General features: G+C 43.1%; 3 protein-coding genes across 9 annotated transcripts; 2 read left to right on the forward strand and 1 right to left on the reverse strand.

Moving 5' to 3' along the window:
* Positions 1-34574: 34574 nt before the first annotated feature.
* PAPOLG (poly(A) polymerase gamma) lies at positions 34575-58074 on the forward strand. Of its 4 annotated transcripts, none has more exons than XM_054629702.2 (23): positions 34575-34914; positions 37107-37265; positions 37354-37420; positions 38058-38139; positions 38223-38332; positions 38911-38964; positions 40022-40133; positions 40998-41087; positions 41660-41798; positions 41949-42021; positions 42106-42226; positions 42558-42642; positions 42930-42983; positions 44535-44654; positions 44909-45018; positions 46814-46935; positions 47023-47192; positions 48096-48184; positions 48262-48500; positions 49375-49446; positions 50041-50094; positions 50877-50971; positions 53281-58074. In XM_054629702.2, exons 1-23 carry the CDS (start codon positions 34856-34858, stop codon positions 53339-53341), a joined length of 2337 nt encoding a protein of 778 aa, XP_054485677.1. In that variant the 5' UTR covers positions 34575-34855; the 3' UTR covers positions 53342-58074. The 4 variants fall into 4 exon arrangements, 3 of the variants coding, with proteins under 3 accessions (XP_054485677.1, XP_077032370.1, XP_077032371.1); XM_077176255.1 differs by having other exon boundaries at positions 48262-48332; XR_013181593.1 differs by lacking the exons at positions 48096-48184; positions 50877-50971; positions 53281-58074 and having other exon boundaries at positions 48262-48332; positions 50041-50062.
* Positions 58075-58741: 667 nt separating this feature from the next.
* REL (REL proto-oncogene, NF-kB subunit) lies at positions 58742-97707 on the forward strand. 4 transcript variants are annotated; one of them, XM_077176260.1, is made up of 12 exons: positions 58742-58851; positions 62157-62333; positions 63850-63977; positions 73687-73829; positions 76411-76559; positions 80432-80523; positions 90258-90398; positions 93325-93429; positions 93667-93879; positions 94208-94276; positions 94379-94453; positions 95169-97707. In XM_077176260.1, exons 4-12 carry the CDS (start codon positions 73737-73739, stop codon positions 95834-95836), a joined length of 1605 nt encoding a protein of 534 aa, XP_077032375.1. In that variant the 5' UTR covers positions 58742-58851; positions 62157-62333; positions 63850-63977; positions 73687-73736; the 3' UTR covers positions 95837-97707. The 4 variants fall into 4 exon arrangements, with proteins under 4 accessions (XP_077032375.1, XP_077032374.1, XP_054484850.1 ...); XM_077176259.1 differs by lacking the exon at positions 63850-63977; XM_054628875.2 differs by lacking the exons at positions 58742-58851; positions 62157-62333; positions 63850-63977 and adding an exon at positions 68679-68839.
* Positions 97485-121418, reverse strand: PUS10 (pseudouridine synthase 10). The gene is made up of 17 exons (XM_054628876.2): positions 121282-121418; positions 120039-120344; positions 118726-118812; positions 114574-114608; positions 114015-114126; positions 112428-112489; positions 109908-109953; positions 107714-107778; positions 107208-107293; positions 105053-105178; positions 104180-104236; positions 103215-103291; positions 103081-103136; positions 102838-102955; positions 101608-101750; positions 100310-100409; positions 97485-100058 (listed from the first exon to the last, which is right to left on the reverse strand). The coding sequence occupies exons 1-17, from the start codon at positions 121405-121407 to the stop codon at positions 100020-100022; spliced, it is 1641 nt and encodes a 546-aa protein (XP_054484851.2). The 5' UTR covers positions 121408-121418; the 3' UTR covers positions 97485-100019.
* Positions 121419-121896: the final 478 nt, after the last annotated feature.

The raw sequence follows: 121896 nt of genomic DNA on the forward strand, positions 1-121896 counted from the left end.
TTCTATCAAACAGAAAAAAGCAAACATGGCTGGGTGAGTCATGATGGGTTGTGAAACAGAGGGAGCTTGTGCTGTCCCTCAGGATAAATAAATTGTCATCGATCTCCCCCTCCATTCTGCTGATCTCCAGAGGGAAGCAGACTGTGATGAGTTAGTAAACTCTAAAACCAGGAGCTTCTTGCACACTCCTTGTCTCGAGAAGGGAAAAGACTTTGAGAAATCTTGTCTCCTCACTCATAGTAAAGACTCATAGTCTGGTGGCCACCTCTGTGCATCTCATATCAAACTGACTTGGAACATCAGAAAGAAATTCCCAAGTTCTTCTGCTTCTGTGCTGGCTTGTTTCTCAATGCTCTTTGTAGAACTCCTCTGCAGATAATCCAGTGGAAAAACAGCTTGGAGCAGATAATTGCAGGGGCTGGGAGGGAAGGGATGGCTTTGCAGGGAGAGGAAGCGAACTCTCCCTTTTTTCTTCACAGTGCAACTGCCCCACATGGCAATCTCTCTCTCCCCACTGATCTAAGCAAACCCATTCCTCTGCCTTCAGCCCTGTCCACACACAACAGGCAGTGCCTCAACTGCAGCACAAACGAGCCCGTGAAGACAACTGGGCCATTGACAGATTCTTCACAGCCCAGCTGAGGACAGGGCTGCTGTGAACTCTTCTCCTCATCCACCCCTCTGCCCCCAGAGGAGCTCAGATATTCCCTTGCTAAGACATGACACACAGAATCAGCTGGGTGAGCTCAAACCAGCTGCTTGAACTGGTTGAACCAGGCTGGTACTTCTGCTTGACACAGCAGAGCGCAGAGTTGGTGCTGGTGCTGAGCAGCAGCTGGGGCATTATTGCCCTTGGCCTGCAGAGAGGAGCCCAAAGAGGGCATCTTACCATGGCCCTGCATTACTGACAGACATTAATCCTTTTCAGCTATTCCCGTGAAGGAATAAAGATGGGCAATGTGGAAAAGGGCACTTTTTCACCAATTATATCTCTATTTCATCAATTTTATATATATGATTTTTCACCATTTATATCTCCAAATGTAGTGTGATTTTTAATCCAAATAATTTAAACTTCTAAGCTCTCTCACACTTATGCACATCCACCAGCCTTTGAGATGAGCTAACTAACAGAAATCACAAAATCTTACTTTAACAGCCTACTTTATGCTGTAGGTAATTAGCATTCACTATTTTTTTTTTAATTACAACTTCAAATACAATTTCTTTGTATCTTCTTCAGTTTAAGGTAAACTTCTGTGGGGTACAGTCCAGTTCAATAGAGGTTCATGCAAATATTGAGTATTTCATGCACAGGGAAGAGGCCATAGATTATTTGTGCACTGTTGTACCTCCTAAAGTCCTCATAACATTAATTATGAATTATTCACTTTGTGAAATCTGTGTCACAGAAGTTACATGCTGTCACTTCTTAAATTGATTGGTGTAGCCCTGACAAGGATCTAATTGAAATCAGTCTGTTGCTTAAGGTTATCTGGATGTTTTGTGTGCTGTGCCAAACCATGGCTTGTGAGCTCACCTTGCATGAGACATACCAATCATATTAAATTAACCTAGCCTTGCATCTTCAACCTATCAGCCAGACCCATATTCTTCATCTGCAAATCCAAGCAACAAAAGTCAGAGATACATACTACTCATTATATTGTTTTCTAAATATTATTTGAGGAGAATCAAGGTTTTCAAAGCTGGACACCAGAAATGGGTATCCAGATCCATCATAATGCAACTGACATAGAAAATTATTTCTTGGATGTAAACAAAGCGTTATGCCAAAGACTTTGGAAGTTGATTTAGAAGTCCTGCATGGAAGCAGCTCTGGAAGCAAATGAAAACATTCAACCCCTCACAGATCTCCCTTTTTCCATTCACCTTCCTCAGTCTTCTAAACCACAGTCAGGGAATGGGTTGAGATCTTAGAATAGACAGGGCTGTAAATCCCCCAAAATTCTGGGTAATTATTGGCTGAAAGGGAGCAACTTTTCAGATTACAGAACCAGACACAGGTTTGTCTTTGCTGAACACAGTAGCTTGATATCAAATAGACTGGAGGTCAGTAGACTCAAATATATGGAGGAGAAGGATGAAGAAAAAGAAGACAAACCTAATCTCTAATCCAATCTAGGAATGGCACTGGCAGAGGTAAAAGTCACACGTGACTAAACATCAAGGTCTTTTATCAATAATATGAAAAAAGCAGTGGTGACCACCACTGAAAAGTACAGGAGAATCAAAAGGCTGAGACATCCTAAATCTAAGTCCACACACCACTGATGTGCTAAATTCAAAGCCAGGAGCTCCATTCCTCCTGCTTGGTATATTTTGTGAGCCTGAACAGCATATTCCAATTCTATGGTGTCAGAACTTTTTTCCCCTTGTTTGTCTGTGAAAGAGAATCTTCAGTTCATGCCCAGAGTTTTAACCAAGGCAGTGAAACCTACCCAAGTTAGAATTTCAAATAAGAGCCAAGAAATGAAAACTCTGTCACCTACCTTGGGATGTTGGCACTAAAACATAACAATGGCAGGAGGAGGTCAGCATCAGCTGTTCTGCTGACAGCATTGTAACAGATAAAACAGGACAGTGGTGAATAGCAAAGAGTACATTTGGAGCTGCAGCAAGGAAAGAAGGGGAAGAAAGGAAGGGAAATATGCCCTTTTAGCACCACTGTGAATTTTCCTGCAGAACAGGGCTGTAACAAGGCTCTAAACAGAGAGGAAATGGGTCCATCACTAAAACAGCAAGTGCACTGAGATGCCTTTGCAAACTCCTTCCACCAACATCAGCAGCAGTGCCCTTGCAGACTGGAGGATTGTTTGAGCTGCACACATTCACCTACAGATCAAAACAAAAAAACACAACTAGATCTTCTCCACCAGATTCCTCTTAACTCACTTATTTAGGCAGATCCCTGCATTATTAAACCTTTGATAATCTCAGAAGCCAAATAAAACAAACACCATTTCAGGAAAACAAACCAAAAATACCTATATTTTGAAGTCTGAGTTTGAGGCTTGTTTGGTGAAAATTGTAACATGGTTTTGCTGTTAATGACACTTGTGACTGGAATGAGGTATGTGCATCACACAAATTCCATCGTGCTCTGCCACTGAGAGGTCTGTACATGCTCAGACTGAGTGAGGAATGTTTCACATCTGCATAGCTGAGCAGAAAAACTCAAGGAACTCTAGAACTGTTTGAAGAAACTAAGGAAATAGGCTGATACTGACTTCTGCAGGCTGGATTTTTTTCCTAAATTTGAGTCTCTTGGCAAACACAACAAGAAAAATAGAAAGACACTGCATTAAACTTAGTTCTATTTTCTGTTGTTAGAATTCAAACTGAAAAAGTACGGGTAAAAATAAAGAGCTGATCTCAGCACTCCAACAATTCAGACAGGGGGAAAGGAGTGCAGAAGGGGTGAAATGGAGGTCAGAGGATAGTGTTGGAAAAGCACCCGTGAAAAGCAGAAGTTTCAGACTGTTTCTAACCCACCAGCTGAAAGTGAGACCTGTAACAAAAGCTCTGAGAGAGCCAATCTGTGAAACCAGACCTGCACATAACAAGATGACTCCTAAATCACAATCTAGCAAATGTAGAACTTCAAAATGCATATTAATGCTGGCCTTACAGCCAGTGTTTTACTGTGGATAGACAGTAATGAAGACACTGGTGCTCACCACACTCCCCCTTCACCCCTGTGAGGCCCTGGCTGCCAGGCTCATGCTCTTCCCCCATGGAATCTATAGCCAGGATGTAACCTCAATCCAGAGGAAACCAGAGTGAAATATCAGCTTATTGAAAACTCTTCTCCGTGCTCAGCCATCCATCAGCAAGTCTGTCTTCCTTCAGCCAAAAGCACAAAACTTCCCATTTTGTCCCTTATCTTCCATCTTGTGGCTAAGACAGCTTGGCAGATGGCAGTGACATGTCCTGGTGTCCCCGACCTCCTCCTGTTTGCTGCTTCTTTCTGTAAACTGTGACACCATTTCTGATCACCCTCTGGTTCCTGCTGTCACTCAGGACAGTCTCCCCAGCACCACTCCAGTGGCACCAGCAGAGATAAGCTGTATCAGCACTATAACCAAGAATGGATCACAGTAGGATAGTTTTATGGCTGGAGAGCTCCATAAACAGCATATGTCCTAACTGCATTATAGAGATGGACTTTATTGGGTTCACCTTCACCCCACATAACTGCTCAATTACATCACCAGGAACAGCAAGATAACCATTATTGCATGGTCATAACAGCCCAGTTTGTTTTAGTTTTGTTTCTTTTTACAGATACACTGGAATAATTCATTTGCACACCAGGACTTTGAATTTGATTCATGAAAGGTATAACAGGGCTCAAATCAAAGTATAGTTCATGTTTGCCAGCTTCCTCTATAACCAGAGACCACTATGTTACTGTGCTTCTGGAAAACTTGTCTTTTGCCTCCCATTTCCAAACAGGTGTAACTGTCACTTAAAGAACGTTAATTAAGATAGATCCATTGTGATTTCAGAGTACTTTTTGTCTAAGCTTGATAAATTTATCACAGACAGCCTTAACAATACATAACGAGTTATATCTGCACTTTCTGCAAGTCTAAGCAATTAATTTTCTATTTGTGAAAGGAAATGGAAAATGAAATATTGTGCCCTTTCTAATGCAGAGGCAGATGTAATGAATGGCTTTGGCAAATAGTTGTCAAAGTATGTTAACTAACATCTACAAATCTTTTCCTTCCCCAACAATAGTTTCAGGGCCCAGGATAATTCACTTCCCTTTTTTGTCATACTGATATGACATACTGAATCCACTGTATCTCCATAAAAGAAACATAATTGAATTCAAGTTGCAAACCAATTGTCTCCATCTTTTAGCCACTGGCTCAAGAGATCCCAAGCACAGATTAAACTCCACAGAGCTGATCTCTTCAGTATTCCTGTTGGAGAGCAGAAATCTGGTGGGCAAACACTTGAACAGAAGACTGCCCAGTTTTGGAAGAGCCTGCTGACACACACTGATCACTCTGCTTGCAAAGGGAACAATCACTGCATCCTGCACTTTTGTCAGCACCCTTTCTTTGTGTGTGGTGGGTATTCACACTCTTTGCATCTGGACTTTAGAACTGGCTCCAATACCTTTAAATTCTTACCTGTACCATTAGAAAATAGCTATAATACTCTTGCAAGCAGGGCATCCCACCCTGTTTCCAGACTTTCAGACAATTTACTGCAGCTCTCCATTATTCCATTAATGCAAATAGTGATATCCATAGGGCAGACCTAAAGAGCTTGTCTTCTGTCCCCCAAACACGGGGAATTATTCACCAAAACCTACAAGAGTTTAATCTTCTAGTTTGCCAGCTTAAGGCTTTAAAAGATTAAGAAGCCCTAAAATGAAGATTACCAGTAATTCCTTGAGTTGGGCCCTTTGGGGCACTCAAACAGTCTTTCATGGCATGCCCACACACCATTCTACCCCTACTATCAGATTTCTCTTTTGTTTGTGAACTGGGGAAGGAGAGCGTGGTTTCAAAGCTTCAGGTTCTTCCATCCTTTTACATAACTAACTCCAGCTAAGTTGTCCAAGCAGCTTTGACTCTGGCTTTTTCTACCTTTGGAGACCTTGCAATTTTCCTAATACTCTTAAAACAATTACTTTTAACTTTTGGACATATGTGATGTTAGTGTGATGCAAAATAGCCAATGTCAAGTGGTTGGTAAAGCCTGAAATAGTTTAGGAGCCAAGGATAACAACAATGCACAAAAAAAAAGCAACACCAAATTGCTTGTAGGTCAACAGTGACAGCACTGAGCTACAAGAAGTTCCACAGCATTACACAAAAGAAGAAAACAACACAGCAACCACAAAAGTAACATTGAAATGACCCAGCAGTACAACAACCATAGCATTCAATCTGCAAGTAGGTTAAGGAAAAAGAACACCTGGATGAAAAACTCCTAGCACAGAAGCCATTGTTTCACCTGAAGTCATGAACACAACTGCACTCACCATGGGAGAAGTTTATCCTCTTATAGATCCTTCAAAGCCTTCTGATTTTGAAATGCCCAGCCTGAGGCATGGAACTGCCTGGATACAAAGCTGTTCCACAGGCACAGAGGCACTCCTCAATAGGGAAGGCTCCAGAAATGAGCAGGCATGAAATGTACAGGCATTGGTGGCACTTCAGCATCCTGCCTGTCTTTCCCACAATCAGCAGCATCCAGCAAGAGTCTCCCTCCAGCATCAGAGCAATGAAGCATTCACATCCGTGTCCTCAAGCAAGGAAACAAGTAGAGAGGGAGAGTCCCTGGAGTAATCAGCTACCTACTGATTCAAGTACTCCCTTAGGAAATTCACATTCCTCATCTGCTTAGTTTGAGCAGACACACAGACTTCATTCCCCCATACTTCAGGTGACACCTCAGCCTCCCTTCTGGAGTCCCACTTCCACATTGTGTAAGTAAGGTCAACAGTAAGGGCCTGTAGAGATCAAAGTTTGGGTCCCTAAAAAGTTTAGGGAGCAAATCAGCCAGGTTTTTGCAAGTATAAATGGAGTACAAGCATCTTCAAAGACATCTCCAGCCATACACATGCACACACACAAAGCCCCAGCTCAAAGGACTGACATCTGTCTGGCATTACCAAAATGTTTCTGAAGTAGTTGATGCTTCCCAGGCATGTTAAACCTGAAAAGTAGAACAGTCTAGCCAGCAGAGCATCTGTTTCACCAAGCACCCTCACATGAAAGAAAAATTATGGCAGCAATAAAATAAATGCTGAAGGCATCACTGCTGAAGTCACAGAACCCAGAAGCTGGATAAGCATTGTGAGGCTACTGAAAAGGCAGGTGATTGTTTTGGGTCCTCCTGGCCTCTGTGCCCACCTGATTCCTTCCTAGAGCCAGGTAACAGCACTTCTGCACTGACACAGAAGTTGTGCAAGGCCTCTGAAAAAACACTCGTCAAGAAACAGCACCTGAGTGGGCCAGAGCAGCCCCAATAGTCATTGCCAGAGACACCGGGTATTGTGGAAGGACAACAGTCACCTCACAGCACAGTGGGCACCAGCAGATGCCAAGGAGTGCCATGTGGGAACCAGCCTGCCACAAAGGAATATTAATGTCTTCAACAAAGCAGCCAGCAGGATTTCTGAGACTCAGAATCAAAACTGTTCTGGGGTATGGGCACAGGAGACAGGATGGCAGAGCACAGCTGTATCTTCAGGTGTTTGCTAGAAAGCACAAAGGTGGGGAAAAGTTACACACATTGAAGCTGGAAACTGCTACAGACCTACACACAGCCCATCCTTGTTTTTATTGCACGAGCTACAAGCTGAATCTGAAAAGAAACTCAGAAGATACCACTGCTAAAGATGCAGCTGGGCTCAGAGGTTACTGGGGCTTGTTGACACCATCATTTGAGCCCTTCAGATACAGATAAACTACTGGTATGACAAGAGGCAAAACTGCAATACAGACACTGTAATTCAATGCAGCACAGCCTTCACAAGGAACTGGTGAACAAGGACAACCTCAGGGTGCTGCCACATGAAAAGGGGTGTTCAGTGAAGCAGAATGTGGGCTCCATCCCAATGAGCTACACAGCACTGATGTCAGAAAATGCATCCACCCAGACTGAGTTCCAGAAGTGTTTGGATCCATCTTTCTCTCAGGATGGCCACTCAAAAAGACAGCAAGTCAGAATGTGAATTGAGCAGGTATGAAGTCATATATAAGACAATCAAATAATGAGGCACAGATCATTAGAAAGAAGGAATCATTTTTTCTACACTTCCAGGGTAGTGGCCTGAGTGTGGAAAATAACAGATGCTGTATGCTGGCCAGACATGTCAAGTGATATCAACGTCATGATGAGTGAAGATGAGACACATGAGGAAGTGCAAGCAACAGAAAAGTAGCTGTGAACATAGAGAAGACTCCTAAGAGACCCTGAAGTAAAACAGGAATGAACCCACTGGCCTTGTATTCAAATGTCTTCATTATTCTAAGTGACTCTTTTGACTGCTGAGAACTCAACAGGTATTTCATTACCACAATAACCACCACAACAACATTTCTGTACATACAGTGTCCCATACCATGCAGTTTCAGAAAATACATTTTCAGTTACCAAGAAAAGAGAATTCAGCTCCACCACACATCAAAAGGTCAAACCTAACTGGCACGTTCTGAACAGCAATGACAGGCAAGTCATTCCAGACTGGGAAACATCTGGGGAGGCACTGAGAGCAATAAGAGACTTGTGGTAGAAAGAACAATGGATGAAAGAGAGGGGAACAAAAATCTGCAACAGCCAAAACCTGTCTAGTCTGAAACGATAGCAGTCAGAGCTAAAACCAGACACCACTTATTAAGAAATGGTTTCCATTGCCAAATCATGCACTCCTGAGTAGTGCTTTGAACAGATAAATTCTTATTTAGGTAACATGACTATGGTTGCATCTTTCTCACTGAAACAGCACAAATGTTCACACACACCATATGTATCATATGCACACATCAATGTGGAAATTAGTGAGCAAAGCACCATGAGCCAATAGGCTCACAGCATGTGGACACTCTTTCAAAATCCCCTGGAGAATAAAGTCAGGACAATGTCAAATTCATAGGGAAATATCTGATTTACCAATCAAGCAAGCAGATGCTTTCCAAGTTGAGCTCATGCTATGGGTTTGTGCATTCAGATGTGCACACACGTGATGCTACAAGCAGGACGGAAACACGATAAGCTCCATAAGCATGTTTACTTTTTATCTCTGATAAATACTAAGGAAGTGATTCAGACTTGCCCAGAAGGCAGGGATTCTACTGACATTAGAGGTGTCTGTGGTTATGTCTAGGAGCCTTCAGACAGGTGCTACCTGTGAAAGAAATACTGAAGTCAGCTTTAAAGTATTGAATTCAGGCATAGGTACCAGACTAGCTGTGGCAGCCTGGAGCTCAGCAGGGGCTGATTTATCCTGCTGCAAAGTAATCATCCTGTAATTAATAGAAACATCAGTCTGTATTTTAGGGGGTGGATGGTAAATCTACCACACAAGTTGTTAACTAAAGTGCATGTAAATTTGTTAAATTCTTATACTTTTTGCACCAAGATGAAAGAATGTTTTATTCTATTTGCAGGAACTGTTTTCAGGGGAAAAAGTGACTAACAGACCATGCTTACGTGACAGGCCACAAGAAGCAGGTTTCATACACTGAGACAAGAGGGGAACTCCACCCTGCACCCTGAGCTCCCAATCATGGGTCTTGACCTAATGGCAAAAGTCCTCAGAGACCCTCCAAGAATTACTTCCTCTTCTCTGGTAAAACAAAGCTTCTGCTTCTCTCAGTTGCTCTATCCTTTTTTTTGGGACACAATAAGTATAAACAACCAAAGTCTTTAATGTGCTTTATCTTCTGCAGAGGGAAGGGTGAATCCTTGAAATTAATTTTAACAGCAGCATCTGAAATGAAAACCAGGGGCACTGTCTCTGCCAGCACTGCATTCAGAGCAGCACAGCTATTGATTTAGCTCAATGATGTTTTAATGTAACATTGGCTTTGTCAAACAAAGCTCAGCATCTTGGAGCTAATGGCACTGGCCAAACAGCCTCAGTCCAGAGATGCCACTATCTGAGGTGAAAGTACCACTCAATGAGGTGGGCCACAGCCAGTGACTCCAAGCCTTGCTCAGGGCACCCCTACTCAACTGGCACAATCACTTCTTATTTTTGAAGTTAACTTCTGTGGTGGTGGATGTCAAGACAGAAACAAAATGCAGCTTTTAAATCATGCCAATACGACACCAAACAGCCAAAATATCAACTACATGCTGCCTTTTTATTAAGACATCAGTCATTTTAATTGCCTTACACAGTGGAGTTCTGGCCACCCGCTGAAGCTTCTGGACACTGTGGATAAGCATTTAATGACACCAGTAGCTCCAGCAGGTGAGCCTATCTTTCAGTATTTTCCTGCCTATCATGAGGGCTCCATGTCCTCCGTTCCCAGCCCACTCCAAGGCATTCCTCTAATTTCTTCTGGTCTTTACAGAGCAAGATGCACTTTCAGTGAATGATTTTTAAAGGAGCAGGAGAACCAAAGGAAGACAAGTGCAAAACCACACCAGCAAATCAAGTGTGAATGTTGTAGCATTCATTCAAAGCGGTAAGGGTATGAAGGATTTGGGGAATAAAGACACACCTTTCACACTGAGCATCTTCAATTGAATGCAGCCAAGTTACAGTAAGAGTTGACATGAGAGAAAGGAAAGATGACACTGCAGTGAGACCATCAAGGACTAATGCTGCTTTTACACTGGGGCAGAGGGAAGACTGGGTGTTTAAAATCCCTTCAAGATACCTTCAAGCCAAGCCATTACATGAGATGGAAACAGTGCAGGTAGGAATATACTAAGTAGGGGTTTTTTTCTGGTACATATATGTATTTTGGACTGGACTTCAACAAAGAGGAGGTTGCAGCGAAGAGACTGATAGACTTAATAGCAACACAGAACCCAGCAGTAGATTTCTTGCGAGGTTGGATTGGGTGCCAGGGAAAGTAGGGCAAAATATTCCATTAGCTTTCACTTTCACAATTCCAGGGCTATTCATCTTTGAGAAATGTAATAAGTTACACAAATATATAGAGGTGTCCACTTAAAATTATTTATTTTGGAACTCCCTTACCTTAACATTGCAACTACATATACAAACAAATGCTATGTGGTGTTACAGGATCTTCAGACCCACAAGGAGAAGGACAGTCGTCAGAGTGTTTACATGAATTGAACAAAGGGTCAAAAAAAAAAAGGCAATTTCATTTCAAATACATCTAGGGCTTTCTCATTAGGCCATGAAACTCACAGGTATTAATCATGAAAATAAATGTTCCTTGCCCCTAGGTGCGACACAGTTCTTACACAAGAGAAATGACCAATACAACTCTTTCTCTGATCAAATTACTAAAGATGAAATGAATTTTAAAACAATATCCCGGGTGGATTATGCATTTAGCTACTTAAGAAGAGACTTTGTAAGGACCCCCATTTATTACTTTGAAAAGCCAAGCTAGTTGCTGCCAATAATTAAGGCACAGTCTTGTTCACATCTCACCTCAAAGGCTTTGGAGCTGAAGAGCCTATGGATAACAGCCAGCTGCCCTATTGTGCCTCACACTTTGCTTTGAAAAGTTTTGTTTCTAAAGTAAAACCAGGTAAAGTAGATGGTGTCATTCATAAGCACTTTATTATGAGGACTTATCACAGGAAAAAAACCTAATGTTTCATATAGTGCCTTTTAAAAAAATTGATAGAACAAATCCTATACATGTGTACTTACCTATACATTATATGTAATCTCACAAAAATAATAACAATAAAAAAATCACTGAAAGGCAGATGTTTAATAGCACTAGACCCACAACTTAAAAGGATTTCACTTAGGCTGGGCTTCTCATGAGTATAAAATGGAGGGTGTGATGTATGCTTGCAGGATTAGGGCTCATGGGCTGATTGCCAGACCTACACCACAGCTTCTCTGGGGTGCATGCAGACAGTGCCCCACACACTGCACCCTGCCCCAGCAGCTCCTGAACCCAGACAGGGCTTTTGTGCTGCTCAGCTGCCTCTGGGGCTGCTTCCTTTACTCCACTTTGCCAGCCCAGCACACTGAAAAAAATCAACAACCACAACTCACATTCCAGAAATGTCAGGGGTCTGGTTATAAACCATAACATGGGCAGCCAGGGGAGAAAAAAGGGTATCTTTTCTATTTGAACTCTTCAAGTCTTAATCAATGGAACCTCATTATGTTTAGGACAGGTTTTCAAGCTTTCCTTCACAAAACAAGAGCTAGAAAGTGTAGAACAAAAGCTCTGATTTTCAGAAAATTCACTGAACTTCAGTATGAAAAAAACCCAAACAAAAACCCCACACATGGCAGGAAATAAGAAATAAGATCATGAGCAAAAGCATTACTGTTCTTTAACTCAGAGTTCAGCTCTGTGCCATTTCCAGCCCCTCCCAGCATTGCTCCTGGCCTGCCTTTCTCCTCACCATGCTGTACATCCCTGACCACATCCTTGCACCTAGAACTGGCATTTGTCAAGTCCCACATAAGACATCCTAGGATGAGTTCAGCTGCCAATAGGAAAGCTTTTCTGCAGGCTGAGGTTCCTTAACCTGCTTGCCTTAGCATGAGACAAGCTCCTGTGCCAGTGTACAGGAGGCAGGGGGGAACTTCAACACCACCAAGAGAGAGGCTTCAACTGGTCTAGAATCACAATTGCATTTAGCTACAGCCCAGCAAATCCAAAGCCACTGGTATTCAGGTTTCCAGCAGAGTAATTACCCACCTAGGATAATTTTTTCAATTTCTGAGGGGTGTAAAACCAAGCTCCTCTTTCAGACATGCCAGTGTAAATCAACAGCAGAGCCCACGACAGCAGCAATCTGTTCAGATCTACCTCAGAGTAATTGACAATAGCTTTTGGCACAGCTGACAAATTCAAGTGGGACAGGGTTTGAAAACCACAGCTGAAGTTCCTACTGCAAGTGTTGCTACATGAACTTCTCAGTAATTACATCACCTCAGTAATTACAACAACTTATATTTTAATTCAAGCCCATCTCAATTAAGTGGCAATTCTGTGGTAACATGATTAATACCCAACAATCAAGTCAATAGTTCCCTACTGTCCACATAGCAAAGCCATGAGCCAAGCAGTGTTGGGTAAACTCGCAGCTTAGGCAGAAGATTTTCAGGGCACTGAGAACCTGATCCATTTCTCCCAGAAATCTTCAATCTATTCTTTTAGAACCCTGACCCAGGGAAAGCACTGCAGGAGCCATAACCAAGTTCAGTAGGTGGCTCATCCCTGGACAGAAGTGACAGCACAACACCAAGAAACCCTCAGAGCAAGAGGTACCACTGGGGATGTTCAGCTGGGCTTCCAAGTGGTATCAAAGATTCATAAGTAACAGCAATACAAAAATGATAGAAATTCACAGGGCACTTCAGAGTTGATATAATTCAGACAAATTCCAGTTTGAGGAATTAAGATTGTACTGATTCCAAATAAGCACTAATTAAATGTGTTTGATCCTGGTCTGAAACATGGTAGAGCTTCACAGTAGCACTAACCAGCTGCATATTTGAGTGCTGGGTGATATAATCAATCTACTCCATTTTTAGACTGTTACAAGATTAAAAAGCATTGTATTAATGAAGAAATTTTCACTTAAAAGGAGCAGTGGTGACAGCACAGAGGGGAATGTTTGTGTGTGGTCTTCTCATCAATGTTTCCTCGACATTTAAAACAAGGCAAGCCTCAAAATTAAAAGGGAAAAGAGGAAAGGGGAGCTACAACACTGAAGTGTTCCAAATGAAAGGAAAAAAGGGAAAATGGTGCCAAAAGGAGTACATGAAATTAAACAGTGAACTTTTATAGACAATCTATAAGAGAAACTATATGACGATCTACAGAATAATTAGTTCCAAAGTTAATTCATATGCTTATACAGCACTAAAATATAAAGTGGCTATTCCTGAGGGTTTTCCATTTTTGTTAACTTTTTAACTAAGGACAGAAATTTTAAAGGCACATTAAAATTATCATCTATCACTAAATTACATATTATACAAATGTAAATGTGATCACACCACACTTACATTCTTATAACAATAAACTATTCTGTTTTCTTCCCCCTGACATTTACAAAATTCATTTGGAGGAGTAGGATATACCTTACAGAGATTAGTGATAAATCATGTATTTTTAATGAATATCAATAGGAGAAACCCCAGGACATAACCCACCATCTAATTTGATTAAACTGTGCTTAAGGCAACACCACCTCTCTGGCTGGGGAATAGCACTATAATGACTTTGTGAGCATTATTGCAGGCTGTTTTAATGATTTAATGAACTGACTCTATATTTAGTTCAATAGCCTTAAAATGATTAGTGTTTAAGAAAAATTAGCTCACTTTGATCTGATTCTATTTGATAGTAAGTTTAAATAACCTAACCCTTCAAAACACAGTGGAGAAAAATTCCTAGAATCACAGCCAGCTAACTGCTAGAAAACATTATGGCAATCATTAATAACAGTTCATTTATGTTTAGCTACAGCATATGGAATGACACAATCATCCCCCAAGATGGGACACAGCAGCATATATTAAGTTGTATTATATTATTTTTTGCTGTTTTTTCAATGTGAAAAATAAACCAAGGAAAAAATTTCCCTCCTGTATGCTCATGTAATGCAAAAAATCCTTCCTTCATCAATGGTACCACTTAAGAATTTTAGCTTGTGGGTCCAGAGTATGATTCTGAGTCATCTAGAGACTGGAGAACTGTGGTGTGATTCTGGAGGCACAAGCTATGCTTGATGGCATTAGTCAGTGCTGGCAATTGACTTGGAGTGCTCCAGCCATGAATGCAACACAGTCAGCTGCTGAGAAAGGGAAACAAAAATATGCCGTGGTGCTAAAAATAACACTTCCAATAGGAAGTTTACAAAACATGGAACTAAATTGGAGCTGATTTTCTGAATGGCTGAAGGCAGAAACATCCACTCTACGAGGTTATCTTTGCACTTACCTGTGCAGACACTGAGACCCCTTTGTGATGCCAGCCATCCCAGGTGTATCACATCAGCCCACTCCCTACACCAAACTGCTAGAAGCAACTCTACACATGCCCAAAATTATAACCCCCTGTGCAAATTCAAAAGCAGGCATCCAATTCAACCAAGAATCAAACCTAGAAGTGGAATTTTTTTCAAGAAACAGCCCTAGCAAGGAGATCTTTTGCTGGTTGTAAAACACCAAAGGGACAATGCCAAGTACAACTAAAACAAGAGACTAGTGCAAGAAACCCTCAGCCCTCATGCCACGTTTTTCCACTTTCCTCTTCTAACACTACAATCACAAACTGGTCCTTGGGTTTTTAGCCTTAAGCAGTTCACCTACCCTTTAAAAAGTGAGTTCCAAACTGACAGGCAGCAAACACCTTCCTCTCCCCAGCAAAAAGGTGCGAATGAATTTGTTGCCAATCCACCCACTGTAGGAGCCAGCAAGTTGTGACAGAAACCCAGGCGCTGATCCCATCACCCCAATGAGCATTTCCCCCATGTCCCCTCACAGCTTGCCTGGTCGTGTCCCTTGCAAAGTACAAGAGTTCGATTTGCTCAAAAGCAATTTCTTGGTGGCATTTATCTACATAAAAAAATGTTTGGGTACATCCAGAATGTTCATACTGCTTTTTCTTAAGGTTATTCCTTTGTGTCTCCATCAGGCCAGGCCCCCCCCTGAGGCTGGCTTTCCAAATTATTTCATATAATCTGTGCTCCTACAGTATTTTTTCCCAGACCTCTGATTTTTACTGTGTGGGTCACCCTTTATGTTCAGCGAGTACTTTCCAATGTTTTATGTTTCCTGTAGAAAAATCTGAGGCCACCACTTTCATTCCAGACTCACAAAACTGGTAAATATCTTTATCACCAACAGAGTTAATTTATAGCAAGATCTGATTTTTTTTATTCTGCCAACTCTTCTTCATGCTGAGGACAACTTCTATTTTCCAAGAAATTCCAGCATTTCTAAATTTTTATTAGAATCTAATCTAGAACCTAATTTTTATTTTATTAGAATAAAATAATAAATACCATTCTGTGGCAGTGACACTCAGAAGTTTTGTGTCTACCCACATGTTCCACTTTAATATGATTTACCATCAATAAATTATTGAGTAGAAGATAATAGTTATCATATATGGAAAGTGGTATCTTGGTAAGAGTACAATTACTTGAATTCTGCTTTGAGTTCCAACATGAAACATGTCAAATAGTTCAATAAGGCACACATTGTCCAAATGACACACTCATATTACTAAAGCACTGACAAATTGAGTTAATTTCCCCTTTCTGTCAAAAGCTACAATCAGATTGACACAGTCCCAAGGAACACTCCCATTTCCACTAAACTGCATTTTCTAACAGAAAACTGTTCCATTAAAAAAAAAAAAAAATCAGCCAGCTCTAATGTGCCTGAAGTCTATGCAATTAAAAAAGTTTCTAAATATAGCTTTAATCATGGCCGACCCCAATCTTCTCAGAAGTCCTTGCCCTCCAGGCCATCCCAAAGGGATGGGAACATCCAGTAACAAGCCAAAAGTCTCATGACAGTGTATTGACCCCATTTGATATTTATCTCTAGCCATTTGTGAGAGCTTCCCATGAGCTTAATTAAGCTCATTCATTTCCACAAATTGTGGCATCCTAGAAAATATCAGACTTTCCTTTGATAGATGAGATTCAGATGTGGAAGTCTTATGGGAGGCAAGGTGTCTCTCAGGCTATTTGACAGAGCAGCTCATGAAACAACTTCTCTAATCCTTCCCCTCCACAAGGTGGAAGTGGAATGCACCAAGTGCCCTGTCCAGTGCAGACCCCAGCAAAGAGCCACTTGCTACAAACTGGGGAAAACTCCCCACATTGTGGAGAAACTGAACCCTTTAACAGAGGCAGAATTGCAAAGCCCAAAACAATTTCTGTCCTTCAAGGAGGTATTTAGAAGGAAAAACTCTTGCATGAAGCAGCAAAGATTTGAGGAGCAAACAGGGTGAGTGTTTCTGCACTTGGCATTTGGGTTTGGCTTTGAGTCTCATCCTTGTCTTTCCTACATTATATTTTTCTATTTGTGCTAAATTTGACTGTCCTTAGGGAATTTGTTTTGTGTAACAAAGCCCATTTGAGGGGACACTGTAACAGCCTTCCACTGTGCAAAAGGCTGCTGCAAAACCTGACTACTTACTGTACACAGATAAGGCAAAATACCAGGTAAAGATAATCAAACATGAACAGAGGAAAGCAGGAAGACTCACTCTTTATCATAATGGTCTTAAAGTGAAGCCAGACCAATTTCTGTCTTGAATAACAGGTAAAATTGATCCTGCCTCAGGGCGAAATAATAAGCTAGCAAATCCCTCAGAGTTGCTTCAAGTTGGGATTTTTTTGTTGTTTGGTTGTGAGTTTTTTTTAATTTAAGAAAATCCATGATAACTGCAGGCTGGAAACATTCTACCTTAGTCTCCTGTAAAAACCATTTCTTAATATCAACCCTAAGTAGGAAAAAAAATATTTCCCTAACGTAGAAAAACATTTTTTCAAAATGTTTTCATTTATTTCACACTAAAATATTAAATCACAAGGTATAAGCTTAAACTTTGTTGATTACATACTTTTCTCCCACAAGTGTTTTCCTTTACAAAGCTGCTTCAATCTAGCATGTGGTCAGCTGAAGACCAGTGCTAATATAACAGTATTTTCCTTTCCTGAGTGTATTTAAGCACTTTGTTTACTTTGGAATTTTGGTTCATAATTCCTGTGCTATCCTAATTGCTCCATTTACCTTTAGCAAATGTACAGAGAGTCCATAGCAAGGAGTTCAGGCACTCCATGCAAAGGAAGAGCATTTGGTCACCACACTGGTTCCATCATTCCTAATTTTTCCAGCTCATTTAACACCTTTTCTACTGTTTTATGCATACTGAGCACCAGTCTCATCTCAGCTGTGCCACCACCTTTGCACTACATGCAACCTGAAAACATTTTCATCCTGGGGTCCTTCAGTTCATCCAACACCTCAAAGAAAAGCTTTTTTCCACCCTTCCTATCTGGATCATGAACTATCTTCTTACTGCAGCACAAATACAGATCTGTTTTCCCCAGTATATGGAAGTTCAGGATTTCCAGGGATTTTCTTCTTCTGAGGTTACAGTGAAGTCTATTTACCAAGTTGTGTCCCTGAAACAGGACATCACAACAGTGACACCAAAACCAAAATGATACCCACGTGAAGTCTCTTTCCCTAAAAGAGTTAAAAAGTCATTTGTAGCCAAAACAACCTTTTTTTCTTTAATGTTTCCTCTTTCTGGACATAACTTACCTGGAAAAGTGTAATGGATGTAAAGCATCACTGTAATGTTGTAAAGCATCATTTTATACTTTGCTTTTTTATTATTTGACTTAGACAAACTCCAAGAGGCAAGACAATACATTTCATGCAGATGAAAGTACTTGAGGAAGCTGCCTAAAAATAGTAATGTTTAATGTATGTGGTGGCTAAAAATAGTCACAGAGTCAGCAGGTATTGAACAGCTACAGAAAATCTCAGCCATAAGGATCTGTTTACACAGATACTTCTGTCTCAAGAATATTAAAAAAAAAAACCAATCACCACACAAAACACATCTGGTTGGGGGGTTTTGTTTTGTTTTTCCAGCTACTAATACATCAAGACACAACATGGGTGCAACAGATAAAACCCCTACTGAAGGGGAGGGTGTGAGAAATAGAGCAAGAGAAGCAAATTTGCTGCTCCATATCTTGGCCCTATACCTACAAAAATAAATGGCTTGTGGACAGCTCACCTCAGGTCAGCAAAGCTTCCACTATTAAGTAGTTCCAGCTGGTAGGGATTTCCCAATTCCCTACTTACAGGAGCCTTTCAAATTACTTGTTCAAATTCATGCAGATCTGGGATTCCATATACAGATTTTAGAACAGAAAAAAAACAATATTGTACCATAACACCAAAAAATCCTAACTTGAGCTGTAAGTAAAATTCCAACAGCAATATCTCCAGAAAACTACATGCTTCCCATATGAAGCTTTCAGGTATGAGATGCACACAAACCATAGTCAAAATCTGAAGAAAAGTGAGAGCCAATCTTATTCTGTCAACACTGACCTATTTTGTTCAGGTCTAACAGCTCAAAAAGCTACAAATTCGGTGAAACCTGGATTGTAAAACCGTAACACTCCTCAATTACTTTTCGTTGGCCAGACAGGCAAACCTGTCATTTGACAGCACATCATGATCCAAGATAGCAAACTTTATCACTCAGGGGTCATGAGAAAATGGCCACAGGTACAGCCTGCTAACCTTCCCTAGGTAATTTTTCACAGTTATCATCCAAAAAGCGTAGAGGCATAAAAGCCACGTTATCTTGGAGCTGCGTTTATTGTAACGTGGGTGAGACTCCCCATAAAACCACTTACTCAGTAACTGGTGTGTGTTCCTCAACACAGAGTCAAATCCACAAAACATCTTCCTGACAGTGTGTCAGGAACAAGACACCTCTCCTCCCAGAGACCAACACATTATTTATCATTCTGCTCTTTGCTTCCCACCCAGCACTAGCTCCAAAAGCACCTCTCTGCCTGGTTTCTTAATACAATATTTGAAGACAAAGCTAAGTCAAGAGTCCCAGAACTTGGTTCACATTTTCCCAAGAATCCACTGAAGTTTTGCTCTTACCTGTAAGTAGACACTTGATCACAAATTTTCATTTATGTTTATCTTCTGAAATCAATTGAGCAGTTTCTGTGGGGGAGTTTGAAAAACAAATCAACTTAATTTCTCAATTCTCCTAATAAAGTGTTATCTTCATAAAGTTTTGCACTACATTCATTGCAAGGACAAATTCAGACTGGTTTCAGGGCTCCCTGGATTATCCTCTTAAGGATTTTGGTTTTTTCCATCCCCTCTAAATTAAATCAAAGTCTACAGCACAATGGTTTCAAATGAAGGATGTCCAGCAGCCCACATGGAAATTCACAGCCAAATTAACATGCAAATCTTGATACTTTTGATGCCAAATTTGAACTCTGTACAGAATCAAGTTCTAATTTAGTATTGAAACCTCTCATGCTGATTCTTACTTAAACTGAAGTCTGTTGTATGCCTGAGAAAAGTTAACACTTGTATTCCAAAGAGATATTAGGAGGTAATAGGAACCAGGCATCTGAAGCTTCTTTTGGAAGCTTTTAAAAGCTGAAAAGAGCCTTAACCAGTTCATCACTGGCTGAAGTTAAAATAGGAAAGTGTTGGAGTGGTGTGCAAGTTCTCACAAATCCATTTTTTAAACAAGAGTTAGGCAGGCTTGGCCTCTAATGGAACCATTTTAGTGGGTCAAGCCAGAGCACTAGAAAGTCCTTTGATTATTTATTTAATGTCCACCCAAGCTGGTTCCTCTTGGGAATTTCAATCCCTGCATTTATGGAACACCTCGTTGCTGTTACACCCTTCTTAGTGCTGTGAACTAGCAGAATTTGAGTTCATTTTCAGGCTCCTGATCACCAGTTTTCTGCTGGGGTTTTGTTTGGTTGGATTACCCTTCCCCAGCAATTTGAAGAAAAATATTTCATTGTGTAGTAGTAGTATAATCAAAATAACTTTGATTGCTTGAATTTATCATTGCTAACAGAACTCCAGGACTTAGAACTTACTCCATGCTCTTCTACAAGTGATTATTCCAGGCTGTCTGTATGGCCCTTTACCCTCATAGCCTGTGGCCTTCTTTACTTGATATCTCCCTACAGTCACTGTGAGCTCCTTCCCTCTTCTGCATTTTGGAATCAGGTCTGACTTGGGATTGCAAGTCTTTTGTTTGAGAATACTATCATTTATTCTCACAAACACATTTTTGGGGTAGCCTACAAGTAATCCATCACCTGATTTCTGCTTCATGGCATGTGAAGATCATTTATAGTTATTTCAGGGTTTTTAATAGCTACATATCTTGCACTCCCTCACACCTGCAAAAAGAAGCTAATAAACAAAACCACAGCACTTTGTCTTCCAAAAGGACACTAATAATAGATTGCTAATAAAAAATCATAGTAATAACATATCATTTATCTTAGGAGACCTACTAACTTGCAGTGGAGTACAACCATGCCCAAAGCACACACCTGGGCATTATGTGAGCCAAAGCAGAATGGCAATCTGCATTTTTAAATCCTGCTGTAGTCAACCCTCAGGAGCTGCACTTGGTGCAAAGTAGTACAAAAGAGGGTGAAACAGAAGAGTTACACACACAGAGCAATCCTAAAACTGGTCACAGTACACATAGGGGAAGGATCTCCTTGCAGGCACCATCCCAAAAAACATATATTCAGTCACTTAAGGTGCAGATTGACCACCTTGCCAGTTTTCTGTTCACCTTTTAACCTTTTCATTTGCAGAGTGGATTAATGGAAATTCTTTGCTCATGTTTTATTTTTGAGTTGATGAGTGCAGATAACACTTGGATTTCTTCCTTACACCTACAACTGCTTTTCTGTCAGAGCTTTGTTCTGTACCTCCAGCTCATTTCAACTTAATCTTTTCCAAATACCCGGGTCCCTGTGAGAGGATGTCTACATTAGCAGTTTAAAGCAGTTTAAGCGTAACAAACTCGAGTATTTGGTGCACTTAACTCCAAATTAACCTCCCACCCTGGCTAAGAAGAGATATGAGGAGCTCAGAATCAGGTGCTTGGGGCCAGTGTTTTTCTTCCACTGCCAGGAGAAAACTGTCAGTGTAAACACTGCCTGCTCCTGTGCAGCTCAGTGACTGCTTATAAACCTGAGCCAGGAGTATCTGGCAGTGCCTTGCACCCTCTCCCCTCAAGTACAAATGACTGCAGGAGGTGAAGGGTAGCACAGAAAGATCATTGCAGTTTTCTGTTTGTTTTAAAAACTGAACTATTTTATGGCTCTCTCTTCAGATACATACTTGTGACCTCCTTGTGGTGCTGGTGTTTTCTGATTCTACCTCTTAGCATGAAAAATATTATCCCAATCCTAACACTCCACTACATTTAAATTAGATGCTGAGGTGTGAAAAACAGAATCTTGGTGGAAAAGTAGCATCTTTTTAAAATACAGTGACTAAAATATTCTATAAACTTAAGGCAGAAATATTTTTTATTTGCATTAGCTAAATAAACTGAAATACAAAGAAAATTATTCCTTAGGCAAGAGGGGAAAAAAAGATATCTTCAGATGTGACTTTTTAAATGCAGGTCATATATTTGCTTTCTTCTAGTTGATCTAGAATATTAAAGGCACGGCATATTAATTGCCATTTATATGAAGACTCTACCTAATCATAAGGATCATAACACTAGAATAAATAAAACCACAAGAAATACCTAAGAGCAGAGTAAAATTTGGTTACAAACAGGAATTATCAGCACCAGTTTGAACCTGTTTATTAACAGGTTTAATCCATAAATGCTCAGGCAAACTTAGAAGTAAATATCTTTGATAACATCTCTGAACACAGAAGCTTAAAACCAAACCCATTCTCTGTTTGCACAGTCAGCCCTGGATTTGCTTTTGTTTCCTTGACCAAGGGCTTCCCAGGGCATCAGTAACTTCTCAGATTCCAGAGCTACTTCCAGATAGGTTATACGTTAGGATTTGCCCTTTCAAGAGATTTTTAGAAGAATACACAATTTGTTCAACTCTTACTTGGCAATTCCAGGCTTGCCAGAACACAGATATGGAGAATTATCCTCTGAGAGTTAAATGACAGTGGGAAGGGATATGTATTTCTGGATACAGACAGTGCATGTGTAACTGCACTGGGCATTTTCCTCAATTAACAAAAGCTTTGGGTAAACCTTAGGTGAAATAGATAAAACCTCTGTCCACAAATAAGGGATTAAATTAGTCTGCAAATCATTTCTGATATTTAATATTCCATCTGTTATATTTGCTTTGGCTAAAGATTTTCAGCTTGAGCAATTTCTACTCTTCCTAAATGACAGGTCTAACTATACACTTATTTTATGACTTATTTTTCATCTGTCTGAAAAAGCAAGAATGCCCCCTTTTGACAATTCCATATATTTCCCCTATGAGGCCAGGAGAGGGAGTAGTAGCTTGTATTTTTCCCTAGGAAAATCAACACTCTGGACACCAAGTATTGTATTCAGTTCCCTGCAGACAACGATCCGTTGTCTTCGTTGAATATTTTTTATAAAGATCATGAAGATATTTTTTTGGGGACAGTGGGTGGGGCAGAGAAAATGCACTTTGAGAGAAGAACACCTGCCAGAAGGAAGTTTCAGATGAGACCTGCACACTCTGTAAAAGCTAAATCTCTTACACTTTGATGGATGGAAAGCTCTGCACAGGTTAATCTGGGCCAGCTCTGTGCTCGCTTGCCCTGCTGAAGGTACAGCACAAATCCAGATCACCTGCAGTCATGTAACTGAGCAGAGGCTGGCCAAACCTGTGATATTAAGGTCAATTAAAAATAGACCCTGCTATTCTTTTGCCTCTATTCATACAAATTCTAATAAAAAACACAAAATACATATTTCTCTAGATACCCACCCAAAATCTCAAGGCTTTTGTACTGATGCTGGCAGAAAGCAAAGAGTGTTTGAAAGCACTTTTGCTTCAAATTCATCTGCAATGAAACCTGAAACATCAATTGAAATTCTTCCAAGATGTTGAAAAATTCACCACCTGATCTTAAACAATTTAAATTCCAGTGTTGGGAAGTCAGTCTGAGCTCTCTAGACAGACAGTGGCAAATGACGTGGCCTTCCAAAAGATGACTCAGAGGAGGAAGAAAAAAACCCACAAAACTAAATACTTACTTGTGTATTTTCCAGCTCTTCCAGAGGACTGTTACTTCAGCCTGAAAAACAAAAGGGAAAAAGTCCACAAATGAAATCATACAATGTATCAAGCAAGGCATTTCCAAGAGAAACAAAGAACGGGGTAGGAGGCGCCAGGCAGGTCCCAGTTTAGGGTTTCCTTGGGCCCCATCCCGGGCAGCAGAACTGGAAGCAGCAGAGCTGCAGTGCCCTGCAGCAGAGACGGTGTGCCCTGACCCCAGGGACTGTCTGAGGGACTGACAGGCTTACAGACAGATCAGACAGACACCTGCAGAGAGCAGCGCCAGCCTAGCCTCCCATCGACGCTCAGCACTGACTCAAGGGTGCTGCATTTGCAGTCTTGGGCGATATCTGATTGTTTTGCTGTTGTCCAAGCAAGAGGCAGCACATCCCTGCACACCTGTGTGATCCTGGAAAACTGAGCTGAGCACACTCTTCTTGATCCTCACTCCATACAATAGCCATGGACTGAAACTGCAGCCTGTTTCTCTCAGAGACAGATGCTCTTATGGCATTTAATTAACAATACACAACAGTCCTGACAACTGCAAGATGTCTTATTCAGCTGAAAAAGCACAAGAGTTAAGCCACCAGCATGGAATGACATGGGGAGAAATCTCAGGGCAAATCTGGGAGAAAAATTTTTGCCTGATCCAATAAGAAGTTTAAAAAAAAATTAAACAAAGTTAACTTACAGCTGTCAAAGCAAGAATATCAAAACTCCTGCTGTACTCCTGAAAAGTAAAAGTGTCTCTCTCTCCCATGAAAAAATGAATCTTTCTGCATCAGTAAAAAATAATTTGACTGATTTCAAATTCCAGGTTTCACACCATTGGTTAAGTTTCCTCTAACAGCACTGAGCTACTGGGTTTAAATTGCTTACTGGGGTCACTATGGCTTGTTACACTCCACCTACCATATTTTCCAATATTTCCATATTGCATGGATATTTAGCCACATCTCCTATTAAAGCTAAATCACCCTAATTAAAAGAATCCTTGTGTGTCTAACTACCTCTGCAGCTCCTTGAGAAATTTTAAGAAACTATACTCATGTTACATTCTGGTTTTGGTGAAGTAGTGGAGAGAGGAATCACCATTCTCAAGCAATCTTGCTTACAAGCTGAGTTTGGCATTGGATCAGTGCCATTCACAAATGACAGGGGCCTTACCCATTTCAAAATTGCAGTTTTCACAGAAGGGCTTGAGGTGGCTGCAATTAAACCATGCAAGTTTGGTTATGGATGCAGATTTTCTCCAGCCCATCCTTTTTCAGTAAAAGGATCTACAAAATCAGCAACATGAAAATAGGAAATTGTTTTTAAAGCATGGCATTGAGTATACTATTTAGGAACAGCCACTCTGAATACCTTGTGCTTTGTCACTCTATTTGCTTCAGTGTGATATAACCCAGCACATACTAAAGTTTTTAAATTCCATTTTGCTCCCTGGATTCCTTCACAAACATTCTGAAGCATTTTACCTGCAGGAGGGGGTGTTCTAAAACAAAGATCCCCTTACAACAAAAGCACCATCAAGGAAGTCTTTCTCATTGCTCCATCTGTTGCTTTTCCTTGCCATTTGACACAGCTAAAAGCACAGCAACAAGTTTTCTACCAGAATTGGAAGAATTCTGGTAGTTCAGGTTCAGGATGTACTCCTTCCACCTGAATTTGGCTCCATATCAAATTCTGTTCAACTCTAAGCAAGATGCTCACTTTCTTAGTGACTTGACACTTATCTTTAAAGTTACAGATTTACAGTAGCTTTTAATCTTCCTGTATTATACAGATTTTTTTAGTTGTCTCCATAGCAGTAAGTATTGTTTCCACTGCTGTTAAGTGTTACCAAAAGTTTTGTTTTCTTTAAGTGGAAAAGAAATACAGTTGGGTTTTATTTCAATTTTATAAAACAGGGCTGTGGGCAGAGAGAATAATTCTCTGGAAGATTCAGAAAATTATTTTACATTGCTTCAGCCTTTTCCTCTCAGCTCCAAGGACATTCACCACTACACTCCTCTGACCACCTTTTTCATTATTAAGCAGCCTCATAAGGATATTACTCTGATTTAGAGAATGTTTTACTGGAAGCAAGTTCCAAAGAGCCTCTTTCCTACTACATTCAATGTGTTAAGCATTCACTATCAGCTCTGGGATTTACTGAGAACTCAGCAAAGTCTGTTCTCATTCTCCATCAAAGATTAGAAAATTTAGGTGTTTCTATAGTTACAAAGAACTAGTTTCTGGAAAGCCCTTTATCAGGAATGAACTCTGCCTCACTGAAATGAGATTCTCCTTACTGTTATTTTAAAAATTCTCAAGATCACCTAGCCAGTATTAAAGGGATTCCACTAGTGGCTATGCAACCAGCTTTTGCTACGCTCTGGTTCTCTCCCAGGAAACTGAAGGCTTTTATCTGTTGCCAGCTAAGAAATATCCACTAGACTGAAAATCCACTGTATACTTTTTGGAAAGCTGCAGGGCTGAAGGTAAAAGCTGAACAGCACTGAGGTTTCTTTTCTAATCTGTTTCAAGTTCTGCACTCTTGGATGCTGTTAATTATAGTACAGTATGAAACTAGCAATATTAAAACCTATTTATTCTCAGTCTTAGTAGTTGAAGGTAATTAATACTTTTATCTTCCTACGTGCTTCATTGATGGGGCACATGAAAGGATAAATGAAATGAATCCACATGTAGTTTAAAGAAAAAAAAATCAATTTATAAAGTTACAGTCCCAGGAAAGAGGCAGGGCAGTCTATGCAGGCCTCCTGCTTAGTGAAAAACACACATTTCTACATGGGTAAAAACAACCATCAAGATGCTGAGCTGCAGGGTAAGAGTCCCAGATCTGTGTCTGTTACTGCTTTAGACCCAGCCCTAAGCAGAGCCCTTCACCCAGAATTCACGTTCTGCCTCACACCATTCCAAGATAACAAGATTTGCACAGCTTAGTTACGAATTGAGTATTTGGCAAGTAGCTCCTTCCACAGCCATGACTAACCAGGGGTGGAGAGCACGTACCATAAACACCCGAACGCCTCAACGCTTTATTTATGCCTCAAAAAACTAATTTTACTTCCTGATTTTTGCCTCAGGAATTTGTGGGCATTGAAGGAAATCCTAAAGCAAAACCAGACAACTCACAGACACAGTTGCACTCATGAGGACGATTCTCACACAGCAAGATCCCGGTGATTTCATTGCCAGGCACTCTGAGCTTCAGAGCTCAGCCCTGCTGCCCTTACCATGCTCCTCACTCACAGCAGAGGCCACTTCACACACTATGAAACATGCAGAAGGGTCATACACTAAACAAAAACCCCTGCAGAAGCTTTAAGTTTCCACTTAAGATGACGATTCCAAAAAGTGCAGCTTTAACAGCAGCTCACTGCTTTCTAGAAACGTTGCAACCAATTGTATTTATTCAGGCACAGAGCATACCCTGTGCCTTTATCCACATGCATTACACAACAGCACACAGAAATATTAAGAACCTGCTGGTCATCTGTTGGAGAAGGAACCAGCAGCTTGACAAAAAAGATACTTGCACAGATGTGGACTACCTGGAAAATTCACAAACACATGAAACCTGTTGTTCCCTCCGCTTTAGAAAAGTTGTGATGGGACATTTCTTCCCCCTGCCAAGTTTTCAGCAATCAACGTGGCAAAATATTTTTGTGGCTACATTGATGTGACCAAAACGATTTTATTTATTGAGATGTGTCTCAGTTTTAGCTATGTAATGAATTCTTAGCTTTGCTTTCCTGTAGCACCTCTGCAAACAACCAGCACGTTACAAAGATTAAAGTGTGACTCCAAGATCACACTTGTCCCTGTTTTCACTTTATGGTAAAATAGTCCCAAAGTTTGAGAGCACAATTAGAAGCAAGCTTGCTCAAGTTAGCATTATTTCTTAAATACCTGGAATAATTAAATACTCCTGTGCAAAATAGCAAAGAACACCTAGAGACTTCTACTTAAAGAGTGAACTCAGGCATCCCAGAAAAGAGTTATTGTACCTGGCTAACATCAATTAAATAATGGCTCCCCAGGGAAAACAGAGTGCTTCAAAGGTGGAAAACTTCTCTAGCAACAAACTTCTAGTGAATCAATTTTCAATAATCTCAGAAAACAATAATCCCGTGAATCTGAAGTCTTTACATCAATCTTCCCTGTGAACACCTCCCCTTTATTCCACTGCTTCAAACAGCAAGCAAAAAAAAAGAAAAAAAGGGAAACTTTCAGACTAAAATGAAATTTGTTAATAGAAAAATGACCAAATATACATTATTTAGGAGAAACCAGACAGATGAAAGTACAATAAAGACAGTGCAGGGGCTTATTTGTACGAGTGCCATTTTCTTCCTTTCGTACAGCATAAAGAAAACCAAAACCAGGTGTAATTTTTATTTATCCCAAGTAGGAGCCCTTTGTATTTCAGTAGAGTCAATGCACCCAACAATGAACCCTTCATTCAGGAGCTCAACAACATTTCAGCATTTCACCCACACACAGGAACGCCCATCCCAGCACTGTTGTATTCCTGAGGCAGACCTTGGACTGCCTCATTTAAAAGCAGCCCTCATGAACATCAGGCACATCTAATCCACTGCTCACTTCCTTGCCTCTTGCTTTCTATCCTTGTCTCTTGCTTTCTATTCTCTCACTCAACTAAGACAATACATAATACATTAAAAAATTTAAAATTTTAATTTTAAAAAATTTGTTAATTTTTATTTTAAATTTGAACTTATCAGGAAATACTTGCATATTTGTATGCAGTATTGACTTTCTTCTATGTCTGTTTGCCAGTCATCAAGACAGAAGTAACTGAATATGCATATCCACTTGCACACACACAGATAGGCAAGAAATCCCAAAGGATATTCACCTAAACTACATAATTGCAGTAACTTTGCTCCATAATGTTCCTCTTGCTTTTTCCTAATTTTTTCAGCCCATTACTTGTCACTCTCCTCTGCTTCATCTCCTCTTCTTTTTCAGTTAACTTTTATTTAAAGGCTTATAAGAAAGCATCCACTTCCATGCTTAGCTTGCACATAAATTCCCTGACTAAACAACTGTTCAAAAAGAAACTATTATCAATTATCTATGGTTTACTTCATCGACTACAACAAAGAAAGCTTGTGAACAATGCACCAGACTGGATGCCAAAATGACAAAATCCTCTAAAAGAAGCTGAGCCCTACTTATGCCTTCTTTTCCTGTTTCTGCATGAACAGAACACCATCAGATATAAAAAGGTGAGGGGAAAAAACCCTTCAACAGAGTTTTACTGCAAGGTTAATGGATATGAAAATTTCTCCCCACTCGCACATACAATTGAGGTGTTACTGTAATTATCAATATCCATTCCCCTCTTTAAAGTTTCCCTGCAAGCAGCAATCAGAATTATATACGATCTCTGCATGAAACTAATGAATTCATGACAAAGAGGACTCCTCAACATGATAAGGGATGCTGTATCAGGGGTATTAGCACCAGGCTTTAATGCTCAAAAACAGGCTCACAGCCACGTTCACACTCTAATGGAACTGGAACACCACCAGTGTCACACACCAGCAGCTGTCCAAGGGCTTGTGTCCCCACCAGAGGAGTAAAGAAAAATGCAAAGATTAAACAGGTTTGTTCTCTTCCTAGATCAAGAAAATTAAAAATTACGCTTGTCTGCTCTCCATGTAAAGCTTTTCATAAAGATATTCATCTGTAGAAACTTCTGTTCAGGTCAGAGAAAATACTTTTTCAACAATAACAAGTTACACCTCTTCAGTACCCTGTAAAACAAATATTACCTGCAAAATGAAGGCAGTTTGCTGAAGGAAAAGCTACAAGAGCCATATCCTGTTAAATTTGGGCAATACCTTCCTGGCAACTATTTCTGACCCAGGAGATTTTCTGAACCTATACCACCACATAAGATTTTTTTTCTTCTTCAGGTACATCTAGCAAAGATCACTGTTCTTGTTATAAAGGGGTAATCTGAAATTACAAGTGCACTTTTCACTCAATTTTCCTCGCCAAAGGAAAGCACATTAAAGGAAGACTGAAAGGGCAAGGAACTTTATGCACATAATAGCTTTGGAGGGTACCAGAGCTCAAACCAAATCTTTCCAGAACCACAATAGCCAGGTTCTCTATGGGACATGCAAACACTTCACCACACAAGGTTTCCCCTAAGAATGAAACTCCAAGAAACTGAAGAAACCTACGATTCCCTATGCCAAATGCTATCATCCTTAGACCTTGTTAAGCAGATCTTTTGCTCCTCCTTAGGCATCACAAGTCCCATCCACACTTCCCCATAAATGGGTATTCCAAACACACAGTCCCCACAACTGATGCATGCTGCTGGGATAAAAAATTACTGTTTCATGGGCAAATATGAGTGAAGAAGAAAGTGAGATGGTGGATTTGGACTTGGTTGTAACAAATACACAGCTCAGGAAACAGCTGGAAAACCAAAAAATCCTGAACACCCTCTGCTATCATTTCCCAGTTCCCAAACATTTAAAGCTGTACCCCACTATCAGATGGCAGAACAGCAGCATCCTTTGGATGACTGGCTCAGGTAATCAAAGCAGAAAACAGCCAGAAATGATACTGCCAAGTGATTAGAAGAGAACTGGCTGTAAATTTAAACACCCTTTTGATTCATTAATCTCCAGCAGCTAAAGACAAACCTAAAGCGAAATTACCGTGATTGTAAACCGAGCACTCCTGTCCTGTGGCTATTTTTCGGCCTGCTGAGAGAGAATGAGCTGATCAAAGACAGACACTTGAGTGAGATTAGTGCTGCTTCAGCGAGCTCACAGTTAGCTCCCATTAACTAACCTGTTTTAGGAGCGGCTAACACCGGCATTCATCTCTGCTTCAATTGGGAGCCGCACCGGGCGGTGACCCGTCCGCCTCCTGGTGCCAATGGCACCTGCACCGCCTGCCTCTGCAGGTCCAGCGAGCCTTCTGCTCCTGATGGACGGGGAAGGGCACCAGGAATTCCAATCCTGCGTTCAAAACTTCCCTGGGAAAACAAAGCAGAGGGTCCATTCTGCTGGCTCGTCACCAGGGGCTCGTGGAAATCCCAGCAAGTGACTGCAGTGAGGGGAAGAATCCCCGGGAATGGCCCATGCGAGGAGCTCACGACCATGGGGGAAAGGCAGCCTGGAAGCACAAGTGGCACTGGAACAGAACAGTCCTAAAGGGATGCCCTCCAAGGCAAGCTTGCTGCTTCAGCTGGCTTAAAATATAATATTTTATGCATTTACAGTTCTCAGCAGCTTGTAAGGTTACAAGGCTACAGAATTACAGCCCCTTGGTAAATTGATGAAATTGAAAAATAAAGAAGAAAACCCAAATCCACAACAAAGTGCTCAAATCCTTCAGCCACCACTTATTTAAATCCATCCAAGATCTGTCTTCAGTAACCCCATCTTCTGCTGTTCCAATGTTATCTCTCAACATAGATCTTCCACGTGATAGATTAGTGAATCCTGGGAACATTTATTACAAAATGCAGCTTTCTAGAATTGAATTTCATATTTCAGCTGATATTCATCAGAGCCTAAATGTATATATACAAATTATTGCTGACAAAAATCTCTCTAGTGAAATATAGCGCATTACACAGATAAGATCCTCTGCACAAACACAAAGTTTGAATAAACTATTTTTTTTCTGATAAATTTCTGTGATGTGGATAATATTTTAATACCACACAAATATTTTCACTGCAGCAGTCTCCCTCTTAGGCATATTTCACATGTTGAAGCAGAGAGTCAGGTGCAGTAGCTGGTACATAACTTTTCATGCATAAACTCCAAATTTCTTCTGAGCTGCCTTTAAAAAAATCTGTTTAGGCTCATTCATCTTTAATCATTAAAATTTTATAGCATTTAAATGTGATAATCACAAAGCACCTTATCAAATAAAATAGTAATGGGTAATTAGCTCACTTGGGATAGAGTGAAACAGTTTTTAAAGAGGGAAAAATGGACAAAGTTGTCACTTCCCACTGAAAAGGGACAGGCATTTACAAGCAAAATTCCCTATGGAACACAGGGTGGCAACTAAACAGACCCAAGCGGAAAAGGGGTAAGAAACAACAGCAGGAAGATTATAAGGAATACACAGACAACTTCTTTTATCCAGGAATAAGTAGGCTGTCAAACCTCACAAGTCTATCAAACACACAGTCTCCCACAAGTGCTTTATAAACCACATCACACTAACATCATTAACTCCACAGAATAGATTAAAATCACATACACAGACTCTGACACGTGCAAATGCATAGCCTAGCTGTTTACAAAGCACCTCTCCATAATTCAGGAATAGCCTCTGACAGACTGAAAGTACTCAGATATCACCTCATTTTTACTACAGAGAAGGAAGGATATCGGCTCCTTGACAATGCAGCAGCAATTTAAAAACTAAAACAAACCCAAACATCCCCCCCCCACGTCACATTACTCTCAGGCTAATGCTACCTGGATGACATAGACACTCACCAAGAAAGAACCCCAATTACAGTATTTAATTCATTTCTGGCCATTTCTATAACCCAGGTGCTTCACAAAAGTTAACACATCCAGCAGAGGAAAGCACTACCTTGAAACTAACTGTCCTCAAACTCTATACACCCTGGAACATGATGTGGTTTAGTCACTGCTACAGATAAAACTGGGGCAGTAACGTGGGCAGAATATACAGAATAAATCACAATCAAATAACTAGCAGCAACTAACTAATGCTAGACTAAATAAATGGCAGATAACAGGAGACTCTTATTTTCTGTTAAAAAAAAAACCAAAAGCAAACGACTCACAGAAGAGCTAACCCAGTCACCTCACATAACACAGTAAACTAAAATTTATAAACTCCCTAACAAGAAGAACCCTATTTAATTATTGTTCTCAGCACCATCCCTTTTCCAGAAAAATCATTTTATGTGTGAAGCCAAGCTCTAACCACCCTAAGAGCTCACCCATGCTCTAACTTTAACACTTTCTGTTTCTCAAACACCTCCTGCCTTTCCTCTATATTAGCTGAGCATTGAAGATGGTTAAGCTGGATTAGTCTTCACTTCACATTTAACATTAGAGTTGTACCTGAAGAAAAACTTTTGTGCTTGAAGAGCTGTTAATTTTTTTCCCTAACTGTTCCAGGTGATTTAAAGGAAAGTATCACTTCTCCATTAAAAACCTCCCATCACATCTGTGGGCAGGCAAAGCTCCTATTGAGGTAATAAAGCATGCAGCAGAAACAGGTTTCAGGTTTAAAAAAATTAAACTTGGGTAACTGGCCTTGTAAATCAGGAAAAATAAAGGCAGGTGTTTTCCTCACGCTAAGTAGGGATATGAACCTGAGAGAAAAGAAAAAAAAAAAAAAAGCAGCATACAAGTTTTCCTGATTGTAGGATCACAGTATTGTTGTGAGCACCATAAAATATTAAAGAATACCCTAATGGATTTCTGAGAATAAAATGTTCTTGGCTAGAGGTTCAACAAAAGCTCTCAATAAATTTTCTTGATTTTTTCTTTACCACTATAACTCTTTGCAGAAGCATCAATTTTATCAGACTGAAATTTTAGCACAAACACTACCATGCAAACATTCAGTAGATAAAATAATTTTCAACTCCCCAGTAAGTTACTTGAGTAAGGTATGTAAGATAATCCTGCTAAAGGTACTTTTGTTTTGTTAATTTATTAAAATTTCAGGACAAAAGTTAAGTTTGCATTCCTTCAAAGCATCTTGAAAGATAATATGTTTTTTGCCTCAAAAAAGATGTTAAAGACAACTCAGAAAAGTACAGAAATCATTTGCTAATCTCAGAAAAAGGCTGTGACGTGTCAAGACATCGGAGCAGCAGGAAGCAAAAGTTTTTCCAAAGACCTATTCAACTTTACAGAAGCATTATGCTTTTGATTTTTTTTACTTTTTGCAGACTTGAATGTGAGTGGGGAATTATCATCTAAATGCCATATTCTCGGGGTAGTTTGGCTGATTTAAAGCTCAGTTTGTAACACACTGCATTGGCCCAAAATTGTGATAATTGTGGCCTGAATGGGACTTCAAGGAAAGATGAGGCAAGGCTATTTACAAATGTTTGTAGTGACAGAAGGGGGAATGGGTTCTGGCTGAAAGACGGTGGGTTTTGATTAAATATTAGGGAAAAACATCTTCCCTGCGAGGGTGGCATGGCTGCCTCTGGATCCCTGGAAGCACCCAAGGCCAGGATGGACATTGAGGCTTGGAGCACCCTGGGGTAATGGGAAGTGTCCCTGCAGTTGGAAATGGATGATCCTCAAGGTGCTTTCCAACCCAAACCACTCCATGTTTCTGTGATAATTATGTATGGTAATGACATTGTGGCGGGTACTATTCCCTGACATTGGCAATGTGTGTTAAATCCCACCGAGACCAGCTGCAGTCAAGGGATGCTTGCACTTACTGGATGAGAATAAACTCATACAAGAGCGATTCCTGCGGGTTTTTTCACCCGTCCTCTCTGGAAGGGGACGTCAAGAGGCTGTCAGGAGCCTAATTCGAGAGCGATTCCCGTCCTTTTTTTACCCCTCCTTTCTGGAAGGGGATGTCAGGAGCGGGAGCGTCCTGTGGGAGGGAGGGTGAGATGGGGGGCTGCCTCATGCCGGGGACCAGCCCGGCTCGGCGGGTCTGTCACGCCACGGGGCAGGAATATCCTCCTCGGGGAAGGACCATGGGCACGGGGAAGGAACACCGTCCCACAGAAACGCTGACGGACCCCGGCTACAGCCCGATGGGACGGCGGGGCCGCCGTGAGGGGACGCACCCCGCGGCAGCCGCCAGGGGGCGCCGGGCGGGCGGGCAGGCGGGCGCGGGGGCCGCCGGGAAGGGGGCGGCGGTGCAGAAGGGCGGGAAGCGCGGGCGGCGGCGCGGGCTGTGCGCGCGCGCCATGAAGGAGACGCGCGGGTGAGGCGGCGGCGCCTTCCCGCCCTGCCCTGAGGGGACAGCGCCGGGCCGGGGGGGGAGCACCCGCCGGAGCCGCCCCGCCAGGGGCCCCGGCGGGCCGCGGGGGGGGCCGGAGCTGCCCTCGCCCACCAGGGGAGGAATTCCCGGTTGAAATAAATGGTGGAGTGCGGGTGGCGGGGCTGCCTCGCCCGGGTCTCACCGCGTGTGGCGGCGACGCCGTCGCCAAGCAACGGCAATGGCCGGCGAGGAACGGCGGTAACGGGGCTGCGCCTTGCTCTGGGGCTGCGCGTCCTGCGGAGCCCTGCGGAGGAGAGCCGAGCAGTGGCTGCCCGAGCCTCGGGGACGGGCACGGGGAGCGCTGAGCCGGCACAGCCGCCCGCGGGCTCCGCGCAGCATGAGCTGGGGCGGCAGCGGTGAAGGGTGGAGTTGGGCTCCCTTCGATGAAGGTCCCAGGTGGTGGGGATTTTCCTCCTTCCGTGTTTTCCCTGGGTTCTGCTGTTGGTTTGGTGGCTCAGGAGCCGGGCTCGGGTCGCTCAGCCCCGCAGCGATGGCTGAAGGCCTGTGCCGCATAGTGTGACCTTATCCCGGACCCGTGGTGTGTGGGGAGACACGCCTTGCGGCTTGGGGAGCTATAAATGAGGGGCAAAACCCGGAATAAATCCGTTTAGGATGGCTTTTTGTGTAAAAGTGTGGTTTACCAGAACAGACACACATTGGAGGTTTTTGCTGTGATGCACAGGTTGTAACAAGGTCTGGCAAAATATTGAAGTGCAACAGGGTTCTGGTTTAAGGAGAAGGCTGGTGGTGTGCCATATGTGTTAGGATCCATAAGATCCCTTAATTATGAGCTTATATGCTTGAGAGAGGAAAGTAGGACTTCATTTATTTCTTACTCCAAAAGGGGCAACAAATTCTTCAGTTTCACTCAGTGAAACTTAACAGGTGCTGCTTCCCTCACCTCTTAACTTGTGAGGTCAAACTATCAGTGATACGTGTAAGCAACTGAAAAATATCTATTGTTGACTGGAGGAATTTAATATGAATAATATTTAATTAAAAATAAACATATTTGATGCTAATAATATTAGGTTTATCTAATTGATACTGTGCTTTACGTCAATCTCCAGTTATATCATCTGTAGGCAGAATGAGGCAATGAAAGGCAGGTGGTGCCTTTTTGTGCCTTGGAAACATCTTAAATGCTGGTGTAGTCTAAATCCTGTCCTTGTTCTATGCAAACTTTATGAAGTGCAAGTTGTACAATGCAAGCAATGCATAAAACATGGAAGCAGTTGCTGCTGTAGGTGTTTTAATTTAGTTGTAATGCACAGCAATTAAGTACAGGCTTTCCTCCTGTATTTGTTATGAAAATGATATCATGGGAAGGAAAATATTCATTATGAATATTTTTATTTATGAAGTGGAAATTGTCAATGTCTATAAACAAGGTAAATTAGGTCAAGGCCTAGTTAGGCTTGTAAATAAACAGCTTTTCTGACTGGGGACACCTGTTGATAGCACTACAGTCCTAATACCTCCCTCCCCAGCTTTTTGGAAAGCACAGAGAAGAAAGTATGAGAAACAGGCTTAGAAAGAGGAAAAGGGGGCAAAAAAACCCCTACGTGACTAGAAGCTCTGTGTGTAATTGCATAAGGATACTTAAAGAGAGGGAAATCTCTTTGAGAGGGAGTAAAGGCAGCAATGAGAAATAAGGAGCTGTGCAGTAACCTGTCTTTTAAAAAAATCAAGTGGTGAAGCTTGCCTTTGAGCATTTCCTAATATTGTTCCGGCCAGCATGGGGTCAGGTACCTTAAACAGGTATAAATATGTCTTGCCTAACCCAGCAGATCTTTGAAACTGTACATATGTGAAGGAGGGAGATATCCTGCTTAAATAATGGTACAATTAAGCCTTAGGGTCTGGGTCTGGACCCTGATGAGATCTTTGGGGGTGTCTCCTCCTTTTGGTGCTGGTGTTTCTGTAGAGTTGTTTTAAGCACCATTTTTACCTCCAGTCCCACTCCTTTCCTTTTGCATTACCAGCTGGAGCCTTTCCTGGTTTCAGCTGGTAATGCACAATAAGGTGTTCTTTCTCCATTCGCCCCTTTCTAAAGCAAGAGGTTTATATGGTAATACACCGAATTTATTGCATCAACTCTGTTTAACAGACTTATATGCTTTACAACCAACTAAAAAGCCCTTCCTGAATCAGTAGAAACCTAACAAAAACGTTTAATTAAAAGATGTTGAATTGTTCTGTTTGGTGCTAGCAGGAAGCCATTTGGAATATCCTTAAATTGAAACTGGCATGTCCAAAACTTGTGCTGTCTGTAGGGTTGCCCTTGGTGGGTTTCAAACCTTTTCATTTCCCAGTTCCCTGTTCTATGGGCTGGAGCAATGCAAATAAATTGTGCTAAGGTGGCAGCATCTTGCATGGTTTCTTACATCCATAAATGCTTTTTTTTTAAAAGTAGTTGTGACTTCTAAGTGAAGTCAAGTGTTCTAAAAATGATAAGCAAGATTTTTTCCTCATTTCTCTCAACATTGGATGAAAGGGCAGAAATGGATTTGTGAAGTGTAAGCTAAGGGGTGTTTTCCTATAAGATTTTTCTTCTTTCATGTACTCATTCCTGTATTTTCTCTCAGTACTTCCAGGCAGCAGAACCAGCCTCAAGGGCACTATGGACTTACCTCTCCAATTAGCTTGGCTCCTCCTAGTGACAAAGACCACATCCATACTCAGAAGCTGATTGAGGCAATGAAGCCATTTGGGGTGTTTGAGGACCAGGAAGAACTCTATCACAGGTATAACAGGACTAAAATTTGTTAACCTCTTGGGGTTTTTTTTAAATTTTATTTTTTTAAGCAAACTTAGCATGAGTTTTCTTTACAGGACAACTGTTCTTGGAAAACTGAATAACTTTGTCAGAGAATGGATTTCAGAGCTTGCTGAAAGCAAGGTAAGAATTTTTTTTGTTTTTGTCAAAACAGCTGAAGCCTTTTGATTTAAAGACTAGGCTACTGGGATCTGTGCTGAAGTTCAGCTTTTAACTTCTTAAATATTAAGTAGAGCTGTAGTAACTGCCACTGAAATATGTTGTAAAAGGTATTTCATGATCAAGTTCTCACAGTCTTTGGTGAACTGAATAAATTCCTGCATTGGCTCGATCAGTTGACTCGTAGCTGTTAACAAAGCCAAAACAAGGCATTGTGGATGAGAAAGATGCTGAAATTGGCACTAATCTTGCCCCAGACAGCCTACAGCACTCAGTCTAGCTTGAAATTATGATTCTAGACATGCCCTTTGAATGGCTCTTAGTTGTGTTAATTTATGTGCCTCTGCTGCAGGGAAGTCTAATAATAGGTCTTAATTTGTATGAATTAATAGAAGTACTGCTACATCACCTATAATCTTGTTTTGGAGTGGCAAGCTCAACTTATTTCAGAAAAACAGAATTAAAACCTAATAGACTAAAATGTAAGGGAGTGAGAAGACATTGCTTATGCAGGCTGTTACAGTTTTTCTAAATAACTTTCACACAAGTTAAATTTGCACAGAGGATAATGTGCATCTTAAACTTTCTCTTCTACCTACAGAATCTTCCCCCTTCAATAACAGAACAAGTTGGTGGCAAAATATTTACATTTGGCTCCTACAGACTTGGAGTACACACCAAAGGTAGTACTTTGAGTGCCTGGTCATAGCTCTGATGTTGGAAAGTGACTTCCAGCAGTAACAGGAGAAATGGGATCTCCCTGCAGGTTCAGACATCGATGCCCTTTGTGTTGCTCCCAGTCACGTGGAAAGATCAGATTTTTTTCAGTCATTCTTTGAAAAGCTGAAGAATCAAGAGGAAGTAAAAAACCTGAGAGTGAGTAAACTCTCTGCTTGATAGATTGTGTAAATTGTACAGTAAGAATATTCATGTTAAAGACTTGCATTGGTAATGAATATCTTACAAGCCAAAGTTAAACCAGTTTTGAGTACCCTCCAATATACTGGTTTATGCAGCATGAAAATGTTGCTGTCCAGCTCTTGGCTCCTTTCCCCAGTGAGCACATCACAAAAGAGATTTTGTGGTGCCTCTCCCCTCCCTGTGTTTTGGGAATGAGTCAGCTGTATCAAAAAGCAAGGCTGTCCCTGGAAGCTGTGGTTTCACCTTGGATGTAGGAAGGACTCACAGCCACTGATACTGATGGCTTGTGCACTGTTTGTTACACCACATGATCAGCCTCTCAATCTCTTGCCTAAATAAGATCTTTTAATAAAATCTAGTGTTGGTACCCTAACAGTGCTGTCCTGCCTGAGAGTTATTAGCATTTTTTGTGTTTGGAAGGAACTAAATCTTTGTACTGAGTAGTTCAGTGTAAATCTGTATTTCATCACAGTATAGGAAAAACTTCAAAGTAGCAAAAGGATATCTTATTAGAGATATCCTCTCCTTCACAGGCCATTGAGGATGCATATGTACCTGTTATCAAATTTGAATTTGATGGCATTGAGGTAAGAATTTTAATTTTTATTTGGGTTTTTTTTTTCACCTTTAAGTGAGATTTGTTTTTCCTGCTTTGGAGTAGGATAACTTTTTCAGGGTTTTATGATCTTGCTGTTTTATGAGTTTTATCAGTACATTGCAGCACATTTAGGGAACCGTAATTAAACAGCCAGACCACAACCAATCCCAGAAAAGTAAAATGGGATCTTCTAGGAAAATAAGCCCCTGGCAAGCGTGGGAACATGAGTGGCATCTTTTTTTACACCTGTGCTGCAGACCAGGGTAGCCTGCTTGGGTGGCATTTATCTCCCAAGGATGTGCAGAGTGGGAGTAGAGGCAGTGTCCTTGCTGACTCCCCTGGGCTCTGACAAGAGCTCCCTTTCTGCAGGGGGTGTTTCTGTTGTGCTTCCCTGCACAAATCTCCTGATGTTCTGCTGCAAATCAAAAATGAAGTCCCTGTGAGACAAACAACATGGAAAATGAAAAGTAAAACTACTCACTGGACTGCTGCTTCAGTTTGTCAGCTGCAGGAATCCTATCTGGAATACATTTCATGTAGAGAATAAATACCCACTTGCTGTAATACCTAAGTACCAAGTTACTGCTTGGTAATTACTATCATGAAGACACTTATTCAAGGACTTCTTTATGGCCTTTGTCTGGTACAGACATTCACAGAATAATTTGCTTGCTTCAGGTTATACTAAAAACCAGATGCTTAAGGCCTTACAGCATAAAGAAAATTCTTTCTCATTTGTTGAAGTATAGTTGAAGTGATTTTAATTTGTCTTAATTTTATGGTTAATTAAAAATTCCTAAGTTTAGAGTAATCTTTCCAGCTTTCAAAAAAAAAACCCTTCCTTTCCTGAGCTTAAAAAAAAAGAGGTGGTTTTGTAAACAAATAGAGAACTTAGAGCAGTTTTCTTGTTTTCTGGCAAATAAATATTTATCTGTAGTCCACTAATTCTAAATACAAACGTTAACCACGTGACCACGTGAATGTCCCTCACTGGTTTGCAAACAGTGCTGCATTCTAAGTCATGTTTGACCCTTTTTCTCTTGAAGATTGACCTTGTGTTTGCAAAGCTCTCTTTGCCAACGGTTTCTGACGATCTCGATCTCAGGGATGACTCGTGCCTCAAGAGCCTGGATATAAGATGCATCCGGAGCCTGAATGGTGAGCATGTCCTGCACGCCTTTGTAGAGACATTTAAGTTGGCATAGAATGCACACTGCACAGCCCATTTTCTGTACAAGATGCAGAAACTGATCTCCAGTGTACTTGAGTTCTGAGGAGGTGACCAGTGAGCCTAAATTTAGATATTTCAAGGAGTTGTGTGTTTACATAGACTTGTCTCATGTTTGTTTGATTGGTTTGTGAGCAGGTGCTCTAGCTTGCCCCAGAAATTCAGATGACTAAGTAGGGCACTTGATAAGAATGTATGAAGGATAAACAAGGTTGTTCATTAAAAAAAAAAGTAATTAAAATACCTGAAGTCTGACTTGCTCAATGTTTAGCACCACTTGGTTTAATGGTTGCTCGCTGTCAAAAGAAACCTAGCTTCTGGAATCACAGAGTATTTAGGGTTGGAAGGGACCTCTGGAGATCATCCAGTCCAACCCCCCAGCTAAGGCACGGTCACCTGGAGCAGCTGACCCAGGAATGTGTCCAGGTGAGTTTTGAGTCCCTCCAGACAGGGACATTTCACAGCCTCCCATGGCAACCCATTCCAGTGCTCTGCCACCCTGTGATGTAAAGTTCTTCACGCTGAGGTGGAGCTTCCTGGGTTGTAGTTTATGCCCAAAACATCCTGTGGGGAGGCTTTATTTAAAATTTGTTAGTTGTAGTCTAAACAAAGCTGCTGAGGGCATGGGTTACCTAAAGTGATGCTGAAGGTTATGTGCAATCCACAATTTAATACAAAGCAAGTACTCCAGACCTGTTCTCCTAGACTTGAACCATAAGCTGTTGATCCTGTGTAGGAACACCTGAGTTGTGCCTGTTGCTGGGAACTCCTGTGCTTCCCCTTTTGTCCCGCAGGCAGCAGGGTCACAGATGAAATTCTGCGCCTGGTGCCCAACCTGGAGAACTTCCGCCTCACGCTCCGTGCAGTTAAACTGTGGGCAAAACGTGAGTGCCAGCGTGGGTTGCGGCCTTTGAACCTTTCATGCTCACTGTTGGATGTACCTCAGCTTTGGATTGCTATGTAAATGGCAGTTGTTACATTGAAATCCTTTCAGTTTAGGTTCATGGTCTGTCCATGTGGTAAATTCCATGTGTTTTTTTAGTGGAGATGGAGTTCAGAGAAGAGGGAATTGCTTATGAGACACTACTGCGTTGCTTATCAGGAACCTGACTACAAATGATAAAAATTCTCAGTTAAGTGTAGAAGGAATAAGAAAGTCCCATTTGCCCAAATGGCTAGAGAAAGGTTCTGCCATTCTTCTAGTACTTTCTCTTCAGGGGAATTGAAGTGAAGCAGTAGGTGTAGCAGCACAAGCAAGTTTCACAGTAGCAATACTTTGGGATGTGGTGTGGTAATGATTCTTTTTCTCATCACTTGTAAGGACCAGCAATTTGGCCTTGCTGCATTGCAAAGATAAATAACATGGAGGCTGAAATGTATTAAGTATTCTATAGATTGTGCAGCTGGTGCTGCAAATTTGAAAGACCACAGACTAACTGTGTGGTATCCATTCCAGGACGTGGTGTTTACTCCAACATCATGGGATTTCTTGGTGGAGTCTCCTGGGCCATGCTGGTAGCAAGAATATGTCAACTCTACCCAAATGCTTTGGCCTCTACTCTCGTTAACAAGTTCTTCTTGATTTTTTCAAAATGGTAAAAGCTGTTTATTTTAATTTGCATAAAGAAGTAGCACTTGTAGTTATTTATATCAAGATGTACATTGACAGCATCCCATGCAGCCTCGAACTGCAGAGCTTAAAATGGACACTTCACTGTTGTTTTGTTTTTTTTTTTCTTCTATAGGGATTGGCCAAAGCCAGTATTGCTGAAACGACTTGAAGAGAGCTTTCTTAATCTACCAGTCTGGGACCCCAGGGTAGGTAGCCATTGCAATCAGAGTTGCATTAAAAGTTTGTTGTGCCCTCGGCTGGTGCTGAGCAGAGCTGCTGTAACCTCGCAGGTGAACCCCTCAGACCGGTACCACGTGATGCCCATCATCACCCCGGCCTATCCACAGCAGAACTCCACCTACAACGTGTCCGTGTCAACACGAGCAGTCATGGTGGAGGAGTTCCAGCGTGGTAAAGTACATTCTGTGCCTATCAAAGTCCCCTTCTGGCTCCATGAAACCGTGTCATCTGAATTAGTTTTGTTCAGTGAGGTGTTGTAGGTTTAAGATTTCTCTGGGAAGTAATGCCCATTGCGGGCAATAAGGCACCAGTTTTCCAATCAGCTGTTGTGGGATCTGCGTTTTGTCAGTGGAATTCCTGCTTTTTTTTCTTCTGTCAGTTACTGTTACAATCTTCTAAACTTTGTCATGGCAATCTTTAAAAAATAGTCATAAGATTGTTTAAAGATTTTTGAAAAGAGATTTTTAAAAAATAGTGATGAGATTTTCAACCATATTTGTAGGTCTTGAAGTTACAGATGAGATTCTCAAAGGAAAATCAGACTGGTCAAAGCTCTTTGAACCACTGAACTTCTTTCAGAAGTACAAGTATGTATGAAATCTGTTGTCTGAACTTGAAGTTATTTAGTGGTTAGACTAATGAGTTTTAACTTGGGTTCTAAATAGAAAATTGGATTGATGTGTTTCAGTTTAGGGCTTTTTAAAGAAACTGGAAGTAATCATATAAATTTTGGTACATATAAGCCTAGGGAAGATAGGAGAAGCTGTCTTATGCCACTCACAGCATTTTTCCTACCAAGAAGAAAAATCATCTGATGTTTAGAATGTAGGATAAAATCTTGAGCTACTGTACTCATTTGCCTTTCTTCTTCTAGACATTACATTGTGCTGACTGCCAGTGCCTTTACAGAAGAGCATCACCTAAACTGGTAAGTGTGCTTTAAATGTGGCTCCAGTGCAAAACTGAAAATCAATTCAATGTTGCACCACATTTTTGTTAATTGTGTTAACAAATAAAGTCAGTAACTATGCAACTAGGCATGGAATACACCCCCTTCCCTCCCTGCTTTGAAGACCACTGTTCTAGAGCCTTACACTTGTTTTCATAAAGAGTTTTACTGTAATATTTAAGGACTAGGTTGCACTGGTGTGTAGTCAGCCTATTCCAGACCTGCTTTTCTTCAATGAAAGGAGATTTGCCAACAATTACTTGTTAAACCATGTGAATGTGCTGAGTCACTGTGAATTTTGAAATAAGGGGAAATGGTGAGGAATTAAGGCACTGTAATGTGCGTTTATTGACTTTCCAGTGGGTTTCTTTGTTAAGAAATTAGTACTTTGCTTGCTTTGCTCAATTAAGGAAGCAAAACACCTCTCTGTAACAGACACCCATTCTGAGGGCACTTACTTTTATTTCAAAGTTTGGCTTGCACCTTAAGTCAAATAATTCTTGAGCCACCTCTAAAATATATGTTTAATGTTTAAAATAGTTTTAATGGGTAATACCTTTTATCTGAACTTTCTAAAATATTCACCTAAAAATCTTATCAGCTGCAGCTTGATATCAGTTACAGTTGTGTACAACAAGGTGTATGGGCAGAGGGCCAAATAATTTTTAATGTGAAATGTTCTTGAGTGAACAAAGCTTCTTGTACCTCACAATAAAGACAAGGGAAATTCTGGCTGTGGTAAGAGCTGATGGTTTTGGTTTTTTTTTCAGTGACAGAAATAGAGGCACATTTTCCAGTTTTGCAGCTTGGGAAAATGATAAGCAGAAGATAAACTTGATTCAGTCTATTATAAGGAACAGTTTAGTTCACCAATTCTTGAGTGGATTTGGAAATAGATAATATATCTGTTATTCATCAACATAAGATGTTTTTGAAGAACATACAGATTTGTGACTGCTTTTAAAGTTAACAGAGTTTTAGGCAGAAGGATGAAATGCCAGTACTTTATTGAAATTAAAGCCCTTGTGGTTGTGATTCATCTCTTAGGGAAGTTTCTGAGGAGGGTGTTGACTAGATGATTTGTTTATTAAAATAACTATTTTTACATTTTCACTGATCAATCTGCAAGAAGAATTGCATCTTTACTTGGGTGTAACTGAACAGCTGTGCTTGAGCCTTTCCAAAACCACTGTTCTCCTTGATCCTTGTGGCAAAAAGGAGTTTTGCTGCACCCCAGAGGTGCTGGGATCTGCTCCTTGTTATTTTCATCATAGGTCACAGGTGGGAGTGTTGTATCCAAACTGTGCAGAGTACATGTAAAACTCACTTGTCTCTGTCTTTAGAAACAAAAGCACAAATGTCACTGGGAACATCTCAAATTACAGATGTATGTGATATAAAGACCTAGTGTCTGCTCAGCTGGATGAAACTTGGTCCTTGTTGATTGGTTAACACTGTGCTACAAAAAGGCATCTAACTGATGAGCTGGAAACAATTAAAAATGAATAAAATACCTCTTGTTTTTATTAGGATTGGCCTCGTGGAGTCCAAAATCCGTGTGCTGGTTGGAAACTTGGAAAGGAATGAATTTATAACTATTGCACACGTGCAGCCACAGTCTTTCCCTGGCAATGAAGTTCTCTATAAACAGTGAGTTGTTTTACTTTTCTGAAGTGCACATTGGCCAAATTGTATTTTCATTCCCCTCAGCTCATTGATGAGAGAGGCTCTGTGTGTCTCTGGCAGGGTCCTGAGCACATAAAATCTTTTTAAAGAAGGGAGCAGTTCAGGGAGAAGTGCTCTGAGAAATTTAGTCTGGGCTATCTCTAAACTGAACAGCTCAAATGTACCAGAATCCAAGTGACTGGTGCCCAACTCAGGTTTGTGAATCTGTCTCTTTTTAGGAGCGGATATGTATCAATGTGGTTTCTTGGGCTTGTGTTTAAGAAAGCAGAAAGTGCAGTAAAGACTAACGTTGATCTAACACATGGGATACAGTCATTCACAGACACAGGTAAGGCTCTCTTCTTGCTCTAGACTTGTAGAGTGTCATTCTTTTTATTCCAGTGCAAGTTGCTTCACTAAGTGCTTCCTTTTGCTATTAGATAGCAACATATGAAAGATTAGCTTCAAAAACACATTGTGTTGACATTTGTCAAAGTAAGGCCATCTTAAAACAAAAGTGTGTTACAGTCATACACCATGTGCCATATGTGAAACAAGTGCATTTCTTGTAGGGGCAGTCAGCTGTGAAGCCCAGGGATGCCCATTTGCTGGGTTAGCTATACTTGTCAAACAGTAGTCAGCTGCTGAACTTTGGAAGTGGGAAGTGACTGTGTCGAGCTCTGAAAGGAGTTCTTGATGCCTGTTGATGGTATTTCTCCAAGACAGTTAGTGTATAATGTGATCTCAGAACTGTGGAAGTCACTGGGTTGTCACATAGTAATTACATGCATGTAAATGATGTAAATTTTCATGTCCAAAGTCTGATACTACTTTTGATAGATGCAGAAATAAATTAATATAGCAGGTGTTGTTAGATAATGCTAGAATAATAAGGAAATTAGGCTATTCTGAGTGATGAGTGTGTTAAAAAGTGAAATCCTGTAAGTGTTTGTTGGAGTTTTCCCATAGCACCAGCACGACTTCTGTGTTGTTTTGCTCAGATGGCATGACTAAAAGCAGTAAAACCCAACCTTCTTCATAGCTCGTGCTTGGGATATGAGAAAAGCACAGAAAAATGTATCAGAACTCTCATCTGAGTTACAAGCCAGGCAGGGTGATTTCCTCAGACTTGCACTGCTGTCTGTACTTGCTGGTTACATCCAGTGGCACTACATTTCAGTGGCAAGTGTGAATTATGGTGATGAGATTTATGTGCTGCTGAGAGGCCAGAACTAATGGTAAATCCTCTGTGCACAAACATTGTTAGCGTGGCTGTGGGCTCTTACTTTAGCTGTGTGCTCTCACAGCCTGTGGTATGTGCTGGCTGTAGGGTGTGAATCCAGAGAGAATTGAACAGAAAAGCTGTTCCTTGAGAGGTGGGAAATCATTTGGAACCAGTAGTTCTGTGCTAGAGAGCTGTTACCATGTGCCTTGACTTTGAGAGAATAATTTTAGAGGGCAAAGATTCATTTCAAATTGAGGAGCCCAAGAACAGAAGGCTCAGTTTGGAGGGCTTTTGTTCAGTGAACTTTATTTCCCTTTTGCATACAAATTATTGAATTTCATTTGAAGGAACTGTCCATACTGGTGTGTGGGCTCATCTCTGTGCTTTTACTTCACCTCTGGTCTCCTGTGGAAAGCCTTTGGGTTGCATATCCTTGCTTTGATTCCCACTCTGTGTGTTAGAAGCTGACTTTCCAGTTATGCTCCAGTGATAGGCCAGTTAGATAAGCTTATCTAAATGTGCCTTAACTCTGTAATAACTGTTGTGCTGCTATAGCCTTTGCCAGTTGCATAAAAGGCTGCTTGCAGGCAGTTGAGAAAAACATGTTTAAATTGTAGTGAGTCTGTTAAGTCATATGTCCCTAAAATCCAGTCTGGCTTCCTTGGACAGATAGAATTTAAAAATGCAAATTTGAACTCAAACAGCTCTTGTGGCTGGGCTGTGGTGAATGGAAAATGGCCATCACAGGTCACAGTCACCTTTTTGTGGTGATGGGAATGCTTGGGCAGTGTTTTGTGTAAACTTAAGCTGGGAACTCTTCATTTGGGCTGGGCAGTCATGTTTCTAAAGAAACCAAATATAACTGACCAGCACTAATGCAAACATCCCCACTAAGCTACAACACTGTTTTTGATGTCAGTTTACAGGCAGGCCAGTGCCCTCAACATCCTAAAGGAAGGTATGAAGATTGAGGCAACTTATGTGAAGAGAAAGCAACTCCATTATTTTTTGCCAGCAGGAACCTTACAGAAAAGAAAGAAGGTATAATAAAAATTCAGCGCTTCTGGTAATTTTTAATAAAAGCTTTAATGATTACTTGAAGACTTTATTTTTTAACTGTCGTTTCAGCAAAGGGTGTCAGATATTAGTCAAAATAATAGTGGACTTCAGTGCAAAAGGTCTTCTTTAGGTGAAAGCTGTTCGGATGGTTCCAAAGACAGAGATTCCAGAACACCCTCTAATTCCTCTTCGTTAAATAAGATATCTAAGTTGGACATCTCTACAGCAGAGACAGAAAGGTTAGTGCCATGACCTTGGAACTGTGGAGAAGCTGCTTTTAACTGACTCACACTGTAAATGAGTCTAGGATTTCTAGTTTGGATCTATGTGGATCATAAGCACTTGGAGGGCTCTAAAAGCTTCAGGAACAAAGCTGGAATCTCCATTGGGCATGTGGTAGGAGACCAGGTTAAAGGAATCCTTGAAAAATTCTAAATAATATCCATGAACATGGAGGAATGGAGAACTTGACACCAGGGAAATTTAGTCTTGAATGTAAATCTTCACAGTTTAGTGGGTAACTTGAAGCTGGAGTATTTTATGTGCAAGTGACTGTTCTTTCTAACAAAAAGTATGGTGATGCCAAGTAGATTAAGTTCTAATGACATACTGAATTTGGTGTCAGAAACACCAGAGCTGCTGCTGACTTAGTGGAGTGGTATGAGAACTCGGGCAGTAAAAGTCTGTCACTTCCTGGGAAGTCTGTTTATCCCTAAGCACAGGAAGGATATGTAATCTTGAGAGTAATTGCCCAATCCTACCAAATGTGTGATACCTGCTCTCTTCAGAATGTTTGATACTGTAGAAGTCACATGAAAAAAAAATAAACACAAAAAAGTGTGTGGACATCTGGGTAGAACAGAACAGGGGTTCAAAGCAGCACAAGTGCTGGGTGGACTAATCTGGGAGAATATATCAGCACATAAAGACTCAGTAAAGAAAATGCTTGAGTTTAAATCTGCAGTCTGAAATCCAGCCAAATGGTGGTTTGGTGCTACATTGCCTGGGAGGTTGTGTTGTTTAATAGAGCTCTGACAAGGGGCTAAGGAGGTCGATGTTTGTCTTGCATGCACTTTCTGGAAATGACATATACAGTATCTCACAAACTAGCATTTTATAACTCAAGTGTTTGACTTTTATAGAAATGTTGAATGTCAGAGTTGTAGTGGTGCCAACAGTGTAGCTGAGCCATCCACGTCTAAGGGACTTTGCATTCCTGTGACTGACCCAAGTATGTATTTGAAGTGGTAGGTGGAATGTAGTTTATCATTTCGTGGCCAAACTCTAAAAGCCAGGTGTCTCCTACAGAAATGGAGGCTACAGTTGCACTAAGAACATCGGGACCTCCCATTGGTTGCACCATTCCAGGATATAACACGGTTTGTCAACTCAGAGCGTGTTTTGTGCAAGAGCAGCATAAATTAAGTGGGACTCTAATCACGGATCCTAGGAGTGCTTCACCTAAGCAGCATTATTCACCAAGCTCTAAAGTATCTCGTCCACCAACAGCAGGAGAATGCCCCCAAAAAGCCATAGATGGAGAAAAGGCAAGAAGGGGGGGCTAGCCCAAGGAGGGTTGAAAGCAGTATTGATTACTGATGTAGAACAAGTTAAATAACTGAAAATGAATGCATTTATACATCCCCAAAGGACTTAGGAATCTAAATTTACATTCTAGTTGGACTAGAATGTAATTGTAATTAATCTGATGTGTAACTATTAACATATTTTCAAGATCTGGCACTTAATGACTGCTTGTCATCAGGTGCCAAGTTATCTAAATACTCCTGTGCTTATCTGTCACTGCAGTGACCAATTGCTGAATGAACTGTCTCATCTGGAAGCAGTTCTTAATTCAGAAAAAAACTATCTCCAAACAAAGAAGATATGAATCTTATGACTGTAAAAGTATGAGCTAATCTGTTTCTGGCAGATGCTTTTTGAGTGTCTGTTGACAGTTGTGCTGCTTTAGAAATCAGCAGCCTACTCAATAGGTCATTACTTCTGAAATGATACTGTGGAGTTTCTTGTTAAATCTTGGTTTGTGGAACTTCTAGATTAGTATTTCATTTGTTTTATTCCTATGTGTAAATATCCTTAAGTAGCTGTTCTTGGAGCTTGACCTCTGATTTGAGGCACAAGCAAAGAACAACCAGAGAAAGAACCCTCAACTTTGACACTTAAAAAGAATCCTCTTGTAGAACTGTAATCTAGTGCTGAATATTGCAAGTACAGATTTCAAGGCTTGGGTAGTAGGGCTTTTTCAGAGGCTTGAAATTCCTGTGGGGTAATGGTGGACTTGTGTAAATATTCTTTTAAGAATGGCCCCTAATACATCTAATGTGTTGACTGGAAGCTGTACCCAAATAAGAGAATTTTAGCACAGCAATTATTTTGAGTCTGTGTATTTTGTTCCTCCAGCTAAACGTGTGGGACTCGGATTTCACAGAAAGTGGATACCCTCAAGATGGGAGGAAGAGAGCTACAAAAAATGTAATTTTTAAGTGATTTTACTCAGTGGACTAACTGAAAAGCTCAATAGTTTGGTGATTAGACTGCCTCACATAAATTCTCTGCATGTTTACTGATGGAAACAAAAATACACTTTTTGGTTTAGTTTATTTCAGTCCTCATTCCCCAAATATTACACTCATATGACCTATCTTTTAAATGTTACTGTTAGTTGATTTGGTAGTGTCTAATTCATTTCCATGTTTGAAATAATACTGAATTTTCTTTTCAAAACTATTTGATTCACTGATGTAAATTAAAACTGCTGTAAAGACTAAATCCTTTGGCCTCTCAGAGGGAGGATAAAGAGCCTTGCTGTTCATGGTGCTTGTTACTGAGGCATAAACTCTTGAGGGCACACCCTCAAATAAAGATGAGATCTTGGTGGTGAGGGCTGAAATACCTGAACCACTGTCTGTGTGGTTTTAGGGCTTCAGGATACCTAAACCCACGCCCCATGGGGTGGAGGTTGTTAATGCATGTATGATTTTAAGGTATCCTTGCTGCCAGAACTTGCTGCCTCTCAGTCAGGAACCTGGCAATACTGCCTAACAAAATCCCTTCTGGCTTTTTTAGGGTGTCCTTGATGGAAAATCCATGCAGATTCCAGTGATCACATCAAGATCACAGGTATTTATTGTGCATTTGTCTTCATAGGTAAAGCAGAGCCAGTTTTCATCGCATGTACAAAGATTTATGTACCATCACACTTGGTGGTTTGAAGATGAGCAGAGTTTTGCCTGTTGTGTTTCCAACAAATTAAATAAATGAGCAATGACCTTCAGAAAAGCCAAAGTTTCCAAGTTTTGAACTTGGCAAACTACATTTCCATGCCCCCAGACACTGAGTTTGTGTCCTGGTTTGGTTTTCTTGTACTGTTATCAGTACTTGTATACTGATTTCTGTGATGAGACTTGGAAGCTTTGAAGTCTATAGGTGACTAACTGCTCTGTGTCATGTAGAATGTTGTGAAAGTGAGGGCTGTAAGACTGGAAGTGATCCAGACAGTAGAGACTCTGTTTTCCTGATCCATGGATCTGAGAAAAATCTTTCTTTACTGTGCTGTTGAGCAACTCTAATTTCTCTTCCCCCCCCCCCCCATCAGGGATAGACTGGTCTCAGTTCATGCAAGAAAAGAATTGTGCAGAGGGGAAAATGTTCTTCCTCTGGATATGGTGGTAATTCAATAAGTGGTGTGGTTAAAAAAAAAAAAGGCTTCTCTAAAAATGGGTTTGAGCCATACAAGTTTAGTACATAAACTGTTACACAAAGAATGTTATATTCAGCTAGGAAAGGGTTTATCTGCTGCTACTTCTGAATTAATGAATTTTAAATTAATTCAATTATTGATTTAAAAAATCCTTTTTTCCTTTTTTTTTTTTTTTGCTGTGGCATCTGTTTGTGTGTTACAGAGGCTTCCCAGTAAAGAACTGCCAGATTCTTCATCTCCTGTTCCAACAAATAGCATTCGTATTATTAAAAGATCCATCAAACTTACCCTTAATGGGTAAGTGGTTGATCTTCAGGTGAAGAGGATAATCACTTGTTACCAGTCCTTATTCTGAGTGTGTGTTGTAGTTACTAACAAAGGTAGAAGGTTACTGTGCCCCTACTGTAACTGACCAGCTAAAATCATGGTCTGATTTTTATACTGCTGTTGGATGCTTGCTTCCTTTTGAGCTACTCTTTGCATGTGCTTGTAACAGTTACCTTTAGGAGTTTTTTAAAAGTCTAAATTGTCACCAGCTGAAACAGCTACAAAAACCAACCTGTCCTGTGCCTTGGATTCAGAATGGATAAATGCCACCAGGGTTAATTAGTTGCTGCAACCACATTCTGTTTTCGAGTGCGTACGAGCGTGCTTGTGTTCCTTTGTGCTTGCCTAATTCATGTGCATGCATTGTTCTTCTCTCCAATTATCTTCCCATTTGGCACACCACGCACTCCTGTGCTCCTCTCACAATGGTGCTCAGCTTCCTTGCAGCTTGCCCCTGCCTTGCACAGCCATGCACTGCACAGGTGCTGCCTCCCATGGAGGCCCCTAAATGAGTTCAGTATTGAAGGAAATGCAGCAGAGGATGCTACCAAGGTATGGAGATTAGACAGACATGTCCCATGCTGTGTTATCTGATACTTTTCTTTGTCTCAAGACTGCTCCAGCGTGAGACTTGAGAGGTTTTTTTGTGTCACTGGGTAGTAAAGCCCAACTTTGAGCACACAGCAAAGATGCACTGAAACATTGCAACAGCTGAGGCTGTCCTGACACTACTGCCCACCTGCAAGCTGCATGCAGAAGGTGGTTTCAGATAAACCCTGAAAGCTGTTCTAAATGCTTACATGAAAACCTGTCCTAGTCTTGAGTCTGGTTCTGTAAACTGATAGCACTGCTTACCCAGCTAAATGCATTAGGGGTTTTGGGGGGTGGGGAGAAATTCTGATTATATGAAACAAGTATTATGCTATTTCTCTACTGTAATTTCTTTATCATTTCGTGGTTTCATAAGTGAACTTGTAAGTTGTTTTTCCAGAGTATTTTTGTATGTACTGTAAAAAGCTATCTTCAAAGTGAAACTTAAAATCTTTAGTCTCTCTTTTTTTTTTTCTTTTTAGAGCAGATGGGATCTGCTTAAAAAAATCTAAACAACTAAACCAACTCTAAAGGGGTGGGAGGAAGGCAGTGCCAGAAAAAAGCTTTCTACAGAATTTTAATGTCATAAAATCATTTAGGTAGAAAAAAACCTTCAGGTTAGAGTCCAGTAGTAAACTTAACACTGCCACATTTACCACTAAACTGACTAAACTGCCATGCTAGAGTAAGCCTGAGGAGACCAGGAACACTGCTTTGCTTTCCTGCTTCTGCTAGATCTGGGGTTTGATTTAATGCCCTCTGCATTTTGCAGTTGGCCAACTGCATGACTCACCTGAAGTCCCAGTTTGATATGTGGACAAAGATACCCCTGAATTGTTTTAAAATTAGTTGCTTGTCTTGAAGAGCAAATCTGAGCTCTAAACATCTTAAGTATCCACCTTAGTGAGGAGAGTGAAGGATTTTAAGGAAATAAGAGGTGGTATCTATCTTGTCATGTCTTAACTCCTTAGCATTCCCTCTGCTGCTAGTATCCCAAACCCTTGGGGAAAGCATGGCTACATTTATCACAATCTACTTGGTTTTTTTCCCCTTATTCTCTGGTTTCCAGCTTGTTTCAAGTGCAATTTATCCCTTAGAAATTGACCTTAGTGAGTTTTAGGCCTTGTTCTTCCTTCTACCCTCCAAAACCCCCAAAGCTTAGACTGCAAGGCTTTGATTTAGGTTAAAATTACGAAACAGTACCTCTGTTACTTAAGTGGCTTTCAGCAGAACTACACCTTGGGTTTATAAAATGGTTGCCTCCTTTTTGTGACCTGTTCTAAACCAGCAGCACTCAAACATTGTCACTTCTGTGTACCAGTTACAGTAGGTCTACAGCTTCAGCACCTGTGTAAATACAAATCCATCATGAATCTGAGGTAACTAAAGCTGAAGTAGGTGATAAGATAAACAGCAAAAGGAATATGGGAAGTGTTTTGTAGTAGACTACAGTCCTGTAATATTCCCATGCTTTTAAATTCTTCCACATGAGTGTTCCAAGACTGTTTAAGGGATCATTTTCCCATAGGCTCTATGTCAGCACATTCACTTATGCAACTATTCTCAAACTAAAGTAACCTAGCTATGGATATACCTTTACACAGATCATTTTATTTTGCTCTTGCTTTATGGTTAATCTTCCAATTGCTCTTTATAAATTTTTTTTTTATTTTCTTCCTCACTCTTAGGGTTTTAAGAAGAATGTTCAGGGTTTTGAGAAGAGCATTCAGGAAGAATTTAGGTTACTAGTTTCTCAGACTTGATCCATTGGTGAATTACACGTCTTATCTTAATGTGTCTTGACATATAAGGATGTCAAGTGTGATGTTAAGTGACGTCAGTGTTCTGGAGTTTCCCTGGATGCTGCAGAAGTTCGATGCTGCCCCAGGACCCTGAGATTAGAATTCAGCTGTTTGTAAATAAAGTTCAAACTTACTCAACTTGGGTGTTCTCCTCTGTTGAAGTGATTGGAAGGGAAGTTACTCCTGCCTGAGGGAAGCTCTTTTCTCTCAGACTTCCTCCAAACGTTGTTCTTTTCTCTCTGCTTTCTTAGCTGGTTGCTGGGTGTCTGGCTTGAGCATGGGTCCCTCATCTCAGTCTCTTCCAAGAGGAGCAGCTCTGCACTGAAATTGTGTCTGGTCAGTAACTTTGAGCAAGAAGTTGCCTTGCAGGAGTTAACATCTGTGGTTTTACTCGCTAGGTACAAGCAAAGAAGCAGTTAATGTGAAGTCACCTACATTTTGGCTGTAGCAATTGATTTTCCTGTAGGAAGTGAGAGAAAGTGCTTACTTTTTGCCTTAAGGAGGAAAAAGCAAAGAGGAAAAAAGGTATCTTGAAATTTGTTCAACTTGGTTGTGGGAGAGAGGGGGCTTACTAACCCTGTCTTATGTAACACGAGTGACATAAGCTGCTGAGCCTAAAAAGACCAGCAAAAACTCCTGGCTGTATTTTAGCAATTACCTCATCACGTTTCTTATAAAGAGTGTGATCCTGTGCATTATTCCAGTAAATGAAGAGCCGTGCTCGGAGGCTGCAGGCGAGGGGCTCACGCCCAGCCCAGCCCAGCCGGCTGCTGCCTTCTCCCTCCCTCCCTGTCCCGGGGGCTGTGTCCTTTCCCGGCTCGCAGGGGACCCGTGCCCGTCCCGGCGCTGGCTCTGGGCGCTGCCTGCTGCCCCCCCGTGTCCTTTCCCGGCTCGCAGGGGAGCCGTGCCCGCTCCGGGGGCTGGCTCTGGGCACTGCCTGCCCGCTGTGTCCTTTCCCGTGCCCGTCCCACGCCCTGGCTGTTTCCTGCCCCGGGGCTGCGTGTGCGGTGACAGTGCCGCGTGTGGCCACCGCGGAGCGTCACTGCTGCCCTGGGCTGCCGCTGCCACCGGCTGCGGGGACACCACAGCCCCCCCGTGATGTGCCTGCTTTGCCCTGAGCGCCCGGGGGTGGCCTCCACCCTGCACTCCTTGCTGCCTCCATGGAGTGTCCCAGGGATGGATGAGGGTTTCTCCATCCATCATCTCCCCTGGGGTGCCGGCCCCTGAGCGTGGCCCAAGGGCTCAGGGCTCCAGGCTGTTGGACCTTGGGTGTTACTATGGGAGGTTCTTGACAAAGCAGTAGCCTGGGGACTGATTTTTCCCTTATTCTGGAAAATACAGCCTGTTAAAGTCTCAGCTGTCTGACCTTCAAGAAATTGATACGGACTGCTCATCCTTGAGCAGTTCCTCTTTCCTGGGAAAAAGGAAACTTCTGAATCCTCCTGCTGTCTTCTCCCAACCTTGTTTCTTATTCACACCTCAACTTTTTTTCATTCCTTCTGATCTCAGACTCTTCTTGCCTGTTTTCCTTTTCTCTCTGATGATTCCCATTTCCCTCTTGCACCTGAGTCTCTATTTCTGAATTTGAACTGGGTAATCATTATTTGGTAGTGATGAGTAAAACTGCCGTGAGTCCTGAAACTAGAGGAGAAATAACCTGCCCTGTTTCAGTTTCAGCCTGTGGCAGCCTGGCAATCAGCTGCCTGCTGTGGGCACCATCCACCTCACTCTCTGCATGTCTGTGCAGTGGACAGAAAGCTAAAATTTTGGCTACTAAAAGCAAGTCTGGCAAACATGCAAAGTCAATCTTTTCCAAGGAAGAGCAAAAAATCCCAGTAATGACACCAGCACAGCTTCCTCACTAAATTTCATGTCCTTGTTTCTGAAATGCAAAGGAGTTTCTTAAAAGTTTAAGGATTCTTTGAATATAGTTAAAGTATATGTTCCCCGTGGTCATTCGTAGAAAAATGACTGAGTCATATTTGTTCTGTTTTTCCTAAAAAATCGTGTTAAGGGACAGTGTGTGTGATCATGTGAAGAAAAGGTGTTGGCAAACTGGGAGTGACTGAAAATGTGGCCTTAAACTAGGAAGTGTTGACTCGCCATAACCAACAATGTGTGTTGATGATAATTGATAAAAATAAGAGGCTGTAGCAAGTAGGTACTAAAGCTAGAACATGCTAGAATTTCTGTTATCCCTGCAGTTTTAATTCTGCTCTGTTTTTCCAGTGTGGTCACTTGGCCAGAACAGAAGGTTATACCACCTACTCTTGAGTGCATGCATGCAAGGAAGAAAAGCTGAGGTTTTGTGAATCACTGATGTGTAATTCTTGGCTAAATGCCTTCAGCACTGCTTTGGAACGATGTTTGTTGTGATTTTTGTTAGATTGTTTTTCCTCTTTTTATTTATTTGATACTGAATTTTCATTTTAATGTGTACAGCCTTAAGCAGAAAGGCAGAAACCTGTCATAATGAGCAATCCAACAGAGATTTCTAATAACTAAGCCAGAGAAATACCAGCTATTTTACAGTTCTGCATTTTCTGCTCTCTCAAATGAAACAGGCATTAGGCTGTCAGGAAACTGAAAGCTGGTGCTGGCTCTGAATTGTACTTCTGAAAGTAAAGTCTCTGTTTCTTGCATGACTTGGAGCTGGTCATTACATTCACTTTTGGTTTTGCCTAGATGGTACAGGATATGTTAATTATCTCCACTCATTCTGAATGTTTTTACAGGTCTTTAATTAATTCTGTATGTTACTTGCTATTCAGGATAACATGTTGGGAGGGTCTGTAAAGAAACCTGGTATCGCTTTTGTTCAAAGCATTTACCAAATTTGCCAAATCATGAACAACTGGAAAATCATGGAAACAGTATCTTCTGTAGAGTGATTGCTTGCAGTAATTTAGTTACAACCAAATGAGACAAAAATATGCCCCTGGGAATTGTATTTTGAGGAAAATGACCCTGTTGCAAGCAGTGAAGTACTAGCAATGAAAAGGCCAGGGAATCCCCTGTTTCTGTTCCTCTGTTCACCCACTAAATAAATCCTGCCTTACACTAAATGGTAAATTGTGCAAGTACAGAGATGTTCACTCTGCTGTAATTCAGGGTAAATGTTTGGTACGTGCCTGTAAAGTTATCAATCAGTTTACTAAATACTATTCCTCTTCCAGAAATGAGTCAGCAGCAGCATGTTAATTTTCTCTCCCATTCATACATGTTGTGACTTCAAATGGGGAAAATTCAGTCAAGGTAATATCTCATTTTTCTCTAGACTCTGGCTATTTAAAGTTGGTTTGGGTTTACCTTTCAGTAACAAGTAAGCTGAGGTGGATTGTCCAGCAGCCCAGCTGTGGAGCTCCAGCAGAGGTTTGTATGTTCAAACACAAGTCTTGTGTTCAACCTTAAAGGTCACCCCTGATTTCAGTCGCTGTGATGTCAGTGGGGAAACTCTGCTGCACTTTTGTCTGTTCTCGTGCAAAGGTCTAAAAACGTCAAACAAAAGCAAAGCCATTACTCAGAAAAGTTTAAGGCTAGAGAATAGAAACTAACCACAGTCTCAGTGACTTCTAAGCAACACCACAATATTTCATCAGCTCCTGCTTGTATGAGAACTTCAGTCTGTTCTCAGTCACTGTTTCTTTAGCTTAGATTGTTTTGGTTTTCAGCTACTTCTTAAGATGTTTTGTTGACAAACATGGGATAACCTATCTGTTAAGTAATGGATACCACTAACACCAATGTCTAAGATGACTTCTTATCCAAAATAATTGGACAGAGTGCCCACCAGAAGTTCCTTATTATTGTTTTGGAATTAAGTATCATGCATTTTTTCCCAAGGCTTTCCTTCTGCTTTAACAGATGAACCTAAGGTGTAGAGATTAACCATTTATGAAGGGCCAGACAGAAATTTTGTGGCTCAGACCAGAAACTGAAGTCAAGTTCCCTGAATGTGAGACCCTTTTTCTTCAGTCAGGCTGTCTATGCCCACAGTGGGGATTCCCAGTACACAAGTTACTCTATCTGCCTAAGGACTGCTTTAAGGGTTCTGTACTTCTAGAGACTACTGACACCAGCTATTGATTTTTAACCCACTATTTACATGATAGCCCACTGTTCTTTCTTGTTGCTTTTTTACAAGCTTGCAAATTAAACAACTTTTCCTTTCAGACTATCTTCCTAACAACAACAATTTAAAAAATCACAAATTTGTTTCCTGCTTATTTTCGTTTCTCCATAAAAAAAGTCTCACTAAGAATTTTAGCACAACCCACAGTGCCACAGGACTGCCAGATGCAAACTAACACCTTATTAAGTACTCATGGGTAAGTTTTTATGTCCTAATATTGTGGGGGTGAGTGAGAGTGGTGAGGAAGAATCTCAATAGTTCTTGATAGTAAAATTGTAAAAAAAAAAGAATAGGATGACTTATTTTCTAAGGAGTATCTCTAGAAAAGGAATGGATGCTAAGGGTACATATTTATTTAAAAACACGATTAATGTTACATGTGTGAACTGGTATACTGCTGTATCTTTCTGAAAGACTGGCAGAGTTCACAGCAAGTTTTTGGAATCCATCCCCCTCACAATACGTCAATACTTACAGGAATGTTCTGTTTTTAGGGCCATGGACTTCTATCACTCAAAATTCCAGTCAAGTTAAGTGGAAGCATTGTCTGAAAAATGAGGTGTGTGATTGGGTTCTCTTGACTCTTCACTGAGATTGTGTTATTGCCTGACCCCAAATTTAATAAACTTATTCCTGGAATCAAACTTGTCCAGTGCAGTGAACATGCACAATGAGCACCAAGAATGTGCTATTGCTTCATAAGTTTCTTAAAGCCCCCCCAAATAAAGCTGGGAAAACACTCAGTTGAGAGAAGTTGACACACCCCTTCCCTCTTCCAGCTCCAGGAGTGTGAATTCTCTGAAATTCCCAAATATGCCGTTGGGCAGTGTCTGCTTGAGCATGTTATGAGCCAAGATGGAGCTTCTCTTGTAAAGGGAACCACAGAGAGCTGTGGCTGCCCTCCATCTTCCTGAGCCCAGGCCAGGAGTTTATGAAGACACCAAACATCTGTTCCTAGAGCAGTGCTGTGCATGTGGTGGTGGAGAGCTCTGGGTTGGAAGACAGCCAGTGACTTTTGCAAAAGCTGAAAGCATGGTGGGTTAGAGGCTTGTGAAGGGGAGGATATTGCAAAAGAGAAGTGGACAGGGTTGCTAGAGCATAAAATGGCTGTTAAAGAGAGGGAAAAAAAAACCCTTTAGTAACTATAATTAAACAGTAGCTGCTTTGCTATGTATTGCTTTTATAAACCACAATCAATTGGGGTTTTATCATTTTAGGAGGTTCTTGCTGCCACCTTTGTCCTCAGCACATTTGAGTCCTTCTCTTCTTTCCTGGCTGGAGAGTTCTGCTTCATCAGCTGCAGTAAATGGACTGCCTGTATGTAGGTAAGGAGCCAAACACTGGTAAAGGGAGCAAAAACAACACCATGTTTATTTATCCCTGGTTTTTGTTATTTCAAATTAATTACAGGGGTGTCTATGAGGCAGGGTTGTTGACCACACAAATATAGGCCTGTTCATAATGCATATAGTCTGGGAGAAACTGTAATTGCTCTGCTAAATGTAATTTATTCTGTGGTTCCATTCAGCTATATATTTAATTTTATTTTTCCATTCTTCTTCTAGGGGCATTGGTAAACATTCTTCTAAGCAGGGATGGTAATGATGAGACAGTAATTGTCTGAGTAAATTATCCAAGTGGCCGCCTTGATTTTTTTAACTTCCTACATTTCTGGTGTCCTCTGGCATCAGAACAGAAGTATATGCTGGTCCTAGGCTATGTAAATTAAAAGTTCTGTCTGCAGTGCAATTAAAAACATGTCAGGTCACATGGTTTCCACTTGACCAGTTACAGCAGCACTGTTTTGCAAATAAGGTTTTAACCGTGTTGCAAGTGTGAAGTCCTGAACTGACCAAGTCTGTAGTAACTGGGTCACCTGCCAGAGTTTTTGTGATGTAGGTCATGGGAATATTTGCAGAAGCAAAAGTGCTGTAATTGCATAGCTGTACCAGTATTTATGTTGACATTGAAACTTAAAAGATGCATATTCAGGAGGCAGAAACAATAACATATATAATTAAGATATGTAAAAGGAAGATAAATTCTAGTTTAAAAAAATCCAGCAGCTAAACAACATGGATTTTTGAATTAATGTCATTATTTCAGATCTGTTTCCTAATGGGGTTTTTGCACCCCAAGAGCACAGACATTGCCCACTGTTGGGCAAAGAGAATTAGGAGCAGTAGCATAAGAGAGCTCAGGAGCCCCAAAAATAAATCAGTGCATCACATGTGAGGGTTGGGTTGCTGTGCAGCCAAGGAGCTGTAGCCTTAGACCACCCTGCTGTGCTGTGGAGGCAGGATGAAAGATCCCTCCCCAATTTGTCCCAAAGCCCTGGCAGTTTCAAAATAAACAGGTGAAAATGGTGAAAAAGGGTAGCACCAGCAATTGCCAAGACAGCATCTGTCATGGAATGGAATGCTGTCTTGGAAAGGAACCCCAAGATCATCCTGTTCAACCTTTCTTGGCAAAAGCACAATCAAGACAAGATGGCCCAGTGCCCTCTCCAGCTGAATCTCAGAAGTGTCTAGCACTGGGGAAAAGAAAGCTGGAATTGAAGGAGGAGTTAAGGAAAGGTGGAATTAAAGCTTTCCTTGCAGCAGCAGCTTTTTCCTGGGAGCCATAGTCTCACTTGGTGGGTCAGGTAAGTTTGAAAGACTCGGGGCAGTGAAAGTATCCAGATGTGAATCAGGTCTCCCCACCAATCTCACAATTGCACCAGTCTCTCTGCAGGCTGTTTATGGGGGGGTGGAGCATAATGAATACTAATTAAGTGTGGTAGCCAGTTTTACTTTAGGCAAGTGTCTCTGCTATTACCATGTCTGAATCTCCTGGAATCAGCCAGCTACAGCATTCACTTCTCTACAGCATCCATGCCTTTGGGAATAGATTTGGTTTCTATCTCTAAAACTTTGAAGTGGTGTTAAATCTGGATTGGTTAACTCTCAGGATTTTGCTTTTACAGGGTAAGAGAAGATGGTAAGAAAAACTGAAAGAGCTGTTTTCTTTTTAAAAAGTAACAAACTTCTTTAGACCTATAGTTTTGGTGTTTTATCTTTTTCTTTTTTTAAGCAAATGATTACGTATATGGACAGAACTGCTTTTCAAATTCAGTGGGAACGTTGGTCTCAGTTGAATTTCAGTTACGCAGATGGTTACTTATGCAGGTTTTCTTTTAATGGGAACTCAGGAAAAGGCACAGTCAGCTCTCTTTGGCTCCTTTTCTTGGAGATGAGATCTGGAGATAGTGCACAGAGACTAAAGCTCTGGGCTTTGCACATGTAAATCTTGACCCTGTTGTTCTGGGAGAAGCACTAGGCCAGGACTACAGGAGCAGTGGGGGATAGCAGGATTTGTGTGCCCACTGAGGAAATTTGTCACCGCGAGGGGACATTTTATTGAGACACCACAAAGCCGAGGGTGTTACTCACCATCCCTGAGACAATGGCATCAAGGCCCCGAAGGGACAAGCTGCTGTGACAAGCAGGAGTCAAGCCAATGAAGCTGTAATTACAGATTTTATTCCAAATGCCCTCCATTCCTTACGTTCTACTCTTTTGATACTGGTGCCTGTAATGTTTATCTTAGAATCCCTGGGTCTGGTGCAATGTAAGATTTAGGTGGCAGGTACCTGTCTCAGCCTTTGGGAACAGAGAACTGAGCAGGTTGAGTTCCAGCACTGCTGATTTGACCTGCAGCCCGGGGTATCGTTGGAGACTGATCAGAAGTGGAGCTGGGACATCCTTGACTTCAATAATTTGTCTTTTTTACATCTGCCTGTTAAGAAACCTTTCCATGAAGCAGTTGCCTTTTCTTTATATTCAGCTTTATATATGACATTAACCTTCATTAAACTCTGGCCCTTGTCCTAATTAATCCTTTTGGCCACTGGCTGCTCTCTGTCAGCTCTTTCTTGGGTTAGGCCTTCTCCTTCCTCTGGTTCCTGCACGTACTTGCCAGAAGCAGCTTGTGGTGTCTGTTTTGTTTCCATTCAACAGGCTGTGTCTAGAGCTGTTATTTCCACTGCACAGAGCAAAAAATCAGTTCAGTTCCTTTTTTTTTTTTTTGATTTGTATTGCACAAGAGGTCTCTTGAAGAAGTAATCTTCTTCTTGGCTTGGTGTTCTTTTTCATTAAAAAAAAAATCGGATTGATATGTGTATTCTTTACTTGCACACAAGTAAGGTACATGGAGTGTTTTTTTCAGGCATCTGAAACTGTTCTGAGTCTCATGGTGTCTGACACATTTACTATACTTAAGGCTCAGTATTTCAGATTGAAAACCCAGAGGCTGTTCTTTGGATTTGATCTGTTTTTGACAATATTAAGGCTCACAAGTGAAAATCCTGTGCAGGTGAATGAGTATTTATCAAACTCGTTGTTGTATGAGAGGTTAACCACAACATTGATTAGAAAAGCGACGTCACACTTTCCCCAGATGTCCTAAAAGCAAAATTGACAAGTCATGTAGCAACTGCCAAATGAACAAGACAATGAAACAGCAAAACTCATCACTGTTCTGGGTGAGAAATCAAGGGCTTTCAACCCTGTCATTCAGAAAGCTCACACTAATAATGGTAGCCCTACTAAGATACAGGCCTCGTTAATAAGTCTGAATTATTTTGTTGCAGGATGGCAGCAAGCTGGATGCACAGGCACAGACAGCCGTGGATGAGCAGCCTGGTTGTGGCTTACTCCGAGTTTATTGTGGCCAGCTGCTGCCAGTGAGGCTTTGCATGCTGAGGTGGCACCTGTGACACACAGCCCCGGGCAATCTGTGAGAAAGGGCTCATGCAGCGCCAGATAAGGTGTGTAATGGCTAATTTACAAACGGCAGGTTTGCTTTGCATCCGTAGGAGGACTTGATGTGTAAACTTGTCCCAGAAGGTGTTATGTGTTTACCTTTGGCCTGAAGAATGATGTCACTTTCTGTCATTCCTGGGTGTAATCCTTTAACTGCTCAAATCAGAACTACAGAGTCATTGGGCTAGAGGGTGAGAATCAAGGTGTGAGACTTCCAATTAAGAGGAGCTGTATCAGGTGGGGCTGTACTGAAACGAGGTACCTTTTTCACCTCCTGAAGGTGGCCTTGTCACTCTCTGCAGCTCCCTGAAAGGAAAATGTGCCCGGGTGCGGGTCGGGCTCTTCTCCCGCAGATAGGACAGGAGGACACAGTCTTAAGCAGCACCCAGGGGTGTTTGTGTTGGGCATTATGAAGAATTTCTTCCCTGAAAGGGTGATTAGATACTGAATTTGGCTTCTGAGGAAGGTGGTGGTGGATTCATCAATCCTGGAGATGCTCAAGGAAAGACGGCATGTGGCACTCACTGCCATGGTCTGCTTGACAAGGTAACGTTCAGTCAGAGATTGGATTCCGATCTCAAAGGTCTTTTCCAACCTAATTGATTCTGATTACTGGCTGAGAATACAGTCTTCTGAGATTCTTGAAGCTCAAGGTGATGTTAAAAAGCTTAAACTCCTTGTGAGCCCTGAGGAAAAAGGGAAGTCCTGTAATAAAAACCTGGATGATTGATTGTTATCCTTTGTAGTGGCCCCAGTGCACGATGACTGGCTGGAGTGTGCTGGAGTTCTGGGGAGCAGCAGAATTACTTTAGGCATACATTGCCTGTATATTTTTATGCAGTTTTCATTGTAAACTAAGGTACTCGTAACAGCTTGCTGCTGCCAAAGGGACAATCCCTGTCCTTCCTTCTGCCTCCTTGTGCTTTGTGGCTTCCCTTTGAAAGCAACCACAGTGATCTGGCTTATAGGGGTAATCTATTTTGAAAAAAAAAAATCATTCTGGGCAGAAAAAGGTGGTTTTCTGCTGACTTTGCTCCTTCTGCTCAGCTTGAGCTCATCTCTTTTTTAAAAGTCCTCTCCCTACAGCTCTACTGCATCAGATAAATCCTGACTGTGGCATAAGGAAGGAGTTTGCAGTTTAGTGACCACTTCAGAGGTCACTAATCAACTACTGTGTTCTATGTAGCACAGTGGAAAATGAAAACACTACTCCATCTTTTTCTTTGCCTGCCAACAAACATTTAAATATTTCTCTGTTAAATAATGCAACTCCCAAACCCTGGTATGTGTTTACAGCACTGGGATGAGTAGAAGGGAATAGGAAACATTTGAGAGGGCTGGGAGAGAAAGTGTCTGACAAGTTCTGCTCTGAGTACTAACTCTGGAAAAGGAGGAGTGTGAATTAGACATTTCAGGGAGCTTTATCAATTTCTCAGGCTAAAAATACAGTGTTGTGCTACAGTTCCATGACGTGAGCACTCCGTCAGGAAGCAGGCACCTCTGCCCAAATTTGTCTTCCAGAGACTTGTTCTGGCCTTGGTGCCACCACATTCCTTCCTGCTGGCAGCTCATTTCTGACTGCACATGGAACTGGCTCCAGCAGAAAAACTGAGCCAGCAGGAAAAAACCAATCATCTTGTTTCCTCCAGGTAAGTGTTATGCATGCCTCCTGTGTTTCCAAAGGAGTGCTTGGAACAGTGTAGGAATGCACAGGAGTGAGTTACCTGGATATGGATGGAGACAGAGAGGGGACACTCTCTGACAAGAGAGTCTGTCAGGGGGGACACTTCTTCTGGCACTACCCCAGTGCTCATTTAACTATCATTGTTTTGTGCTTGGCACTTTCATGTAATGAGTTGTCATCCCCTGAAGAAGTTGCATCATGAGTGAATAAGGCAGAAGTGTGGGAGCAAGGAAGTATCTTCTCTGATTTTTATTGGGGAAATTGAGGCTTAGAGAATTAAACAACTTGCCTAAGAGTAGAAAGGCTGACTTGCCAAGAGCTGAATTCCAGTCTCCTGAATCACAGCCTTGTGCCTTATCCACAAGACCTACCTTTCTCTATTAGCATTTCCTTTCTCTCCACCCTGTTTTGAGGGAGGCACAGTAGCATTGTTCTAATGTCAAACAAACTCGAAGTATGGTACAGGAACGCTTCCAGCAGAGTGACTTGAACAACCTTTGAGTTTATCATTAATCTGGAAGCCATGAGTTTTTGAGAATGGCTTCTGCACTGGAGCCTTCCTCAGGACCAATAAGCACAAAAGGTCTGACAGTGTTTAAGTAAGACGCCTTTGAGATTAAAAAATATATTTCTAACAGCAAAAAGTTTCTTAAGGCACAGAGGAGTGGAAATTTCTAATCTGGCAGTAGGTGAGGCTTGAGATAGAGTGGACAAGAAAACAGCACTTAACTTTGTTCCTTAAGGAGAGAAGAGAATGATTTTATTAATACTATTCTTGCTCCTAGTGATGCACCTTATTAGGAGAGCCATATGCTGAAAGTACCTTAGTGTCTGCTTAACCAGGCCAGTGACAAGGGCCTTATCTTTGATTGAAGTCAGATAGCTGGGAACAGGAAATAAAGACTTGATGATTTGCCTGTGCTGCTCTCCTGTCATAGCCAGCTTCATTGGGCAATGCCTGTGCTAAGTACCACTGAAGAGCCATTGTCCTAGGCTTGGCAAATACCATGTCAAACACTCAGTGCTCTGCTGTAGGAGGTTTTAGTGCTGGCTTTTTATCCCTCCACTCTAGCCTTGCTTGCCCCATGAGAAGCTCCCTGCCAGAACAGGGAGCTTACTCCTTGTAGCAATGTAGGTGTTAAATGTGCTAGAGCAGCAGCCAGTGAAAAGCAGGAGGGTAGGACTTGTCTTTGGACTTGATAACTGGAGAGAAATGGGATCTAAAAACATTTGCTTTAACTGGAAGACAGGAAGTGAAGCACTGGATCAGACTGGCCTAAGAATTCTGGTATCTGGCCCCTGGCTATAGCCAAGTGGGCTGACAAAAATAATAGTGAAGCACCTGGCTGTTGTTATGCAATGCTGCAGGAGGGGAATTCCGTCCTGCTTTTTGCAGGGATCTGCATATACCCAAAGCTATGACATGTTCTTACACTTCGTGGCAGCTGCTGACGAGGTTTCTGTGATTGCCAGAGCTGTAGTGCAATCCTCTAGTTCACCTCACTCTCCCGGGATAATCCCTGGGCCAGGGATTCCAATGGCAGCAGAGCAGAGTTGCATACAGGCCAGTCAGGAATAGAGGAATATCCACATGCTTGCACAACTTTGAGTAAGGCCTCTTCATTTGCTTAGGTTTTTGCCTTTTTCTTGGGAAGGCTTCTTGGTTTCCATAGAATGTTTTATAAAAACAGCTATGCTGGTCTTAGACTAAAAGCTCCTTTTGTCCCACTGTTGTGCTTTTCCCTGGCCATTGGCTTATGGCTACTGCTAGAGAAAAACCATCAAGAAAACATCTCCTTTTCATGCTGTCCTTCCTCCAGTCACTTTGTTCAGGATCCTCCTGAACCAGATCTAGTCTCTGTGTATTCTGATGATGGGAGCTGATAGATTTTAACACAATTAAACTCTTCACAGGGTTGGTTGTTTATCACAAATTGTTTTCACTTGAAGAAAGAGAGATAAAGCTTTTGGGATGCTATAAGTGCAATCCATTCATATTTTTTCTTTAGAATAATATCAAGGAGCAGTTTGTTCCAAAGACCCTGCTGTGTATGTGAGATACCACCCCAATTTCAAACGTGCAATCTTAAGGATTATCTTTGAGTAGCCTGTTCCTGCAAGCCCTAAGAGGTAGAGTTCAAAAGAGCTGGGGAAAAGTAGGGAATGTTTACTATGTTTTAGTAATAACACAGTATTTGTATTGGCTGGAATACTGCCCTTAATTTCACGTCAGTTTGGATTGTGTGCCCTACGCTAACACTTTCCTTCTGAAGAAATCAGGGGATACTTCTGTTCTGAGCCACAGTCTCCCTGGTCTGTGTTTACTCAGTAGTGTCATGGGCTGCAGAAATAGCTGGAAACCAGGTATATAAACTGTATTTAGGGAAGCAACTAAATTCATTCCTTCTGAGATGTCAGAGTTTTTACTATCAGAGATTTGGAAAACCAGCCTGAAGATAAGTAAGGGAAAGTGTTTAGTTTAACTTTACATCTAAACTCAAAACTCACATCTACAGCTTCAGCTATCCCACAGGAGTTGCACCCCTTTTAAAAATCCTGTCCAGCTCACTCCTGTGATCTGCAGGGATGCCCTCAAATTGGGAGCATTTCTCTGGCTGTTCAGCCCTGTGAATAAAGATTTGTACAAAACTTCCCCCAGCAGGTGATCAATATAAAAACTGAAGTATCTTCTAACACGAGGTGTTGATGAGCTGATTGTTTGGATGGGGTGCTTAGCACAGAGAATTCAGGTTGTGCACTTCTCCTATTTGCTGCCTTTGTTGTAGAGCAGAACAATTTTATTTGTAGTCTCTTTGTCAGTTTGTGCTTTGTGGTCACATATGCTTGTGTAGGTAAAGTCTGAGTTTGATTTAAAATATTAGACCTGCTTTATTGTACATTATCAATCATAGGGAATCCAAGAAATCCCTGAAGATGTAAAAATTTAGTCTGAATATCTTACACTTTTAGGGCATTGCTGGTTTATATATTTTGTGCTGTTTTGTTTTGGCTTTTTTGTGGGAAAGAAAATAAGAAATTACATTCTTCTGGCAAGAAACTAACCCACAGCAATAGAATTATTTTATTATAACATCTGAGTAGTGTAGTTTTTCTTCTCTTCATCTAAGGCTAATGTCACAGACATTTTGATTATCCTGTGTTCTCCCTAGGATTCTTCTACTCCAATTTCAGTTATAAGTTTGACAGGGGTGCAACAATCCTACCATGTGACAAACCATGAATCTTTAATAAAGAAAATTTTGCTTGTGGGGTGGAGAAAGATAATTTTTGTTTATAGGAAATATGAGGATAGCTGAGCCAAAACTAAGGTTATAAAGAAAAGTCCTGTTGAGATGGAGTACAGAGCAGGAAGAATAATAAGCATTTGGCAGCCTCTCTGCTTAGTTACATGGATTGGTGTATGAATTTGCAGATTATAGAACAGCATTTTCAGCTGTGCTTCATTTCTAACCTTAGCTTTAGAAATAGGATAGTGGGGAAAAAAGCAAAAAGCTATCGGTTTTGTACATCACTTGAGTGTTCTTTCAGGCTTTTCTTGTTGTTTTATTAATCTTTCTTTTTCAGGGATACTAATTGATTTAACTAATAAATGGGACAGTTTATTCCACTCCCAGATTAAAGATTTAAGAAAAAAAAATCACATTTTATTGTTAACTAAGCAGTCTGACACCACAGCTAGGTGTGGCCTTCCTGTTCCCTTTGTGTTCCTCTTTTTTCAGGTGTTTTTTAATTTGCCCCCATATTTGTTTGTTTGTTACTGACCTCTCCACCTGCTCCAAACACGGGGCTGTTCCCAGTGTGCAGCTCCTTGGCTTCCCCTCGCTGTGTGGGGGCCAAGCTGTGAGATGCAGGATCTGGGATGCTCCGAAGGTTTGGTAGATTTAGAGTGGATCGTTGTGACTGAATGGGCTTGTTGGTGATTATTTCTTACCTTCCCTGCAGTCTTGGTCTGTCCCTAGTACATACAGCTTACTTATTGAATCAGAGGGGGCTGGAAGGGGCATTCAAAGCCTGTCTCATTCCGACCCCCTGCTTTGGGCAGGAACATTTTCCCCTAAACCAGGCTGCCCCAAGCCCCATCCAGCCTGGTCCGGAACACTTCCAAGGATGGGGCATCCCCAGTTTCTCTGGCTAGGCTTGTTCCACTGCCTCACCACCCTCACAGTAAAGAATTCCTTATCAGTATCTAACGTAACCCTGCCCTCTGCCAGTTTAAAGCCATTCCTCCTTGCCCTGTCGCTACCGGCCTTGGTAAAAGTCTATCCATGTCTGTCTTATAAACCCCATGGGGGGCTTGGGTAGGCGCTGGAAGGTTTCAGTACAGTCTTGCCTGGAGCTTTCCCTTCCCTGGGCTGACCACCGGGTCCTTTTTCTCACCGACCGAGAAAAAGATGGATAAGGAGAGCGCTTGGTCTGGCGGCGGTGTCGGGGCGATGCCCCCGGAACGAAACAGCTCTCGCTATCCGTGCCCTGCTCTGGAACCAGAGCAGCTGAACTTTGCCTTCGTACTTCTGGTTGCCGGGCAGGGCAGGACCGGAGCACAGCCGTGTGCCTGCTCTCCTCGCGGAGCTCCGTCCCGGAGCGGGTTCCGCGGGGATCGATCCCCCGGTGCCCGCCGGCGCGGGGCGGGGCGAGGGGCGGCTCCGCAGCACAGCGCGCACGTCCGCCCTCCCGCCCCACGGGAAATTCCCCCTGAAAAGGGCGGCGAGCCCGGCAGCCGCGGCCGTGCGAGTGTCCCTGCGAGGTGTGCGGGCCCGGGCCGGAGCCCCGCGGCGAGAGGCCGGAGCGGAGCTGTCAGCATGGCCGGTGAGCAGCGGCGGGGCCGGGCCGGGATGGGCTGGGCTGGGCGAGGGGCTCCGAGCGCTGCCCGCCCTCGCTGGTGGCGGCGGGTGTTGACTCTGCGAGGCCGGAGCGGCGTTTCGGATGAGGTCTTGCGAGGCTGTTCCGTTTCAAATGGATCTTTTAGGTCTTAAAGTTGTGCGGCAGGAACGTTTAGGTGTTAAATAAGTGCGCGGGTCCCTGTCTGGGACGGAGACAACAGGCTGGAGGTTGGGTCGTGATCATCAGGATCCCGCTCACATCAGAACTAGGCTGTGAGAATGCAAATGAATGAGAAATAGTGATGGCACAAATGGAAAGTAATGCAGATAAGGGATCGTTGCTCTGAATAATTGCAACAAAATGCACAATTAAGTTTCTAGAGGCTTGTCATCGTTTCGGGAGGCGTCTCTCTGGTATCTTTCTTAGGGTTAAAATAAAACCCCCTAAATTTAAAACTAGGCTATACTAATTAGAATAGTATTTCTAGGCAAATCTGCTTTTCAGAACATGAGTGTGTGTTCTGTTCCCACTTAGGAAGGTATGAACTTTCACTCCTGATAAATGTATAGGTGTGCTAACTATCAACGCGGAGAGGAAACAGCCGGGCTTGTGCTTTAAACGTTCGTATTTTAAAGTCACAACAATGAAGCAGGAGAGAGTAGTTTCGGGTTGGTTTTTTTCTTCGTGTCTTTATGTATTTTCAGTGTAATTAGGAACCAGATAAGGAATTTTTTCAGCGGGGGAAGTTTATAACTTCCTGGTACTAGCTAGCTTTTGTCGTTTTTTTTTTTTTCCTTTTCGTTGCCGTTTTGTAATGTAACACGATAGTAAAGAGGAAGTTCACGAGCGTTGTTTGGTCTCTTAGAATTTGTGCAGTTTATAGAGCCGTAGGTAGATTACTGCTTTTTCAAATCAAATCGTGTTACGTTTCCAGTTGCTTTTGCTTAAATTGGGTGGGGTGTGCTGTGACAAAGCTTTGCCATCCTCCCGCTTTGCCTGAAGTGTTGCAGAAGGTTACAAGTGGATAGATTCTTGCTTTTTAGAAATGACAGACTTCGTGCCACCAGGGATTTGTTCAGAGCGGTGACATCAGAGTTCAAGAGCGACACTTCTCCCATCTGTGTCTCAGTGCGGGCACCTCGGGCCGGAGGGTTTCTGGTGATACTTTCACATCTTCCACAAATACCCACAGCTGCTCTGCTTTCACACGCAGGTGTTGATGGAGAGTCTGTTCGCTCTTGGCCCTGCAAGAAAATGACAAATTGGGCAGTTCCTCCAGAGCCTGCTTGCTTGGAGCAAAGGGATGAGACAGAACCCTTGATCGGGTTGTCACTTTGGTTGGTGGCAGTGTGTCACACTTCCTCCCTCGTGAAACAGGCTTTGTTAAACTTCAGACTCTCACAGGTCTCTTGTCATGGAGAGGTCTGATGGAAGTCTGTTCCGAGTTTTAGGGATTGTCCTTTTGTTCCTCTTTGTATTGCTCAAAATGTGAGAATAAAACACCCTTCAGTTCTTGAATGAGCATAACTGGCTGAACTCTCACAGCTGTCACTGCTTCTACCTCTTTTCCTTGCTGAACTCTCGGAGCTGTCATTGCTTTTGCCTCTTTTCCTTGCATATGTAATTGGGACACTTGATCTCCTATATGCTCTTTAAAATTATTCAGTGTTGTATTCAGGGCAGGAGGGGGAAAAAGCGATTCAATAACAACAAGAATGACAGGCAGGTTATAATGTGCAGCACAATGTTTCTATTGCTAGCATGTGTATAGGCAATTAGAATTAATTACAATGACAAATTAAACTCTTAAGAACTTAGATGAAGGATTAGCTAGATTTTTTTTCTTTTCTTCCATTTCAAATGGTTTATGGAGTAGTTGTGGGCAGGCAGGTAATAAATAGGAATAGCTGTGTGTTCCTCCTCTAGAATTAGTGAGAGTTTGGGTTTTGGTGTATCTCACCTCTGTTTGACACACAAAGTGAGACCTGAGGAGGGCAGGTCTGTAGTGGCTGTGTGGGAGCTAACAGACCTCTGTGTGTGTGTGAGAGCAGATTGTGACACAGTTAAGCTGTGCCACTTCCCAAGCACATTGCTGATTTACAGAAATAGGGAACACCGGACACTTGGCTGCAGAGTGCTGGTAATACCTGTCACTCTCACAAACACTTCTGTGTGTTTCCTCTCTGCACAAAACATGATGACACTGATAATCACAGCAGAGATGATAACGTGGTTCTTGAACAGAGAGAGAGGCAGCCAAGACAAAATGAAGTTTAATGTTTAATCTCTGGAGGCTGCTGCATCACCGAGCTTTACTTTCCCACAAACACACCTGCTGCTGAGCGGTGGGTTTACCTTCAATGACATTTGTTTCAACCACAGCCCTATAAAGATCACTGAGCCCAGAGCCTTAAAATAAAGGGCTCTTGAGAGGTGAGAAAATAGCCCTCTCAAGCAGAGTGTTGCTAGAACGTGAAGGGAAATTGTTGGTTAAAGCAGCAAGAGTTGAAGACCTCAAGTGATTGCGCTCTTGTAGTGAGCGGCGAGGCTCTGGCTGGTTCTGACAAATACACAATGTCTGTGGGTGTCCTGCATGTCTGCTTGGCAGCTATGTAAGCATGAGAGTCTCCCAGATTAGTGCCAGATTAGGAGGCACTTTCCTGTAATGTGGTCGTTTTAACTTGTAACACAGATTTTTAATTTAGTATATGGATACGTGTCTGTATTTGTGCTGATCAGTGCAATAGCATTGAAGTAAGTTGAAGTGTGGAAGTTAAAATAGCCATACACAGATGCATGAGCATGGTTTTGTGAGAAGCCCAGACTTCTGCTCTCTCTGAAACCAGCTTTACGTCATTTCTAGGCTTTTTTGTTATCAATGCCTGCCTTCCCCTTCCCTTTTGCTTGTTTTCCAGAAAGAGAAAATATGCAAAGCTCATCTGAAGGAGAGTTAGGTAAAGAGCTGGAAGTATCTAGAAAAGGGGCCATCCCCCTGAGGAACCTAGACTAGACTAGTGGCTGATGTGTATTTAATGTGACAGCTCATGGCTGGTGATCAGCAAGTTACTTAAAATCTGCCTAATGGGAGCTGATCAGTTTAGAAACTGCTGCATTTTGACTGACTGTTGGAAAGGTCTGTAAAGAGTCCTGAACCACAGTTCCCAAAGGTTCTGACCCCAAACACAGTCTCAAGTGGAAGTGTGTTGTGCTTGTGAAGGTTTTGCAGAGGCTCCAGTTGTGCAAGACCACCCAAGAGCTGCTCTCACATGGTGGAGGATGCAGTTCCACCCCTGCTTGTAGGTGTGTGACAGATAAATGTGCATTCAGGTCAGACTGAGGTGATGTCTCACATGTTGTTCTTTCCATCCATCCCTTCTCTGCTGCTCTCAATTACTTTATCTCTTAGGTTATAATATTTTCCTACTTTGGGTATGAACTGCTGCAGCACTGGAAATCTTTTGCGATCAACAAATCCCAGGCATAAAGTTCAAGCTTTGTGTTGGCAGAGGTGCCTAAACCATTGTACAAAAGAGAAGCCTTTATTATGGAGTTAGGGTTGGAATCCACCTCTTTGCCAAAACCTGTGTGCTGTGGATTCACAGGCAGCACAGACCTTGGGCAAAAGGAAGTAGGGGTTCTTTTACCCTTTCAGCACTTTCAATATATTTAATAACTGTTTTGCTTATTATGTTGAAGTCCAAGCACTTTTTTTTCAGTGCTGTGCCACAGGATATTGTCTGTCCTGTTTGTTTGTGATGCTCAGCCTTGCTTGAGGAGGATGCTATTATATGAAGATGACAGAGAGCTCAGTAGACATTTCCATAAGCTACGTTCTTCTGATTGTGTAGCACTGTGATGATTCAGCTTCAACAATATTTACTTAGCCTCTTTTGTTTGTTTTTCACATGCCATCCCACTGTTGTCACTGTTTGATTGACTGTCCTGTTTGATGTTCTCAGTGAGATATATGAAATAGCTTGTTGCTGTCTGGCAATAAAACATCACTTGAGAAGTACTTAGGCTCTTGCTAAGTTAATGTCTTTCTAACCCCCCCCCCTAATTTAAGAGTTCTGCTGTCTCTTATTCTCAGCTATCACTCTGTGTTTCCTGAAAACCTCCCTTCTGACAGCTGCCCAATAGCTTTTCTGAGGTTTCATTGTCTGGGGAGATACTGCAACTGGAAACCAGCCCCATGGGAGATGGGCAGCTCAAAATGAAGAGTTCAGTACAAGCAGTCAGGTATTTTTTTGAGCTCACAGTGATAGTATTCCACCCAGTAGGAGCGTGGGGGTTTTTTGCATAATTTGAATAGTTTCTGCTGCACTGTGATAGGACCTAAATCAGTGGATTCTGAGCAAACATCTTCCCTTTCAGAGGATGCTTAAGAGAATACAGCAGTTGACAGTACCAGTGCTTGGAGACAACAGCCATACCTAAAACTGTATTATTCCTAAAAATGTTGGATAATGATTTGAGAAATCCCAAATAATGATTTGGCTTTTGTTGTATAAAAACTTCTTTAATCAGACACATCTTCTACAATGGTTAAAAGAAGCTAAGTTCTAGAGGAGAAGGAGAGAAGGGTGTCTTTTTTTGCTAATTACTTCCATGGCATTGATATTGTGGATGTTTCATCCAAATCTGTTCTCTTCCCTTGTACCCCACCTTCAACATGTTCATGTACCTAAAAATAGAGAGTGGATTTCCTGAACGGGTAGACCAAGTGGAAAGATGGTAATGTAAATCAAAAGCCTAGAAATTCTAATTCTTGCATCTTCTGCTGCTTTTTAAGCTCTACTGTGTCCTAACATTGAAAATATTTTATTTTGAAGGTGGCCCTGAGCCCTACATTGAAATATTTGAGCAACCCAGGCAAAGGGGCATGCGTTTCAGATACAAATGTGAGGGAAGATCAGCAGGCAGCATTCCAGGAGAACACAGTACTGAGAACAACAAGACCTTCCCTTCCATCCAGGTAAATACTGCTTTTATCCAGGAATTACCAGTGCCCGTGGTGCTCGTAGCAATGTGTTGGACTCTGCACTGTAAATACAATGCTTTTCATCTCTCTTTCTGGGATTCTTTCCTTGGCATGCAAATGGAGCTGCAGCAGAGTGGGAAAAGAGTTACTTGCTCCTGGTCACAAAAAGATTTGGTTTCCAGAAGGAGGAGGAGAAGGTGCAGAGGTGGTTTACAAAGTGCTGCTAGAGGGGCCGCAGTGAAGACTCCAGGGCTGGGAGCCATTCATTAGCAGCTTTCTCTGTGTGCACGTCTGCTCTGCTTCCTTACTTGGGTGACGTGGGTTTGGTTTTAAGGTTTGGACTGCAGCACGAATTTTGGGAGAGAGTTGAAGGAATTTGCCTACAAAATGTGGAAAGGCTTTGAAACGTTGCTGGGCACAACATGAAAGAAGGCGCTCTGTACGAGCAAACAATCGTCCATGATGGGGAGAATGGGCTCTGCAAAAGACACCAGCCTGAAGTGTGTGAAGTCAGAACTTAAAAATGAGCTCAGAACGGGGAACTGAGTCCTCAGAGCATCTGTAGGGATGATGAGTGGGGTGGTTGCACCACGGATGGGTTGGGAAATCCAGAATGGAGGGATTCAGAGGAGCCCTGAGAGCTGTGACCAAAGCAGGGACAAAGACAGAGACAGCAGAGCTGGAATGGAACCACTTGGACAGTAGCTTTCATAGGCTGGACAAAGGAGACCCTAGACAGGTAGGGTAAGAGAAGATAATTTCTCATCTCCTTTCTGATGTTTAAGTTTGTTAGCTGAGGTTAGAGGAAAAAGCTCAAATTTAAATGGGAAGAGCACTTGCCATCTTCCTGTCCGGGAACAGAGGCTGTGTACCTGTGTTTGCAGAGTATGCCAGCATAAAAACGCCAATGGGGAGCCCAAAATGGAGTCTCTGGAATCACAGCAGGACATTAACAGATAGAGAGGATGTGAAATGTGAGAAATATGAGATGTTTTATGCTGAGGCAAAAAAGCTCTTTAAGAGGGAGGGTTTGAGAAGGAAAGTGTTGGCAGTCATGTGTTGAGCAGCAGAGTGAGTCTCTATTGCATAAAGGCAGCTGTGGAAGCTGGTCCAGCCCTGGAGCCAGAATTAGTGAGGGAAGAAGCAAAGAAGGGTTCCCTTTGACTATCACAGTGCCAGATCTGGTTAGGGAATGCAGGAAATGGAGATGGTGCCAGACTCATTTTTTCAGCACTCTGCCAATTGAACAAGGAACTGTGTGGGCTGTTGGCAAGAGTAGAGGCTTGCACAGACTCTCAGCCCCAGTCTGTGTCAGGGCACAAGCTGAATGGGCTGAATCAAGCCTTAATTCTTCTTTTCTTGGACTGTGCTGCACATGAAGGCCAGGCAGAACCCAGAGGGGAGGTGGGACATGGGTATGTGACCATGCAAGCCTGGCCAAGTTTGTTCTTTTGAAAGGTGACTATTGATGACAGAGCTGATTGTGCTGATAGCAGGTGATTTCTAGGTGAATTCCTGCCTCCCTGGAGCCCGTGGGAGGCTTTAGTGCTGATTGGGTTCCAGGGGAGTGCCCTCTAGAGATGGAAACGTGAAGAGAGGGGCCATGAAAGGATGAAGTTTCATGGTGTGGTTATGAAGATGAACATCAAGGGGGCACGGGAGAACCAAAAGCAGCTAGATCAAGCTTCACATTCATGAGGCTGGGTGTAAAGTGAGGGAGAAATGATGCAAGGGTTGAAAGTAAAGGAGCAGTGGAAGTATCATTTTAAGGGTAAAAAGTTACAGTGGCTTGTGTAAAGACTGAATGGAGCCAGACTGGAGATGGATGCAAACAGATGATGACAGGTAAAAGAGCACAGTTCAAGTTAAAGATTTGAAGTGTTGACTAAAAAGGATACATGGTGGATCTTTGGAGTCTCAGGAAGAAGAAAGGAGGGGAAGGAGAGGGACTGTTACTTACAGGGCAGGGGAAGTGGAGGAGGAAAGCTCACCTCTGCACAAATATGTGCCTGAGTAAGTCTTGTATTTGCTTTCAAGCTTTTATGTGTCAAACAATTTAGGCCAAACTATTTTTCCTCCTTTTTTGTTTTTCCTTTTACACTCCCTCACACTCGGTGACTTCACTGGTAGACATCAGCTTGAGGTTGCTTTCATGCACCTGAGAAAGGAGCATTGAATTGGCTGATGACTGCTGTGAGAGCTCTGGTAGGAACTTGAGACTTTGGTACTGCCCAGCCTGAGTGTAAGATTGACTACTCATCTGAGAATTAGTTGGGAAAAACCCAACAACTTCAGAGGGGATTGTGTCATGTTTGTCATGTTATCCTGTATCTGCTAAGATCCTCTTTCGCTACTCAGTGTTCCATGCACAGGTGTTATCCTCATCCCTGGTCCTTTATGAGTTTTTTTCCTAAAATCTTTGGAGGTAGACTTGTTCTTCAGGCAACATTTCTGTATGGTCACATGCATACCTCCTGTGTTTCTTCCACAGAGCATTTCAGGATAAAATTGATTTTCTGTAACAGATGAGGGCCGACACCTAAAACCTTGAAAACACCCCACATTTTTTTTGTAGATTCTGAACTATTTTGGAAAAATCAAAATAAGAACTACACTGGTAACGAAGAATGAGCCCTATAAGCCACACCCCCACGATCTGGTTGGAAAAGACTGCAGAGATGGCTACTACGAAGCTGAGTTCGGGCCGGAACGGCGAGTCCTGTCGTGAGTAATGGTGTTGCTTGGGGGTTTGATTGATTGTGCAAGTGATTTGCTAATCTTGAGTTTTAAAACTCATATTAATGATTAAAAGAGCAATTACAATGCTGTCTTTGCTGTAGTTTACTAATCCATCCTGGGGAACTTCCCCTGGAAGTATTTCCTTCTCTTTTTGGTATTACACATGTAACCTGTCTTCTTTTCCTTTCTCCCACTTACTTTTTTTAGCCTTGTTTATTAGTACATCTTAATCTTGAGCATGACTCTTTCCTACATGTAAAAATGATGAGTAATAGAAAGGGTAACAGCATGAGAATTTGTACTTCGTGGTGATGAGGGAAGTTCACACCTTCCATGGAAATTATATTTGGACTTTCTGGAGAAAGTTTGTAGTGGCTGAGTATCATGTAACCTAGAAGACAGTGATTGTGACACATCTGGAAATGTTAGTAGCTGTCACTGTTGTTGCTTTTGGGGTTTTTTGACTGAAGATACAGATTCTGCTCGGGCCCAGCTCTGAAGAGTAAGTGTGCCAGGGAAGGATCTGCTTGTGGATGCAGAGAGGAAAACTCAGGATGTGTACAAGACATTCCTCAGTGCTGTTAAGAATATCTCAAATACAGTTGTATTTCATGGTGTTTCCTCCAAGTTTACCAAGTCTCGTGTAACAAAATAAAAGCAGAATAAGCTGCAGCAAACATGGAGTGATTATTGCTGGAGAAGGGAACTTAGAACTGGCAAGCTGTTTGTGGTTCACAGTTTGCAATGTAGGAAATATGGAAGTAGGCTATTGCTTTGGGGTAAGCATAACTGAGCTGGGAAGAAAATCAGGTGAATATTTCAGTGTATAAGTAGCTCTTACACACAGCTCTCAGGCCAATGGGATTCTGTTGCTGTTGGTGAAATTACTCCATGTTTACGTGGGTTTAGTCAGTAGGACACTATTAAAGGAGAGAGCTGAAGACACATTTGTTTTGAAGGTGGTGATTTATTTCACTATGAAATGGTGAAATAAACAGTGGAGATGCTTCTTCAGCATCCAGCCCAGGCTGAAGGGATCAGGGATGGCATCAGCATCCAGCCCAGGCTGAAGGGATCAGGGATGGGATCAGCATCCAGCCCAGGCTCAAGGGATCAGGGGTGTGCTGCAGTGTGTTCTGGTGGCACAGAGCACCCTGACTTGCAAACATCCTAAACTCCAGCAGGACCTTGCATCTTCCTCTGGCCATCCATTCACCAGCTTCCCCTTGGTCTTCTCAGATCAAGCTTCCTCAGCCAAGGTCAAAGGAAGTCTGCTGTTCTGGCCCATCCCACTTCCTCTCCTCAGCTCTGTGCCTGCTGATCCAAAGCAGAATAGCCTGATTGCTTAATGCCTTTTCTGGCCCTGTGTTCCCATCACTGAGTGCAGGCAGACCCTGAGGATTGCTTCTCCTCTTGGCATTTGGTTGCACAGGGTTCAGTGTGGAGGCACAGGCAAGCCTTCTAGAGGGGCCATTGCAGGATGTCATGCCAAGAAGCACTGGGATGCTCTGCAAATATTTATTTGCAGATTGTGATTTCATCTCCATTATATGTTTGCATCAAATCCTGCCCTTTGGCATAGTGCCATTCCTCTGTTTCACTTCTAGCACTGGTGCTTGTTTGCTCCATCCATGAATTCTTCTCAATATTTTTAGGATATGAGCCTCTCAGTTACCTACAGAATAGTAAGTGGGCTGCTTTCATGTTATTGATAATTGAAACTGTGAGCTTTGTGTTTGACATTGGAGGTCCTGATGGGAGGAGGCTCGACACATTCCCTTTGAAATGTTTCCAGCATCGGTACACTCATTTTTTTTAACAAATCATTGGTTGCTTTAAGATGAAAGAACAGTATGATCCATAATTGGATCTGGATGTTTAAAGTCATTTTCCTTTTTGTGGCTGGTGACTCAACCTTCACATTCTTCTCTTCGTGTTGGAGAAAAGCCTCATCCAGTATTAGTGAGCAGGAGATGTCCTCTGTCAATAGTGTTTCTGGCTCTTTACTCTTGCTGAGCATCCCAAATTGAGCAAAAAATCCTTTTTTTTCCCCCCTCAGTAGAAGTGGAATTATTAATCACAGATTTTGGGCTGCTCTGAGTAATTACTCTGCTTTCTGCTGTTCAAAGGTCCCCATGTTTTAAAGTTCCCAAGCATTTTGTTCTGCCTGTGGTATAATGATCTTTGTACTGCTGCCCAAACTTGATCAGAGCCCTCCCTGGCCGAGACATCAAGGCAAGGCTATGAAAGTCAGAGCTTGTGGGCTGCCTGTGTACTCAGACTTTTTACTTCCTAGTTTCTTCTCTCTGCAAGGATGATATCATAGTTTTCTTAGCTGTTTTTAATTTTTTTCTCTCTCTCTTCCTACTTCTCCCTCTCTCTTCTTGTTATCTCACTTGCTTCCTGTCAGCGCCCATCGATGTGAAACCCCAGAGCCCTGCTGGGGCTCTCAGCAGTTCCTCCTCTGCCCCAGCTCTGCCTAGGCATGGCTAAACACACACTTTCACTGTGACAGCACAGCCTTTGAAAGCTGATAATTGATAATAAATTGATAATCTGACAATTCTGGGCTGCTGAAAAGCCTCCTGTCCATGAGAGGCTTCCTTTGGGGGTATAATGAGGAACCTCCCCTGTTTGTGGACTTGGAGGTGTGCTTCAAACAATCTATGGAATACAGTGGGTGTTCTGAGGGGGGCAATGATGTGGGCTGTGATCCAGCCCTAAAGAAAGTACTTCCTCCAGGAGCAGGTGGAAATGGGATTGCTCATCAAGGTACAGTCCCAGGGTGAGTGTCAGTAGCCACGATAGGAAGGCAAAGTGCTTTAGTGAATGATGAGATGCTGCTGTGTCTTATTTTCCCCTAGGTCATGCCATGTTCAGTTTGCAAAGGAAGCCTGTGCCTTCCTCTGCTGAGCAGAGGTTCTGGAAGTGGAGCCTGAAGTGGAGGCTTTTATGTGTTTATTTAGTTGATGGCAGAGGGTTTGGGAACCTCTGAGCACAGCGTGTTGGGCACAGACAGGAGAGTTTAGGGAGATTAAACTTAACATCCTGCTAGGACAGAAGTGTACAAGCACTCTTGGCAGGAAAAAGGACTATCTTTAGGTGCAGTAGGATGCTCTTTTACTGAAGCAAAGAAGGTTTGTAGAGTTTCAAAGGAAGGGAAATGGCTGGGACTTCTGGAGAAAGATGCCTGGTAGAACCCATCTTCAGAGCTTATTATAACATCATGAAACACAGATTGTTTCTCTTTTTTTCTTTGATGATGTCATGGTTTTTCCATGTGGGAAAGAGTCAGCCTGCCTGGGACTCCCCCCACCTCCTGCATCAGGGTGACCTGCACTTTTATGCAAATCAGGAGGAGCAGAGCTCTTCAGAACTTTTCCATAACTATGTGAGATTTAAAAACTTGTTTTGACCTGTTTAAAAAAACCCCTTTATAATAGTGTTTAAGATTTACATTCCCTGATAAAAGCAGGAGAGTAAATCCTTTAACTAATGCAAATTACCAGGTTTATTGATTACAAAAATGATTGTCATTATAAATCACCCAAATTGAGTATCTTACTTTTTAATCACTGTAGGTTTACTGCAGAGTGATAAATTTTAATATAGAAATATATATTTTTAAGAATGTAAATGATTTAGAATTTTATTTTAGGATTTTTTTCCTTCTGTGTCTGCCCTTACTTTAGGAAAAACAGCTTCTTTCTCTTCAGGTCTTCTATACCCTTCTCAAAAGAAGATTTTTTTTCATTTCTTACACTGGATGTTATCACACTAATTAACATGAATATTATATTTAATAGTCTACACTGAAGATGTTATTAGTTGCTGAAATCTGGCCACATATGCTTCAGTTTTCAGAACCTGGGCATTCAGTGTGTGAAGAAGAAAGACCTGAAGGAATCCATTTCTTTACGAATCTCAAAGAAAATTAACCCTTTCAATGGTGAGTGGAAATCAGCTGGTTCTCTTGGCAGGGTGATGGGGTTTTGTTTGTCCTGTCCTGCCTTTGCTTTTGGGTTGGAGCTTTATTTTCTTCTCCAAAAAAATCTCTTTCTGAGAAGCAGTCTCCCCCTTCTGTGTCCCTCCCAGTCTTTCTTCCCAGTCATCATGTGATGAATCTATTTGGATAGTTGCCCTTTTTCTTTTTATATTGAGTTTTTGTGATTCCCAGCAGCAGTCTGAGTTGCTGCTTGGACAGAAGGAATGGGATAGCAGCAGAAACCTTTCCTGGAAATGTCTACAAGTATCTTGGGAGTTGGATTTCCCCAGTTTTGGCAGTGATGAGAGTAAAAGACTGAATTAGCATAACTGCAACAACTTAAGCCAGTACAAATCTCAATTTCCACTTTCTCATCTCTTCTCTTGCTGTGTCTCTTGTGGCCAGGCCAGGGGGCTGATGGCCCCCTGGGAACTGCCCCTCACTTGATTTCACAGCATGGCATCTCAGAAACCCACAGCAGGATTGCAGTGTCAAGGCTGGGCTGGGCAGGGCTTGGAGCAGCCCAGTCTGGTGGGAGGTGTCCCTGCCCATGGCAGGGCTTGGAACAAGATGATCTTTCAAGTCCCTTCCACCCCAAACCATCCTGTGATGCTGTGGTTGGGCTCGTCAGGGTCAGAGGCAGGGCCTGCTGCTGCAGAACCACACCTGTGAGGGGTAGCCCACAGGGTTTTGTTTGATGTGACTGATCTGTGGGCTGCTCTCAGGAGGAGTCATCCTGCTCTTCCCTTCATCCCTGCTCACACACTCCCACCACTTTCCTCACACCACCACACACAGGGGCTGCGTGGCCCCACAGCGAGTTGCTCCAGTGGAAAACCAAGTTGAAAGCAAAAAAATAAAAAAATGAGAGTGGTTTCCCTTCAGATGAACTTGTTAAACCAACTCCCCTCACAGCAATTTTACTGCCAAGTTCTCTGCACAGAGGGGGTGGGGAACACACTGCAACATTTTTTGGCCAATTGCAGTGGGACCAGAGTGCAGGCACAACTGAGGAAAATGAAATGATAAGCATAAATACCCCCAAATTATTAGTTAAGCAATGTCAGTGTAGTCATGTATTTCCCTAAGTGTATTTCCTTAAGCAGGAGCTTGGAGATTCTCCAAACACTTCAGTGGGTTTTCTAATACCCACAGAATTCTTGCTATATTCAGGTAAGATCCTTAATGGAGAGTTGAGAGCTGGATTTCTGGTGCCTTTAAAAATACATGTCCCTGAATTGGGACAAAAAGAAGGATGAAGAATTTATCACAGAATAAGAAATGTCTTAGATATTTTTCTTAATTTTAGAGCAGCTTTTTGGAATCAGGCTGATGGCCCTGATGACCCATCTGAACAAATGCCCTAATTAAGATTATGTATGCACACAGTATTTTGACAAGAGTTTAGTTCATCAGCACAATTTCAACACTTTAAGGGTTTGAATATGTTGCCTTGACTCAGCCAGCTCTACCTTGATTTCAAACAATAAAAGGGGAACTTTTCTTTAGGAGGAAGTAGAATTTTTACAGTTGTTGACACTTTACTCCACATCCACTAATAAATTTTGGGGGGATTACAGAAAGTTGAGCTCGGTAGCAGCCGGGCAGATCCTGGGCTGCTTCCCACCAGTCCAGCAGTGGAGGAGGCCACTTTGCTGCCCTGGCAGCAGGGGAGAGCCTGCCTGGGTGACACACAGGGCAGCAGCCTGCTCTGGGCAGGGGCTGTGCTGAGAAGGGGCCGCTGGCAATCCCCAGCTGCGTCACTGCCCTTCAGCGCATGTTAACGTGTCAGCACAAAGCACAGCCACTTGAGAGCGGCCTCCAGGGCAGTCCCACGCTGAGCAGAGCCTAGAAAGGCCTGGGACCAAGGTCTAATAAAACAGAATTAGTGACAGGAGTGGTTTTATGTGTTTATTTAGTTGATCAGAACGGGGTTTTGCAAGCAGCAATCGTTGCAAACGTTCAGTGCTTGACAAGGTTGAGAATTTTATGTAGGGATTTAGTTTGTTTAAGGTCAGAGGAGTGTTGGTACATTTTCCAGGATTGTGCAGGCTGTGCTGAATCCATCCTGCATTGTGCTTTACCTCTGTGTCTTCAGAGAGGCATCTGACTGCCCTGTTTAGAGACATTCTGGAGCAGGTCGCGAGTTGGTGTTACTCATTTCTTGTATGGCATCATCAAAGGAACTTCATGGAAAATGAGCCTTCAGGGTGCTTGTGTATAGGTAGGCTTTTCTTTCTTCTTTCCCACTTTCTTCTGGAACAAGCATTCCCTGTCCTGAGCCCCCTTTTGGGGAAGAGAGGTTGAGTATTGACCCTAAACAATTGATGCCTACCTTGGAATCCCTGGGTGATGGGAACTTGTTTGCAGATCACTGCCGTGTGCCCAGCTGGAGGTGCATTGGGGTCATTCTGCCAGTGCACCTGTGTAAGGCTGTCTCCCTGTGAACTCCCAGTGCTGGCTGGCAGCATTTGTGCCTTGTGAAGTTCAGCACAGGCTGTAGGAGCTGTGTGCATTCACTAGGATGGATGACTTGCAATCAGGTTGCTCCTCTTGTGTTAGCCTTGTTTGAGAGAGAGGGAATTGCTGTTTCCACATCGTGGTTGTGATCTGTGGTATTCCTAAAGCACCTGCCATATATTTTAGCCTTCTAACAATCTCAAGAATTCTAGAAATCCCTTTTGTCTCTCATCTCTGAGCACTCCAGGGAAATGGGGCACAGTGTCAGCCTAACATGCAACTGGGACTCCTTGGCATGGTGGTGATGATGATGATACAAATAGCACAGCATCGAAGGAGCAGAGTTACTCCTCCAGTGGAGCTGGTCCATGTCTGCTTTCTATGGTGTTTGTTTTCTTTTAGGAGCTGTTGAGTTGTGCCATATCCTTGTCTTCCCATGCACTGTCTGATGTACAGCCAACTCAAATTAAAAGAAGAGCCAGTTTTCAGTTAAGAGCTTTTGTGAGTGGGTGTGACTTGACATAGAGACAACAATTGAGTTAATAACAACTGGAGTTAATTGTCAATGAGGAAAAGCCCTAAATGTTTTCTTTAAATTATGGAAAAACTGTACTCAGTGCAGTGTTACAAAGGACTGACCTTTTTCTAGCCAAATGCACGGCAGCACGAAAACTCCAGACTTGTCTCGGAGTGAGAATCCCCAAATTCCAGGCGGTTTTTATCAGTGGGGATAACCTGACTTTCCCTGGAGCTTGCCACAGGCTCAGTCTTCCTGCTCCTTTGCAGCTGCTTGTGCTTAGGAGCGTGCAGTTCATTTTTAGGCTCTCCCCTGCAGCCCACACCTCGGCACGTCTGCTGTGCCTCCGCAGCGTTTCCTTTGCGTTTCCCCTTTCCGCCCGCCGGCGGCTGACCCTGCGCTCGTCACCGCCGTGCCGTGACGCCCTCGCTCTGCCCACGCCGGCCCCTCTCCGCGGCTTCCTCCGCCTCTGCTTCCATGAGAAACCCCCTCTCCTCTGCTGCTGCTCTCCTGTGGCGTCCCCAGGATCCCCCTCTCCACCTGTGCCAGCTCCGTAGGGGGTTTTGTGGAGTTTCGTGGATTCCGTCAGCGGCTCTTGGCAGTGGGGATGGGTTGAAGGTGCCCGCTGTAACGATCTCCTCGGACATCACAAGAAGCTTTGAGCTTCTTTTCTTTTATTAAAACAAATGTGCAGCCTCCCAGTTACATCCTGAAGTGTAAAAGCGTAGTAGTGAGTCTCATCAGCTTTTGAAGGGGCACAGAGCAAACCCACTCGAGGGAAGCTGCGTGTCCTGATCATGGCATGGCCCTGGCTTAGCTTTGGGAAGCCCTTTGTTCCTCTGCTCTCATGCAAATGTTCATTTCTGCTCCTTCCAAAATGCATGTGTTAATAATAAAGGACAGCCCCCTTTCAAATTGTTTAAAAAGGAAAATTACCAGGTAGCAAGACAAATATGCTGACTTGTTTATTTTTTTTATGATAGAAACAGAAACGCCTAAAGAACGATATCAGGAATGTACAGAGCCTGATAGATACACTCATTTAAATCTGTTCCAACTTTACCTTTTTCACACTGAACTTAAAACAGGAAAAGAAGCCAGAGAAACATTGTCTAGGTGAAACAAGTGCTGAGTTTTGAAAGCTTTAATTTGTATTTACAATTCTTCCTTGGCCAGGCCATTTGCCTCCCCTGAATTTCTTTCTTCTGTAAACCAGGGAAATGTTCCACAGAAGTTTGGGCATTGACTGGCTGGAGAATGGCATCTGAATTTTAGTTGTTTGCACTCACCAACTCACTGACATTTTGCTTTTTGAAAAATGGGTGTTGCTGATGCATGTTCTGTTTCAAGGTACAGGTAAAAGTTTCTGGTTTTTTTCTGCAGAATTGATTGAAAATTACCTTTTGTGGCTCTCAGTGGAATAAAACAGGTGTGGTGTATTGGGAGAAGAAACACAGTGCTCCCACAGTCCTTCCCTCCCCTTGTTCCCAGCTTCACCAGGACTCTTCATCAGGGACTGTAGTGACAGGACAAGGAGTAATGGGTTCAAATAGAAAGAGTGGAATTTAGGTTGGATATACAAAGGAAATTCTTTATGGTTGCCCAGAGAAGCTGTGGCTGCCCCATGCCTGGAAGTGTCCAAGGCCAGGCTGGATGGAGCTCAGAGTAACCTGGGACAGTGGAAGGTGTCCCTGTCCATGGCAGGGGATGGATCTGGATGAGCTTTAGGGTCTTTTCCAACCCAGACCATTCCATTATCCTGCTCCTTGGGAAGTGTTAGTAAAAGGCTACCCCAGCACCAGCAGGGACACAGGCTGGGGGGATAAGCTGGGTCTGAAATGGACCTCCTGGGCACCAAGAGGGCCCTGTGGCTTGCAGCCCATTTCCCTGCCTGGTGTAAATCAGCAGCACCTCTGGAAGAAGCTCTGCTTCCACCAGGGCTGCCTGTCGTGGGAACCGGCTGGCTGCAAACAAGCCTTTTCCTCTTCCCTTCTGGCAAGATAGTTCTGAGCCAGACCAGTTCCTTGATCTGCTTCACCACATGAGAGCTAAGCCGGCCTGAGCAGTGCTGGAAAGGTTGGGCAGAGCCACCTTTTGCAGCAAAACCTCTGGCATGGACCGAGTTAGACTGCCCAGTCGGTATCAGGGCCAAGGGGGGTATCTTTGTACTCCAGGAGCAAAACCCTGCAGGCAAACCACTTCTGTGTCATCCCTTAAATGAAACTGAGCTCCCAGCATATCCCTAAATTAAAAACCCTCATCTGCGTAAGAGAGAAACAACTCATGATGATTATTAATGATGTGTGTTCCCCACACATGTGGGGAGTGATGTGTGATGATTATTAATGAGGTGTGATCTCTGGGGTGTTTTAACTTGTGGAAGGTCATTCTCTTTGACATCTCATGTGGCTCATGTGGCCCTGCAGCCCCTCAGTGACAGGGGAAGGTCACAGGATGTCCCTTTGCAGCAGGGTGAGCTGTGCTCTCCACAGAGCCCCCTCTCTGACTGTGTCACACCACATTGCCCTGGAAGTTTCCATGCAGGTTAAGTTGAGATGCCTCCAGCTCTGCCCACTCCAGAAGGGTGACATCGTTAGTTGGGTGATGGGCTCTGTGTGAGGGATCTGCTGTTTGATAGGTGTTATCAGTCAAAAAACCAAACCCTTGATCATTTCACTTCAGTGTTCAGAATAAACTTCCACTTTCCCTGATGCATCACCTTATGAGTGAACATCAGAGCCCTTAACCCCCCATTAAATTAATCATAGAGATGGCATTTTATTGGCCTTGCTGGATGTTGAAAGCTATTGAAATACTAAAAAACCTATAAAACTATAATTAGAAATTAATAAACAGGATGCCTGACACCATTAGCATCTTTAATTTTGTGTCCGAACTTGGACTTGCACGTTGGTGTGTTGAGCCCAGAAAGTCTCCAGTTTTGTGTTACAGCAGCAAATCCAGCAGGTTCTCAGTGGAATTCAGTGGAATCACAGCAGAGCATCTCTGGATTTTAGAGATAAAATCTTGGAGACAGGGACAGCCCAAACCTGATGCCTGGCAGCTGCCTGGATCAGCCAGCTCAGGTTGGAAGGAGTTCACAGTTCAGCTCACGTGGGGTGTTTTGCCCACACTGGGACCTTAGCAGACAATGGATTAGGAAATTATTTCCAAGATAATTATTTAGTAAAGCTGAAGAACCAGCATTTTGTTCAGAAGAGTTGTAAACAGATCTATAATGAAATTATTTACTGGTTATTGTAGTGCCTTTCCAGATGAACAGCAAATCCTCCCTGGGTTTGACCATAACTCCAGGTACTCCTTTTGCAACCCTCTTGCCAGAATCTTGGTGAGCGGGGTTGGATTTCTTTTACCATGGTGCTGCTGGTATTTTTATGGGCTTTTTTGACATCACAGTCCATATTTACCTTAGAATTTTAGTTATTTTTAAAATATTAATTTCTGTGAGTTACTTCTGAAAGCTCCTTATAAAGCTTATGATTAGTCCTTCATGTGTTCCTGTGTGCAGAGACAACTGCAGTTAAAGGATTTCTGCCAGGTGAAGGCTATTTTTTGTAATTAGACTGGGCCATCACAGGAATATACCCAGGCTTTTGGTCGGGCTCCAGCTCTTTCAGCTGGATCCAGATGAAGACACTAAGGTGTGGTACCACACAGCGAGCAGCAGTCAGAAGAGGAAGTTGAACCCTTGCCAAAACCAGAGAACTTCTTCCCTTTTTGTTTTTTTGGTTCTTGTGTTGTGTTGGAGCCTTTTTTCACCACACCTGTGCCCCCAAGGTGCCACATGGGATGATGGTTTTCCCTTCCCACCTGCGATGCTCCCCGGTTTCAGTCCTGCTTGCGTGGAGCTCGCAGGGCTTGGCGGGGTGGCTGCTCCTCCTCTCCAGTACATAGCGTTCCCAAAATCTTCGACAGTGTTTCCTAACTTTATTGACTTCAGGTTTGTCAGGTTTAACCCCTCTGCTGTCCTTCTGCACAGAAGCTGTTGGAATAGGATGGGGTGACACGACCGTCCTCCACCCGGCCGCGCTCCAGGCGTTACTCAGGGTGTTTGTCTGCCTCGGCTTTGTTTGCTTTTAATATTCCCGAGGTGTAAACCAGCATCCATTCCAAGTCAGTGGCTGCTCTCAAATGGACTTCAGAGGGAGCAGGATTAGATGTTTGTTAAAAATAAGAGCATTTTGTTTTGTTTGGATGATTGTCTTGTTTTGAAATGGGTGAAAGCTGTGTGCTTCTTCATATGCACATGGAATCTGGTGTCTCTCTCTTTTTTGAAGCGTGTCATCACAAGATGGAGTTGCAGCTGTCTTGTTCTCCTTTTCTTGCACTGTTATGTTCTTCTTGTGGGGTTAAAAATAGCCCAAGAGGAATCACTCTTGACTGAACGCTTCCTCTTTCAAACCCCACATTTTTAAAGATTCTATTAAATGGTTTATGAAAACATGCAAATCAGGAGCAGTGGTTTTGCTGCAATAGAATGAGCTGTACACAGTGATTCTGTCCCTTGCCATTCCTGGCACACAACTCCTGTGTCAGGTGTTGGACAGATTTACTGGGAATTTGCGCAAGTTTGTAGCAGAGGAAATGACATCATTTGAACATTAGCATTGCTAATTTTCTCCATATCTAGAGTATTTTTGCTTTTATGGAGTACTCTTAGGCTTCAGTCTGCTGTTAGATGTTTCTGAGGAAGAGTCACATTTCCCTGTGGAGGGCCTGGAGCGGGGCTGAGGCTCCTTTAGTGTGAGAGAGGGCCTTGGTTGCACAACCACGATGTCCTCACTTTGGCTTCAGGGTCAGGAGCCAGATCCAGATTTCGTGCTCAGCTTCCATCCACAGACAGCTTACTCAGGCAAAGGTACTGAATCTGTGTGCTTAGTTTGATAGTGAAGAGGTTTGAGGTTTGAGCACCCCTTGGCTCTCTGCAGGGACCCACATGGTCACCAATGGCTAACAGGAATGTGAACCCTGATGTCAGGGTGTCCTTGGGAGCTTCCATGATGTCAGGGCATGGATTAGAGCTGCTCTCCTGATAGCCTTTCTGCAAGGTGCCCTTTGAAAGTGCACTTTTCCTTCTGTGTTCTCTGAATCAGCTGTACCCAGAAGCAGCTGGGCTGTAAGTCAGCCAAATCAGGGTCAGGCTGAGGAGCTGTCTGTTCCAAACCCGTTTCCTAAAGATCCTCTTTCAGGTTAGCAGGTGAGCTAATGAAGGGCATTAAAGCATAAAACCGTGTGTGTCTGGTGACACAGTGAGCACCAACCTGCACAGTGCTCACAGGCAGGACTCCCCTGGGCTCAGCACTTCTAAAGCTCCCACAGTTGTTGCTTAGTTTTGTACTCGCTGCTGTATTTGCCTTGAGATATTGCAGATCACAGGCTTGGAAAGGGGAAAGGTGACTTGATTTCCCTTTGCACGAGAGACCAGGAGAAATTGATATTCAGAGCACCAGAAGGACTCAGAATGCCCAGTGGAAAGTATTCTGAGCTCATCACACTGACAATTTCACACTTATCAAAAGGTAAAAGGAAGAAGCCATCAAGTGGGCATTGTGGAATCCCACTCGTGGCAGGGTGGAGACCTGAGCCAGTGATAAATGCTAAAGGTCAGAGCAGGCAATCTAATCAGTACAGTGTGGTCCCCAGGCTGCTTATCACAGCCACGTTTAATCTTCTGCTCCTGCAAGAGCCCTTTGAAAGGGAGGGCAGGAGAGTGGAGAGCTGGTGATCTGGTGGCTTGGCACATGTTGGCTTTGGGTAACTGTGAGGAGTGTGAAACAGCTGAACTGCTGCTGGGAGGGGTTTGGGGAGACAGAAACACTTGCAATTATTTTAATTATCAGTACTTCTACTTAAGTGAAATTAAGCCAGTTTCTCATTTTTACTAGCATTGAGTGCCAACATAAGATAATGGTTTAGTGTCACACCTTAAAGGAAAATGTTGAATTCAGAGGGGGCTGCTCTGCCCAGAATTGTCCATTAAGCTGGGAATACATGAAATGTTCAGTAATGATACCCCAGACCCTGTGTCTTATAATTAAAATAAGGAGTGAACAAAATTGGAATGCTGAGTTTGGGTTATGCAAACTGGGGGGAATATGTAAAGAAATGGATCCTTTCCAGCAAGGCTTTCCTTCTTGTGTCACAAATCTGTATCCCAATGGCTCTACTGATCCCTGCTCTGAAAGGTACAGCTGTGACACTGCTGGTGATGGGGTGGGGAGGTGGTTTCTGTTGTTTCAGCTTCTTTCTTGCCCCAGGAATTGTCTTCTGACTCTTCTTCTATCTCAGTCTCCAGAGGAAAATAATGATACCATGTAGCCAAAGAAAATCTTTAACAGGATCCTAGGATCCCTTTGTACCAAAATATTTCTCTTGGGCAGCAACATTAATTTTGCAAATTTTATCGTGCACAAAGAATAAAAAATTACTGTTAAGCTTACAGCTACATGAAACTGTTGTGGCAGGCAAGGTGGGGAACCCAGGCACAAGGAACAGATGGGGAGCTCGGACAACTGAACCTTGTTGGGTGCAGGGAAGGCGTGAAAGGCTTCAGTATCATTGGTGTGAGCAAGGGATTCATTCATGCAGCCCCTGTCCAGCTGGGCAGCTCCATCTCCTTTACTGGTGAGGGCTCATCCCCAGTTTGGTGAGGAATTGGTGCTGGTTCTGTGCCTGACCCTGGGTGCTGTGTGTCCTTCAGTGCCCGAGGAGCAGCTGCACAACATCGACGAGTACGACCTGAACGTGGTCCGGCTCTGCTTCCAGGCCTTCCTCCCTGACGAGCATGGCAACTACAGCATAGCCCTGCCCCCTCTGATCTCCAACCCCATCTATGACAACAGTGAGTACCACCTCAGCCACGTGGCTCTCTTTGCTTTCCCCTTTTGTTTTCTCTTCAGCTTGGGATGGGGAATGCCAGCTGCCTGAGGCCTGTGCCAGCTCTGGGTGCCTTCTGTGGCGTGGGACTGCCAGGTGCATGAGTGTCCCATGGCAAGGCACAGTGAGCAAACATTCAGACGTGATCCCAGGGTGAAATGTTGGCCAGCCAGAGTGAGGGTTGTCCATGGCATTCCTGGATTTACACCCAGGTGTTTTTCCAGCCTGTGTTCACACACGGCAGCAGTGATTGCTAGGAAGGGTTCATGCCTGATGTGCCAAGTGATTCAAGTGATAGTAGTGGGATGGGTGGCTGCCTCAAGGCTGATCTGCTTTCCAAGAGTCCTCTAGAGCCTGTTTGTGCCCTTGAGGAGTCTTGCCTTTGCCCTTGTGAGGGCTCTGGATGGGACTTGCAAGAGAGATTTATGGCAGTGGGAAACTGTCTGAAGGCCTATTGTGTCCTGGTTGGTGGCTGTTTCATGGACAGGTGGGCAATGGAGGAGTCCTTGGTCACCCAGGAGGGTGCAGAAGTATGTGACACTCCTTCTTGGCACTGTTTTCCACATTCCACAAAACTGGACATCCCTAGGGCATCAGCAGCTGAGGATTTTAGCCCCCAGTGTATGCTGGACTCCTCTCTGGGAGCAGAGTAGCAAAAGAACTCTTAATCCTGAAAAACTTTCCTGCAGCATTTTTCATTTCTGCACCATGAGTGTTTCCATGCTAAATATTTGACATCCTCATTTTAGCAGAAAGTACTGAATAAAATGAGATCTGCATTTCCTGAAGTTGTTAGGATTATGTTGATGTGGGCACAAACCATTGTGAATATGCTGAGTATGAACTCAGATGGCTCTGATATAATTAGAGTCTCCTCCAGAACGATCTAGAAGCTGGAGCTGCTAGCATTGTGTCACTGAGAACCCTTGCACTAAAATAATCAGGGCTGAGATAAAAAACTGATGCACCAGATTTGCAGCTCTGCCTCAGATGCCATTTAGAAATATGCCAAATCATGATTACAGCTGGTGGGCTGATGTCAGAGCCTGCAGAGCTGCTGTGGGGGAAGCAGGGGCGGTGCTGGGTGTGTGTGGGCAGCTCTGCAGGCACCCAGAGCCCTCCCTGTAGCAGAGCAGCCCTGTAAACAAACCCAACCACACATTGTAAAGAACAGCCCTGCTCAGTTTCACATCCTAGCTGCTTTTAGAAGTGTCAGCCTGCTTAGAGCTGCTCTGTCCGACAGCCAGGCTGTGCCCTCAGGGGACAGGGGCTGCAGGCTGGGCACCCTTGGGCTCTGAGGTCTGAGCCTCCACAGATCTGCTTGGATTAGGAGCAAAGAGATGCCATGGAAGCCAGCTTGGACACTTCAAATCCAGTGTTTCTTCACTTTCTCATCCTTCATAGCTAGCCCAGCTCTTTCCAGAGAAGTGTTAATGTACCAGGGCACAGGCTGCCCAGAGAAGCTGTGGCTGCCCCATCCCTGGAAGTGTCCAAGGCCAGGCTGGATGGGGCTCTGAGCAAACTGGGACAGTGGAAAGTGTCCCTGCCCATGGCTGGGGAGTTGGAAATGGATGATCTTTAAGATCCCTTCCAACCCAGACCACTCCTTGATTCTCTGCTATTGAGTGCCATTCAAGCACACAGAAGTGAAACATGGTAAAATGAGGCTTTTCCTCACAATTCTTAATTTACCCTTCCTGTGAAAAGCTCCGTGTGACGCTGTCAATCACATGGCCCTGTGCTGTTTCTGGGTTTGTTTGGTTTCCCTTCCCTTGAAGGGCTCTGATTCATTCAGTAAATGAAGTGGTTTGTGTCATGTAGTAGTACATGGGGCTGAGCTCCCACTTAGAGTAGTGACAGTAGTAACTGCAGACAGTACCTACCTAACTGGGACTGGTGAAGGGCTACCAGAGCTCTGCTCTAGGTGTAGTCTAGCTGTACTTGGGTAGGAATTGATTCAAACTAAAGCAGATTGGTTTGGTTTGGTTTGGTTTTTGTTTGTAGGGGTTTTTTTGAGGTTGATACCATGAGCTTTGATTTTTGTGTTTCTTCTCTGAGTCTGAAATGGGGAGCCTGTGGTGGTGGAGCCTCATGCAGGATCAGTTTCATGGTGTCAAAGCAGCACCAGCTGGATCATTCCAGACATTTTAAAAGTGTTTGGAGCTGCTGCTCCAGAATGGAGCCAGACACCACCAGGCAGAGCGTGGCTCCATCCCACTGGAGTCACCCATAGCCATGAGATTGTTTGGAATGCAGTGTGCAGCCTTCAGTGGGGGCTAATTCATGCTGGGAGGGAGGCAGCTCTCCATCCTCAGCTATCCTGAGGGCTGTTCTTGTACAGCCACAGCCTGGAGCTGGAAGTTTGAGTGGTTTGGGGTGAAACCTGCTGCCCTCAGTGAAGGTGTGAAATTATGGAGCTGCTCCTGGGCACCTGCAGAGGGGAACAGAGGAGAGGCTGGATGGCCAAGCAGCTCTGAGAATAGAACTACAGCCAGATCCTCAGAGAGGGGAATTCTCCTGACTTGCTAGCCCAGCTCTTTCCAGAGAAGTGTGACTGTACAAGGTAATCAGTCACCCACAGAGCTGCTTTGAATTCTGCAGCTTGAAGGGCAGTGGGGCTGAGCACCACCACCTCAGTGGGGAAAGTATTTGAGACTGCTCTACAATAGTTAGGGAATGGGTGGCACAGCAGTGCTGGTGTCTTGTGCTTGGAGATAAGCTGTAGGATCATGGAATGTCAGACCCTGAATTTCCTGTATGGAGGAAATTGCTTTGTGTGGATTTCAGGGTGTCACACTCCTCCTTGATATAATGAAGTCCCAGCACCTCCTATCCAACAGTGACAGAGCCACAGTAATTCTAGGTCATTAAATCTGCCTGTTTGCTTCCAGGAGCTCCCAACACCGCAGAATTGAGAATTTGTCGTGTGAACAAGAACTGTGGAAGCGTCAAAGGAGGAGACGAAATATTTCTGCTGTGTGACAAAGTCCAGAAAGGTAACCTGGACTAGGTTTTTTCTCTCTCTTTTTCTCAACTGGACACATTCCATGACCATTTTCCTGCTGGGGGGCTGAAACCCTTCAGCACACACCTCGGAGCAGTTTGGGTTTGGAGCTGGATGGAACAGCTTCCGGGTTCGTGGGATCTCAGCTCCTCACTTTGCTCCCCCTTTTTTCTGCTGCAAGTTCTCAGTTTTCCAGCTTGACAAGCATCTTCTCTTTCTCCTGGTGCAGATGACATAGAAGTCAGGTTTGTCCTGGACAACTGGGAGGCCAAGGGCTCCTTCTCCCAGGCCGACGTCCACCGCCAGGTCGCCATCGTGTTCCGGACGCCGCCGTTCCTCAGGGACATCTCCGAGCCCGTCACCGTGAAGATGCAGCTGCGGAGGCCCTCGGACCAGGAAGTCAGTGAGCCCATGGATTTCAGATACCTGCCAGATGAAAAGGGTACGGTTCCAACCATGAGAGGAGCTTCTGAACAGCCATGGCCAATGCAGGACTCGTGGTGGTGGCTTAATGAATAGGAGATCCACAGCACTGCTTTGGCAAAGTAGAGTTTGGGGTTTTGAAAGTTACAGCAGTCAGTTCATTCCCTCTTTCAGTGAAATTACCAGAATTACTGCTGGGTAGCACTGGCATGGTTTGTTAGTGCTGCCATGGCTGCAATGTTTTCCTTTAAGTAATTCCTACTACAACTTGGTGCCACTAGGGTGATCCTTTAGGCCTTCCTTAAAGAGAAAAGCAACACTTTCCCCTTCCACTCCTTTCTCTCCAGATCCATATGGCAACAAAGCAAAAAGGCAGAGATCAACGTTGGCTTGGCAGAAGCTCATACAGGACTGTGGTAAGGAAAATTTTTGTCTTTTTCTTCTTGTTTGAGTGAGCTTACATTTAGCTGGAGCTGTTCTCTGTAAATGCTGCACACTCATGTTGTGTTCCATCACAGGATCCAACACGATGGAGAGGCCCAAAGTAGCCTCATTCCCTGTGGTCACTCCTGAAGGGAAGGCGATTAAGAAAGGTGGGTTTTTGCCTGCAGTCTGACAGTGCTTTAAAGAGATAGTGCCCTCTCTTTGCTTGAAATTCTAATCTCTTGAGGCTTTCTTCCTGTAAGACAGTGATGCTTCTGACTGTACAAACTTCAAGCTATCAGTTCTTTGTGTCACCCTCAGTAAGGGCCATAGAGGGGTGAAGTAAGCTGTGGCTGTGTTCACAGGGGTCTTCAGATGAGGGAAGAGATGAGGATCTGACACCATGTTTCAGAAGGCTTGATTTATTATTTTATGATATATATTCTATTAAAATTATACTAAAAGAATAGAAGAAAGGATTTCATCAGAAGGCTGGCTAAGAATAGAAAAGGAATGATAACAAAGGCTTGTGGCTTCGACTCTGTCTGAGCCAGCTGTGATTGGCCATTAATTAGAAACAACCACATGAGACCAATCCCAGATGCACCTGTTGCATTCCACAGCAGCAGATAATCATTGGTTACATTTTGTTCCTGAGGCCTCTCAGCTTCTCAGGAGGAAAAATCCTAAGGAAAGGATTGTTCATAAAAGATGTCTGTGACAGTAAGCAGCTCTCTTGCTGCTGCCCACAACTCCGGGGTCCATCCTGGACAGCAGTGAAGCAAAGCAGACAGTGGAAACACCCATGCAATCTTGCCGTCTTTCCTTTGCCTTTTACCACTTGTAATTTGAAAAAGCCCCTAAAAAGTGGCATTCTCTCCGTAGAACCCAACGTGTTTCCCTCCACGCTGATGATGTCCTCGGGGTTGGGAGCCCTGTCCACCCCGAGCCAGCTGTACCCGAGCTGCTCGCAGCCTCCGGCGGGGCCGAGCAAGCAGGACTTGCTGAACACCCCGTTCTGGGCGCTGGGCTCCCTCCCGCACAGCAGCAGCTTCAACACCGAGCCCCAGGGCAGCGCCTCCCTGCCGGCCTTCCCCGACGGCGCCCTGGCCTGGCCCGACGAGAAGGACTCGAGCTTCTTCCGGACCTTCGGCAGCACCAACGGGATGGGCGCCGCGGTGCTGCCGGGCCCCGAGCTGCAGCAGAGCCTCCCCGGCGGCGGCGCCTCGCTGGCCATGGACACGGAGGACCTGAGCTGCGGCAGCCTGAGCCTGGAGCGCTTCAGCGCCGTGCTGGCCACGGGCAGCCAGCGGCAGCAGCCCCAGCTCCAGCTGCCCCCGGCCGGGCCGGGCGGCGCCGCCTTCCCCTCAGCGCAGCCCGGCCTGGCCGAGCCCGCCTACGGCTTCATGGACGCGGAGGGGCTGGGCGAGCCCCGGCTGGGCCAGCAGGGCGGCCTGGCCGACGGGCACTTCTACGACACCGACGGTGTCCACACCGAGGATCTCTACCAGTCCTTCCCCTTCGATAACATTTTGCAGAGCTATCACCCGTGAGCCTGCGCCGGCTGCGTAAAGCTCCCCGGGTGCCTCTGCGTGGAGAGGAGTCATTTACCCTTCTGGAGTCCCTGCTTTGTCTTTCAGAATGTTGCTGTGCAAGTTTCAGGACATAACTTAAAGGTTATTTATTGCAGCCCACAGTGGTGCCCCTAAAGAGGGGGGTGGGAGTAGGGTTTGGGGTTTCTGTACCTTAAAGTATCTTGTAGACGTATTTTTGGAAGTGGGAACTGTTAACACTTAAAGCTTCCTTACCTTTGGGGACTGTAAAAGCTGGCATCTTCAGAAGGGTTAAAATTTCGAGTACTTCACAGGGTTGGAGTTGTTTTGAAATAGCCATTTTTGCTATAGAAATCAAATTTAAATTTTGATAGTACAGAAATTAGGAAAAAAACCCTGCACGTGAGCACTCTCATTCAGTCTTGTCTAATGAATGGCACCTGAGTTCTGCTCAACTTACTTGAAAGATTTGGGTTTTTAACCCCCTTTCTATAAATATCCTTCTCCTAAAATGAGAACATGTATTGATTTTCCACACTGTCACCACACTCCGTTTGCTTTGAAGGCAAATTTACTCGTAAATTTTTTTTAATGACTATGTCATTGTTAGATATATTTAAAAAGACCGGAAGGTTTGAGTTTTTAAATAGTCCAGCTCTGTTGTAAAGGAAATCACTGCACAAGACAAGGAACAGAAAGTGAGGACTTGTCTGCGCTCAGCCAGACTGCACAATTTCACAAGCCATGCCCCTGTAGCTTTAGGAATGAAGCTGATATTGCTCTGCAGCTTGTGTGTGTGTGTGTAGCTGCCACGTGAGTGAGATTTGGAAAGGCAGGAATCTCTGGAGCCAAAGTATCCACTTACTCTTTCCTCAGGTATCCTGGCAGTTTCCTGCTATGCAAGTGACTGCTTCAAAGAAGGCCCAGATCCTGCCTCCCCAGCACCACCCCCTCCCAGGAGGGCAAAGCCAGAGGCTGCCTTGGTGCAGCCTCACCTCTATTAACAACTTTTAAAGCCATTTCAGTCTGTACTAATTAAAACCACTCCTCTGTCCTCTGTATCAGGAACCAGAAGTTCTTCCCACCCACTTGATTCCCAGTCTTCGCTCTTAGCCTGAGCAGGAGCTGTTCCTGACACCTCCAGCTGGAGGTACCTGGCTGGGTAAGACACTCTGGCCTTGGCAACTTTATTATGCTGTTATTTTTTTAAGAAGCAACACAGGGAAATGTCTGAGTATTTCTAAGGGACACAGCTGCTCTTTAGGGCAGGTAAGGTCCCCGTTGTCACCTTTTGGTGATGTAAAATTGCACTATGGGCACAACAACAAAAAAAAGCAACAACTTGTCCTCAACCCACCCCCCAAATCAAACAAGCCACTTGAGATGCAGAGTTGTACACAAGGAAAGGTGCTCTAGAACCCCTCTGTGGCTTTCAGGAAAGCAGGGATGCCTTCCCTGCAGGAATCCATTGCATTGGGAGCACTCCAGTGTTGCTGCTGGAATTCCATCAGTCAGGTGAGCTTTGGAAACTGCTTCCCCTGATTCCAGGTGCACAACAAACTGAAAACTGTTGCAAAGCAGTTTTTCCTCACTTCTGCACCTCTCCTCCACACTCCTAAGCAATAGAAAGGCCAAAGAAATACACAGAAAGTTTGAATTGTGTTGTTTATTCAGTTCTTCTTTTTTTTTGAAGTTCTCAGTTTTAACTATATTAAATGTAAACATTTTGCTCACTTCAGAAAACCCTTTGCTCACTTTATAAAGCTCTTTGTAGTACAATTTGTTTTTACCGTATAATTAAATATTTTCCAAGTTCTGTTTTCCTTTGTAAACGAGTTGGTTTGGTAATTAAAAAAACTGGTTATACCAAGTGCTCAGCTTCTGCAGCCTCCTCGGCTTCGTGACGTCCCTCACCACGGGAAGGCAGGGAAAAGGGACAAGGTAGGTTCTTGGTTGCTTATCCTAGGTTTTTTGGGGTATTTTCTGCTCTCTGTTGCTGGTGGCCCCTATAAAACCTCAAGCACGTGAGGGCTGATCTGCCTGAGCAGGTTTTGTGGCAGAGCTGTTGGGTTTTAGGGCACAGATGCTTTTGGCTGAGCTGATGCAAAACCAAAATGCAGGGGGGAGGCATTAGAGGTGTCCAGCTGGGGAAATCCAAGATGAAATCTGGCTCTCACCAAACACCCAGTTTGAGCACTCACAAAAATACTCCTAAAAATCAGCTGAAGGCCCAAGTGCAACATGAATGTTATTGCTGCAATATTCAGTATGTGATGGTTACAAAACTGGACTGGAAACCAAGTTCAGAGCCCCAGTTTACATTTCTCAGTTTCATTTTTGCCCGTGATTGGTGCCCAGGAGCTGCCTTGAGAGCTCAGGGATATTTGCATATCAGCTTCCACCCTCCCATTTGGATACTTCAGATTTCCCACAAAAATAAACAGCCTGGGAGTTTTGGGAGGAGCTCTCTGCCTTGCCCAGAGAAGAGCTCAGACCCAGCACCCTGAGCTGGATCCAGTCCAATCCTTATCCTGGATTCTGCCTGGGATCCCCAGGTGAGGCAGGAGCTGCACAGGGAAGAGCCTTGTGTGTCCTTGGCAGCCCTTTCCCTCTCCCCTCTCTGGCTCCATTGCCCCTTGGAGCAGCTCTTCCCATGCCTGTTGTGTCCAGAGAGCACAGTCTTGTTTACAGTTTTTCTTTCCCTTGTAGATTATGGAATTTATAAATTGTATTTTAGCTCACTGTGAGTTTCAAGAAATCATGCAGATATGAAATTCCCTTTTGTTTTCTGAATTCACTTTGTTTAGTTTTCCATCATTAATGACATTTCCTTCCTGGCTGCAGATTATTATCTGAGAACTACTCATGGAATGTGTTGCTCATAAGAGCTTTAATATTAAAACCAAAAATAGTATTTCTGTCTGAATCAAATTTCTGTGTTAGAAAAACAGGAGCTTCTGAATTACTTATGTTACAGACACAAGTTGAGAGCCCAGCACAGGCAGAGCCTTAAAGAAGCTCCTTAAAAATGTATTTATTAACACTTTTAGAGCCTCCAGCTCAAGCTGTGATGGAGCTGTTGTGCATCACTGAATTCAAGGGAAGACATCCCAGTCATCCTCCCTGTCCCCAGACAGTGGAGGGTAACTTGTCTTGGCAAATGTTACCCTCTTTAGCCCCAAAATGTTAACAAAGAGCTCTGAGATTCCAAACCTTAATTTCTTATTGATAGTTTAACTCTTCTGTACTTCAGGGAAGCACCTCCCTAATGGATTAACATGATACTGGTATAGAAAATGACTTCCTAAAGACCTTGGTGGTGCTTAGTAGGAAACATTTAAAATAACCAAAGAAAACCTCAGATCTTCCCTATTCCAGTTCCTAGGCTGTATTCAACTCTTCCAGGCATCCATCCAAAGTGAGGCACAAGAAAAAATTTATTATGCTGCTAAATCAGAGGTTTTTATCTCTCTCTCTCGATACCAGCACCCTGTGGTAGCTCCTGTTTCTGCCTGCTCGTTGACATTCTCGGTGTTCCTGTTTTGTTCCTGTTTTTCTTTAGATTCCCATCACCCACCACTGTCAGGAGTTCACAGTCTTTTTGTACATTGTGACTCACTGGGGAATTCCTACTCCTCAAAAGGGCTGAGGAGGCCTCAACTCTTGTTTCTAGGAAGCATCCCCAATGTTTTTAAATGAGAAAAACTTGGTTTTAAGTGCAAAGTTTTCCTCAGAAAATGGTTTTTTTTCCCCTTTGAAAAGCAATCTGAGAGACAAATCTGCTTATCTCTACTGCCACTGACCAAAACAAAGGCAGTGTCTCAGGAAAAGTTGGGAGTGGGTTTCAGGTAACTCAGTGTTACCTGCATCCACACAAGGAAAGCTGTAGTATCTAATAGAAAAAAAATTTAAAATCAAACCTGGCTTGATGGAGGGTTATAGACATTGGCTCCCCAAAATCTTTTTATGTACAGAAGAAATAAAAGTAAGGCTAGAGACTGAACCAACACTACCTGGTCCTGAGTGTGTAAAGTGGTGCCCAAGGGTATCATCCTCTGGCAGATCAACATGATCCCAATGTTCCAGGGACACCCTTGGCACCCAGGCTGTGACAGATCCTGCACAGTGTCTGGTCACCAGCTGCTGCCAGGGAGCTGCTGCTTCCTCATCCCAGCTCCAGGGGTTAATCAGCCAGGGCTGGAGGCCAGTCAACATCAACAGACTAGAACAGCAGAGGGGGGGAAAAAAGGCAGCAGAGTTGGTATTTTACAGATACCAAGAGAATCACAACTCCTTTTGCTACTACCTGGCAGCACCACTCTCTGCTGGGCTGCATTTACAAAGGGGAGTAGCAGTAGGAAATGTATCCTGTGGTAAGGAATGTCGATCCACTTAGAGCAATTCCATGGAAAGCATCTCACCAGGGCAACTCCCTTAGTAATTTCCAGGAAAGACAAACAGCAACCAACTCACCTCTACATCCAGCTCCAGAATGTCAGCAGTTCTGTTCAGAAGGGACCCAATGTTGGGCTTTGTTCTCCCAAAGTCTCCGTGCACAAACTCTTTAATGTAGCTGGAAAACTCTGGCTAAGGAGAGGTGCATTCCACACCAAAGAAATCAAAAGGGGGGGAAAAAAAAGTGGTTTTTCTACTCCTAAGTAATTTCTTAGTTAATATCCTGTTGAGCCCATACCTTTCTTTAGGAGAGCACCTAATTCCTGGCTTCTGACTCTGGTGCCAAAAACTGCACTGCTGACCTTTATTTTGTTTCATTCCAAACTGAGTAGTGACTTTAGGACAAAAGTGTGACTTGTAAATAGTTGTGATCTCCAGTCTGCACTGAAGTGCATGAAATACTGTGGAAAAGGTCATTTTTGGAGGCGAAAAATTTTCAGTTAAATTAGAAAAAGCTGAAGTGTATTTTAACCAGCACAATTTTATATCTGTCACATACTTAATGAAAACTCCAATGTGAAATTGTGACCTAAAAGCAAATATTGTGCAGAGACACCACTGTGGGAGACCAGGGTTTCAAAACACTGCAGCCATCCGAGCAGGGAATTTCCCCTTATGTTGGGGAAGATGGAACAGGAAAGCCTTATAAATATGATTGTCTGGCAAAAGATTTTGAGAATATGGAAACTATAAGTGAGATTGAAATGAAAGCAAGCTTTGAGATCCTCAGTTACTGAACAACTGGGAAACAATGGTGTGGCCAGCTGAAGGTGATCCCCTTTTGATGGAACAACACCCTCTGCTTGCAGACAGCCCCAAGGGTCAGAGCAGACCCTACCAGAGCAGACCCTACCAGCTTGGCAGAAGAGGAGTTTTTAGGGTTTAAAATGTAACACAGTGTGGTAATGTAGTGATTCTTATAGGCTGTATGTAAATGCTATAGGATTTGTATCTTGTACTAGACTGGTTAGTGAGAATCAGAATATTCAACACAGAAGATTTATTGTATTGTAACGAGAACTTCGCTCTCTTATCCTCTCTTTTACTCTCTCATCCTCTTTACCATGCTCTTGCCTTCTTTCTCTTTACCTCTCTCTTAACTTCTCTGGGGCCTGAGCTGTGTTTGGCAGCTCCCAGCAGGGCCCTGCACCCAGGCCCTGTGCAATAAACCCCAAGTTCCACGACCTGGCTGCAGAGATCTCTCGTCTCCATCCATCCCCACCATCCTACCCCCGTCAGTCCCACTCCCTTATGCCAGTCAGTGCCCCCAGGAGCTGCCTGGCCCCTCTCTGGCAGGCTCCAGGTGCCAAGGATACGTTCCTGCCTGTGTCCTGAGGTGCAGGCGGAAGTGGTGCTGGTCGATGTACTCGCTCCTCATGCTGTGGATGAGCCGGCAGCGCACGGCCAGCGGCCGCCGGTGCAGCACCCGCAGCGGCGTCTTCTGCTCCAGCCTCAGCTCCTGGTGCAAGGAGGGACCAAAACCATGAGGGAGGAAGTGTGCAAAGGCTGCCTGGATCGTAGGAACTGTGTGTGGTGTTGACTGGTCCCATCTCTTTTATCCTGTGTTCTGGCAGTTGAGTTATCTCGAGGCAAGACTGGTTTTTTCCAAGTTTATCAAAGGAAAAAGGACAGCCCTCTCAGAGGCCTCGCATGAACACAAACTAATGGAATCACAAATACAGAGGAATAACCTTGAAATCTCCATAGCCCTTTGCTGGAATGACTCCAGGATTTAGCAGCTCGCTCAGAGCCTCAGGGCAATCAGAAGAAAAAAATAAATCTCACCCACAAAATGCTTTGTCTAAACTACAGCCAACCCCCTAGAAATAAAAGTGAGGGGGGAAAACCTTAAATGAAATTAGATCTCAGAAGAGTCTTTTCAGAAGTTCATTCCCAACTCCCTTTCCCAAAGGAGAGGCAGCAGTGTGAAAGGCAACTTGTCAGGAGCAAGGGAAGCTAAAGGAAGGACTTCCCAGCAGTTGCCTGCCTGAGCTGCAATGGCTTTGAGAATGAGCTCATGGGCAGCTCCTATAGGAAATGGTGCAACACACCAAAAACTGAACCCACTTCTCCATCAGGCCAACATCTGGAGAAAGTTCTCGTTCCTGCATATGCTGAGCCTTCCTGAGGCCCCTTTGCACTCTGACATAGACATTTCCACCTCCAGAGCGCTGCAGCTGTGGGAGCATGGCTTTGGAGCAGAACAAAAGAATTTTTCTGCTCCTTTCACTCACACAGGACACTATTAAGGTAACAAAGGGGTGGAGATTTCCTCCTCTCCCAGAATTTGGTCTCCTGGAAGGTGAACATTACACAAGGATTTGTGGTCTCTGCTGACAGCCAACCCCTGTGTCCTGTTGGAGTGACTGGTGAAGGAAGGGTGGTATGGAAGTCCCTATAGCAAGAGAAACCCTGATTATAGAAAACAAAACCAAAACAAAAACCAAGCACAGAGCAAGAGGTAGGCCCATGGATGGCCTGTATTTAACCCTCCCCTAGGCACCAGGACAGGTACTATTTAAATGAGCAACAAAAGCTCCTCCTACCTTGATATCATCGAGAAACGCGATGTCCTCTCTCTGTATCGCTTTGTCTGTCCAGATCAAGGCACTGTAGGTCTTTGTCTTCTCCTCCTCACCTTCCTTCATACGACCAATTGCCTCTCTAAACAAAAGAAATTAATTACTCACTTAACAGAAGCATAATTACACAAGGCTGTGAGCAGGAGCACTTCCCAACTCCCCGAGCGCCGCTTTGAAATCCCTCGCCCGGCGACCATAAACACTGACCTGGTGACAAGCTGCAAATCTCGAACCTGTATTTTGTCTGAAGAGTCATTAATTGCCTGTGATATTTAAAGAAAGCACTCAGTTAGCAGAGCTGCTGGGCTGGAGAGGCAGCACGTGCTGCACACGTGATTCACCTGCTGCAGCCTCTTCATCTCCTCGGCGCTGAAACGGATCCTGCGGGGATTCACCAGCTCCATCGCAAAGGGCCTTCCTGGCAGCGGCACCGAAACAAAACACAAAAACATCTTGTTCAAAATGAATGCTGCATTTACACAGCAAGGCTGCAAGGTGTGAACACTGTCTGCTGCTACACAAACAGGGACGGGACTGGCAGGCTGAGGGATGGAGCATCGGATGCAAGGGAAGAAGCAAGGGAGTTTTTTTTTGGCTACTAAACCCCAGTATCAGCAATAAGTGCAAATTATGACTTCCCAGAAGACATCTTGTACAAGTCTGTGCTAATTAAAAAATAAAATAAGAAAAAAAGCTAATTAGCTTATTTTCTGTCACCTACAGCAATGCCCAGGTGCACAGCAATGTTAAATCCCACTCCCTCAGCTCAACATCTGTTGCCAGAGTTGTAACTCTGTGCTCAGGGCCAGGACAATCCCCAGCACAAGCCATGCCAAGAATCACACTACAGATCAGACAGCTACTGACACACAGAACTGTTCATTTTTACTTCTTCTTTCCCTCCTCCCTTGGCTACAGCAGCTCCAGTGTGTTGGAAAGCAGCTGACCTTTAGAAAGGACTCAGGTTCAAAAAGAAAACAATTCCCTCATGCAGTTGCAGTGAGGGAATTTGAAGGATCCAGCAGAAAACAAGAGAGGAGTCAGTCTGACATAAATGGCTTAAAAGTAGGGAGTGAATAAAATAAAATACTTTTAACTAACTATGCCTTCCCATGCAGCCAAGGCCACTGAGAAAGGGCTCCTGTTTCAAGCTGGTTTTATGAAGCTGTTGGACTTTGGGAATAACTTCTGAGATAAAATTCCAAAGCATGCCTGGTCACATACTTGGCATTCAGCAGGATCTGTCAGAGGAGCTCTACACACCCATTCCATCTCTGTGATTCACAAGGGGTTTCCCAAGCCTTACCATTGCCTAGTGTCCTTACATCCACATCTTCTCTTCCAGAGGAACTAAAATTAAAGCCTGTAACAGATTTAAACAAGGCAGGTGAGCTTTTATTTTACATTTGTGATTCTCTCTACAGCTTTTGAAAGGTGAAATACTTTCTTTCTAAACTTGTTTGCAAAATCTACTTCAAATCTACTTTGTAAACAGGAGCCTGCACTTCACAAACTGTGGGAATTCCTATTTATTCCCAAGTTTCTTAAAGAGCTCTCCCAATTCCTTGGCCTGAATGAGACTGCTACAACCAGACTAATTTATCCACTGGGAGGAGAAGAGGGGGAGGTAGCAGGGTTTTTTCCAAACTACTATTTTAATGCAGTTTTTCCTTGGACCTTCTATGTCTGTAATTCCACATTTGTCAGATGACAAATGATGGGCAGTGATGTTTTCATCTGGACAATCCCTGGATGAGCATTTAGCTTGTGGGACTTTATGCACTGAGGAAAAGAAATGGTCAGAAACATGAGGAGCTCAAAAGCCAGGCAGAGCCCATAAATTTTTACCTGTGGCAAAATCCTTCTTGGTACAAGTCATTCTATGAATTACCAACTGTTGAGAAGTTTGGTTGAGCAAAAACACTGCCACATGAAACCAACACATCTGCATCATCGGATCCACTGAGGAGCTACTTTAGCAGGATAAAAGGATCTAATTACTCCCAGATCACAGCTAAATAAAGTTTACAAGCTTTAACTTGGAAGGAAACAAGAGGGATAAAGAGACATCAATTTTTTTTTCCATTATACTCCCATATTAAGTGGGTAGCTACCAAGAAAAAAAATCTTCTAGTAGTGATGAAAAATACGTATGGTAGGAGATCTCCTGAAGACTTACTGTCTGCCTTGAATTGTGCCATCAGATGCTCTGAAATCAATTCTTCCACTGAAGACTCCAGCTTCCTCTCCCCATCAATAATCCAGGGAGTCTGAGGTAAATTCCTGGAGTATTTGTTGTATCTTCCTGTAAAAGACAACCATGGTACTTCTAACCATTCCACAGCCATGAGTGAAAGCTGCACTCTTGCCCAGCACATTTCACTTCCATGGGAGCTTTTTTTGACAGCTCCAGATTGTTTTATGGCAGGAGCATGACACCAGCACTGTGGGTCACACATGGCTGTGTCCAGGGAAGGGGCAGTAACCAGGATGGACACTGAGAGTGGACTTGGCTGCAGCCCTGCCTACAGGAACCACCATCCTGTGTGAAATAACCCAGGCTCCAAGCCAGTTCTGCCATTGCCTCAAGGCTTAAGAAAAGAAACCCAAACTAAAATGCTTTGGCTCACTACAAGGAACAGCATGCAAGGAGTGAAAAGTCCCCATAATAAATGAGGAGGAATGGCAGGAGTCTTGGGAAGGTGCCATGTAGAGATTGGCATCTTTGGGTGGTCCCAGTGATGCTTTGGTGGCACCTCTAGAACACAAGAACAAGCCTGACATGGATGACCAATATGAGCTTTTCTGTGGACAGGTTTGACAAGGACTGAAAAGATTCCCAAAGCAAGGAAATAATTCATAAAGGCCAAGGAGCTTAAACTGCTTTCAACCTGAAACTTTGCAAATAGAAAAGCAAAGGAACTCAGAGTAGCTCTTGCATTGCTTTGGGCCTCTGACATCTCAGGGGTTTGGTTTCCTATCATATTTTCCTATCTCGAACAATGTTTCCTTTTGCAGTTTGAGCTGCAGAAAAAGCCACACAAACAAATGGGGAAACTGAGTAACACAGTTTCACTGGGGTAAATAATGAAAGTAGGGTGACTCATCATTCAGGTATAGCAGCCTCACGCTGCTAAATTCTCTTTCCATAAAACAGAAAAAGGAGAATTAGGTTGGCCATTTTTTTTTTCTCTCAGCTCCCCATTCTAATAATTTTAACTTTTGATCTGAACAAGAGTAGGTCTAAAAAAACAGAAGGTGTTTCTTGGTTTGACAGCCCCATTATCCTTAAAAAAGGCTGGGGTGTAAACACTAAAGGTAAGGTCAAGAGGACAATGTTGTGCTTACAAATTAAGATCCCATCTAATTTATAAAAAGCAAAATATCTGGACTGTACTCAATAAATTCTATTCTGGATTTAGTTCTTCAAAAATTAAACACCTGCCTGGATTGTTTATTGGAGCAAAAGATAGACTATAAATAAAGACCAGTATTAAATGACAGGCAGAAAGCAAACCCTCTGTTTTGCTCTTCATACTGTTGAATTCTGAAAAAAACTACCCAATAAACCAACTTAAAATAAAGCAGCGTATTTGGAAAAGCCTAAAAGGAACTGGATATCTTGGATTCAAAAAAGTGTACATCTAACTGTCTAATCAGTAATTAAAAATAAGGAATGGTTTATGTAGAACATCAACCACCCTGCCATTCACTTTCACACTTTTTCATTTTCCATTTCTTTATATTCAGGATATTTATCATCACAGTATGTTGGATTTAAATTAAAGGCTGGGTTCTTTTTAGCAATAATCAGTTTGCATGTATTTAAATAAGCTGTTCCTACAAAGGACTAGGAGAGTGGCAGACACTCTGGCAGGCAGATGATAAAAAAGTTCAATCATCTCAACTCAGGGATGTTGCACTGCCTGAGCTGTTGCTGCACTGCCTGTCTCACCCAAACCTTTAAAAATCCCACCAAGATCTGCAGCTTTGGATGGGATAATAAGCAGAGAAATCCAGATGGTGAAAACCTCTGAATCCAAATCCAAACCCAAGGAAGGGAACAGCACTGCTGGGAGCTTCTGTGTGGAGGTGCCTTTCTCAAACCATTATTCTGAGGGGATCTGTAATTTTTTAACTTTTGACAAAATAATATCTTCAGCAGAGCTCAAATATAATTTCTTCCCCTTTCAAAGCACTCCTGGACAGAGCTGGGTTTGTTTCTTTGCTCCTTACACTTCATTACAGGAATTAACAAACAGCAAGAATCCTCAAGGCAGTGTTACAAAGTTCTCTTCAAGACAAGACAGCAGCAAAGAAATGGATCAATTTACCAGCCACAAAAACTGCACCATTATTGCACTGGATTTCCAGAGCATCACAGAGGTTCTTTGGTGAGCTTGGGGGACATGGAAAATGCCTGTATTACAAAGAAAAAAACAGAATAAAGCATCATCACTACCAGAACATGATGGAGCATCACCAGAGCAGTAAAAAGTGCCTATTTTGGCTTCCCACTGTGTGTGATTTTTTACCATATTAACAGCACTTGGTGTTTTCTTGAAACTCAACTCCTAACATTTTGGAAATATGGGAATATTTCTTGTAAAGGGAAGCCTACCTTACAAACTCTAAAGTTCAAAATCGTCCTTTTAATTAAAAGGAGTGATTTTCTATTGCCAGAAAGAAAACATGTTTTAAGCAGTAAACCAACAGAATTTAAACAATCAAAAGTTCTTTTAAAGCCACCCTACCAGTACATACCCACTGGATATTTTCCTCCCCTCCCTAATTCTATATTAAAGCACAATACTGAGAAATAGTTTCAGTATTTACTTACTTGAGAAAATCCTCTTCTTTTATCCTCTCCAGGGCTTTTATAACTGCCATTCTGGTGAAAACAGACTGCACAGTGAAAGAAAAAAATGAGTCAAGAACTAAGAAAAGCAAGGAAAGGATATGGCCCAGGAAGAAAAAAGCACTGAAACTTACACTGTGCAGTTCTGTCACTGCTCACTTGGGAGCCCAGGTCCAAATTTCCAAAACAGTTTAAAACCAGAATCCCAAATCCATGAACAGAAACCCAAAGCAGCTTCTTTTTCAGGAGCTAAATGCACCCAAGCCCAGCTTTGATGTGACAGCAGCAGGTAGTTCTGCTGAAGATAAGCCTGTTGAGCAGGAATCCGTTTCTGAAGCTCAAAACTGGATTGATTTTCAGAGCTGAGGGCTCTGAGCAGTGGGGCTGGGCACTCCCTCCTGCAGCTCCCCAAGGTGCAGCAAAGCAGCAATGCCAGTGCAGCAGGAGCAGAGTGCCAGGCTCTGGGCACAGCCAGCTGCTGCTGGGCTAACTCCAGGGGGAATTTACATTCCTGGGACAGCAGAACAAGTGTTGTGACAGCTGAGGTGAAATCCTGCTCAGGAGAAGGTCTCTAAATGAACCTTCTAAGCAAGCAAGGTCAGGTCTTGAAATCCACCTGGGATGGAGCCTGCTCCACTCTGAGGCTCCTCAAGGTGAAATGTTTTTTCTTGTGTCTCCTCTGAACTTCTCATTTCTGTTCCTGCTGTGCCTCCTCCCTCCACCATGCTCTGTGAGATCAGCCTGGCTCCCTGCTCTCAGGAATCTCTTTGGCACCAGGAGGAGACTCAATGGATCCTCCCCAAAGCCTTCACAAGAACCTTGAAGAAGTCCAGGTTCCTCAGCCTCCCCTCCCAGGCATGTGCTCCAGCCCTGGGACTGCCCTGAGGGCTCTCTGCTGAATGTGTTTTTATTAAATGGTGTCTTTTTTGCAAACTGGATTAGGGACTTAGGAAAACAAACAAACAAAAATCCCCATGGTCACTGTTTGGGACAATTCAAGTCTCGGCTCTGGAGAGTTCCTGGGTGTCTTCAGGAAAGCTGCTCTTTCTCCTTCCAAGCATAAATCAGAGATAATAGCATTTCCCTTCAGAGGAGCAGGAAAGCCCTGAAAGCAGCAGCAGGTTTAAATGACTATCTACACAGACAGCACAGACATTTTCCCTCAGAAGCCAGTTTTTACACCACTTCTCTGATTAACACAGCCCTTGAAGCCCAGCTTCTTTGTGAGGACAAACCTCTGACAGCTCTTCAGAGCTGGTATTTTTCTTTAGATTCCCCTACATTTTGTTGCCTGTGTGGATTTAACAGCCAGGCCCCGCTGCTTTAGCTCCTTATGTGGGATTTCCCCCCTTTTCAAGGGCAGCAATGCAGCAAGCAGTGAGTTATAACAATACAACTCTCCAAAAAAAGAGTGCTGCTTATTGGTCAGGTGGAGTAGAGTCAGCAGAATTCCTGGGCCAGACTCTGCCTCTGCCAAACGTTGGCAGACTCTTCACCAGAAAGAATCAAAGGCCCTGCAATGGCCTCTGACAGGAGTTACTTTTCTCCCTCTGATCACACCAACTGTCCCACTTGCAGCAGCTCCCCTCTGACTGGTTTTTCATCCTCGTGTGTCCCCTTTTCCATCAGTGGCTGTGAGTGTGCTCAGGGTCTGCAGCAAGTGGCAAGGTCCCTTTTCTTTCCCCCCTCCTCCAGAGGCAGGCAGGATAAAACCATCCTGCATGTATCCTGGCTTTCATTGAGATCAGAGCACGTGGAAACTGCAGTGTGATCATCTCCCTTTTGGCTGCTGAGTCTCATCTTCACAACGTGACTTATCTGAACTGCTTCACCCACAGAGAGCTGGAGGATCATCTTTTATGCTGCTTTTAATGCATGACAATCAAATTCCTAGCTCTTAAGGGAGGTATTTACAGAGAACCTTCCTAAAATGATGGCCTTTGGACAGCCTGGAAAGTGAACAACCTAAACAAAAGCATCGAGCTCTTGGTTTTCCTAAGCTGAGAATGGTGAAGTGAATAAAGGAGACAACTTTATTTTCAGACAATTGGAAACCAGAGAGCTTTTTGATGCAGGAAAAGCAGACACTGAGCACTGACTGAAAACCCAGGTAAGTTGTAGGCTACTGCTGTGAAATTCAGAATGCCAGAGCAGAAATACAATGCTGAGATCTTACCTGTTTGTTCTTTGCTGGTTTGAAACAGTCTGGGCAGGCTGTGGCTCTAAACACAGAAATGAAAATTAGCTGCTCCTCTGACAGAGAAAGAGACAGACAGACTCACAAGCACAGCATGTAAATGGTTTTGTACACATACATCCAGTGTCTCACTTCCACAGCTCAGCTCAGAGCAGATTTTTAAATTCCCTTGATCCGAAAAATGGTGCAAGATGTGCATTACTTGATCCAGGGAAATCATGGACAAAGCTCTGCTCCTCTGCTCTGACCAACACCATGTCTCAGATTTGAGATGGGATGGAAAAGCACACAAATGTAGCTTTCAGTCCTTTCCAATCCTTCTCAATAAAGGTCATGATTAATATTTTAAGTTCTAGGCAAGATCCACTGGCACCTTGAAATCTGTACTTGCTGCTCTTAACAACACCCACCACAAACCTGAGATTCAAACTGTCCCTTCTGGAGAGGAAAATTCAATTTCCCACTGAAAAAGTAACCCCAGGTGCTCACCACGAGCTGTGCTTTGCCTGTTTGGAAGGAAACTATTGGCTGTTTCACGAAAGTGAAAGCCCAGTCAGTGAAACAAACCCTTTTTCTGAGCAGCGGAGAGGAAGCTGCTGTTCCTATTAGTGCATTTCTGTGTATGCAGGCAGAGATGGTTTCTGGATTTCTGTGTATGCAGGCAGAGATATTTCTGACCTCCAGCCCAAGCTATCATGTCTTGCTGGTGCTTTTCAACACCTCTGTAACTCCCTCAGCCTCTAAGGAAGCAGTTTTTGCTGTTTCTGTACAAACAACTTCCCTGGCCAGTCTGTGACCCAAAGCAATGCAAACTCCCTCTGCCCAAATTTCAGTATCACCTTACCCTAAATGTGAACTGACAAGAGCCAATTCAATCTTCCATGTCACACCATGGGTCCTTTAGCACACCCACCTCCACCCAACTGTGCAAGAACAGGTGAGAAATTGCAGTGGAAATCCAGTCCAAAAGCACACCTGCAACTCCCCAGGTTGAGACAAAGCCCTTCTTTGCTTCCACAGAAACCATGACTGTCAAACTACTGTGATAATTCCCAAATTCACCATATTTCCCTGAAAACCAAAGCACTGCCTCAGAATGTGCCAGAGCCAGCCACTCACACAGGCAGAATGCCTTGGCACCTCAGGAACTACTGTGTAATTAAATTAGGTGATGTGCTGCTTCTTCAGAAAGTGTCTCAAGCCTTAATTGCTGTTTAAGTGTGCTACAAAGAGGAGGCAAATACAGGGATATTGTCAGGTCACATGGAATAACCTGAGTAATTGGAAAGTGGAATGGAACTTCTTTACAGCTTTCACCTCTACAGCTGCTCTGCTTGAGCACTAACACTGGCACCATAACATGTTCAACAGCAAAATTCCTGAAAGGCCAGAAAAAGGATGGAAGGATGAGCAGGAAATACCAGTGAAGAGGTTTCAGAGGAAGGAATTAAAAATAAATAAATTAGAATAAAAGGGTGCAGGATGCAGAAACACTTAAGTTCTTTACAGGATTGCAGCAATCATTATTTAGAACAGTGGTTTGGCCCCACAATTTTCTCCCCCTTTTGCCCAGTCTTGAAGAAGCTGGAAAGGAGAGATGTTCAGCAAGCACTGGTAATAACTGTTCCTAAACCTGGTTCCTTCCCAAACTTCCATTCCCTCATCCCCCACCTCAGGACTAACAAAAGATGCAGCTGTGGAAAACCAAGAAGGTGGTGGATTGAGCACCCAAAGATCACGAATTGCCAGAAGAGAAATCAGGAAATAAATGAAGGCTGCAAGAGAAATCTGCAGTCTCAAGAAATGAATTCACATTTTAACTGAGACATCTCTGCTCCCTTCCATGCTGAGATTTCACTTGCAGGAGGTGCAAATTAACTTAGGTTTTCCAGGAAGCATCAACAAACAGGAAGAGTGACCCTAATTTTCCAGAGTATACTACAGCTAGATTTTCAGAAATCAGATTAAATGGCAGCTAAATTCACAGAACTGTTTTGCTTCTTTGTGTACAGCAGGTGCCCTGCTGGGCCAGGCCAGGGGCTGTGTGCAGTTGCCAGGGAATTTCTGTTTGTTTTCATCAACCAGCTAAGCTGGATTAACTCACTTCAAAGCCTTTTCTCCTGTCCATGTGTCCTACAGGAGCAGGAAAACTTAGGTATAACCTCAAAAGATTCCCCCACCTGCAATTACATTGTTCACATTTGAAAAAATTATACAGTGAATGACTTTGAGGAGGGCTGAAATTGAAGAACTTATCTGAATGCTCCTTCCAGTTCAAATCAGAATTCCAGATGCTTTTTTTTTATTAGCAGAATTAACCAGAGATGATTTAACTTCAAGCTCTGCCAAGTTCACATGGATATGAGGAAATCTAGATGCAGGCCACATTCTAGTTTATAATAGTTTATAAACACTGCATATTGTCCTCTGTAACAAATCAAACCAACAATATTGCACAACATTTAGATAAAGATCTTTTGTTACATGTAGAAAACTTACAGGAAATGGCACTCCTCGTCTGTTTCTGGGTGAGCAAAGACCACGCTGACTTCAAACAAACTCTAAATTAAAAAAAAGAAAAAAGAAAAAGGAGGAGGTAAGGGAGGATATTCTCAAGCACCCGTACTGCAGTTGTAGGAAAACAGTAGAGACAAAAGAGAGCATAGCCCATCCATTTATGTTTAAAGACATTACAAGGTGTGCCAGAGCAGCATTTGCCTTTCTGAAGTCACCAAGGATGACGTGAGAGCACTCAGAGCCACGAGTGACCTGCCCTGGTGCCATCCTGTGCAGGCTGAGGCAGAGGCAGCCAAGGCTCAAAGCCTATTACACACCCCAGAGCCCTCCCAGGAGGGCAATAAAGATAAAAACCCTGCAGGAGTCACCGCTGTAAATTTTGTCAGGGGTTCCTTTGCAGTGCCTGCATGGCCTTGGGGCACAGCAAGGCAACACATCCTGCTGGATTGACAGCTAGCCCAGGAACTCCAGTGCAATCTCAGTTCTTGCCCCAATTCCCTCTCTGGCCTTGGGCAAACAACACTCATTACTCGTGTTACTCTGATAGCAGAACACCTCAGGAGGGCTATTGAAAAGATTGGCTAATATTCAAGGGCCTTGTAGATAAAAGGCACTAAAAAACAACTTTTGTGGTACAGGCATGGCTGGAGTGGCTCCTGCCTGAGTGGGGGGGAGCTTTTGCTAACTCTGTGTGTGGGAAGTTTGTATCTTCCTGGATCATCTTCAGAGTAACTGAGTGGGGATTTTTCTTCACTAAGACAAAAGGGATGCTTTCAATTAGCACTCCTGGGAAAACAGAGCCTGTAATTATTATGGAAGCTGAGAAATCAACATGAAGACTAAGTGAATCTAGTCCTGGGGTCAGTGCTATGGCTGGTGACAGAAAATTTACCTTCAAGACAATTCAAGGTGCTTCTGAATCTGGCAACACCTGATTGCCATGTTCAGTCAGTGCCTTGCAGAAAGATTTTAAGGATATTAATGACAATCTGCAAGTTGAAAACAGTTTGAAAAAAAACCAAACCATTTCTACTGCCTACTTTGGATATTGCAGGTCCCAACAAGCCCATTTCTAGTGTTCATTAGAGTGAACAAGGATCAGTCCTTGCTCTTTCAGTACATTTCAGACATTTATTTTATCCACAGATCCTGAACAAGTGCTGGCAGTGACAGCAGAGCAGGGAAGGAATGTGGGAGCATTCCTCAGCCTCTGCAAAACAGGGATCCTGGAAAGGAGACAACTGGAAAAGTCTCACTAACAAAAGGAGATGGCACACAAGAGATTTAGCACAGGCCTGTGGTGGTTTCAGAAGATGCAAAGATCTGTGTGTACAAAAATGAACATTGGGCCCCTCAGGACTCCCACATGGAGAGCTCTGCTTAAAAGAACTTCCCCCCTGCACTTCCCTATGGTGAATTTAGGAGGCACTCATCTTGTTTCCCTGTTAATAAGGAAAGAAGGATACATTGTTATTTCCCCACCATGTGCATAAGTGCATAAATATACACACACAACCCCAGATGAAAAAAGAATGAAGAAACAGAAGTGTTCTGTTATTTATACAAGACCTTTCCATCAGCAGGAACACCCAACTCTTCTGCCAGCTGGGGATGAATAATCCACTTGTAAGCTTCCTTCAGCTGAACAATGTCATCCTTGGCCAAGGGAAGGCCCAGATTTCTGAATCACAAAGAAATAATAACTTGCACAGGGGTCTGTCAAAAATAGATACATGACATACAATATTTCAAGAGGAACTTAAGCAGCTACTGCCAAGTAAAATGGATTCTTTTTTTTTGTGTGTGTGCACTGAGGAAACTGATGCCAGAGTTCCAAAAGTCTTTCCTGAGGCTGCCCAGAGAAAAGCTGAGGAAGGGAGAGATGCATTTCAAACCACTTGTTTGGGAGCTTAGAGACCAAAAGAGATAAGAAAGCCCAAGTGAGGTCAAACCAGGTAAAAAAGAAACAAACAAAACACACAAAACCCAGCTGCCACCTTATTCTTTGTAGGCATCAGGTAAACAGGACGATAAATCAACATTCATGTAGAGAAAGGGTGTCTGTATGAAGAGCTCTTGTCAGACAGACAGACAGACAGACAGACAGACAGCAAAAGCAATGGCTCACCTCATCTGCTGCTTCACCCCCAGCCAAGCAGCACGCTGCAGGTCACCAGCCATGCCCAGGGAAAAAGAGAGGAAAAAATAAAAGCAAGTGAAATTAAGGCTCAGAACTCCCAACAATCTGAGAGGCTCTTTGCTAAGGGAGAAGTGTTTTTATAATTCCTGACCAAAAAAAAAGTATCAGGAATTTAGCTTTTGCTTCAGAAGTGGAAAGATGGGATTGCTGTGAGTTTTTATTTCTAAGACATCACTTTGCTCTTCACATCAAATCCTATCTGGGTTAAAAAATAAGAGGCATCATTGAACACTTTGAAACTTGCTATTAATACTGTAACTACAAATAGACTCTAAGTCATCAGTTATCTCCCATGTAAAAATTAAAAAAAAAGTGTCTAAATGAATGGGATATAAAAGCTGATTGGCATAAATTAATAAAACCCCAAATTCAGCTATCATCCATTATAAAAAATAGAATTAAAAATATATTTGGTCTTACTTGGTAATCACAGAATTGCACCCAACACAGTTTAGGTGAATAGGCTAAATTTGGAAAAGGGGAGGAACAGAAGGAATAATTCTAGAAATCAGAGGGAACTTTCAGCATAAATGCTCAAGTTCACTAACAATTAGTAAAAAGATAAAAACTCCCCTCAAAACTTCCTACAATGAATAACAACAACAGTTTCAGTTCTCCTCTACTCAAAAAATACACAAGGACTGGCAGGAAAACACTTAACTAATTCAGCCTGTGTCACCCTCCCCACTGGAGACAAACTCCAAAAATCAAGTTGTTTGATTTGAATCCATCACAATGAAACAGTTTTCAGTCTGTAAGCTGCAGGCTTTTAAACCTCTTCCCCACCTTTTATTTTTCATGTACTTAGAGAATAACCTCCCCCAAACTCTGCTGAAAGAATCACTGTGCATTGTCAAGGAAATAATTCTGAGGAAGAGGTTTAAAAACACTTCTCAAACTTCAGGATCACATGGATATCAGAAGGAAGCACATCAGAGATCCCTTTTCCACACTGATAAGGAACTCAATCAACAAAATAAGTCTATTGTCCTTCCTTTGGTGCACCTAAAAGAATGAATGAGGGAACCCTAAAAACAGTGATGAGGGAACCCTAAAAACAGTGCTGGGAATTAAGAGGGCAGAGGGATGGTGGAGAGAGGACACAAACTTTGTTAGCTCCACGATTGCCGAACAAAACAAATGCAGTTGTAGTGATGAAATGCTGTTTGCTCAAATCCACTGTGATTCATTATCCTGCATTTGAAGACAGTATGAGTAAGGCTGCTTCACTTGAAGCATACTGTAATCCTGTTTGCATAATAACCCAGATAAAATCATAAATAAAAATAGCTTCAATTGAAATTCCTTGAACGTAGCTCTGAACTACAGGATATGACAACCACAGAACTGGGCCTAGGAAGCTGCATTTGACAAATGCCAATTTACAAAGAAACCTCTCTCATGCCTTGATTTAGGGCACGTGCAGGTTTGGGATGTTTGGGACTCAGGGGGAGGCTCACCACACTCCTCATCCCTGTTTTCTTGGGATAAAACTACAAAACAGACAAAACTTCTGCATGGGAGTAGCTGTGCTAAAATGAGAGCACAGGTCAAATTTCATCTCCACTCTCTCTTGACTTCCAAGTTGCAAGAGAATGAAAGAAATTACTTTTCCCCTCCAATTAAGGGGAAACAATAGATGAGGGTACTGCAAGCACAGAAGCCAAAAAGATCCCAAATTCCAAATCACATTCAACCACCAAGCCAGCCAAACCCCTGCACTCTCTCCCAGCTGAACATGGAGCAGGGGATCAGATCCCTCTCCTTCCTAATTACTTCATGTTTGTGAAGTGGTTTGAAAATGAAAAATGCTCATTACAGAGCTGAAGCCTGCAGGGCAATGCTCAGCAGCAAACTCATCTGTGGCACACAAGGCACTCATTGATCAGGAGCTGCAGGATGGGATTCTGGTGCTGTCTGAGGGAGCACAGTTGAAATCCCAGGTGCAATCCCAGCCCCAGCATTGCTTCAGTGCATCAGCAAAGAGCTCGGAGATGGGGAATTCCAGGATGAGGCCCAGCAGCCCTACAGGGAGTAATGAGTACAGATGTTATTTGCATCAATGTCCTTGCAGCAGGCACCAGGATGATGGATCAGGACTGATCTGCCACCCTTCTGAAGGGCACCACTCACCTCACATCCTAATAGAGCTGTCTGACAGAAACCTGGGACTCCTGTATTTATGATTTATTTCAATCAAACCTGCTGCTTGTGGAAGGAGGCAATTGCTTCCTTGCATCACAGACACAAATACTATGCAAATGCAGATTTTATGTCCTGCTCTTCTCCAGCTCCCCTCGTACATTTTAGACTTGGCAGGATGACAAGTGTCATAATTAAATGGGATGAAGGTAACACTGAGAGGCAGTTTCTGATTTTTTTTTTTTTTTTGTTGTTAAAAAAGATGATGGAGAAAATCTGTGTGTCACACCAGAGGGCAGTGGGAGAGAGGCTGCCTTTGGGTGCTCTTTGATGAGAGGATTCCACGTGTTCTTGTACACAGCAGGTCAAAGAATTAAAAGCAGAATTTAACAAACGGCCTCTTTTCAGCACAAAGCACCTTGAGATATTCTGATATCTGATTTTGACATTTTCAGACATTTTTACATACTGTGTTGCTGCTTTTCTGTGGCTGTAAAACAGGTTCTCACCTATTTTTTTTAAGTGATAAACTTAAAAAGGAGGTTAATAAAGCTCCATGATTTTTTAAATTGTTCTTCCATCATCATCCCTTTTCACCCCTGCAACTGGAACAAACATAAAGCTGCTTCAGCATTTGATAAGACAGGAGGGATGGAGTAGAAGGGACAGCAGGAACTTCTCACTCCAAACCTTCTCCTAGCCAAACCAAAAGTGCTTCCAAAGGGAACAGACCCAGTTTTGGAACTTCCTACTCACTCATTTCACTCCATCTATTGGTGTGTGGGCCCACAGAACAGCTCTGACTCCCGTGCTGTCCCCAGCTCTGCCGCTTTGCTGGAGCTCCAGCCGCAGGCAGTTGATGAGGCCATCCCTGAGCTGAAGTGCAGTGCAACACCACCCTCTGCCGAGGCTTCCTGCAAACACCAGCTGCTGCATCGCCTCGGCTCACACCGGGCCTAAAGCTGGACTCAAACTCACTAAAGCCTGACCTAAGTTTGGGGTTTGCCAGAGCATCACAGGCATCCCAGTACTCAGCTGGCCTGGAAGTGCTTTTTGACAGACCTCATCTTTTGGAGGCATCAAAGCCCAAAGTGGGAATCAGGGTAGTTCAGCCAGCCAGAAAGGACAAAGCAAACAAACCAACTATGCTCAGTTTAGGATGGGAAGAAGAGAATGTGATGTTGCAGAGGATTTAGGAGTGGAATATTTGTCAGCTGTGACAGTGGCAGCACATGCCCAGGATGCCACAGCTAAGAGCACAAATCAGCACCACAGGTGCAGCAGATAATTCACCAAACTGTGTGGGAGCAGAGACCTCACACAGCTCTACACAGCAATGCAACACCATCCTCTCTTCTTTCTGCCTTGTTCACTGCAGCTTCCACCACATCTCAGCCACTCCTGCACAGATTTACGTGCTGCCCTTTGAAACACCACTTTTACATCACTTTTAGAACAGTACTTGTGTTTTATTTTACATCAGAAAGCAGAGGAAGATTGCAAAATACCTCACAACTAAGTGTATTTTCCCATCATTTAAAATGCTGAACACTTCAAGAGTTCATCCTCAAATTCCTTCATTTGCATTTTGCACTACCAATTATCCTTTTTCCCTGGAAAGGGACCAGCTGGGCAGCTCTGGCTCTGAGAAGATCCACAAAGCAGGGCTGGCATCTGCACCTGAGGGTTTCACAAACTCCTTTAGGTCTTCAGATGGAGAGTAACTCCTGGGCTAACTGAAAACTGAAGTGATTCAGGCCCTTTATTAATTACAATAATGCTCACCCAGAAGGAAGGGGAGAGCAGACTTCACTTCCAGCATGGGCTTCTGGGTTGTTTTTTTAAACAATAACAATTAAAAATCAAACCATCGTACATTCCACAGTTACTTTCTTAAATATGTATTTAATTATTTAAGTTGTTATTTGAGTTACTTACCTCCCTGACAGACAGCTGTGGGGGTAGTGACACAGAAAATACAAAACTGGTGAACTGGTAGTCGGCAGAATTAACTTTTTGGCACACCTGTAAGAGAAGGAGTTTAATATGAAACCACAGCAATGGGACTGAGCTGATAATTTTTGCTCTAGAATAATCACTGTGAATTGATGTTATCACACACTCAGAGAGATGCCCAAAACACAAAGCAGAGTAATCACTAACAACTTATTGAAATACAAGCTTTTCTGTCCTGTTAAAAAAAGTTACTAATCACCAGTATCCTTGGTGCTATGAAACAACCAAACTCATTCTTTCAAGGCCAGGACCAATTGTATATTGAAATTTTAGGTGAAAACAGCATCTCAGATAAGGAAATTTCTGTATTAAATAAGTAGGTTTTGTGGTGCCTTAACAACTGCTGTCAGATTTTCCATTGCCACTGAAGAGAGGAGCTCTGAAACAAATCTCAGCAGGGGATTCTGTAAAAAGATACAGATCCTGCCCATGGAAACAAAAAAGAAACAATTATGTTCTGCAGCAACAGAAACTATGTATTGTGCTTTCTGTCTAGTCCCATTTTTGATACATTCCTGCTGTTAAATCAAATCCTTTCCAAATTGAGATATTCTGTTAAATATCTCAGGTGCCAGTGTGAGTTTTCTAGATGATATTTCAGCTAGAAATATCTAGCTGATATTGCTCACATGAGCAGTACAATTGCTCAGAGGTGGCATCTGCAAGGCTCTGTGCCCATATTCTCTCCTAACTCACATCTTCTCTATTATCCACAATCTGCTGCATCACCAAAACATTTTCTTGCCCTGTGGTACTCCATAAAGACAGGTTCATGCTGTTATTGGTGGTTCAGAGAGCAGCACTTGATGACTCCTCATTTTCCTGTCACATAAAAAGTGAAGAGTTCCTCAGAGGTTTTCCCTGAAAGCAGCTGAACCTCAGGTCATCTCCTAAATCCATGTAACCACGTAGCTGTGAGTCCTTTTCTTTGGAAAGTCTGCTCCCTGCAGTCATTCCACTGCACCTGCACTGCTATTTTTTTTTATTTTAAAAAGTGCCACTGTGACAAAGCCTGGGCAAAATTTGGTGCCACCACAGATGCAACTTCCCAGTTGCACTGCTGGGTGTGCAAACACTGCCCAGGAGCAGAGTGGAGCAGGATTCTGCCATCTACATTTCAAATCTTCAAAACAGGCAAATGTCTTGGTTTGTTGTCTGGTTTATTTGTTCGCTATCCTGGTAGGCCCCAGCATACACAAACTCCAAAAAAGTACCCCAAAAGGTGACAAATGTACCTTTTTAACAAAGTCAGGCTCACAGAACTCCTGGAGAATTCCCAAACACACGTTGCAGACCCTCCCAGCAGAGCTTTCCAGGGCAGTATTCCCACTGAGGGCAGGATTCCCAGTATTCCCAGCATTGCCAGCATTCCCAGCTGAGGGGAGCTGTGGGATGGCCCCGTTGTGGTTCAGCTCATCAGCACCTTCCTCCTTGTGCTCGAGCCTGAGTCTCTTACAAGGGGGGTCAGCCACATCCAAACACACTGTGCCTTCCTTTTCCTGGCTGTTCTTCAGAAATTCCTGCAGATCCCTCAGCAGATCCTGGCACAAACAGAGGAAACACAGCCTGGTTGTCTGCTCCTCTTTAACAACCCCCATTCCACAGGGCAGTGGAATTGTGTTTGTTCCAGGCAAGGCTCAGTGTATGTCATTAACAACAAGGAATTTATGCCCAAAAACACCTTTAAGACACAATTCAACAGCTTCAAGCTGCATTTCTCTCAGAATAGAAATTTCCAGAGAAAATATTGCTGAATAGACTTGTTTATCATCCAAGAATGAAAACGTTTTCCAGACCTGGCTTTCAGAAACACATTTATCTTTGCCCCAACACTATTCCATGAAAAGAGACATTTAGTGCTTCTTGTCATTTAGATTATGTTAGAATTTAATTCCTTCAACTCAACAGGAACAGAGCTGGCCACTACAATAAAAAGAAAAGAGAGCAGAAACAGGTGGGGGTGAAATGAAACACACAGAGTAAGAACTTTGTATCAGGAGAGAAGCCTTCAAAAATTAACAATTACCTGCACATCTCTGATTCCTGGAAGGATGAGAGACAAGACATAGTTCAGGAAAAAAGATTCATTAAAAGGATCTCAGTAGGGAAGACAGCAGTTACTGTGCTGTTGCAACTCAGAGGAAAAGCAGGTAGAGATGCAAAAGGGTAAAACACGGTACAATGAACGAACAGGCCTCAAATAACTGATAAAAATGGAAAAAAGGTGGGGAAGAAAGATGTTAAAAATGAATTGTGGAGAGTCTAAACTTGAGCAAGGGTAAAACAATCAAGACAGACAGACAGAAAGCATAAAGAGAGTGGGTTAGAGAAGCTAAGGAGGATTTCTCTGATTTATCCTCAACCTTTGCCCTGCAATTCTTCAGTCGCATCCCCCTACCAAATCTGATTTCCTCCCCATTAAAGGCACAAGCAGAGTTTTACATAACTCCTTTTCCTTTCAGGCCACAAAGGACAAACCTGGAGTGGGTGTCTGTAGAGCAGCTGTGACCCCACAGAGCAGAACCTCAGAACACATCGTGGGCACGTGCCAGCGTCGAGCAGGAGCTGAACAACTGCTCTGTCCTTCTCTGCCACTGGAGACATGCTGGGTGAACCTAACATTCAGCACACACAGGTAAAAAGACAGGCTTAGAATAAACAAAGTACTCAGCTGAGACTTAGCTGCACCATGCTTAGAGTAAGTGGAGTTTTTGTTGGCCTCTAGAGAAAACTTGGGATGAATGTTTGTTTTCAATCACGGGCACAAGGGAAGGGGAAGACCAACCCAAAAAGATCACTGGCTGCAGGAAAAGCTTCTGTATTTGCTGGGTTTTTCCTAGAAAACCTGAACTCAAGTTCTGACAAGGAAATGCTGAGCTTTTGCCCAGTTTTATCTTGGATAAAGTACATGACACGCTAATCTTTACTGAATGATGGAGGGTGGAGCTGAGACATATTAAGGCAAATTTAAAATGGGAATTCCTCCTAAAATTGCAGTGACTAAAGAATCAGTGTGTTAAAATCACAGGGAGAAAAAAAAATATTTATAAGATAAATAAGATTTATAAGATAAATAAGATTTATAAAATAAAG

This window comes from Agelaius phoeniceus, chromosome 3, assembly GCF_051311805.1.
Source record: "Agelaius phoeniceus isolate bAgePho1 chromosome 3, bAgePho1.hap1, whole genome shotgun sequence".
NCBI classification, from domain to species: Eukaryota; Metazoa; Chordata; class Aves; order Passeriformes; family Icteridae; genus Agelaius; species Agelaius phoeniceus.

What these genes read in the sequence shown, in the direction of transcription:
- REL (XM_054628875.2), top strand. An exon ending in GAAAATTAACCCTTTCAATG is followed by an intron (nt 80,524 to 90,257) that starts GTGAGTGGAAAT and finishes TGTGTCCTTCAG; the next exon opens with TGCCCGAGGAGCAGCTGCAC. An exon ending in CAACCCCATCTATGACAACA is followed by an intron (nt 90,399 to 93,324) that starts GTGAGTACCACC and finishes GTTTGCTTCCAG; the next exon opens with GAGCTCCCAACACCGCAGAA.
- PUS10 (XM_054628876.2), bottom strand. Translation starts at nt 121,407, where the DNA reads ATGTCTCCAGTGGCAGAGAAGGACAGAGCAGTTGTTCAGCTCCTGCTC. An exon ending in GTGTTCCTGCTGATGGAAAG is followed by an intron (nt 112,490 to 114,014) that starts GTCTTGTATAAA and finishes TTTTTAATTTAG; the next exon opens with AGTTTGTTTGAAGTCAGCGT. An exon ending in GGCACAATTCAAGGCAGACA is followed by an intron (nt 104,237 to 105,052) that starts GTAAGTCTTCAG and finishes AATCTGTTACAG; the next exon opens with GCTTTAATTTTAGTTCCTCT.
- PAPOLG (XM_054629702.2), top strand. Translation starts at nt 34,856, where the DNA reads ATGAGCTGGGGCGGCAGCGGTGAAGGGTGGAGTTGGGCTCCCTTCGAT. An exon ending in AGTTAAACTGTGGGCAAAAC is followed by an intron (nt 41,088 to 41,659) that starts GTGAGTGCCAGC and finishes TATCCATTCCAG; the next exon opens with GACGTGGTGTTTACTCCAAC. An exon ending in AAGCCATAGATGGAGAAAAG is followed by an intron (nt 48,501 to 49,374) that starts GCAAGAAGGGGG and finishes TTGTTCCTCCAG; the next exon opens with CTAAACGTGTGGGACTCGGA.